We start from the raw sequence: 144,179 nt of genomic DNA, 5'->3' as shown, positions 1-144,179 counted from the left end.
AATTCTTGATGTAGAAATGACTTAAGTTTTATATCTCTATGCTATTAAGCAAGGATTTGTATATAATATTACGTAATTTGCCCTCATTACGATACATAATTGGCAGTGAAATATAAATTTGAGGTAATCATAAAAGTATTGGCTGTGTCGTAACTTAAATTTCAAAATTAATAGCTATGGTGCCCTTTAAACCAAAAATACAAGTATTGCTTGCACATTACTGTTTGTCTGTAGATGAAGGTGACCTTGTGTTACCCAATTAGCAGACATTCCGTGCGAATGAGACTCCCACTAGTAGTACCTGGAGTACAGCGGTGATACGATCTGTGCTGTGCATCCATAATCCCCAGGCCTATTTGAACTCCAAGGTATATTTCTCTAATTCTATAATTTCGTGAATTGTCATTTAATTACGTAGATAGTGGAAATATTACCTAACATAATATTATTAATAGAATAGCTGAAGCAGTTGAAAATGATAAAAAGTGAAAAAAAAAATATAATAGGATGAAACCCATTAGAAAGGAAGAGTATATAACAAAAATGATAGGACAAATAAATTGCGGGTGATCTGAGGTAGTGAAAAAGGGTGATATTTTTACGGAAGAATTATTAATTGAAAATTAGGGTTCTTTTTCGATGTTAGTGTTAAAGTAAGGTAAAAAATTAAAAAAGAAATGCATTGTATCTGGGATATTAAATGGTAACTTTTAAACTTGGTTTTGAATTTTTCGCTCGCGCGTAATTTATTTTTCCTTTCATTTTTGAAAGAAATATATATAATAAATATATATTATCCTCCTTTTCCAATGGGTTTCATTGTAGGTACTATTTCTTTTTTGGTTTCAAAAATTATCGGCCCTGGACTATTATGCAAAAGTAAAGTAAAATTTCAAATTAAATTAATCATGATCTTCACTAAAAATAAACTCTGAAAATTGTTATCATAAAATATTATAACAAATAAGAACCGCGTCGGCTAATAGTATATGTTAGTAAAGGTATTTTGCTGGCATAGGTATATGTTATTGATTATTGAAGCTGGAAAGATAAGGATATTTCTAAGATCTTTTTCCCAACCACTTAAAGGTATTATTCAGGGTTACACGATCGAAATAGACGAGTGAGTTTTATCCCTGTCTAAGACAGAGGTTGAATATTTCAGATGGGGACGGGGCTTCTAACTTGTCTCGATAAATTTACAACGTACGCTCGAATAGTTTTATGTTCTTGGATGTTGCGACAAAGAATTGGCTCGCATGAGAATGAGTAATGAAGATCTGAGAGACACATTGCATGTTATATTAATTTTGCGTAAAAACCCCAACCTTTTGAGCAGCGGACATAAATCAGCAAATGTAACTTAAATCTTATTTATTTTTTGTTTAATGTTAATTTCTCTTATTGTTAATTTGTCTTATTAATTAACCGACTTCAAAAAAAGAGGAGGTTCTCAATTCGACTGAATTTTTTTATGTTTGAAACCTCAGAACTTTCGACTGGGAGAACCGATATTGATTATTCTTTTTTTGTTTGAAAGCTTGTGCTTCCCAAATAGTCCTATTGCAATTTGGTTCAGATCTGACAATGTCATCCATGAAAAATCCTTATAAATCTAAAATTTACATTAAGTAAGTGCGCGATAAATGGACGAATAACTCAATATCACGCCAATCGATTACGATTATTCTTTTTGATATTATATATTGATATATTTGATTGATATTTTATTGGAAGGGATTTACTCAAACAAACTACCCTTAGTTAATTTAAAAGTTTTCATAGCTAATTTGAAGTAGTAAAACCATACTTTTGAACTAGACCAAAATGAAAAGTTTGTAGAATGATAATGAATAAAGAGAAGTCATAACTTTTTATATTGTGACCGCCTTTTAAAATTAGGATCTGAGAAAGGTTTTTATGATATTTAATTTTTATTTTCTTACTTCTTATTGTACAAACTATATAGATTAAATGAATGTTTGGAGAAGAAATGTTCTGATTTTAGCATTCCTTCCAAGACTTCTAGAGGTACTTAAGAGGAATTAATCAACAATGACGTACTTCAGTTACCAAATAATATGAGAGCATCAGAAAAAATGTGTATTCTCGTATAGGTTCGATACGCCTGCAAAAAAAGGTATATTTACATAGTTGAGTTTACTAGAGTCATCCGGAGCTATGACGATTCAAAATACAACGAAATTTGACCAAAATAGAGTCGTAGTTCATCTTTCCCTGTGCTCATCTATGTATTACCGTGTTCCCAGAAAGACAATCTGAGAACAATCGAGCTCAATTTAATAAAGAATAAAAGTAAAATATTATTTTTTAATCACAGCATTATTTTAAGGCGCATGTTTCGTGAAATTGAGTCGCAGTTACAAATTAAGGAGCATAAAATGAGAAGCGTGAAGTACGCTCTTATGTAAACATGGTAACGAGACGGATGTTCACTGCTAATATTATTGGATGTGGCAATTAATCGTATAAAAATAATGTATTAATCATCATAATATACATTCAATGTATTTTTTTAGTTATAAAGAAATAAGTGTGAATTTCTTATTGTGGCTGTGGATATACGATAGCATCAATATTACAATATTCAATATTATTTTTATGCTTAATGCATATTAGGAAAATAATAATGAAATGCATCAATAAAATAAAAATGACTTGGAAAGTTATTAACTGGGAATCTGGATGTGCGAAAGACTGCAATTGTGAATGTAATCTTATAATAAACAATAGTAAAATCCACTCTGAGCAGGATGTAGCTTCTGATTTTGAGAAACTTTTTTCTGACATTCCAGTTTCAATCACAAGCACTCTTGTCTCCTCCACCAGTGTTGCTGAGTCACTTCTTTTGGAAAGTGTTAAAGAATGAAAATAAAATTTCAAATTCAGTATTGTTAGCCCAGCAGAAATAATTAAAACTATCAGATCTTTAGAAATTAAAAAAAAACTGCTGATAACTGTAAACCTAAAAATAATAACTTCAGTAATTGACGTCATAACACCATATCTAGCACTAGTTTTTAATAGTTGTATGTTGTATTGAACATTTCATGTCTCTTGACCTTCTGAAATATAGTAAAATTATACCAATATTTAAATCAGGACTTACTTCTGACCCGAATAACTATCGTCCTGTTTCGGTGTTGCCGACCCTTAGAAATTTATTTTTTAAATATTTTAAACCTCATTCTTATTCACTTTAACACTTATATGTTACTTCATATAAAACAATTTGGCTTTATATGGGACGCTCGACTACGGATGCAGGTGTTGATCTCATCAGGAATATTTTTGAGGCCTGGGAAGAATCATAGAATTGCACTTCTGTTATTTATCTAAGGCTTTTGATTGTGTTCAACATTCAACGCTGGTCAGAAAGATATGTCAACATGGTATAAGACAATGATCTCATATTTAAATAAAAGGATTAAGAGCGTTGATGTAAATGGCAGGAGATCTTCTGGGACTCCTGTTGGTTTGGGGGTACCACAAGGATCTATTCTAGAACCCTTTCTCTTCCTAATTTATATAAATGATCCACCTAACGTTGAAGTAAAAAACATAAGGTGGGATTATTTACGGATGACACTTCACTCAAATTCAAAATGAAAAGAAGCCATGTTTTATATGACGAAGTAAACAATGCTCTATTTGACATCGTGTATCGGTTTAGCTTATTGTTAAATAGTCATAAAACTAAATATATTAAAATTACCGCGCCATATGGCAAAAATGTAAACGCGAATATTTTATTAATCGGAGAGGTAGTAAAACCAGTGGAATCGGCTATATTTCTTGGGACTCTTGATTCCAAATTGCAATGAATTTTATGAGAGATTATTAAATGAGAATTTTACTAAGAGTATAGTTTTTACTAATTAACTCATCCATATTTAAATATACTCTGTGTTCGTTGAGTCGCACCTCTGATTACTGCTCCGACGAACATTCAACTTCGCTCAATGTACCGGGAAAAAGATCTGGATTATATTCATTTCAATTAATTACAGATTTTCATTCCAAATCTTCTATTAGTTAATTTCTTTTAAGCAGGCTGCGTGACGTAAACGAGAGCATAGTGCTACTAATAGGGGTTAAAGCTAGTAAGTAAGTAAGTTAAGTACTTTGGATTGACATAAAACCTTCATGGCTTGAGATTTTCGATTGAATTTTTTTTACATGGTACCTATGTATGTAGTTCTTCTTTTAAAAAATGTGCAACATTCGATTATCGACTTTCAGCTCAGACAAGAAAGATGAATACTTCGAAAATTTGAGTGCTTTTTATTAAAAATTACGAGTTCCATTATCTAGCCAGTATCCTGCGCAAAGGAGCCTCTCCCTCTGGTGTGTCTAAGATTAACGATGGTAAAGGCTAATCATATTTTGTAATGGATGTATCAAATGAAGCAAGTAAGTAACGTGAGCACAAACGTGTAGCGGCAAATGTTCTGCAAACAACTTGAGCCCGATTAATATTAAATTACATCCTAAATAGTATAAAGTGCAATACAGAAAATGTAAATATTATCCACATAACCCGGTGTGTAGCGGGCCGTACGCCATCACAATAAATTTGCCCTCGCCTCGCCAACTGTATTCGGGTAGAGCAACTTTTAAGCGTATCACAAAAATATCGCATATCAGGCACCCATCGACAAAAAGGTCTATTTTATTTTTCTGATCACGGCTTAATCGTAAATATTGAAGGGTTGGGCCACCTTCTGCTACCTATTGCAAAAAGAGCGGACGCTTCATAAAACATACCTAGCATCTGAAGCCTTATTCTGGATATTTGTATTTTGCGTTTGTGTTATTTTAATAGTTAAAAAAAAAGTAATATCGATTAATAGAATTATTCCTTCAATTGTCATTTAATTTATTTATTAAAAGGCTGTTCGACTAACATTATTCCTTTTCCTGGATATTAAACTTAAATGTACTTATCTTATAAAGCAACAATTACTTGCCTGTAATGTAAACATTAAAATTGAATGAATGAATTGAATTAAATGAATGCAAAACACTACTTAGTTTGTTTTCGTTTCTACTTCGTATGTATAAATCAAATCAAATCACTTCACTAGGTCACGGAAATGATACTTATGAATGTCAAAAAATTACTCTTCTTGTTAAATTTACCGCTACTTAGAGCTAATAAGAAGAAGTGCTAACACAAACACTCTAATTCCAAATAATAAATAATGCCTTCCTTACATGAGTAAGTCAAAATAAGTTAATGTGAATTCTATCTATTATCTATCTATTAAGCCCTTTTTATTCTGAATAAGAGAATGTCTCTGGCAAAGGTCTCCTCTAGCTCTTTCCATTGGAGTCAGTCATGGGTCACTCTTCTCCAGTTCGGGCCCGCTGTGAGTTTGAGTTCATCCTCCCATCTTGTTCGAGGTCTCCTCTGGCTCCGTGTGCAACCTCTTGGATACCAATCTGTGACAATTCTGCTCCATTTCTCCCGGCCATCCCTCAACATGTGACCAGCCCATCTCCACTTCTGCTGATCTATTTTATTAAGTATGTCGGTTACTTTAGTTTTTTGTCTCAGGTCTTCATTTCTAATTTTGTCTAGTCTATGTGTTCCCGTCATACTTCGTTCCATAGATCTTTGGCAGTACTTAAGCCTGTCTCGGTGCTCATTGTTGAGTGCCCATGTCTCACATCCATATGTAATGCAGGGTAGGATACATGTGTTAAATACCTTTCTTTTTATGGTAATGCTGAGATTGGTGGACTACATGACTTCCTTCATAGACCAATATTTTTTTTTCTCTTTTTTTAAAAAAAAAAGAAAAAAAAAATGATAATTAATAAGTGAAAACACAAGAGCTATTGAGTACAAAAGATGCATCAATCTACACAAACCATAAATAAGTTAAGGCATTATGTGAGCATTTTATTAGTGATTATATAGAAATATAATAACTTTAATTTTAAGAACATGGAGCAGAGTTTCTGGTAACAGGATCATTCAGCCGCCACAAGAATCGAACTTTCACGAGCGTGGAGCAGCCATCGCCTCCCTCGACCATATCTAAGGAAAGGGAATGACCCACCCCACGTTGTCACCACAAACAAACTATAAGATAACTTAACTTAAGTGAACATAAGTGAAGTGAAGCCTGTCACGATAACTCAACCATATAAAACAAAATAATGTTCATCTACATAATACACTGGCCTGCAAAAGTAAGTATCACACTTTTCAAATTAATTTTTTTTCTTAACTATAGAAGGTAGAGATTTAAGATTAAAAACGTTTTGTTGCAAATTTTATAGGCTTTAATTCTTAGAAACTAAAATTATACATTAGTAACATTTTTAACTTAAAAAGATAAAACAATGAAAATAGATATAGTTAGAATAATAGATTTTTAGTTAAGTGTAAAAAAATTCAACTAAATTTTATTACATGTTATCTAATTTTAATAACTGGTATTGCCTCCTCGAGCTCTGATTACAGCTTCGAGCCGGTTTGGCATACTGCACACTAGGTTTCGGAGCCGATGTTGGGGAATATTCTCCCATTCTTCTACCAGGGCCTGCTTTAGTGCCCTGAGGGTAGTAGATGGTGGTCTGCAATTTCTGACTAGCCTCCCAAGCTCATCCCAGGCGTGTTAAATCGGGTTGAGATCAGGACTTCTTGATGGCCAAGCCATCACGCTGATACCGACCTCCTGAATATACTCTTGTACGATATGAGCCGTGTGTCATTATCATGCATCAGCATCGATCCATCACCCATATTTGCTAAATACGGCCCTGCATACTCATTGAGAATCTCTTGAGCATATCTTTGCCCAGTGAGGGTGCCATTTTCTATGGCTACTAGCTCTGTGCGACCTTCTGAAGATATGCCAGCCCATACATGTACACTGCCTCCACCGTATTGGACTCTTTCTGAGATGCAGGCTTGAAGATATCGCTCACCAGGTCGCCTGTAAACACTTCGCCTTCCATCAGAAGTGTAAAGGGAGGATCGAGACTTATCTGCAAACAAAATTCTTGACCATTTTTCTTCATCCCACTGCATGTGTTCACGGGCGTATCGCAGTCTCGCTACTCGATGCTGTCTTTCGAGTTTTGGGCCACTCGCTGGTCTTTGGGGTTTCAAATTTGCTTCAGCAAGTCTTCTTCTCACTGTACTGTCACTAATGTAGTCCCTCCGGGTCTGAAGTAGCTGTTGCTGGACTTCAACTGCATTTTGGTGGCGATTTCTTAACACAGTGGAAATAATATAACGATCTTCTCGGGCACTGGTACACCTGGGTCTGTCATTACAAGGTCTCCTCAGATGGTGTCCAGTCTCTTCGTTCCTTCGCTTTACCTTCTGGACCGTTCGTACCGTCACACCCACCATTCTTGCAGTGCGACGCATACTGATGCCTAGTTCCAGAAAAGCCATGATCCTAGCACATTCTTGAACTGAAAGAGGCATGATAAATAAATGTTATGTGCTTTTTAGCATAAATTTTTAAAACAAGACCCATCGATCTTGAAAAAAATTTAAAACAGAAAGAAAAATGTGAATGGTAAAATTGTAATTCGGAAACGTCCACTTTGAAAAAGGAATGGTTTTGTTTTTGAAGTTTTTTTTCAGCCAATTCTTAAAAGAAGGAACCGACTATAAAGTTTTTATGTACAAAATTAAATTCTCTTTGGATTCCTTTTTATTTCGAAAGTATATCTTGTGAACTTAAAACGTTATCCCAATTTTAAAAGTGTGATACTTACTTTTGAAGGCCAGTGTATTATTCAATACTCACTAAATAACTCTACTTACAATAAGACCATTTTGTTTAAGTTTGCATGAATTATTTATATTATATTACTACTAGCTGACACGATAAACGTTGTACTGCAATATAAATAAAAAAAAATGCAATAATTTTTTTGGGGTAGAATCATTGGTGGTCACAGCGAAGCTGTTTCGGAGGATGGTAATAACTAGCATAGTGACACGAGAATTTTATATACAGGCCGTCCCAAAGTTATGGGACATGAAGGGAAAGTACCTTAAATATCGTAGATAGGGTATTTTACTGAAAGAAGACTTTATGTTATTTTTAAAAGTTAGTAATTCTGCATTCAAAGATTTTCTAAAAATTACTTGCCTCGTCTGGGACTCGAAACAACTTAAATGTAATAAAAAAAAACACCCCTACTTTTATGATGCCAATCGAAAGAATGGCCAAAAACTAATAACTCTTCTTAAGTAAGTATTTTAAAAGAAAGGAGCAACGTAAAATGTTTGAGTAAAATTTCATGAAAGTTATTTATTGCCGAAGACGACGTCCGAAAGGAAGAGATATTATCATTTCATTGATAGCCTTGTTTATTCGTAAATAAGTACCTACTTCAAATTAAAATACTTCACAGCATAGCTTTTTTAGTTTAAAAGCGATACGAGAACGTGGGCGAGTTACAAACAGAGTTGTGCCATATCATATCGAGTATTCACCATAAAATGATAAGAAAATCAAAAGACAACGGACTCTTTAAAAGATTGGCGACCAGGAGGGATCACATTTTGGGCATTTAATTAATTAAATAACAAAAAAATACCCACTTAATTGACTACATTCTCATATCTACATATCATAAAAGTAGGGGTGATTTTTTTACATATATGTCGGTTCGATTTTCAGACTAGGCATGTAATTTTTAGAAAATCTTTGAATGCAGAATTACTAACTTTTAAAAATAAAATAAAGTCTCTTTTCAGAAAAATACCCTATCTAATCTCATAACTTTGGGACATCCTGTATAATATAGAATTAAAAGTAGTTAAAACCTCAAACCCTTTAGGGTGATTCATACCCAAGCCTTTTTATCATTTAAATAATCCTTTGAATTGTAAAAAGATTTTACTTTTAATTTTATTATTAATATTTAATCAATAATAACACTAATAGAAAAATCTTATTTCAATAGAATACATTTATTAATTATTTTCTTTATTTTTTTATATAGCATGCTCCGTAAGTGATGAAACTCTAGAAAAGCATTTAGCGCTAGAAGACATTGCAACAAATTTCTTTACAAATAAATTTTGAAAACAAAATCAACACCAACTTCAACCCACGACCTCTCGCGTTCCGTGCGAGCGCTCTTCCAACTGATCCAAACGCTCGAGTGACGTATCGTTGATAAAATCTTGTATGCTTTGTTCAACTCTCAGGTTGTGGCTTCACCTACAGGATCTACTTTACAGTTGATAATATGCTCAACCCCAATATTTGCATATTCGGAAATTGACTTGAGATGTCGCTCTTGTAAATCTAAACAATTTGTTATGTTTTTAAAGTGATAATCCACACTTCTAGGATTAATATACAAATAAAATTTGTAAACAAAATTTTATGAATGATGCGGGACTAGAACCCACGACCTCTTGCGTTCCAAATTCCAATTTTGTTTTCATATTTTGTTTGTGTATTAATCCTAGAAGTGAGGGTTATCACTTTAAAAACATAACAAAATATATAGATATGTAATATTCATTGAGTGGAGTAGTATTGTACAAGTTGGTGAGCATCATCAGGGAGCGATAAATTCCCCGTCACCCACAATGGTTGCCTTCTGAACTTTCACCCGCCTATAACGAGTTTTTAACTTTGTGGCAAAGCGAAAAATATCTCAATCTTCGTTATAAGCTTTAAGTCATAAGGTATTCTTTTCAAAAATAAAATAATACAATAATTTTAATATTATTAATTACTACATTATTTTTTCGTTCCTGAATTTAGAAAGGCTTCAAGACTTCCGTCCTAATGAAATATTAAATAAAATAATGATAAAATATATACTTTTTTTATAATTTAATTCAAACAATCAAAAGTTTGGTTTTCTAATATTTCCGTAATGTCTTACATGGATATTTCATTTGTTCAAAGTTTCAAGCAGCCCAGTGAAACCCTCTATTAAAAAAGGGATTCACTCGATTGTATGAAACGTGCAGACCTTAATAGATTGACAGATGACAGCTTAATCTTGTAAATAACGGAGTTAGCCGAAGTCCACCACGTTATAAGCAACTGTTCGCTTTCAAACTTAGCCGGATTATACTTCGTTGCTATATTGTAATTACTATTTTAAACTTATATCAAATCTCACGTTTCATACTAAACTAAATTTCAATTTTTACTCAGGCAGCCTCTTATTACGTATTTACATCCTGTTTGGTGCTTAGAGCTGAAAATCTATTTGACGTAAATTTCAACTTGATTCCTTTGCGTGTTCCTGAGAAACAGGTTTTGGCAGAGGGATAGATGTAAAAATAAAATTGAAAATTTAACTTTTGGCTATTTCAAATGTAATCGGTAAGTACTTTATCACACTGTTGGCTTATTTGGTTTTCTGTAATTTTTTCTATATCACGTCAAATCAGCGTATTAAAGTTAAACGCTACCTCTTATAAATAAAACCCTGTCTTGGGATCTCAAAAGAAATAGATAAAAAGAAGTAGAAAGCCTCCTTTCAATAAAACTGTCGTCCTTAGTTCAACGAATGCTATCGTGTAGATCTAGTGATGAAGTTATCTTTACATGATATCGCTTCAAACATTATTATGAATTCCGCCAAGATAATCGGGCATCACGTATCTTTTCTGAAGGTTTTTCGTCCTATTACCTCCATAGTGCCGGTCATAGTGATCCTAGAAAATGAAACTTTTATATTAATATCTAAAATATATTTTAAGATTATGGCTCATTGGTGGGGTTTCTTGCTGTTATAAATCAGGTACGGTATAGTCAAGAGCACTTAGATATTTATACCTTACAATAGGTTGTTACTGCCACTATGCAAAAAAATATATATATGATGAAATAATAATTGTTTCATCATATATTTTATATACTGGGTGTCTCAGAGTGTCTTATTCCCATTTACCCTTGTCCCACCTAACAAGGGTAAATGGGAATGACTTTGGTCTATGAGCTTTAAGATAAGCAAAACAATGTAAGGTAAAAGTTAGACGGTTTTTGAACTTACAGAAAATGAAACTGAGCATTTTGAAACACTTATGGACAATATTTGTTGAATCTTAGTTCACGACTTGTTACTAGTTTTAAATTAAATGAAATATCGTCCGCGTATAGAAATATTTTATTATTTGTAACGTCTATAATGTCATTGATATAAAACAAAAATAGAATAGGCCTCAGGACATTTCCTTGGGGTACACCACACTGGTTAAATGTATATTCAGATTTGCATGTTTCTTTCTCACTTATTTTATTAGTCCGAGTAATAATTACATTCTGTTTCCTATTTTTTAAATATGATCGGAACCAATCTAAACCCGTATTCCATATGCCTCTAATTTTTTAATAATAAGTCATGGGACACTATCAAAAGCTTATGACATGTCAAAGTAAAACACTGTAGTCAATGTTTTTGTGTCTATGTTTCGAGCAATTGAGTATGATAAAGAATAGATTGCATCATTAGTAGATCTATTTTTCTGAAAGGCAAATTGTTCATCTTTAATTAAACTTTTTTTTTAACTTAACTGTTCATCTTTAATCGTTTCCTTCTTTCAATTGCATACTATTGAAAATATAAGTAAATATTGTCGATATCATCTTGAGGCAAATTTTTGTTCTTTAAAACATTTTACCTTCCTTTATAATTTTAGTTCATCTGCATATACTTCATAATCTGATTTTATGAATTTTCTGATATTTTTACAAGGTAAATAATAAGGGGCCTAAGTGCGAGCCTTGTGGTATCCCAGATAGCTGATAAAAATCCTGGGAACGATAACCACTAATCTTAACCACAAGCGGTCGGGAAGCCAAATAAGATATTAACTATGTCAGGAATTCTTCTGAAATGCCAAAGATGTCCCTTAGTTTTTTAATTAATAAGAAGTGGTTTACTATCGAATGCCTAACTGAAGTAGTTATAATTGACGTCAACTTCATTATTATTTCTCATTTCCATTATTATTCTATTAGTAAAGTTCAACAACTCTGACATCGTAGATCATTTACGTACAAAACCATGTTGCTTATTCGGTAGAAGATTCTTAGTATGCCAAACAAGTGACACAAAATTGATTCAGGAGTTGATAAACTCGATAATTATTTATCAACGACACATTAATTTGCTTATTTAAGAAAGGGTACTAATATGCCTTTTTTCCATTCCTTCCGAAATACTCCGTTACTTATTGTGGTGTTATAGATATAAAATATATATATTATGTAGATATTTTAAACGCTTGTAACTAATACGATTCATATTTTGAATACAGCACCTTACATACTTATAGTTTTGTATTATATTAGAGCTATTGCAAGATTCTCTATAGATCAAACGTGGCCGTTGAGTTTCTAGTATGTTCATCTTACGAGCTCTAACTTTTCCGAACATAAAGTAAATTCAGTAATTTCAATGAAATATCTATAGTAACTATTCAAAATCGCTTACTTGAAGCCTAATTTAATAAAATGATTCAACTTTGACTTTTACTATAGTAGATGACAATTCTTTCGCACAGTATCTATTTAATATTGCAAGAATGTCATCACAACCTGCATCTTTTTTGTGATTTAAACTTAAGTTCAACGTTCTTGATATCTTATCTCCAAATTGATTTAATAACAATTACATTATGGAGCACGTTAAGCATGCTGTTGTATTCTCAGGTATATTAAAGCTCAAGAAAGCTTAGACAAGCCATTGCAGGCTAATTACAGATCAGTATAATGATCTTAGCAGCTTAGCACCGCAAGCCACACACGTCCACACTCCACTTAGATTGCGACGCGGATAAGCTGAGTCTTAGCACTCAATGTTTACATTACAATGTTAAAAGTATACTTTTAACATTGTAATGTAAACATTTTTGTCATATATATCGTAATGATCAGTTCATACATTTTGATAGAAATGATTCGTAGATGATGTTTATTTTCAAATTTTTCGTAAATTTATCCAAAAGTTATTGGTTTTTAAAAGTACATAAAACAAAAGAAATAAATAGTAATATAAATAAGAAATTAAAATGTATAAAATAATAGAGCGGAATAAAATTTGAAATCACAAATTATATCTGAAATAGAGAGATTTTCATTTTATTTACCATAAAGAACATTAAGTTGAGCTTCGAGTATGTTACTATAATCTTACCATAGTAATTTTAAGACTAATATTATATTCTATAAAGTACAAAATCCCCGATTTTCTTTAATTTAACATATTTATTAGATTAAATTATTAATAATTATAATTATTCGAATGCCTCGTTGACTGCGTTGACGTGGACTAGTATAATAAAAGGTTCGTGGCAGCTGTTTAAACGGCTGAGTCTAAGTTTATCAAGGCCGGCCGTTTAAAAGGAACCGAAAATATCACAGATTGTACCCTCAAATGAAAGACGTCAAATAGCCTTTGAGTCCCCGGACAATGTTTCCCAGTATAGGCAGCTAAATAGACAGATCCCCAAGTTATTGACTCGTGATATACGTTGCCATAACACAGGGTGGAAAGACGGCAATACATAGAGTGACAAGGGAAGTTCTACAGACAGCTATAGACGTGGGCACCAGTTAGAAACAAGGCTGAAGACCCAAGAGCCATTTTAATCTGACACTCCAAAGTTACCTCAGACGTCAGCCCGTACGAAATTAATATGGCACTAATACAAGAAGGTGCCGGGTGATGGTGGAATTACAGCTGAGCTTCTGAGACCTGGCGGTACTCCTGTACTTAAGATATTAAAAAAATATTATGTTCGCAAAAGAGAAACAAAAGTGTTCAGAGGCATAAAATCAAAAAATAAACAGCATAAATAAAAATAAAAAAAAAACAAATCATTCCCTATTTAATAAAATCACAATAAAAAAATAAATCTTTTAAAACTCACGTACGAATTCAATCTTTTTAGTTTCTTCTCTTTTTCTACTATTGCTAGCTGCTAGTTGCTGTCAACAAACTGAAAATCAGAGTTGGAAATAAATTCCAAAAATGTCCTTGATTTTCCGAAATGAGTCCTTTTCATGACGTCGTATTTTTTATTTGTTAATTTTACTATATATGTTTTGTGATGTCATGAATAAATGCATACTTTACATTACTTAACTAAAATAAATTTGAGACTATTTTTATGTAATAAAATAACCAAATATATAACTGCGAAAAATTGTGAAAGTAAGATGAAACCTCTAAGTTAAACTTATTATACGGTCCAAAGAGTTAACTTCAACAGATGTTTTCAACTTCTTCGTTTTGTTTCTAACTTAAGTCCGATTCGTTTAATCGATTCAACTGTTTCTTTGTACAATAAACTTTTTGTACGTTCATGTTTTCTGTATTTATATTTACACAATGTTTATAATATAATACTGTTTTACCAGGGGTTCATAAGCTGGTTGCAGTTTTAAGCGCCAAGCTTAAATACACAATATTTATTGTTATTTTTTTAAAGTGATAAGCCTAACTTCTGGAATTAAAAACACAAATTAAATTTGAAAACAAACTTTATGAACGATGCCGGACTCGACACGCGACCTCTCGCGTTCCATGCAAATTTTTGCAAATTGCAAGAGTGACGTCTCAAGTCAAATTCCTAATTTGCAAGTATTGGGGTTGAGCAGGTTATCAACTGTAAAGTAGATGCTCTGGAGGAAGTTGTTGCTTCCTCCAGAGCATCTACATCTTAGAGTTATTATTATCATCTTAGAGTTTATAAGACATATACAAGATTTATCAACGATGCGTCACTCGAACGGTTGGCTCAGTGGAAGAGCACTCGTACGGAACACGGAACATGAGATGTCGCGGGCACGAGTCCCGCAACGTTCATAAATTTTGTCTTCAAATTTAATTCGAGAACTTAAAACTGACTTAACTCACATGGCCACTACACAAAGGTTTACATTTCTTCGTGTGGTTCCTGCCCGAAACGGCAGTGTCCCAGGGCTATATAGACACCAGACTATACTTTTCAGATACACCAAAACCGAGTATGCCGTACGGCACCCTTTTCTCTCACCAAGTTCTGACCCTTATTTTGTTTATAAGATGGTTTATTTTGCATGGTCTTATAGCTTGTTTCAATAGCTTTCAGATACATTCACTCAAATCATCCTAATTATAAGCAATCTATTGCTACATGTAAAATAGTACGCATTGACAGAACGCTGCGCGAGCGCAAAATTGCGCCAATCTGAGACATACCGCGCGTCGCTCGAGCGCTTTCGAGCGATTCGCTTAGGTTAAAAGATAAAATATGCGAGAACAACATAAATATTATTAAATATGAAAGGATAACAAAAAATATAAAGCAGGTAATGTATTATCCGGTGTATTTTTATTCATCCTATAAAGTCTTGCTCTCAAGGGATTTCACGTAACATTTAGTTGAGCTCATATATTTTGAAAGCACCGACCCGTATAAATCTACGCGTGACGGTTGCAGCTTGCGTTTTAGTTAAATTGCTAAATAAATACGGGATAATTTCACGTTTAAACGTTTTTAAGGCTTTTGACATTTATGTAGGATTATATCATTAAGTAGATTGTTTGATATTATAGCGACGGATCTGTGTCGGGATTTAAATACCCTGTGTTGTGTAATTTTTTATGCACACGGCGCCTATTTCTGCCGTGAAGCAGTAATGTGTAAACATCATTGTGTTTCGGTCAGAAGGTCTCCATAGCTAGTGAAATTAGTGGGTAAATGAGTCTTAACATCTTATATCTGAAGGCGCAATTGTGGTGCCGTAGACGAGTAGGACGTTCAGCTGATGGTAATTGATATGCCCTGCTAATTACAAATCAGTGCCGCTCAGGATTATTGAAAAACCAAAAAATTCTGAGCGGCACTACAACTGCGATCGTCACCTTGAAACATAAGTTGTCAAATCTCATTTGCTCAGTAATTTCACTAGCTACGGCGCCCTTTAGACCGAAAATGATACTGCTTCGCGGCAGAAATAGGCACCGTTGTTTTTTACCCATAATCTAGCCGGCAACCGGTGCAAAGGAGCCTCCCACTGGTTTTATGTGTTCAAAAGTCATCACAAAAGTAACAAGCTCTCATTTAATACATAAATGTTATCCAAATAAATTGTATCACATAAATGTGCATAATTTTGCGGAAAATATTTTCCCTTTGCAGATAACATTTCACACGGTGTGTTAGCGGAGCAGCCAGCGAACGAGGTCGCAAGCAAGCGGCGAACGCTCTTGCTTTAAAAATTATTCACACTTGCATTGTTGGGTCGAGATCAGACACCGAACACTACATAGCAAACTCTGTTTTATGTGTCGACTACTTTTTCAGCTTTTATGCTCATTTTACTGCCTGACTTTGTGTGATGCTAAAGTGTTTGACTGTTAGCCTCTCAGCCTTTTGTATGGTTCCGTAGCCAAATGGCAAAAAAAGCGGAATCCTTATAGATTCGTCATGTATGTCTGTCTGGCTGTGTATGGGATATATGTTACGGAAAAAAAACTGTACTGTTAGAACATGGTAAGTAGATGTATTCTTATGTGGTGATTTTCACACAAAAGTACAAAAAAAAAAAACAATACATTTTGGGGGTCCTTAGAACTGAAACTCAAAATATTTTTTCATCATACCCGTGGGGGTATGCCATACATGTGATAGATACCCTATCTACGGATAGGTCTTACAAAATGATATTGTGGTTTGTCATATCATTTTTTTCTAAACTGAATAGTTTAGAAAAAAATTGCACTGCAATACAACTAATATAGGGACCGAGCGTCTAGATATCACACTAACTAGATGCGCACTAAAAACGTTTTTAAAATGGCTTCTTAAGGAGTAAACTCCAATAAGAGAATGATAAAACTATAAAAAAATATCATGTACTATGCAAACTTCTACTGTAAATTGAATTGTTTAAATGAGATCTAGTAAGTAGTTTCTTTTTAATACGTCGAAAATCATATTATCAATAGCTTAATTGAAAAAGAATACACTATTAATAAACATCGATTAAAGTAACAACGAACTGCAATAACTTTTATATTCTGTTACTTGCTGCTACGGAACCCTTCATAGGCGAGTCTGACTCGCACTAGGCCACTTTTTTTTTGAGATATCGTTATATCCACATAACGGGGTGATTTTAGTTCTGAAATTGGAAGGGTCCCCTCCGTTCCTCCAGGGTAAAAAACGGTTCATCTCGATTTCCAGCAAAACTAAAAGTCCTATGGAAAAAATTTAAATAGCAAAGTTCTGTAATAAGAAGATCTACAACTTTGTATTAACACTTTTTTCGTATAACCTCAAAATTTATATAAAATTCAAATAATGAACTTTCCAATGGGTTTCATCCTACTATTAATTTTTCATTTTTTACAATTTTCAAAGGCTTCAGCACTGGTCTAACAATACAGCACAGCTGGTATCTAATGCATATTTATATTAATTATTCATATTTACAAACCAGATAATATTTTGCACACAAAGACATTAAGATACATAATAGCTTTAAGGGTAAATGTATACACTTCTACAATAAAGTCCCAGCCACTGTTCAGGCATTATCTTTAAATAAATTTAAATGTTTTATAAAAAAAATGGCTCTGTCGTAAATCCTATTACTCCACTGCTGAATATCTAAATGATCAGACAGCCTGGGACTAGATTGTGATTATTTTATAGCGATAGAAATGACTGTACAATATTGTATATTTTTATTGAAAAGAGCGCATAACAAAAGAATGCTGGGAGAGTTTCTTGCGCCGCTTCTACTCTCTCAGAGCGTTCCATTTGTTTCCGAAGCGGTAGTAGTATCTAGTAGTATAAGAAGGAAGGAAGAAATTCTAAAGGAATCAATTTTGAGAAAATAAATGCCTTTTATGCCTTTTATTGATTTGCAAAAAAACATTCGTAATAAATTAGCCCAAACAAAATGTTCATTCAAAATGTGCAATATCATTTAAAAGTTCATTATAATGGCTACATTATCATTTAACCAAAGTTATATTATCAATATCAACAAAACAGTTGAAATAAAGAATGATATTTAGCAGAAAATTTATATTTATTGATACATCAAATACACCTTTATTGCTTTGGTTTACGAGACAATTCTGTGTTTACTGGCAGCTCTGTAGCAACGGTGATACTGGTTTACGATTCAAATGTTTATCTTTGATATTTATATGAAAGCGATATCTTTCTCCTAGAATATACAAAACAAATTAGTTTGTAAGGTATAAATAAAAAACTGTATCAATATAAATTATCGTATATTGGATGCATCAACCTTTAGAGCTTGAAATCATTGTTTGTGCAAGTGATCCTTCGTGAGCATGATGGTCGTTATTATTGTCATAATTAGTGATATCATCAACATAATATACAATAAAATAAATTACAGAATTATCAGAATAGCATGCCATCAATAAAAACATCGTACCATAAACTTGACTCTAATTCTAAATTAATGTATTTGATGGAATAGATATTGTAGGATAAAAAAAACGTCTCCATTTTATTTATAGAATGGAGGATTTGTCCTCCACGACAACGTACGGGTTCACCTGGTGTTAATTGATCACCGCCACCATATTTCATATTCTCTTGCAACACCAGAGGAATCACAGGAGCGTGGCCGGCCATTTAGAAACGGTTATTTTTAAGGTATTTATGGTGTCCCGGAAACACCGCATTAGGAAACTCTGAGTGAGGAAAACGTTGAGGAACGCCACACATCTAGTAGTAATATAGTTATATTTATAGACATAATTCGTATTTAATCTGATGCTATTTAACTCTCAGTTAGAATAGGATAAGGATACAAGCAACAAAATACCAAATGAATAAAACTGACTAGAATTTTGTGTTGATAATATTTGCAGTTCCCGGCGAGGTAAGAGTAAGTTAGTGAAAATGTTCGTTAATTAACTCCACCTCACGTCGCTCTATTCTCGTTAACTTCAAACTAAACTCCGAGATTTGAAGTTATGTTAGCTCTAATTGAGGACTCTAGAAATACATCATCATTATTCTTGAGTAAAAATTTGTATGAATTCTTTATAACAAAGTATTGAGAACAAAATTAATAGCAGGTACTATATTTGTAGAAACATTTCTATTGTCAATGCGCGCTGCAGAGATATTTATTTACTTATTCAGATTCAAATTATTGCAATTATTTGGAACTAGATTCTACTTCAAATCTATGATTTGGAATTAACGGAATCGACTTAAATTTAATGAAATTATTAGGGGACGTTTCATTCGGAACTTATGACAATTATTTTAATAAGTACCTACCTGTTACGTTTCGTTAACAAATTTTTCTGTTATTGATTTATAATTAAACATCAAAGCACATAAATTAATTCGAAAGATGAAAAAAAGTATAGTTTTTAATTAACATACATTAATATTTATAGAATCCATCCGCGGACACCAAAGTGAATAACGATTATGCCGATCAATGACAAGCAATTAGTAATTACCTTCCACCCTTTTTGCTATTTGTTCTCTTCTCTATGTTACTTTGGACCTCTCCAGCGTGGAATTTGTTTGTTATATTGTTACATATAGGTATTAAGAGACGGTCATTCAGCACAGATTGAGATGACTGTCGGATATTACAAAATTGTAGCTTATATTATATTTTGTTTTCATAGTCATATTGACCTAATTGTGTTTCATTTATTACTTTGCGTAAATCTATCATTATACAAATGATTTAAGTTTTCTTTAGTGTTAATTCCGCCAATATTTGTTTTTAAAACAATTCGACACGTGTTTCGCCTCCACACGAGGCATCCTCATGACGTGTTGTCCCGCCAAAAATCTGGCACGAGACTTTTCTATTCGACCGAAACACGTGTCGAATTGTTTTAAAAAGAAATATTGGCGGAATAAACACTAAAGACAACTTAAATCATTTGTATAATTATTTTTACAAATTACATAAATATAGTATTTATACAGGATTTCTTTAATATTAAATGTACAATCTAAACATACTTCACTAGAATTAAAAGAGAAACCGTTTTCAGAGTAAGGGTATCACTAAATATCAAAATAATTCATGGCTCGCATCACAAATCTACGAGCTTTGAATAATTAAACGTTGAAGAAATATTGATAGCGTATCCCAAACCAATACCAATATGGAAAGCGTGACTTGATTTTGAAATATTTTTATTTCAGGGCTTAGAATTTCAACGGAATTCACAAACGGTTGCTTGAAATAAGTATAACTTTTATTGAATATGCTGCAGGTAATTTTATATAGTAATTAGTTACTGTAAACATCTAACTCAGGACATAAAATTTATTGTAGTTTTCAAACAAGGCCGCTACGGTCAAGGGTATATATAAGGTAATGGTTAATATTACAAAGTATTCTAAGAATAATAAGTGCTTTATAAGTTTATAGCCAGCACTGCCTTTGCAAGGACCTGGTTATAGGTACGGCTAACTTCTTAAATTACTGTCATGTTATAATTGTATTTGACTAGAAGGCAGGTAGACTACAATTGCGCTCGTCACCTTGAGACATACGATGTTAAGTCTCACGTAATTTCTCTCAAGTAATTTCACTAGCTACGGTGCCCTTCAGACCGAAACATAATATTGCTTACACTGCTTGTTGGCGCTAAAGGCACCGTTGTTTTACTCAAAATCTGGCCGGCATAATGTGCGAAGGAGCCTTCCACTTTTAAGAGATGATTTCAAATGATGTAGATTTAAATGTAAAAGAAGGTGAAAGCCTGAAATATATCAATACATAGAGTATCATAGAAAAATATTATTATCATTTGTGTAAACATGACTGAAAAATAAACGATTTACTCACGAAAGCAGTGAATAAAAAAAGGCCCGCAGAGCTTTTTGCGCCCATTCTTCTCATTACAATTAATTAGTATAAGTAACTATAAATCTGCTTTAAACAACAATATTTTTTTAGAAACATTTGATTTGAACCAGCCATTGCTCCGTCGCATATTATATTTGAAGGAAGAGGACGTCACAGCAGGTATATAGGTACCAGTAGAACATAAAAAATATTTTAATATGTACACGCATGATTAAAGGTTTATTTAATCATTTTCTACTGATTAATAAATACATACAACAAATAATCACGCCTCTTTCCCGTAGGGGTAGGCAGAGACCACTTCTTTCCACTTGCTACGATCCTTACATACTTGTTTAGCTTCGTCCACTTTCATTATTCCTTTCATACATTCTCTTCGGTTTAGGGTACCTTGACCTGGCCTTTTTTTTAAGTGGTCCCTGATTTGATCTCGAAACGTCCGACTAGGTCTACCCCTTCCAACACTTTCATTCACGCTGGCCTTATCATACTTCTCAACGCTCTCATCTCAACTGCATTTATTCTGTATAAATGTTTCTTCTGCCATACCCAACTTTCACTTCCGTACATGTGTGTTGGAACCAACACCCCGTCATGCACAGCTAAACGAGCCTTACGAGACACCTTCTGCCTGCTCATAAAGGAGATTTAATAGTAACCCTTGGTAAAAATTTAATAGCTATAAATTAATTCTTTATACTTACAAGAGACTATCAAATATATACCAGGAGAAAGATATCACATTCGTATAAATATGAAGGAAAAACCAGTATCACCGTTGCTACAGAGCTGCCAGTAAACACAGAATTGTCTCGTAAACCAAAGCGATAAAGGTGTATAACTTGTTTTGAATATTACGGCTATTGTAAAATACTCTATTAGATTGAAAAGAGTGGCTGTTGAGTTTCTTGTATGTTCTTCTCACGAGCTCAACTTCTTCCGAATATGGTAGATTTTGTAATTTAAAAGAAATATTTATAGTGACGATTCAGGCGCTAAGTTTAAGCCTAATTGAATAAAGTTTAACAATAATTTCAATTGTAGATAGCCAATGAAGTCATGCTCGAATCTATAATAAATTTTATCAATTATATATCTACCAAGTCTTGCCATAAGTACTGATATAATGAAAAAAACATATTTTGTATTGTAAGTAACATTTATTTATCTTACAGGGTATCAGTTTGGTTGCAATACAATCCTTTGAACGTTGAGACCAGGCATCAATAGAATCACGCAGTCTTTCCATGGGAAAATTCTTCACTGCCAATCGTGCGGACGGGCCACCCAATTATCATGGCGTTTAGAACAAGCCGTACTCTCTAAAACTGACCATAAATCAAAATCCAGCGGATTAAGTCCGGGACTAGACGACGGCCAGTCTTCAGCTCTGATGAAGTCCGCAGCGTTCATTTCCAACTAAGACTGCGTAGACCGAGCTTTATGAACCGGCACCGAGTCTTGCTGGTAGGACCATTCTTGGTTATTGATGGTGGTGTTGTTAAGGGGCTTCACTACCCTCACAAGAATTTGATACCTTTTTCACAAAAGCATGGCTCTGTAGTGACAGATGGCGTATTATATAATGAAGGAGTGCCTTGATAAATAATACGCCATGAAACCATCACTGAAGTCGGATAGTGCCCACGTTGCACTCTGTCGACTAATTGAAAAGCTTCCCTAGAGCTTTGAGCATCACGGTCATTTTCTTTTGTAAAATGTTGCTCAATTGTAAAAAAAATCTCATCCTTAAACAATTTTTTCTGTAAAGTCCTTTTGCGTCTGCTTCAGTAGTTGTTCCGATTTTACCACCCTATTCTATTTGAAATTTTCAGTTAAGAAATGACTTATATGCTGCAAGTCCTAAGTCATCATTTAAAATACGCGACATGGTACTAGGTGGTACCTGGTAGGTACTAGTCGTACAAACACTACGTGGACGGCCAGATCTCTTTTGTCATAAACAGAGGAGGTCTCATTGTACCTATTAATATCCCGGTATACAAACATTTTACTAATACCAATTGTATTGAGAGTTTTAAAAATTGCATTTGGCTCCATACCTACTTTGTGTAATGCAATCGCAGCGATTCGGTTCTCTTTATCACCCCACTCCATTTTAATATTGCAAAATATTGTACAATATATTGACGCCAAAATGAGAAAACTCAATGAACTCATAAAAATGAAAGATTTCAAATTCAAATATAATTTATTGATTATAATTAATTCAGTATTATAACTCACAATAGTATGTATATTAACATAAGCACTTCAATATCCTTAAAATTGCGAAAAATTCTGCCTCAGAAATATCATAATTTAATTGAGGAATCCTTGCTTTGAGAGACGGAATTTTTTTTATATTCTTTCTTTTCAGTCGAATAGTTGCAATATACTTTTGAATGTGTTTATTGTGCTTATCATCTCAATATTAGTTTTTACTTTACCTTGAAGCTCCAAGTTAATGTTGCTTAAATGCATTGTGATATATGTCAAATTCCAAATTTTCTGTATTTCAACATCTGAGTGTCATCACCTCTTTCCATAGAAAACTTATTATTTCGGGCAATAATTCTTGAAAACTTTCTAGAAATATTCCGCGACTCAACCAGGTGGTTGAACTCTGTGTGAAGAGCTAAATCAGTGTGTTCAGCTGACTCACTATCCTCCAACTGCAATTTAAAGAGCCGTCTTTGCAAGCTACGTGCACCGTGCACGGATAGAATGTCCTCCATGTTCAGAATTTTTTAACACAAAACTTGTTGATGTATAATATGGGAAATCATCATTAGCTCGACACAATGCAACAAAACCATTTTTGTTTCCAGCCATTGCTGGTGCTCTATCGGTTGTAATGCACACTAGTTTATATACTGGTAAGCTACCAACCTAGTTTGTTACAAAATTGAAGAAAACGCCTTTATATAGGTATCTTTTATATCGATACAATTCACCGATCCAACTTACTTCAAAAATTAATAGTTATTGATATTTTCATACAATTATTTCCCTTTTGTTCTTCGATAATATAAAGCTAGATCATACTAACGGATATGTCAATAAATAAATTCATTTATAATAATTTATTTGAATCGATCAAGCCAACATCAAGTAATATAATAGGAAAACATATTACTATAATCATAGAATAATGATAGTTTCATTCATAGTTCCTTTCAATATAGAAGTAACATTATAATTAATGTGTGCGTGAGCGTCACTTACATTCGCCAACACGCACACAGCCATCCAAATAATGTTGCAAGTGACTAGACATTTCCCTAAATCAGTAAATTGTAAGAAATACTAGGTTATATGTAATAAGAAAGAAGAAATAAAATATAAATTAAGAATTTATTAAAAACAGCACGTATTTTTGCAACATTTTTTGAAGTGAAAGTAAAGAAGTTCTTTAGAATCGTTGTTCTTTGAAGCGTGATTGAGGAGCCGCTCCCGGCGATATCCAAGGTTTTATAGGGTGCAGAGATCGAATTTGTAATAAGTTTTGAAATCCAAGATGGCCGCCGTGCAAAATAATGATTTCAACAATATGGAGTTTTTTTTTGGCGGGAACGAGTGAACGAAGGAAGGCGCGCTTATACAAAAAAAAATTGTTTAAATTATTGTTCATTGTGCTATATATTTTATACTTGTAAATTGTTTATCCTGGTTTATAAATATTCGATTTTTGTATATATAAATTGTTAAGTGCGCTTCCCCATCGCCATGGGGAAGCGTACAGGTAAAAGGCCGAAGAACGGCCAGAGCGACGCAGAACCAGCAGACGAACTTCCCCTATCCGAATCCTCGGTATCTGACGCGGAGGTGACTGAACGTCTCATTGTAAGAAGAAAGGATAAAGAGAAGTATACCCCTTATAGAGCGACAAATTATTATGGGTTGTACGACGAAAATTCAAGTAAGAAGGAATTTATTGTATTTCTCAATCGCAAGCAGGGTGAAGTCAAAATATCAGACAAGGACAGGTTGGGTCTGTCAAATGGAATCAGGAGGCATTGCGTATCGGGTGTGTTGCACCTGAGGTCCGTTAATGCTTTTAAAGTTGGTGTTACCTTTGACCTGCCTAACAATGCGAATGTATTTTAAAAAAATGAAAAGTTACTTAGCGAGTTGGAGATGGTTGCCTCAATTCCGGCTTCTGAAACGGAGGTCACTGGAGTTCTTACTTCTGTTCCCACTGATTACTCCAACAAAAAAAAATCATCAATTAATTGCATCGAGTAAAATAGTTATTGCTGTGAGAAGGTTCATGCGGCGAGTAAAGGACCCACAGGGTGTTGTCTCCTTTGTTCCAACGCAAACTGTTGCAGTCACATTTGCATCAACGTTGTTACCTGAGTATGTAACACTTGATCACTGGAGGCATGAGGTTAATGTATATGTACCCCCTATTAAACAGTGTCTACGCTGTATGAAATTTGGCCATATTGCTAAATTTTGTAGAAACAATGAAGTTTGTTCCATATGTTCTGACAATCACAATTTTAAAACGTGTCCAAAAACTTTAACAAAATGTGCCAACTGTGGTGGAGATCACATAGCTATCTCATCTACCTGTCCTCTGAAAAAACAAAAAATTGAAGAAAACAAAGTGAAGTCCCGTAGTGTTAGATACTCAGATCTCTTCAATGAATCTGCTTTCCCTCAATTAAACTCAAAGTATATTGACACACATCTGAGCAATCTTATAAAATCTGACAAATTTATGAACCTCTTGGTTGAAGCAGTTTTACAAATTTGTACGAATAAAGATAAGTTAACTATAAATTCAAATAGTATTAAGGAAATTCTGAATAACACTTTTAGAAAAAAGAAATCTAGTTAATTGTTATTATGGATACATTGAATATAGTGCAGTGGAACGCTCAAAGTATTATTAGTAATAGGCTTATTTTTACAAGGTTTTTATATGAAAATCATATCCATATTGCTATAATTTCGGAAACTTGGTTAAAACCACATCAGTATTTTTTAATAAAAGGCTATAACACAATAAGGAATGATTGTGGTAATAAACACAATGGTGTAGCAATTTTTATTCATAATAATATCACATTTTCTAACATAAATACATATTTTGATAGTGCTCTACAAAATGTTTGCATTAAAATTAAAATTAATAACAAAGAACTGAGTATTGTGAGTTTTTACAGTCCTTCCAATTCAAATCCTCTATTTAATAAAAACAATTTAAATGGTTTAATTAAGTCCATTCCAGAGCCAATGATATTTGCAGGTGATTTCAATGCTCATCACATGTTGTGGGGATGTGTTGATACATTGCCTCGAGGTAAAGATGTTTTAGAGGTTATAGATGAGAATGGTCTTGTTATTCTGAATAATGGTCAAGCTACCACAATAGGATCTCCATCTTGGCGTCCTAATGCTCTTGACTTGACTTTGGTAACTCCATCATTGGCTCTTTTATGTGACTGGTCAGTTATTGACAGTCCTCTGGGCAGTAGTTATCATCTCCCTGTAATAATAAAAATGGCAGTAAGTAGTGATAGTAGTAGTTTGCAAAACACATTATGTAATAATCTACATTTGCCCACTCACCCTAATTATAAGCAGGTGAATTGGAATATGTATAGTAACTTAGTTGTTTCTTATTTGGATGATGTTAAATTTGACACTTTATCTTCAATAGATGCTTTTAATTCCTTTTGTAATATTTTACTTTCTGCTGCCAAGCAGTCAATCCCTAGCTGTCTGTTTTCCAAAAGTTCTAATAGTAATAATGTTACTAGTTCTTGTTCACAAAAATCTTTTAAATATCGTTGGTTGCCTTGGTGGAATCAGAAGTGTGCAGAAGCAGTTTTAAATGCTAAAAATGGTTACATTAATTTTAAAAACAACTCCACTGATGAAAATTATGTGGAGTTTAAGAGATTGCGGGCTTTCAAAAAACTTATCTTACTTATCTTGTGCAATTCATTTAATCGTTGTACTCCTTTGTCTTCAATTTGGAAATACATGCGCAAATTTAACAAAACTTACATTCCTGACAGTGTGTTGAATGATTGTTGGATTCCAGATTTTCTACAAAAGTATACTTCTGGCTTTGTATCAAATGAGTTAACTAACTATGTAAATGTTGTTAATGATAGTAATAAATATTTGATAGAGCCTTTTTCTTTACAAGAACTAAAATCCGCTTTATTTACTAGAAGAGATACATCTTTCGGTCTTGATACCATTCCATATATTTTACTCAAAAAACTTAATTGCCACAGTCTCAACATCTTTTTAAATATTCTTAATCGCCTATGGAAGGAGAATACTATTCCTGCAGAATGGAAAACAGACTGTTTAATCCCAGTTTTAAAGCCATTTTTGGAATCATTTTTTCAATCCGTGATGGCTGCGGTGTAAGATTATTTTGGGGCTATACGTATGCGTGGTGGTTATGATGATAACCCTTATGCCAAAAAACTTATAGGTATCTTTCGTAAATTGTTGTCTCACATGGAACTAAAATCGTTAAAATCGTAAATTTTCGCGGCGGCCATCTTGGATATTAAAAATGATGCCAAATTCATTCTCATGCACCCTCGAGAACTTCGGATGCGATATCAATATTGTTGAAATCATAAATTTGCGCGGTGGCCATATTGAATTTAAAAACAACAAAATGTTGCGTTACTGAAAGTCGTGACGATTTGCTATAAAATTTCTCTCATACGTCGATAAAGAAGTTTCACTTCAACAACATACCGACGTATTGAGAACCTCCTCCTTTTTCGAAGTCGGTTAAAAAGAGTGGTCGTTAATGTTCTCACGAGCTCAACTTTTTCCGAACATATGGTAAATTCAGTAATTAAAAAGAAATATTTATAGTGATTATTCCGCTTAGTTTAAGCCTAATTGAATTAGGATTATTTGACTTTGACTTTGAATACTTATCACATCATGTGGCGTCGTACGTCGTCGTCGTTAACTATGGGACGTAATTGGCCTGAAATAAAAGAATTATTATTATTATTATTATTCTACTATCTACCAATAAACACAAAAAGCTATCCCAGCCGAGGAACTCGGGGTATATAGTATTTTCATAGCTGGCAACATATTTTTAATGGCGTCTGTTTTGTTTACAAAATATTTTGCTGTTTTGACGAACGGTTTTGCTAAAATTAAAAGTTGTGAAAAGGTATTTAGGTGTGAAATATGATTTTCTTATCGTAGGCAAAATGTCTTTGTAAATTTATACATATTCTTGGTTTATGCTTAGTTATAACTTTATGACAATTTTATTTGTAAGGCGGTATGACTTTAATATAAAAGCGACAAATTGAGAATCTTTTATTTTACATGGATTAAGTAACAAATACATCTCTCAGTTTACACGCCATCTAGTAATGTTTCAACATACTAACAAGACATGTAAGGTTGACATTCCGGTTTAGGGTAAAAGCATAAATGCAAAAAATACAAACTGTACACTAGCAAGTCATCGTTGGATAGGGTTACAGTAATATTGTGTTACTTTCCCGCTATATCAGGCACAACCAGCATTAAAAAATTAATTATTGCCCTTGTTAAGGATCTCTTGTGAAAGTGCCATCTATGATTATGTATAAAAAGTTCTGTTTGAAATCAGCGCTACCCATAGATTTGTTTGATAAGCATGACCGTTGGTCTGTCTGCAGCTTTTGGTACCTGGCTATGTTTTGATGTTCACGCAATAGATAGCGCTAACATCAAATACTATCCATACTCTATTCAAAGACCGAATATTACACTAAAATGTGTGTGCACTCATAAGTACCAAGCACGTAAGAAGTTATCTTTGGCGTACCCAGCCTAGTGAAACTATAAGAAAAATGCGATTCACTCGACTGTATGAAACTTGCAGTGATTGATTGATTGGCAGAATTGAATCATCTGAAGACGGCCAAATCTATAAAAACAGAGAAAGCGAAATCCACTACGTTTTAAGCAACTGTTCGCTTTGAAACTTAGCCGTATTATTCGTCGCCATTCGCTATACGGTAATTACTACAATTTTAAACTTATGTCAAATGACTGCACTAAATTTAATTTTTTTTTCAGGGAGTCTCGCCGCTTATTACGTAGATAGTATTTATATCCTCTTTGGGCGTAACAAAACAAAAATCCTAATACTATTCCTCCTGCTATTTAACGTTTGTTGACAGTACAGTTTTATAACAAAGAAGGTTTGAAATACAACCACGGGCGTGCGTTGGTATTTAAGCAAGGTAGGCACTCTAGATGTAACTAATCGTAGTTGCGTAGGTATTAGTCCGTCAATACTAGGTTTTGAAGTTGGGCAGTAATATTATGTGTAATAATAATTGAAGTTGTGTATCGAATATGCAATCTGGAGACTGCCTACGATAGGTATTTATGATATAGCGTAAGGAAAAATTTTATGAGTTTGGTAATTTCAATAGTTTGGTATTAAATTACGGAACCAAATTAGATCAACCTTAACACTAGTGCTATATTTATGTATGGTAGCTAATGTATGAGACTTTTGGTCTAGTTGACCTACCACAGCTGTCAGGGTGTCGAATTTGCATGACTGAGTGCGCGCACATCGTAATAATAATTCACTCCTCATTTTAACCTAACGCGCCAGAAGAAGTATAATTTAAAAAAAACCCTCACAGCTATCAGGCAGAGTAGCTGAAAGTTCTTATGCTTTATGAGATCTATATCGCATATCTATCAGTAGGTGATATGCTTTTTATTTATTATTTAGTTCCATATTTAGGTATTTCACAGAGAAATGTAATCACCGACAGAACACATTTATAATGTCGTAAAAATCTAATGAATAGCAATTTTCAAAAACCACTTCCTAACTGTTTAGGTGTTCTGTGTTCTAAAATGATTGTAATTTATAAGCTGTAAATAAATATACAACTGCAACGGATTGTAGTAATAAAACTCTTATGATACTATTTACCTTAATATTTAATTATATGTAATTAGTCATATTATTATGTTACGTCCTTTTTGTTCCCATTTTTTGTTGATAAATGAAATTTATATATTATTTGTGTAATATGTAATATTTATTGTTTGTTATAAATATTGTAATTGGCTCACGCCGTGTTATTAAATATTTAAACAGCCTGTTTTGACATACTTGTTGTTGATATATCGAGCGACGTTCAGTTCCGTGGTAACTTGGAAGAGAAGGCCAAACTGGCCTCTTAAAAGCTTGGTCTACGCAGTAGGGCAAAACAGTACTTCACTATAAGCTTCCGCCTGCAACTATATAAGGCGCTAATTCGGTCTCGCAATGAGTACTGTTCTCACCTCTGGGCGGGTGCTCCCTTGTATCAGCTTCTTCCTTTTTATTTGACTGCACACAACGAAGAGCGGCTCGAATCATCGACATCTCCGATCGGCGTTGGCGTTGCGTAGAGATGTTGGTTCTCTCTGCATCTTCGCATTCATATCGGGGAGTGCTCAGAGGCGCTGTTCAAGTTGATTCCAGCGGTCGTATTCCACCACCGGCCATTACGTGCAAAGTACCACCCGCATCAACGGGTGTGCTTTGGCGTGGATCAGTAGCAGGTTTGAGTAGTACTAAAAATAATGTCCTTAGTATTTTTTTTTATTACAGCGAGTGTTACACATTTAAATAAAATACTTTTTAAAGGATTAAAACGCGTGAAATTGCTACTTTGTTTTCACATGAAAAAGTTACATTTTTAACCCGACGTTTCAAGAATTTTCCAGATCTTGTTTTCAGAGGGATAGACCCCTGTTTTTTGCGTTTTAATCCTTCAGACAGTTTTATTTATATATAATGATCTTATATTAACCGCTAATATGCATAGACTTAAAATTATTGTTTTTGTCTCTATCTATCTATCAAGTTTGAGAAATGAAAAACAAAATTGAGACTCATAAATGTTTACACTTCACCTTAAGAAGCGAAGCTGTCACGTTATTACAATTAAGTTATTAGGAATATTAATGATACTTTCCTTGTTTCATTGTTTGAGAACAAAGTAAATTGAGTGTGTTTCAACTGAAGGTAGGGGATATTCAGTGACAGCTCATGATTAATGATGTTGGTTGCGAGAGACTAACATAACACCGAAACCGATAATGTGGCTTCTAACGCTCTGAACTTACAAAGTCGAACGCAATTTTGCTGTTCATCTATAATGTCTCAAACGATTATCTTAAACAGAATTTGGTGAAGGAATACAGAAATTGTATATTATTGTGCGCTAGTAACTTACTAAGAAAATACAATAAAACTGGATTGAAAAACGGAACGGAATTGAAAAAGACTTATCCCCTTATTCATAATAGTCTGCTAACATAAAGCATTGCTAATTCTCACCCTGTCTTCTTCTATTGACCTAAGTCAGAATAAGAAAAAACACTCCTTAGCGGCTCATTTAAGTTAGCGAACCATTATGAATAAGGGGGTTACAAAATACATCGGGGCACGTTATTGACACAGATTCCTTGAGACCAAAGCACCAGATAAATAGACAACGACCATAATTGAGTCTTTGGGTGGTATTTTGATATTCTTAAAACCTTCATTAAAATTACAAATTAAGTACCAAATATATTAATATTATGGTATAGTAATGGCGGCTTAAGTATTATATTAATATGTTTCTAATGATAAATCCTCGAAAAACACCAATATTATAGAATTATCCACAGCAATGTAAGCCCACGTACTTTGGCTGCTGATGCTGTGATCCCACTCAGACACGGAGATGGGAGATGTCTCGCTTCCACGTGATTCTTCCAGTGGCTGCCGGCCGGCGATACTTAGATCCTATTAATTCCACCGGTTAAGTGGTTGAAACACCAAAAATTACCACTGCAGTATAGGGTCCCACTGAAGCACAGATGCAGGAGTATCTATTTCACGCGATTCTTTTAGTTTTTATGAAATAGGAATTTTTAAAAGGGGAGCGGCGCGTATTCGATGTAACAAGAATGGCGGTCGGTGAGCAAGAAGGAATCTCACCTGCCATCAAGTGGCAATGTTTCGAGACAATCCTCATTAAGCCTCGATATACGTTTATGAGCATTGCGAGGACACGTCATATTGGCGCAAGGATTTAATATAAAAATTATTATTTCTAAATTATTTTTTATTATTGAAAAAAGACATTTACGCTTCACCAGCTATGATACTTGGAAATGCTGCCAGTATTTGTAGTACGCTTTCAGATAGTATTTTTACTTGATGTAATCTTATTTATTTTTTTATATGTAAGTATTTTTAATACTGAAGTACATTTATTTTCAACTTAGCAATGATATAAAATCAATAGCTGTATTTAAATTGTGTGTTCTTTAATATACTTGTTAATAGCGATGTTCTCCTACAGTTGAAAGTAATCAAAATTTTAATTAAACTTACTCTCTTAAAATTACATTGCTTTATTTTCCATTATTCCAAGTTTCATTTTGTTACAGAGTTTTTGGTATATCAAGACAGCATCCAGAGTTACCCATAAATATATTGTGATGGTGTGCTCAATTATTGCTATTAAGGTTATGACGTTGTTGACGATTTTACGATAAAAAGATAATATTCACGCGATTTTATTCTATTTGACCTAAAAAAATAACATTGATTGGAGCTTTTGTGTACAAGAATGATTTTTATTTAACAATCATGTCACAAGACTGATGCAATAAATGGCAGAAGGCTATTGGTTCAGATCTCATTACCCTTCAAGCCCTTACTGTTTTCGTCAGCGGGATCATTATCTCTTGAGCTTCACTGTGAATGTTGCTTCATTGAAGAGTTACGTGGTTGTTGCTATCACATACCACTTCCATCAAGGAGTCTCTGAGGTTCTTACCTTTTTGTTATGAAAATAAGGGACGAGACGAGCTAGACGTTCAGCTGATGGTAATTGATACGCCCTACCCATTACAATGCAGTGCAATTCAGAATTCTTGAAAAACCCCAAAATTCGGAGTGGCACTGCAATTGCGCTCGTCACCTTGAGACATAAGATGTTAAGTCTCATTTCCCCTGTAATTTCACTAGCTACGGCGCCCTTCAGACCGAAACACAGTAATGTTTACACATTACTGCTTCAAGGCAAATAGGTGCCGTGGTGGTAAACATAATCTAGCCGGCTTCCTGTGCAAATGAGCCTCCCACTGGTACCACCTCATCACCCTCATCTCAACTGTTGTGTTGCTTTGCAACTAGAGCCAGTACAAATAGTTCAAATTCGCTGTAGCCGCTTGGACAATGCCCATGCATATTACTTGGACAACAGTCTTATGAGCTCCTAGGGATATATAGCTATGTTTATGTTTAGGTGTTTCGACAACTCACCGTGTCCTGCGCCAGACCATGTTGTATAAGTTGTAGCATCTCTAATTTTATGTTTTTGGGTTTTTCACGAATCCTGAAGGGCACTGCATTGTAATTTGCAGGACGAATCGCGACGAAAAAAGGTATTGATACTTAATAATAATTTTGCATGCCAGAAATGATGATAACATTGATACCTTAAAACTATTTACACCCATTGTTACATGTTTTCTAGCAAAATAAATGGTTTATGATTTATCAAGTACCATCAGCTGAATGTCCTGCTCGTCTCGTCCCTTACTATCATTAAAAAATACAATTCAACGAAACTATCAAAAATTCGGACACATCACAGCGTCCCGGACACTGAAGTGTTCCATTTTTCATATAATATTATAAAATTTTTGCCCTGACTTAGTCTCCTGAAGGAACGCGACTGGCCACATCCTGGGCACGTGGGGATATATATACCTTATATGGTGTTGTAACTTGTTTTTGATGATGATCACATAATATCTAATATATTATGCCGACAAATATCCTCTTTGAAATTATAAGAAATAGATCCTGAATGACGTCATAGGACATATCGATTGTAGTTAAGAAACATCGTTTAGTTTAACGACTCGATCACAATTCGACAGAATTGTCCAATTTATTCGAATTTGTGCTGTTTATGAGGCGTTATATCGACGTGGATTTATAGACCTAGGGTTCCCCAGTGAGTGGAGAATATATTTGGTCATCCGAGACCGGTATAAAATAAATTATTCTATCTACACCCATGCTTTAAATCCTCTATTAAAGATTCTGAAACAGTTAGCTTATTGTCAACATTAAAACACCCAAGTTTCTAATAACCATTACATCATCCAAACGAGTGTTGTAATGTTGTACTGAATTTCATAACAACACTCCTATGTTTTTTTTTTCGATTCCTTCATGCGCAAAGAGTTTCAACAGACAGCCACATTCTTATTACACATGGCGTGTTTCCTGACCTTCTGAAGTATAGTAAAATTACACCAATATTTAAATCGGGACTCACTTCTGACCCGAACAACTATCGCCCTGTTTCGGTTTTGCCGACCCTTAGTAAAATTATTGAAAAAATTATTTTAAGCCAAATGCTTACTCACTTTAACACTTATAAGTTACTTCATATAAAACAATTTGGCTTTACTAGGGGACGCTCGACTACGGATGCAGGTGTTGAACTCATCAGGAATATTTTTGAGGCCTGGGAGGAATCACAGAATGCACTTGGTATCTTCTGTGATTTATCTAAGGCTTTTGATTGTGTTCAACATTCAACGCTGGTCAGGAAGCTATGCCACTATGGTATAAGAGGATCTGCAATCGATCTTCTGATCTCATATTTAAATAATAGGATTCAGAGGGTCGACGTGAATAGCAGGAGATCTCCTGGGACTCCTCTCGGTATGGGGGTACCACAAGGGTCTATTCTTGGACCCTTCCTCTTTCTAATTTATATAAATGATCTACCTAACCTTGTAGAAAAAAAACACAAGGTGGTATTGTTTGCGGATGACACTTCACTTATATTCAAAGTGAAACGAAGCCAAGTTTTATATGACGAAGTAAACAATGCTCTATCTGATATCGTGTACTGGTTTAGCGCCAATAACTTATTGTTAAATAATCATAAAACCAAATATATTAAATTCACCGCGCCAAATGTCAAAAATGTAGATGCGAATATTTTACTAAATGGAGAGGTGGTAAAACCAGTGGAATCTGCTATATTTATTGGCATTACTCTTGATTCCAAATTGCAGTGGGGCCCCCATATTGAAGGATTGGCGAATAGGCTTAGTTTTGCAGCATATGCGGTTAAGAAAATCAGACGGTTAACTGACATAGATACGGCGAGATTAGTATACTTTAGTTATTTTCATAGTATTATGTCCTATGGTATATTGTTATGGGGCAGTGCGACCGATATTAATACTATCTTTGTGCTGCAGAAGAGGGCTATTCGCGCGATTTATAACCTAGGTCCTAAAGAATCATTAAGAGAAAAATTTTAAGAAATAAACATTTTGACTGTTGCTTCTCAATACATTTTTGATAATGTTTTGTATGTTCATAAGCACATTGAGGAATTTTCTAGAAACTGTGACATTCATAATGTTAACACGAGGAACAAACATAAACTTGTTATGCCTACTACTCGGTTGGGTCGAGTTAGTAAGTCTTTTGTTGGGCGATGTATATGCTTCTACAATATGATCCCAGAAAATGTACAAAACAAATGTGTTACGAAATTTAAAAGAATTGTTAAAAAACGTTTGTGTGGGAAAGGTTATTATAGCATAAACGATTTTCTTAATGACACCACGGACTGGGCTTAAAGCGAACACCCTCAGGCTCTTTAATTATTAATGTTTATTGTACGATATTACATTGTAATCCATATTTTATATAAAAAAAAATTTATATATAAAACAAAACAAAAATCTTTGGGAGAGACTGACTTCGAGAATGAAATATTTAAAAAAAATTGTAATGTTTTAAAGTGATTACCCTCACTTCTAGGAATAATTACATAAATAAAATTTGAAAACAAAATTTATCTCTCGCGTTCCGTGCGAGCGCCCTTCCAACTGAGCCAACCGTGCGAGTGTAATTAAATATTTAATAATTAAAATAGATATATAATCCCCCAAGTACATTGCTATAAACATTGGCAGGGAAACTAATAAAATTATATATAAAAAAATCATTTTTAAGTCTGTTAGTAGTACACTTATCAATCTAAGGAACTTTATATCATAACATCGGTCAGTAAACGGCAAAAGTTTTTATACAAATAAAACAACAATAGGTTTCAATAAATAACAGGTCAGTCGCTTCTCTAATTTTGACCTTTAAAACAAAATTAAATATATTTTTTTACGTTTGTTAAAAAAAAAAATATAAAAGGGAAAAATTTTTTGAAGTAGGCGTTTCTTTGCGGAAATCCATAATTATATAAATGATTCGAATTTTCTTTAGTGTTAATTACGCCAAATTTGTCTTTAAACAATTCGACACGTGTTTCGCCTCTACACGAGGCATCCTCAGGACGTGTTGTCTCGCCAAAATCGCGAGTCTCGTGCCAGATTTTGAGCGAGGCTATTTCAATATATGAGCGACACATTCTTATAATTGGAGAATTCAATTTATTATTTGAACAAATATCTAGAGTAAAATATTCCGAACCTAGGCCCATTTATCATATTTTAATTAAATACAACCAATGAAATTTTTATTACCACTTAATTTAGTTAAATAACGTTTATTTATCATTAATCATTTACAGAAAGAATCTTAAAAGCTTACATAGTCCCGCAAAACTGTTTGGACAGTTTGTCTGCAGGATCAAGTCTCTTGTCATACATTAATGCTTATTAGAACATTGATTTTATACTAGTGTAAGTAATAAATATTGATAAAAATATAATAAAAATCTAATTTTAATTTTAAGGCAGTGTTGACAGTAAATATTTGTTAAGTTTAGTTTTAAATTTTCTATTACTGGTTTCTAGGCGGATGTCCTCAGGCAAGCTGTTTAATAGATAAGGTAGGCGTTTTTTCAGAGTTCTATCCCCGTAGTAGTTATTGATTCTAGGAACCTCGAACTTACCAGCGGACATCAACCGAGTATCGTGATTGTGCATAATTGGGTTATATTCTTGATTGCCATGATTGTTAATGGCTAATAAGTACTTATGTTTTAAGCTATTGTTTTTTTTGTTCAAATCCCGTGCATTGGTTGCGTTTATGTAGTAAATGAGTTACAAGAGGCTTACGGTAGCTGAAGTATGTTACAAATGATTTGGTTTACCAACTAAAACCGTCAGAGTATCGGTGTGCGCATGCATTGTGACAGTTCACTCTGATAATTATGCAATAGTGCGCCAGAAAAAGTACCTATTAATGCAAATATAGTTAAGTGTCAAACAAACCCAAAAAATAAGAAGCCTATAACAATCTAGCACTTTCTTTCACCAATGGGCTCCTCTGCACATGATGCCGGCTAGATTATGGGTACCACAACGGAGCCTATTTCTGCCGTGAAGCAGTTTTATGTAAGCATTATTGTGTTTCGGTCTGAAGGGCACCGTAGGTAGTAAAATTACTAGGCAAATGAGACTTAACATCCTATGTCTCAAGGTGATGAGCGCAATTGTAGTGCCATTCTGAATTTATGGGTTTTCCAAGTAGCCTGAGCGGCACTGCATTGTAATTGGTAGGGCATATAAATTACCATCAGCTGAACGTCCTGCTCGTCTCGTCGTATCGTCTTACTGTCATAAATAAAATAGCATCAGATACTCATCGGATGGTCATCATCCCATCTCGATACGTTCAATAGTTTTTGCTTGATTACGCATGAAAGAAAAGTTTTATTCAATTTATAGGTATTTCATGTTGACATGTTTAATAAGTATTTGGTAAAACAAAATTGCAGTGATTAACAAATAAACATAATGCGTGAAATTACTCCTATTTTTACCTTCCATGCAACTGGCGATGGGAGAATGAGAAGTATTTTTATTTAATAGTTTTATGAAAATATATGTATATAATCTGAATCTCGGAAACGGCTCCAACGATTTTCATAAAATTAAGTATGCAGGGGATTTCGGGGGTGATAAATCGATCTAGCTAGGTTTCAATTTAAAAAAAATGGTTTTATCCATGTTTGAATGAGAAACAGCTACAATAACATTAGAATACAAAGGTAAATTTCGCCACTATATACAAGACTATTATAGCTCAGATGGGACATTGGGTGATCCGGAAAGCAGAAGACCCCGGTTCGAATCCAGATGTCCTCTTAGTTTTTTTTTGTTCATGTTTTGTGCATTCTTATAAATCCGAGCAAGGCTCGGTCGTCCGGATATTGTATCTATAATAAGGCAAAGAAAATGAGCCATACAGCCAAACACAATAAAAAGTTCAGAGATAGAAGTTGTTATTTTTTAATATTTACTTTAATTTATTTGCTTCGTGAGTTTTTTAAGACATAATAGATATTGAAACTTAAATTAAATTACGGCAGGTCATTTAATTAATTAAAATATATATATTACAAAATTAATTTAATTGCATGCTGTATAGGTCTCGAGCCCAAGCCTAATATTAATGTCGTAAGATTAAAAAAAGAAAGCGGCGGGAAACAGGTCTTGTTTTTTCGTGCGTTTGTTAATTAATTACTACTGTTTTATTTCCTCGCAATATAAATGAAAAACAGAGTTTATAACTCGTCCACAAAACCATTTATTTTATATATTATATTTTATAATCTTATACTTGTTCCATATGTACATGTGGAAGCCTATTATTAGCTTGAATGTTTTATGTTTGTTAATTATTTTAATTTATGCACAACTTGCTGTTGGCTTTCATATAAATATTAGGAGAAATGCCTTGTACACATGATATCAAAAATTTGCGTTCCACAAAATTGTTAAATAATAGTATTGATTTCGGTCTCAGCCTGTTGGCTGACAACCCTTGCCCATTTTTGATTAAATTGGAAATATGATATCGAATTATTTCTATAGTACCCCAAGAACCTTGTAAACGATACTCTTATTGTTGAAGTTATAGTTTTATGCGGCGGCCATCTTGGATTTCAAATTCGTTCTCTGCGCCCTCGACAACATTGAAAATGATATCATTTTAATACAGTGCTGATTAAAATACTAGTAAGATTTATCAACACGTAGTTATGGACTAGTAAAAAAAGAAAGTCTCCGCGCCGTGATATTAACAAGTGAAGCACCATTACGCTAGTGTGTGTGCAGTTACGGGGGATATCAGCGAACACAAATTATGTCCCGTTATTAGTCATAGTATTATATTGCTATACTACCTGACCCAGCAAACTTTGTATTGCAATATAAAGTATTCAAAAAATTTTTGGGGTATAAAAAGTAGATGCAACCGATTCTCAGACCTACCAAATTTATCTTACTACAATTATTGTATTCGATTGGCATCTTGCAACCCTATAGCGGATTTGTGGATGGAACAGAATTATATAAAAATAGCGATACAAAAATATTTGTACATCGCAGAAGGGCGAAATTTTGAAGTTGTATCTATTTTTTAATGCTTAATCATAATAAAAAAAAAAAAAAAAATTGTCAAACTTTTAACTCCGATTTCTTTATTTATCATAGTCAGGTTGTTTCCTACAGTAAAAATAAATAAATTATATAAAAACACCTTGAAATTAAGGATTGGGGGTTTGATTCCTGTGCCAATGTCTTGTTTGCAGTACCTTAGTTTTAACAGATATAAAAATGATGTACTTACATTTCTTATTTTTAGGAATACCTGCACAAAATTAATTCAATCATTTGTTTGCCACCTGTTATCAAATAAGTACATGTTTAGAGAAAAAATAACTACGGGCAATATAATGATTTGGTTGAAGTTAATACGCAAGTGATGGAAATTTTGACAGAGTACTTGATCTCCGGCAATTCGAGTAGCTCTGCGTTGCACGCGATTTAATGTATTTAGATTAATACTGGGATGCACCAGATCAAAAGCGCGTACTCCTTCCTTAAAGGCCGGCAACGCTCCTGTGATTCCTCTGGTGTTGCAAGAGATTGTGGGCGGCGGTGATAACTTAACAACAGGTGACCCGTACACTCGTTTGTCCTCCGATTCCATAAAATAAAAAATCAAAGATGAAGAATAAAAGTAGTGTTCCACACTACTTCTATACGAGTATCGCATCTAGTCTCCTCCTCTTCTCTTGGTCAAACGAGAAAGGAATCTCTGTCTTCGTCACCGTCTTGGTTAACCTCTCCATCACTCTCCTGTCACGATACCAACTTGCGGCATACCTCATCAGCCTGGAGAAATTCTCCTCAGAGGATACCAAGTCTCCGTAATAAATTGATCCTGATTTTGTCATCGTTAGATGGTCCAGCATTTCGTCTATGGCTTCGTCGTACAAACTACAGTCCCACAGCACGTTGTCGCGGTTCTCGTCCCTCGCGCCAATGTACAGGTGCCGTTCCCTTATAGCCCCAGGTGACTAAGCTTGCCGTTAACCTAACGACGCCCAGTCAACAGCTACGACGTGTAGTGGTCGGGATACACCCATGACGCCAGGAGCCTTTCCCCGAAACGTGGGAAGAAGCGCCTGAGTTCTCCACCTCTCTCCTCGCGTTCCCAACGCTCCTGCCACGTCCGTCCTTTTTAAACGACGTGAGCTCCTGTTTACCCTTGTCGCCCCTGGTCGCCTCAATCTTTGGCAATGGCAGGTCTGCCGGAAGTACCCCTGCTAAAACGTAAAAAGTAGATAGGGAATTAAAAGTAGTGTGGAAAAATGTTGTTAAAGACAAACCTATTATCATAAGTTACTGCATTTTGAAACAGATAATCATTTATCTACTTAGAACACCATTAAATAGTCCGCGTCCCGTTTATATTCCGTTCAAACTGGATGTTACTACCACGCGTAGTGGAGGTTGCATGTCCCGAACATCGAATTAATTTGTATTATGAAAAGAACAAAAAATAGTGTAAAAACTATTCTATCCGTGAAAGGTAATTCCTTGACACTTTTATTGTATCCTAGCAATGTTTTTACATAATTTCTCAATACGCGGCAGCATTTTAGAAATATTTTAATGCGACGTAAACTGATCTGTCACAGACGATGGCTGATGTCGTAATGGCGGCTGACCGGCTTATATTTGTATAAGGGCCCGGCTTCCACCAAAGCGGAGCAGAGAGGAGACGAGGGGAGATTAGCCGCGAAGCCGTCAGGTTATTTCCACCAAAGCCGAGAGGAGATGTGTACCGGGGAGAAGATGTGAGCTCTGCATAGGGGAGATGTGAGCTGTGAGAGCTCGAAATCAGTCAACTGATGTCTACGAAAGGAAGATGTCATGTCATTACAAAATTTATATTAGAATATGATTGAGGAAGAGGAAACAAACAAACCTAACTATAAATCTTAGATAAAAAAAAATTAGAACTGACATCAATCACAACAATTTTCAATTCAATTCAATTTTAAAATATCTTTATTATCATAGCAATATAAATAAAATGTACAAAAGCCAGTGTATATTAAATCCTAGCGGTACAACATCATAAGATCATATGTTTTACGAACAAAAGTCCATCTCAAAACTTTTAACATACAGATACTTAATTTAGAATATTATATAAACTTACACATAGGGAAATATAATTAATAAATAAATTTTATGTACGCGTTAACGTGATGCGTAGTTAATATCACGTTTAAAATTGATATTTTACAAAGTTTTTAAATATTGCCGAGGCAATCTTTAGATAGCAACAAGACAGCAAACTCGTTTGTTTGTTTGGCGCTCACGCAACCATAATAACAAACACTTTATTACTGACTATATTATGTTAATGTAATTCTATACGAATATTTGTAGAGCCTTCTCCTATTTTTTTAAGAAAGAAAGCTAAACTACTAAAGTCGGTTAAAAATACAGAAGGAACGAAAAGATGCGGAGGGAGGGGCACGCGAGGGCAAACCCGGTTTCAGACATCTCACATCTCCGCTCTGGAAAATCTAAGAAAAATGAGACATCTCCTCTCCTTTCCACTTGATCCGTTTCCATCGAAGCTAAGCGGAAAGATGTGGAAATAACTAAATCTGATTGGTTATCAATACGCATCTACCTCTCCTCTCCGCTTTGGTGGAAACCGGGCCTAAGTGTGTGCGTGGGGCTATGTATTTACACGTTGGCTTATTTTGATGCTTCACATTTATGACGGTGACACGGAGTCCTTATTTTTTTTATTTTTCCGTGAATCTAGTCCCAAATATGTTCTACGCCATTCCGAGAAAATTGGAAATAATTCTCTTTACTTCCTTGTCCATTTCTGTACTCCTGACAACGAACGTGATAATTTTCATCTTTTGAGTAGTTGATGCGGGAAAGCGTAACCAACAAACTCACATTCGCATTTTAAAGACTAGTTAGAATATATACCTATCCCTTACTGCTTTGACCTGGCCACCTTTTTTATACGAACACTATGTGGACGGCCATATCTTTTTCTGTTACAGAGTTCTTATTGTACTTATTAATAGCCCGGTACACAAACATTTTACTAATATCAAGCGAAGGAGAGTTTCAAAAAATTGCATTTGGCTCCATAACTATGTACTTTGTGTAATGCAATCACAGCGATTCGGTTCTCTTTATCACCCCATTTCATTTTAATATCGCAATTACAATGTATTGGCGCTAAAATAAGAAAACTCAATGAACAATCATAATATAAAAATGGCAGATTCCAAATTCAAATGTAATATTTTGTTTATTTTTAATTGTAACAGTATTTATGGCCAGACTTTACAGAATTTACTGATATATATACTTAATATACCAGTAAATTCAAAACATTATATAGTAACGGCACTCGTTATTAGAATAATACGGTTGCGTAGTAAAAGAGACGGATATTCAGTAGAGCGTAAACTTAACGGTTTATCACCAGTATTTACTATTCTTTTTACGAGATAACTTGCTTTATTGCCTCCATTTATTTTTACGCTGACCTGTACATGTTCTGCAGCATACATTCGTGTCTAATAATATTTTGGTAGCGACTACTATTTACCTATACTTGTGGAGACAATCCGTAAGACTCTCTAAATTAAGAAATGGTGTATTACTTGTTGTTCAGTACTTGGTGGAGCAGACAAGGTTCAGGTTGGGGGTCGAAAAGTTGGTGACGCATCACGCAGTAGATTGTAACTCTTTTGGTGCTCGCGTCCCGGCAGAACTTATATGGACCTACTTGGACGTGAAGCTGTGGCCGAAGAGGCAAGTATCGCGGATATTGTGTCTGACAACCGGAAGTTGATCGAACCCGCGCCTCACATCGCCGCGAAAATGTGACGTAGATTTAGATTTAAGTTATATAGTTATGTATGTTAGACTATAAGGATAATAATTTTATGGGCTTTGTAGCCTAAATTAAATGATTTTTTAATATTATGTTTAAAACATAATGTCAATTTTTAATACAGTTTCACAAAAAGTGGTGTATTGCAGGGACGTATAGTGTTCGGGATGTGGGCTATTACATACCCGAGCTTTTTCTTTACCTTTTCCGAACTCGTGCGTTCTCTTTCCCAACTGTCAAAATAATGTCTATTAAAAAGAAAAACCAACCACGAAGTTTTAACAAAAAAAAAATGAAAGAAGTTTTTATGATTCATGGAAACATTTCTAAAGAAAACTACGAATTTTTTTCAATATCAGATTTAATTCAATTTCAATTCAATGAGTAAGATTAGGTTTAATTTAATTTCATCTCATTAAATTTCATTTTCATTTCATATCAATAAAAAAAATCTACTGAAGACTTGGCTGTGTGGGCATAGTTCCCTTTGCCTACCCAGAATGGGTGAAGAAAACAAAAAAAAATCTCTGCTTATATTCTTTTACGTCTGGCGCCATTTTCAAAAAATTTTCTTTGCGAGTTTAGTTGTTTGTTGCGCAAAATGAGTAATTTCGACTATATTTTATCTGAATAACACCACCGGAATATAATATATATTATTATTGTATAATTTCACAAAATGCTTCGGAGAACATTGTATCGGAAAAGTCAAAAAGTCGCTACATATCTCTACATACGACGAATTTATTGCGTGGAGAGAAGAGAAAAAAGCAAATAGTTTTTCAGAAAATGTTATGTTAGCATACTTCTACGAACTCTAAGCAAAATTAAAAACCTTCTACGTTATGGTCGAGGTTGTCGATGATAGAAAAGTATGCTGAAAATAAGGAACAACGTGGATAGCTAGATAAGTGACAAACCCAAAACTAAATGGTTTCTCAAAACGACCACCAGACTGTTTTATAACTAAACATTCGAAAATATTAACATCGAATGAAGCGGAAAGGTTTTTGAACGAAGCACCCGATGAACGTTCTTTAGTTACAATGGAAATTTATTAATAAATACTTATATTTTTTTTTAGTATCCAGTTTACGAAATTGCAAAATACAGACAATAATCATTCAATCAGTCAATAATTTTAAAAAAGATTAATCAAATCCGCTTTTGTAGGTTGCGCTGTATTTTGGCGATGTTGTGGCTTGCTGCAAAGAGGATTTAGCCAACATTACTTTAAAAGATATTGAAGCCCATGGAAAAATGCTACTAATCAAGATTCCGAATACAAAAAATAAGATACCGAGAAGCTTTGTTGTTGAAGGAGATTTTCTTAGATTAGTGCAAAAATAGATGAATCATCGGTCCCAAAAAGCAAAAATCGACCGTTATTCCAAAATTATCAAAAAGCTCAAGTGTCAAGTGTCCAGCTCAAGCAATCGGGATAAACACATTTGGTAATATGCCAAAAGAAATAGCTACGTTTCTTGGTTTGACCTCTGCTACATTATTGGCAGATTCAGGGGTCCTTAAAGCGACTAGGTGGTTGGAAGTCAGACAAAGTTGCAGAAGCCTATATTGCTGCTTCATTTAACAACGAATTAAAAACTGGGATAAAAACACACAATCAATTCATTTAAAGTCCAGTCCGTCTCCTTTACATGACAATTATACTGAAGAGAACATTCGTCCATTTACCGGATAGTAATACTTCATTAGATCCAATTCCATCAAATAGCAAACGCCATTATATAACACCTTTGACAAATATACATGAAATTTATCCGAAATTAATAGTAGTTTGTCTCAAACAGGAAATATGTAACCTAAAACTTCCCCAGTTATACAGATATAGCAGTGATATTGTATGTGAATTATAACTTTTATAAGAAATAAATGATTAGTTAGTTGAGTTTATTGTGTTTTTATTACTCTATTAAATTGCTTCATTTTTTCGCAACTGTATTAAAAATAGTTGTTCAGTACACGTGCGGAACCATCATACTATTTTTTTTACCAGTTTATTTATACGGTTTCATATCACAGGATGCCGGCGGGGTGGGCACCACACCGGCACTTTATGCCGCGGTGAAGCAGTAGTGTAAAAATGTTATACTTTTAATTCAAAGGGCCGCAGCCAGCTAGTCAAAAATATGAATTTTTGCTCTCCTGTAAAATAATGTTTATATGCTTTACTGATTTTTTATTTTTGGGACAGCCGAGGAGTTCCGGAGAGTCTAAGTGAATAATAAATGATTTGTTAAGGTAAAAAATACCTAAGGATCAAAGCAATGGAAATACTTGTACACAAAATGGGTACTGTAAAATATCTGAATATCTGGAGCAAAATAACCCATGGGACTGAGCTGCTGTTACATGTCTGTCTCAGATTGATAAATGTAATTATAATTAAATAATTGAAATGATAAGAAAGCCTGGATGTGAACTGCCCGGAGTTAATTTTATAATTTTGAGTTATATTATATAAATTTAAACAAAATGGCATTTAGTGTGATGATGGAATTACAGCCGAGTTTCATAGAGCTGGTGCTAAGCCTAAGGCAGACGTGGTCGCTAACTATGGGCCTTATGAGGAAGCTCAGTGTAAATCAGAGGGCAATGGAGGGGGCTGTGCTTGGAGTTTCGATGCGAGATCGAAACAGACATGAAGAGATCCGTAGGAGAACCAAAGTTACTGACATATCCCATTGGTTACGAAACTGAAGTGGCAGTGGGCAAGCCACATAGCCACAGGGTACAGTTGGCCTTTGGGTCATAAGAGTCCCCGAAAAGCAACCATGTACCAGAAGACTTAGTGTTGGTACGCCACAAGATGGACTGACGATCTGATCAAAATCGCCGGAGTCTTCTCTTCCTTTTTACTGTCGAGTCTGAAGTAGAACTGCTGTAGGCAACGCTTAGTACGGCTTATATACCCCCGTATCTGTTCTATTTCTAAAATGATTCTCTTCCATTCCATCTTTAAATTTAAATATATTTGAATCTTTTATTAAATTAAAACAAATCTTATTACTATATTTACAATATTACAATTAATTTAACAATTTAAGTTGTACTAGAAATTTCTTTTAACTTATTTTATTACAAATTTTCTATCCTTCTTTTCTCTGTTCGATTTGATCCTGAACTTACTAGAAATTTCTTTTAATCTTACAAAACCCAAAAATATCCTTACCCAGGTAGGTGTAGCGAACTCAGGTCTTCAGCGTCTGGAGTAACACTTTTCCGCTGAACTACGAGTATTGTTAACGGATCTCTCGAAATTATCAACGCCTTGCAGTTTGAAAACTATTGTCATTTGCGTTGACGCGTTGCTACGTGACATGAAGTTTGATAACTCTCATCATGTATGTCTTAAGAAACCATCGTTCCGATCATCGTTGCTTCCTTAGTACTTTGCCACCCGATGCACGATTTTCTAGGGACTTCGAGGGGTACGCTGGATCGTGAGAGTCACATCGTTTATCCTTTGTATGGTCTCTTCCAACTTGGTTCAACTTCTCAGACTTCTCCTTTCACTTTACGAGATTGTGTAACCAAACCAAGGTTCCGTCTTCAAAACTATCGATCGTAGCAGGTCTTCACCCGCTCACTTATATCAAGACTGAATGGGTTACAGAGCTTGCGTGTTCCGGTCGGGTAACTGGAAAGCTGCTCGCCAATTTTGACGACGTGCTTCGATTTCTGACGCATCGAACCAGGGCTGTGATCTGCCACCGATCGGTACTACAGAGTACTAACCAATTGGGACAGACCATACGCCAATGCAAAATTATGCACAGATCGCCCTGCGTGGTACGTGATCCAAGCCATTCGGCATTGTGCCCGTTGAAATCACCCAAGACTACGATTTCAGCGGAGGGGATCTGAGCAAGCACGTTATCAAATGCCGCTTGAATGCAGCCCATGAGGTGATCCGTTTCTGCGTCACCACTATGGGACCTGTAGACACACGCATAGATGCGGCCGCGGTCCTCTAAATCTACGCGTAGCCAGAGAGTAGACAGGCCCCTACCCTCAAAATTGCCGAGACGGCGACAGCAGATATCCTCCCTAACGTACACACATACCCCGGCATGAGGCATGAAATTATGCTCAATTTTGTACCGGGGTACGTTAAATATGACGTATCGCTAGGTCGAGATATCTGCGTCTCCGTAAGGAAACACAAGGCCGGCTGCGCCGTCTCAAGGTGGTGGTGGACGGCGTTTAAGTTGGAGTGAATTCCCCGGATGTTACAAAAGTCCACATTAAGCGTGGAGCGGGGTGCCGTGGTGTTGCTGCCCTGTGTGTCCTGTGACATACGCGGTACTGTGCCCCTTAAAGCCTCTATTTACTGACCTTACCACATTTGAACTTAAAAAATAATTAAAAACATCAATTTCAGCAACCACTTTTCCCATTTTTTAGTGTATCACTTTATTATGTGCTTTGTCCGACCTCATTATATGTCCAGTCAAATTCCATTTGTGTTTTCTTATTTTCTCTGAAACACCGCCTACCTTTGTCCTTTCCTTTATGTTTGAGGTTGTCCGCCAATGCTCTAGCCTTATATTCTTCACCTTGTTGTTCAAGTTGGACTGTTGCAGTGCTATTTTTGTATATTTCTTGTAACATTTTTATGCTTTCTACACCTTGTTTTTTTTAGCATTTATATAGATCGAAATATACAAGGAAATAATTCCTCTAAAAGTTTGCCCAAAGTACCTCATCACAAAGAGAATATTCGTCACTAGGGCGTGCGCCCGAGCACTTATAGGGGACACAATAGATTAACAGATTTAAATGCTACTTTCCCCAATAATAATATGCATTGGTGGTAAGTTCGATCTGTGTATTAGTCAAACAATATTATCTCTGATATCTATTATCTACTAATACAACTTACTGATTGTTTTCTCAGAGTATTTTTGTCATATTAATGATTGTGACGTAATTTATACGGTGCGATAATATAGAAGCGCAAAACCAGTAAGGTATTCACATATTGATGCATATTTGAATATAAATTGGTTTAGCTTTGACTGCCCTTCTTGTAACATGGCCAATAAAGCAATTTACAACTGAATGTTGACAATATTAGATACAGTTCCCTAATACAGTTTTAAAGATTAAGTTATAATTCACAACAATTATAAGCAGTTTTAATTCTTATGCTACCACTGTAACAGTAAGTTTAATTAGTTTTAAATATAAATACTTGCTGACCCGGCACAAGTTGATTTCCGTATAAATTATTTCTGACAATTTTGTAGAAAAATAACTTATTATTATATTATTGTGCAAGAATATATTAAATAATCTAATTCTAGTTACGATTATTGTTATTTTTGGAATCGGTGTACTTCCGCCGCGACCCGCTCTCGCCTCTAGCCTCCTCACGACTCAAGCACATCTTACCTATAACTAATTATGTAGTTACAAACCTATCTTGGATGACACCGCCTTGGGACTTATTCATATTCATTTCAAATGCCAAACTTATAAGAAATTATTTATTTATTTCACACACATAACAACTATCCTTACAGGTATTACCTAATGCGACAGTTACTAACAAACAAGAATAACAAACACAGCAAACAACAATCAAATCAAGCTAAAACTAATCATACAATCAAACTACATTACATTACAAATAATATATCACACCAGAAATAGAAAAAACTTAAACATACTACTATTTACCATAACATACTACATATAACAATACCCTTGTGAGTTCACTCCACGTACACTCAAAAATGTCCACTTTGTTGTGGAGTTCGTTTATATGGCGAAGGGCTCTAGTTAAAGGCGACTTTGCCAACATATTTGTTCTTGCCATCGGAATGGATAGTAGTGGCGGATGGAGGCGCCTCCACACGTACCGGTCCGGCACACGAAGACTCAAGCAGCACAGAACTCCCGGGTTGTGCTCCTTCCCGCGCAACAACTTCACCACATACGCTGCTAGAAAAAAATCCCTACGGACGCTCAACTCAGTATACCCAACCATACCCAGCACAAACAGTGTCGGATACATTAGTGAGTAAAATGGGTATACTCCATATAACTTGAAGTATAGTTGCCTAACGAATTTGTTTTAGACACGCACTAACATCAACCTGTACTTGTCCTTATAAGGGCCCCATATCGCCGAGTTGAGAAGAGGGCTATTCGCGCTATTTATAACCTAGGTCCTAGAGAATCATTGAGAGCAAACTTCAAAGAAATTAACATCTTGACTGTTGCTTCTCAATATATTCTTGATAATGTAATGTATGTTCATAGGCACATAAGTGAATTTGCCAGAAACTGTCATAACCATAATGTTAACACCAGGAACAGACATAAACTGATGATGCCTACTACTCGGCTTTGTCGAGTTAGTAAGTCTTTTGTGGGGCGATGTATATGCCTTTACAACAAGATCCCAGAAAATGTTCAAAACAAAGGTGTTACGTTATTCAAAAAATTGTTAAAAAACGTTTGTGTGGTAATGGTTACTATAACATAAATGACTTTCTTAATGATACCACAGATTGGGAATGGAGCGACCGCCCTCAGGCTATTAAATAACAAGTTTAATAGTACAATGTTACTTTGTAAATGTTACTTTAATTGTAAAACATATTTTTGATGAAAAAAAAAAGCCCGCTGAGTTTGTTGCGCCTATTCTTCTCAGGCCTGAGGCATTCACTTTGGAATGGGTGGTAGTTTTTTTTGACTTTCAATAAGTGATTTCACATCCTATTTTGAATAAAAATATTTGAATTTGAATTTGAATTTGTACTCCAGACGACTCCTTACCAGTGCATTATAAAGTACCTTGACGGTTGTGATATTAGTGGACTCTTTAGAGTGTCTCAAAACAAATCCTAAATTTCTATAGGCCTTTTTGCAGGTTTTAATTATATGCTCTCTAAACATCAAGTCCGATGTAAACAAGACACCCAGATCCTGTATCTGCTTCACGCGTTGCACTGTATCCGTGCCTATCTTGTAGTTATACAATATAGGTTTACTGGCTCGGGTAAAACTTAAGACACAACACTTAGCAGGATTGAAGTTCAATTTATTCTGCCTGCTCCAGTCTATCAATTTTGAGATGTCATCTTGTAGGTGGTCACAATCCGATTTTTCTCTTATTTGGAGCATTAACTTTACGTCATCTGCAAAAAGGAGACATTTGCTGTGCCTTAGGACCTCCGGCAGATCGTTTATCGTTATGATAAATTCAAGAGGTCCAAGGTTACTGCCTTGACTTACTCCAGATCTCGTAAAGTAGGGCTCCGATTCGAATATTTTTATTCAAAATAGGATGTGAAATCACTTATTGAAAGTCAAAAAAAACTACCACCGATTCCAAAGTGAATGCCTCAGGCCTGAGAAGAATAGGCGCAACAAACTCAGCGGGCTTTTTTTTTTCATCAAAAATATGTTTTACAATTAAAGTAACATTTACAAAGTAACATTGTACTATTAAACTTGTTATTTAATAGCCTGAGGGCGGTCGCTCCATTCCCAATCTGTGGTATCATTAAGAAAGTCATTTATGTTATAGTAACCATTACCACACAAACGTTTTTTAACAATTTTTTGAATAACGTAACACCTTTGTTTTGAACATTTTCTGGGATCTTGTTGTAAAGTCATATACATCGCCCCACAAAAGACTTACTAACTCGACAAAGCCGAGTAGTAGGCATCATCAGTTTATATCTGTTCCTGGTGTTAACATTATGGTTATGACAGTTTCTGGCAAATTCACTTATGTGCCTATGAACATACATTACATTATCAAGAATATATTGAGAAGCAACAGTCAAGATGTTAATTTCTTTGAAGTTTGCTCTCAATGATTCTCTAGGACCTAGGTTATAAATAGCGCGAATAGCCCTCTTCTCAACTCGGCGATATGGGGCCCTTATAAGGACAAGTACAGGTTGATGTTAGTGCGTGTCCAAAACAAATTCGTTAGGCAACTATACTTCAAGTTATATGGAGTATACCCATTTTACCCACTAATGTATCCGACACTGTTTGTGCTGGGTATGGTTGGGTATACTGAGTTGAGCGTCCGTAGGGATTTTTTTCTAGCAGCGTATGTGGTGAAGTTGTTGCGCGGGAAGGAGCACAACCCGGGAGTTCTGTGCTGCTTGAGTCTTCGTGTGCCGGACCGGTACGTGTGGAGGCGCCTCCATCCGCCACTACTATCCATTCCGATGGCGAGAACAAATATGTTGGCAAAGTCGCCTTTAACTAGAGCCCTTCGCCATATAAACGAACTCCACAACAAAGTGGATATTTTTGAGTGTACGTGGAGTGAACTCACAAGGGTATTGTTATATGTAGTATGTTATGGTAAATAGTAGTATGTTTAAGTTTTTTCTATTTCTGGTGTGATATATTATTTGTAATGTAATGTAGTTTGATTGTATGATTAGTTTTAGTTTGATTTGATTGTTGTTTGCTGTGTTTGTTATTCTTGTTTGTTAGTAACTGTCGCATTAGGTAATACCTGTAAGGATAGTTGTTATGTGTGTGAAATAAATAAATAATTTCTTATAAGTTTGGCATTTGAAATAAATATGAATAAGTCCCAAGGCGTTGTCATCCAAGATAGGTTTGTAACTACATAATTAGTTATAGGTAAGATGTGCTTGAGTCGTGAGGAGGCTAGAGGCGAGAGCGGGTCGCGGCGGAAGTACACCGATTCAAAAAATAACAATAATCGTAACTAGAATTAGATTATTTAATTAGATTGTATAAAAATACGCAATTATTTTTATACTTTTTAGCGCACAATATACCTATTGTTTTGGAATAGTGTTTTTGAAGTCGGTTGTTTTTTTTTTAACTTTTTTTTGTGTACACTTTAGCAAACCTGGATTGATATTGTTTGATAGTGTTATTGACGTATTTTGTGATATAATTAATTAATTGTATATTTATATAATTAATTATATCACAAATAACATTAAAAATATATGTTTGTTTTTATGTTATTTTTATATTCCGTCATCGTTTACAGTGCTCAATGCACCTTTCACTCATATCCTATATTCTTGCACAATAATATAATAATAAGTTATTTTTCTACAAAATTGTCAGAAATAATTTATACGGAAATCAACTTGTGCCGGGTCAGCAAGTATTTATATTTAAAACTAATTAAACTTACTGTTACAGTGGTAGCATAAGAATTAAAACTGCTTATAATTGTTGTGAATTATAACTTAATCTTTAAAACTGTATTAGGGAACTGTATCTAATATTGTCAACATTCAGTTGTAAGTTGCTTTATTGGCCATGTTACAAGAAGGGCAGTCAAAGCTAAACCAATTTATATTCAAATATGCATCAATATGTGAATACCTTACTGGTTTTGCGCTTCTATATTATCGCACCGAAATTACGTCACAATCATTAATATGACAAAAATACTCTGAGAAAACAATCAGTAAATTTTATTAGTAGATAATAGATATCAGAGATAATATTGTTTGACTAATACACAGATCGAACTTACCACCAATGCATATTATTATTGGGGAAAGTAGCATTTAAATCTGTTAATCTATTGTGTCCCCTGGAAAAGTGGTTTGCTGAAATTGATGTTTTTAATTATTTTTTAAGTTTTAATAAGGTACGGTCAGTAAATAGAGGCTTTTATTATTATTTCAGCGTTCTTAATTTTGTATCAAAATCACATCCTCAGAGAACACACCTAGGGATGGTCCTCTATCTGGATATTGAGGGCTTTGGAGCATTAGCGATAGCCTCACACTCCAGCAGGATGTGGTTCGTAGGCCTCTTGCAGAGTTTTAATTCACTGAGGCCTATATTTGCCACGTGACCTTTACGTTTGCAGAGTCCAGAGCATAGACTTGTGAGGGTTTTAAATGACTTCTGGCTATGTTTATACAAAGTTTTGCCCGCCACCGGTTTGCCATCTAAGAGTAGCTTAGCCTGCCTGGTAACAAACCCCAGTGATTAATTGCTTCGCAAGTTTCCTGATTCTTCAAAACACTATGCCCTGTACTTTCCCGGGACCGTAAAAAGTATAGGGGAGTCCCAAGCCCATAGGTGTCGTAAGAGGTGACTAAGGCCTTTCTAGAAGTGAGAGAGTCACGCTGCCGTCTTATGACGTCAGCACAATCGGGCCAGACTTGTCCGGGTTAATTACCACACACGCACAGAATACCGGCGTGAAGTAGCGGCCTAGTGCCACTATGTTTCGCATAGGTTAGTGTCGAGGACCGCAGGCCATTCCCCCCCGTCCCCCTTCCTCCCCACAAAATATGAGTGAGCGGTCCGAAAGATAGCAAGGTACCGGCTCTACCAGAGCCGGAGAATCCCTCCGCGAGCACTGTCGCTCGGGCTGCCCTTCGTATTTTGGGGCGGATACAGAACCACGCATGACCGAGGACAAACGAGGCAGTAACACCACGGCACCCCGCTCCACGCTCAACGTGGACTTTTGGAATATCAGTGGAATTCACTCCAATTTAAACACCGTCCACCACCACCTTGAGACGGCGCAGCTGGTCCTGTGTTTCCTTACGGAGACGCAGATATCTCGACCTAGCGATACGGCATATTTAACGTACCACGGGTACAAAATTGAGCACAATTTTTTGCCTCATGCTGGGGTATGTGTGCACGTTAGGGAGGATATCTGCTGTCGCCGTATCGGCTATTTTAATGGTAGGGACCTGTCTACTCTCTGGCTCCGCGCAGATTTAGAGGATCGCGTCCGCATCTATGCGTGTGTTTACAGGTCCCATAGTGGTAATGCAGAAACCGGTCATCTCATGGGCTGCGTTCAAGCAGCAATTGACGACATGCTTGCACAGATCCCCTCCGCTGAAATCGTAGTCTTGGGTGATTTCAACGGGTACAATGCCGAATGGCTTGGATCACGTACCACAGACTACGCAGGGCGATCTGTGCATAATTTTGCATAGGCGTATGGTCTGTCCCAATTGGTTGAGTCGCCGACGCGGCTCCCGGATGTGGATAGCCACATGCCGTCCTTATTAGATCTTGTACTGACTATACATCCCGATGGTTACCAGGTCTCTGTCGACGCCTCTCTCGGAACGTCCGACCATTGCCTGGTCAGGAGTGGATTGCCTATCCGACGCCACCGTCGCACGACCACCAGCGAACCGCCGCGTTTGGCACTACAAGTCAGCAGATTGGGATAGGATGCGTTCCTTTTTTGCAGCCTACCCTTGGGGCAGGGTTTGTTTCCCTTCGGATGATCCTAGTGCCTGCGCTATTGCAGTAGCCGATGTGATACTGCTGGTCATGGATATTTTTATACCAAGCTCTGTAGTACCGATCGGTGGCAGATCACAGCCCTGATTCGATGCGTCAGTTAAAGCAGCATCTGACTGCAAAAAACAGGCGTATCGAATTTGGGTTGCGGCGCTGGGCTCAAAGGATCCGAACTGCAAAGTTCTAAAGAGGAAATATAACCATGCCTCCAGAAGCATTTACTGATAATTATATTATATTTATTAAAGGAACATAACATAACAAAAGCTGATAAGTAATATTATGAATGAATGAATTTTCTTTATAGGTACAATTTGTACGCTTATGAAAGTCAAGTTTGATGCCATATTGGTACAAGGGACTACTACGAGATTACAAAAGTAATTTCAAATAATTGGAAATATATTATGTTTTATTTTTTATTTCTATTCACATGTATTTATTTTCTTTCTTAAAATCTGTATTAAAAACTATGTCGTATTTCATTTATCTAACACATAATATAATTTTATAATAAAAACAAAATGCATCGACGTAAAAAACTAGATTCACTATCTCTTAGTAAAAGGTTGCCAAAAATGTCCAAGTGGCGTTGATAAACGTACACATTAACTTATATAGATAACATTAAAACATTAATTTATGTATTTTCTTTGATTAACGTGAGTGTTACACATTTAAATAAAACACTTTTTAAGGATTTCTACATTCGGTTCGACCAACAAAAAGTTTTGGTAAAAGGGAATAGATTTCTCCCAAGACTGGTACGTAAAGCCATCGAAATTAAAAAACACCCAAATTTCAATAAAGAAGATGGTCTTAAATTAGCTAACACCTGGGATCCAATAATCTCTAAATTAAAACCCATAACTACACATACCAAAAAAGAAGAGGACACTGTCAGTAAATTTTGCCAAAAACCATCTGTGTACAGCAAATACCACCTCCGAGGAAATAAATGGCGCTAAACTTCATAATGACAACTATGACAAATACTATCTTTGACTTACTTCATCTGCAGTCCCCCTGAAAACGAGTTCTGGAAAGGTCGAAGTCGAGTCTGAAAAACGTCGGGTTAACTAACCGTTACAATTATACGCGTTTTAATCTTCTAAAAGTGTTTTATTTAAACATTTATTTAAATTAGCACCTTACTTGGTGGTAGTAATGTTCAAAGTCTATTTATGGTATACCCTTATAAGAAGCTCATTGTTACTGATCACTTTGTCATTGAGTGGCGTTGTATTCCAAGGGTCGTTAAAACAACTGAACGAAAACTCTGCCTAATGGACGCGTAGGCTGAGTTTTGTTTTAGACAATTATTAGCGTGATTGTTGTTTATTGTATGTCAGTGGCAAAATATTATTAAAACTTAAACTAAGAGTGCCGCTGGCAGCGGTGACAGGAGTGCAGATAAAGCTATCACTGTGTATCTTTGAGCCGACCGCCTAGCGAGAACCGCTTCATATATTGATCGAGGCTCGTTGCCTTGCCTTTGAGATCAGTCACCGTAATGACTATCCGGACTATGATCGTCGAGTCAACGTCTCATATGACGGTTATCTCGTTAGTCAAGTCATTTTAGATGTCGTTTGGTGATACACATCATTGAAGGCTGACTTATGCCTTCTGATGTTGATGAAAGTATCTAAAAATATAATATGGAGTTAGTGCTGGAACAGGAACTTATGAAATGTTAATAAAAATGCCACCAAAAACATAACATGTAAAATAATTAACCATGTCTCGCAACTCAGTTCTTCCAGCGTAGAAAGTTGGGAGATTCATGTAATGTCAAGTCTGTCAATTTATTCAAACCCTACAGTCCTTCTGTTCTAACGGGCTGTCCATCTTAAGTTATTACGTAACAAGCTGACCCGACAGACGTTGTTCTGTTAATAATAAAAAAAAACTCCTGCGAGTGGATTTTCGTAAAATCCGTTCTTAGCTGACCTCTACTCGGCGAAAGGAAGATTCCTACCAAATTTCAAGTCTCTATGGCTTATGGTTTCAGGGATATCGTGATAAGTGACTATATACGTGGAAATCTCTTATATATATGGATTAGCTAAACCAAAATTAACTACATCTCATAGTGACACTATCCATATCAAATATATCCATATTAAAAATAATAAGATAAACTTGGCAATCGCATGAAAACATGTGTACTTTCAAAAAAGCGCGTATAACTTTCTTGAAGGCCGGCAACGCTCCTGTGATTCCTCTGGTGTTGCAAGAGAAAGTGGGTGGCAGTGATCACTTAACACCAGGTACATACGCTCGTTTGTCCTCCTTTTCTATTAAAAAAGGCATCTTTTTAATTTAAAAGACAATGTACTCGTATCTGAAAAATAATACATAATAATTTGATTAGATTGCTCAGTGCCAGCACCAAGTCAATCTATTTATTTAAAACATAAAAGATTTTTAGCATTGACATAACACACGACGGCACTTATGTAGTACGTGAGTAGGTTCTACTTGATTCTGGATTGTTTGCTTGTTGTTTACAAGTAACCATAACGATAGATTGATTGGTTGCAGGCTTGCAGCTCTAGGCTATGTTTGAGTTAACAGACAAAGAATTCTTAATAAATACGAATTTACAAGTGATAGGATCACTGTGTTGTCACAATAAAAATTATAACACACTGACCTGCAAAAATATGTATCATATTTTCAATTTTTTTTTTTTTTTCTTAACTATAGAAGGTACAGATTTAAGATTAAAAACGTTTTGTTGCAAATTTTACAGGCTTTAAATCTTAGAAACTAAAATTATACATTAGTAACATTTTTAACTTAAAAAAGATAAAACAAACAAACAAAAATCAACTAAAATGTATTACATGTTATTTAATTTTTAATAACTGGTATTGCCTCCTCCAGTTCTGATTACAGCTTCGAGCCGGTTCGGCATACTGAACACTAGGTTTCGGAGCCGATGTTGGGGAATATTCTCCCATTCTTCTACCAGGGCCTGCTTTAGTGCCCTGAGGGTAGTAGGTGGTGGTCTGCGATTTCTGACTAGCCTCCCAAGCTCATCCCAGGCGTGTTCAATTGGGTTGAGATCAGGACTTCTTGATGGCTAAGCCATCACGCTGATACCGACCTCCTGAATATACTCTTGTACGATATGAGCCGTGTGTGGCCGGGCATTATCATGCATTCCAACACTTCGCCTTCCATCAGAAGTGTAAAGGGAGAATCGAGACTCATCTGCAAAAAAATTCTTGACCATTCTTCTTCATCCCACTGCATGTGTTCACGGGCGTATCGCAGTCTCACTACTCGATGCTGTCTTTCGAGTTTTGGGCCACTCGCTGGTCTTCGGGGTTTCAAATTTGCTTCAGCAAGTCTTCTTCTCACTGTACTGTCACTAATGTAGTCCCTCCGGGTCTGAAGTAGCTGTTGCTGGACTTCAACTGCATTTTGGTGGCGATTTATTAACACAGTGGAAATAAATATAATGATCTTCTCGGGCACTGGTACACCTGGGTCTGCCATTACAAGGTCTCATCAGATGGTGTCCAGTCTCTTCGTACCTTCTTGACCGTTCGTACCGTCACACCCACCATTCTTGCAGTGCGACGCATACTGATGCCTAGTTCCAGAAAAGCCATGATAGCACATTCTTCAACTGAAAGAGGTATGATAAATAAATGTTATGTGCTTTTTAGCATAAATTTTTAAAACAAGACCCATCGATCTTAAAAAAATTTAAAACAAAGAAAATGAAAGGAATGGTTTTGTTTTTTAAGTTTTTTTTTCAGTGAATTCTTAAAAGAAGGTTACCGACTATAAAGTTTTTATGTACAAAATTAAATTCTCTTTGGAGTCCTTTTTATTTCGAAAGTATATCTTGTGAACTTAAAACGTTATCCCAATTTTAAAAGTGTGATACTTACTTTTGAAGGCCAGTGTAGTTGTTGTTAAAGCCCTTACATGAATTAATTCTTACGGAACAGTATCTTCAACGGAAGTTTGTTTTAACTTTTCTGACTTCTTGTGTCGCATAAAAGTGGACTGAACCAATTCCTGCATATTTACTTGGCACCACAAATCAGTTCATCCTGTTGCATTTATCCATTGCATTTTATTTTTTGGATCTAATGGAAACCTGAAATATAATATTTTTATTTATTATGTTACTATACATACTTATCATGCCCTCTATTTTATTATCAATTATAGGAACACGTCTGAAATATATCGCTATATTTTCCTTACTCTATACAAATACACAGTTGTATATAAATACTTGCTGGATGCTATTTTAATAAAATTGACAAAAAAACATAATTTAAACCCTATAACATTGGTAAAATCTATTGCACCATGGTATGGCAACATTCTCGTCATGTTTTATGTTATGTTTTTTTTTGATAGCGATAAATTTACTGAAAATAAGTGACTATTGATAAAAAATCAATACTTTTGGAAAGAATATTTCATATAATTTGTATTTAGGTCAAGCTTGTTGCACGTTATATTGAAAACGTTAGGTGAAAAGTAATACTTACGTGTGGAAGCGAATTCCTGGATTTTTTATATTAACTACGGCTTTGGCAGCAATACACAATACACGCAACCATATTGATAAGTTTTATTACTTTATTCTAGAAATACCTTTAACACACAAAAAATGTTTCAAAACATTAAGTCACAAAACTACTATTCGCAAGCTCGATGAAATGACAGATCTTTGTTTATTCGGCGTTCAAGAAACTGGAGTGCCATAGAAAATAATGAGAATGTACTTAATCTTGATACCAACATAATCAACTAATGACGTAATATCAGAGCTGCCAATACAATAAATATATAGAGGGTTGGAATCAATCCATAATTTTTATCGATAATTAACTAATAATTTATATTGTATTATAAATTAGTATAAAAAATGTCTACTTTTAAGGTTCTCTTTTGTTAATTTTAAGATGGATCTAAGCCAAGTCTAACTAGTTTAAACTAGGGATACGTTTTAGTTATCTCAAGGAAAAAAACAATTTAGATATTTTTTTTTTTATAATTTTGTTTTGCGTTGTGTAGTAGTTTCGGTTATGACAGTCTGGTATTAGTTTTTCTGATGTTGCAGTAAATGTTTTTGAAATCGTAGGCGCAGGTCCTGAATCTGAAATTATAACAGAATACATATAAACAAAAAGAAATAAGTTAACCCTAAATTTTAGGATTTAAATATTTTTTGCACTTCATGTACAATATAATATAATAAAGAGGATTTTTAAGGGTAATAAACTTATAAACCTTATAATAAGTAATTTAAAATAAAATATCGACAATCGATAAAAAAGTGTCAAACACTACATATGAATTAAATCAATACTCTATCACTTTTAATAACTTTAAGCATTCTTAATTAGCTTATTATTTGTTCTTTACTTCTTACCTTTCTTTATCCAAACATAATTTAGCCAGGAAAATTCTCAGAAAAATTTAGTACAATGTCATACATTTTCAAGTTTCCTAGAGAGTTGCGCCAGGCTGGTTTATTTGTCCCAAAAGTTGACATATGGCAAAACAAATAAATGGGTTACGCGATAGAGATGCAAGATCAATAGCTTTGTCCCGTTCTATCTATTTGTATTGAAGTTAGCGACGCTACTTCTGTAGCGTTAATATTGTAAGCCAGCAATCTATTTCTAGTATTGACATTATAAGTGTCACAATTCTTTTTATAAAAAAATGTATATTTTTTTTACATAAACAGGATTTTCATACATGTATTGCAGTGTCAAAGTCAAAACCATTATTTCCTTAAACTTATTTCTTAATGACATTCTTGGGTCCTATTTTATAGATGGCACGAATAGCTCGCTTCTGCAGTGTGAAAATAGTGTTATCTTGATACCTTTGATGTCTTTGTGTTTCGCACCAGAGTGACCTTGTTATATTTGGATAATTAGTTTAATTTCACTCTGCATTCCCTCACCAGATTCATAACACAATGTCTTGCAAAATCATTTACTATAACACTGTGATTATGATGTGTATCGGTTTACTCATGAATATTCATATTGAAATATTACATAGTAAGAGTACCTGTTCACGGTTTTTGTACACAAATAATGAATGTTTATTGCTATGGTAGTATTTTAATGATTGCAATGTGTATAAAAATAAATTGAAAATGGTTTATTCAACAGAATTTGCAATAACTACGCTACCAATGTGATATACATATTTATCAAATGAAACTTCTTAAGGCCTGAGACTAAACTGTACAGAAAGCTATGTAATTTGTTCGGTGTATGATCAATCTGAGAAACTCTACCAGGGTATATTAAACACAATATTAAAAGTGATTTTTCTTTATAAATTGTCGTTATTTGTTTTATTAAGCTGTTTAGTTGAATTTTTTAGTTTCTACTCGTGCAGTGCAGTATTTTGCACAAAATGTAGTCTGCTAAATGTTAATATTAAGTGTTATTTAGTTTTAGTTCTAATATGCTCTTATAACCAGCGGGAGGCTCCTTTGAACAGGAAGCCGGCTAGATTATGGGTACCACAACGGTGCCTATTTCTGCCGTGAAGCAGTAATGTGTAAACATTACTGTGTTTCGGTCTGAAGGGCGCTGTAGCTAGTGAAATTACTGGGCAAATAAGACTTAAAATCTTATGTCTCAATGCGAAAATTGCAATTATTGTGCCGCTTAGAATTTAAAGGGTTTTTCAAGAATCCTACTGAACGTCCTGCTCGTCTCATCCCTTGTTTTCATAAAAAATAAAAAAAAATGCTATTTCAACTATTCTTATGGAACGCCTAAGGCATGAATATCTCCTCCGAACAACTCTCTATGTCTGTATCCTGTGAAACTCATGTCCAGTAACAACAGCAATCTATTAATTATTTCATCCACCCATCTTATAACATAGAACACCAGGTCGTTTGTGAATCTCTAACGGCTTATGAGGCTTTAATTAGCCCAAATTTAACCAAGTCTTGATTATAAATATTTTTACTATGTGTTACGCTTATTTTTATGGAAAAACTTGAGTATTAATCTAACACAAATTTTCCATGTTAGAAGAGTAAAACTAATTATCTAATATATAAAATTCTCGTGTCATGGTGTTAAACATTGAACTCCTCCGAAACGGCTTGACCGAAATGAAATCTCATGAAATTTTGAGTGCATATTGGGTAGGTCTAAGAATCGGACAACATCTATTTTTCATCCCCCTAAATGTTAACGTTTTATTTTTAAAAAATTTTTGACTTTTTTTTAAATTTTGATTTCGATTTCACCCATCTACGATCAACAGTTACTTTTTTATCGCGATTTCAATATCGGCAATACAGCGTTTGCAGGGTCAGCTAGTTTTTTTATAAAAAAAGAAAGAACAGCACTAATATTGAACTGTGTAAACATGATATAAATCATCGGTGGGGCGTAATGACTCAACTTATACATATCGTATTTAAGAAAACTTTTTTACATCAATAAGAAACTTTTTTCATTTCATCGAAACGGTTGAGTAGAACCAAAGACAGATGGTCTTCGTAAGCTTAAATGATTCATGTTATATCTGTCGGTTGCGATTGTTCTAAGGTTAGTACGATAGATATCTGCTAGATTGTTGGACCGCATCTGATGAAGCAGTAGTGTATCACCACGAATTGGCCAACAACCATTTACAATCTCTTTTATGAGTAAGCTTCGTTCTAAGGCATAGTTACAGTGCTTGGCCTGGCCAGTTACACATTCCAAAGCTCCCTTGCAAAAATAGTATAGAATCCACTTTTCATCAAACACCATAAGTTTACCATTATTTAAAACGAAATTACGACAATTACTATTACAAGAGCACAAGAAAGCTTGGCTCAAGATTATAGTGTATTATGTTATTTTATATAAAGCATCCGGACTGGATATTTTAAATCATAGTTGATTTTAATAAATGCTATAAAGCATCTAAACTAGATATTTTAAATCATAGTTGATTTTAATATATGCTATAAAGTATCCGAACTAGATGTTTTAAATCATAGTTGATTTTAATATAATATGCTATAAAGCATCCGAACTTGATATTTTAAATCATAGCTAATTTTAATATATGCTATAAAGCATTCGAACTAGATATTTTAAATGATATTTGATTTTAATATATGCTATAAAGAGTCCGAACTTGATATTTTAAATCATACTTGATTTTAATATATTCTATAAAGCATCCGAGCTATTTTTTTGTAATCATAGATTTTAATCTTAGATAATTTATACGCCTATATAGAGTCTCCTGCTGTTAGACCGATAAAAACAGGCCAGGAATATTAGTTTAGTGTGCGCAACAAGCTACGCCTTACACTCGCAACTTGTATTACACTTTTTGTTAGTGTACGTGAATTGTTCAAAATAGAGGTTATTTCAAAATTCTATTTTTTTCGACGTTTTACAGCTGTCATAGTCTATTTAGATGTATCAAAGATTTAATATATTATATTGTTGGTGTTTTCTGTCTGGTGCTGGGTATTTTATTTCATTTTACTTTGTTTTCAATTGTATAACATTGTAATAATCACGGAACAGAATATTTTTCTGCTCTGTGGAAATAAAGTTCTATTTTAAATTAAAAATTGTAGGTACCTATCATTTATAGCGTATAAATGTTGGGACAGCTGCTAGGAGGTCACAAAATGGCTGAAGCGGAAGATCGGCGCTGGTCATGCATAATGTGTGTGGTCGCATATGCGAAGCTTGAGCTTATTTGCGGCTAGTTTGTACCTTCCCAATCTTATTTTAATATGTATTGTATGTTTAATACTAATTTAATTCGAGTATTGCTTGCACAATTCCTTTTTTTTTTATGGAATAGGAGGACAAACGAGCGTACGGGTCACCTGGTGTTAAGTGATCACCGGCGCCCACATTCTCTTGCAACACCAGAGGAATCACAAGAGCGTTGCCGGCCTTTAAGGAAGGTGTACGCGCTTTTTTTGAAATTACCCATGTCGTATTGTCCCGGAAACACCGCACAAGGAAGCTCATTCCATAGCTTTGTAGTACGAGGGAGAAAGCTCCTTGAAAACCGCACTGTAGAGGACCGCCACACATCCAGATGGTGGGGATGAAATCCTAACTTGTGGCGTGTAGTGCGAAGGTGGAATTCGGCGGCAGGAATCAGGTTAAACAGCTCTTCGGAACACTCCCCGTGATAAATGCGGTAGAAGACACACAATGAAGCGACGTCTCTACGCAACGCCAAGAGATCCAGCCGTTCACAGAGCACTGAGTCCCCGACAATTTGAGCTACTCTACGTTGCACGCGGTCAAATGGATTTCTATACCGGTTTGACATGGTAGGACAAGCTTTTACCCGAGCTTCTCAAAACTTCTTCTTCTTCATTTTTTGAGCTTTTTAATTGTACCGATTTGATGCAAATGGGTCAATATTGTTAGTATTCTAACATTAACCATGCCGGTAATTATTTGGTAGGTATATGCGAATCAACTTCAACCATCGCGTTCAATTTATCATAATTTATCTTAGTGGCTGGTCTTCTTCGGGTTCATTCTTCAAGTCAAAGTTTCCTCTACGAAAATAATTAATACAAAACCGCATGGTGCGTTCTTTAGCAATATCATCTCCTCAAATTCTAAAATAAGACGGATAATATAGCTATGAATTACCAACTAAACTACTTTTATTTTATTTTATTTATTTTAAAAATAAGAGGAAACATCGTATGAAGTAGCAATTAAAAATTTAAATAGGGATGGTGGAATGAATATGTTTTTAAAACATTCGAACACATAGAGAGGCGGAGTATTTTTTTAAATGAAAATAAGATACGACATGAACAGAACGTTCAGCTGATGGTTATAGATACGCCCTGCCTATTACAAAGCAGTGCCGCTCAAGATTCTTGAAATTTTTGCTCTTCAGACCGAAACACAGTAATGTTTACACATTACTGTTTCACAATAGAAACAGGCGCCGTTGTGGTACGTAATCTACTCAGCATCCTGTGCTAAGCAGCCTCCCACTGAACGTATGTTATGTGCGAATAAGCAAGTAATTATTAAATAGATTATAGCACACAAAATATATGTATTTGAATGTGCAACCATGATTAAGGTATTGCTTGACGGACAACATGCACTGAATTACATCTCGTTTTCACGCAATGCGTCCCGTCCCGCTTGTACTCTCAATTATTCAGTTCAACGCCGATTTCCGCGGTAAACGCGCGTCGTGTTCTGTGTCGTAACAATGCTAAAACTACGGAAAAGTCATCCGAGAGTACCAATAAATATTAAACAATATAGTTATCTTTTAAAATGAAAAAAAAAAACGTTTATTACTTTACCACATTTGTTATACTGATTTCAAAATTTAAAAATTTCAGTGAACTTCGGCCAGATATTGTATGTTGTAGATTTTGACGCGAGATACATATTTAATTATAATTTTAGCTAAAATCCATTTGTTTATTTTATAAGTAAAAACAGTGATGTTTATACTTTAAAACAACATTATAATGAATGCTACTGCAGCTTTCAGCGAATTAGATTTAAATTCGAATGTTACTTTAAGTGGGACTTTACAGTTTGATGTCGAATTGGATATATTGTTTCAACCGGAAATAGTACTTATATCTTTGTATATACCTGTAATATTGTTGTCACTTTTGGCGAATATATTGCTTATAGTGGTTGCTGTAAAGTGCAATTATACCAAAAGGTAAGTTATCTTATAATATATCAATGCTAGAATTAGGCCGAGAGCTGTAGAGCGTTTTTAGATATTGCTCAGACTTTACTTAGGTAAAACTTAGGTGAGTGTAGTACAATGCGAGCATGACTTTTGCATTGGACTGCCTTATTTTATGCTCAGTATAATATCAACTGTCAAATGATGATAAAAAGAAAGTCAAAGATTATGCTAAGCTTACACTCAGCTAAGTTTGCCATGACTTCCATGCCATAGTCTCACATCGTAGTTTAAACATTATATTCGAACACTCACATTCACTCACACCACACAACCTACCCACCGTTTCAGTTACTCAATATGGATACGATTTCTTCCTTTTTTTCTATTTAATTTTTTCTTGTAAGTTTTTCTAGTATTTTTCGTTTTTGTCTTAAACTACTTTGTCACATACTTACTTATTACTGTGAGGCAACTCTACGTTCAGAGATTAATGTTACGATTTCATGGTCTGGTTAATGTGGAAGATATAAAGGAAGCCTAAAATAGACGTATTAAATATAAACTATTTAGCGTACCAAATTTTAATAAATTCTTCATCAATGGATTCCCGTGTTATTTAGGTAGCTTTTTGTTTAATAAGATAAATAAAGAGTTAAAATTACACAAAGTAAACTATCAAAAAAGTAAAAAACTTCTATTTGAATGGCTGAAAACCTTGGACTACACTGAAACTGAAAATTTACTTAATATTATAAGGTAAAAATTTTCTTCAACACATACACCAAGTCACTACATACACACACACACACACATATTTACATAACCATCATCTACACTAACACCAATTACTTTCTGTATCTAATTAAGTTTTGTTTATCTAATTAAGTTTCGTTATAATATATTTATTTTTTGTATATTCGCTCCATCATTTTAACGATGTGCTTTGGGGGCCCGGTGACTTGTAGCACAGGTATTTTGTTACCTATTTCAAGCGCAGGTCTCTCACAATTATAACAATGTATCAATATAGATTTTAATAAACTGTGTATTGTAAGTTTTTTAAGAGAGAAAATAAATATATTTTGATTTGATTGATTTGATATTGTACTGTTAATAGTATTCCTTTTAATTGGCGTATCTATTCTGTATTATTTTTAATATACTCTTTTCATTTTGTTAGCTGTAAGGAATCATAAATAAATAATTAAATAAATAATAATAAGTAAAATTCCATACATAGTACATATATTGAACTATAACAATTGGTAACTTAACCTATTATATACAATTACATATATTTACACTTAGATTAATCTGATTTGTAGTTACAAACTCTATTTTGTAATTAGTTTAATTTTTTTTATTATAAACTACCTAATTAATTTATGCATGGACCCCGTTGGGGTAAAAGCCTCCCCCAAGGCATGATATCCTTCTCTGTTATTAGCTCTGTCTAGCCAACTTCCGCCGGGTATGCTACGATTTCGTCTGCCCATCTGGCCCTTGGTCGACCTCTTGATCTGGTGCCTTTTGGCCCAGACCCCTTTACTGACCACAGGGTCCATCTATCGTCCTTGTAACAGACTACGTGACAATCCCACTTCCATTAAGCCTTCAAAAGTTAAGGCATTGCATACTTTTGTCTTCTTTCAAAATGATGTCAACGTTCTTTACCTTATCCTTCAGTTCTATACCTACGCAACTTCTTTCCATTCTTCTCTGGGTAGTCTGAATTTTGTACCTTGTTTTGTGATCGAACATCCAAGTTTGACATTCTTAAGTGAGGCATGATAGAAGTACTATTATCTTGATCGGTAGTGGCGGCTTCCATGCCATGCCTTCTTCTAAGCCTAGAGGTTACAGTAGACTGCATTTGCCGGCGGTATTATAGATGGAGCGATTTGAAATTGTATTTTTGTTTAAAAGGGACGTATATTTAAAGGGACATTTATACTGCCAGATTGGTAGTAATTATTATCCTAGACAAATATTTATCTTAAACTTTTTACAGAGACAAAATATTTTTTACTTTATAGTAACCATTTTTTAAATAACGTATGTTTAACTATGGTATATTTTTATTTGTATTTTTTTATAGCTGCGTTCAACTTTTTCTATGCTACAACATTAAAAGGATAGCTTAGCTTATATGTATGTAATGGACCATCTACAAAAACAAATAATCAATATTCTTCGAGCGACAAAATATTTTAACCAATTAAAAAATGTGTTTTCAAGTTTTGGTCTTCATAACACAAACATAAAATTCATTATTTAAAAAATTATTATGCGTTGCTGAATAAAAATAAATACAATTATTACATTTCCTTTTGGTCGTTTTAAATAGGTTCCGTTCCTAAAAGTAACTCCTTTACAGAATAAAATACAGTAGATCTTAACTTTTATTAATCTTATCACAACCAACCTATAGTTATTTTGACAGGGCTATTTATTATTAATAAATCATTGTATTTTTTGGATGCAATTACTAATTAAGCCAATAATCACGACCATCATGATTGCTTTGTGAACATACGGAGCATCCTTACACAAACAATAAATTCAAGCTCTAAAGGTTGATGCATCCAATATACGATAATTTACATTTATACAGTTTATTATTTATAACTTTTTATGAAATATTTTATATTATTTTAACGCGATTCATATATTGGATGCAGCACCTTACAAATTAATTTGTTATGTATACCTAGGTAACACTGTAAATGTTTAGAAAATAAAAAACGGCTTAATGTAGAAAGTTGCCAATACTTTTATTGTTTTTCAAAGCAATCTCCGTTCCTCTCTACACATCCTCAAATTCGATGGTACCACTGAGAAAAGCAGTGGGCCCATTCTTGCTTAGGGGTTTCTTCTATGACATTTTCGTACGCTTTCACCGCATCTTCAGGGCTCGTAAAGCGAATACTTCGGTCAGGACAGTATGGCGGATGAATCATTATCTCGACACCTGCCATGGATGTGTGGAGTGCTGTTGGAGTCAAGTAAGTATTTGAAAATCATCGTAAATAACCCAACGAGTCTAATTAATTTTTCGTTTACTTTATCTGTTTCAATTTTATTATTAGTTTAATACTGACAAAGCATAGAATTGCTTAAATAATTAAGTATAAAATGTAATCAATCATCATTAGTTGGGAAATAATGATGCTTCCATTTGGGTGGTGATGAAACGCATCAGACTAGCTCTATTAATAGTGATGAGAGGTTTGTATAAGCTTTACTCATTACAGCTTCTATTTGCTGGTTTATTCAGTCTGAAAGCTACGAAGGCCAACATGTGCTAAAAGGACTCGGAAATTGAAATTTACATACTCTTTTGTTTTCAAATTACCTCATTCATAAGCTAGGAGTATTACCGGCAGCAATATCATTCTTGTTTATATATTCCTTTGATTTTACGTTAAAAACGCTTAAAAGTTTTTAATAGAATTATATTACGTTATAAAAAATAAATGTATTTTATCTGTAACAGGCCATAAGGCCAGAGTATGTATTGTGGTTTTTGCTTCCATCACCTTGAACTAATTTTAATTAAATTAAATAACTGAAAAAAAGAGAGACTTGTTTGGCTCTGAAGCATGGACGATCCGAGCGCCAGAGAGAAAATAAATTGACGCGTTTGATATGGATATTTCGGAAATACGTGGACAGCTAAGAGTACAAGTAAGTCTGTAATGGAGCAATTTCCAAAGACCACGCGGACGATCCCAGCCGCTGGTCAGACCAGATCATGACACTCACTGGCCTACCACTTACCACTGCATTGAGAAAGGCCGAGGACCGAAAGGAGTGGAAGGCTTTAGTGACCAACGTTAAGAAAACCTTGAATATGTACACGACCATCAGACATGAAGAATGCGACCAAGAAGAAGAGAACTGAAATAATTGCTGCTAATAGAAAGGAGTAATACAATAATTAAGTGATAATAATTGTACCTAAAATTCAAGAAATGGTCGTGATATTTGAGAAACTTGTCCACATCATTTAGTTTTATCTGTTGTTTACGCTGAAGACAGCGATTGATATCAAATTACAATATTTAATATAAGTTAATTATATTATATCCAATGAGAATGCACATCATAGAAAACCAATGCTGAAGTATGGCACATGCCACAAATGACACCATAATAAGCTTCGACTGTTAGGTATGTATTTTATGTTTCTGCGTTTACTCCAGTTATTTAAAATATTGGCAGCAATGTAAACATTTTTTCAGTTTAAGCTGCATATTTTGAATTTAGAACCCGATTTGGACAGTGACATCAGTGGAGTAGCTTTTAGGTATTTCTTGTATACCCTGACGACAAAGAAGGTAACTATAAGTTTTACGTTTGTCAGTCTGTGCCTAATTTCTGATCAAGATCGGAGGTTTTTTACGTTTCTGGTTTAAAATTTATTGGTTTGAGAGTATATTTATTACTTCTTAGCGCTGGAAATGAATTAGGATCTTAAAAGTTAAGGTAACCTTTAATGAGAGAGACAAGCACTTAAATTATATTTTTATTAACATAAAATAATTTGGTATACTGGTTATTAAAATGTTAATTCCCATGAAGTTAATTTAATATTTTGTTAAAATTAGTCTTTTAGACTAAGATATATTTTCCAGGGTAATTTCGAAAAAGTATTCAATACTTTTAATGTAAGAAAAGTTTTATCATACTTTCTCAGCAGGTAATTTTAAACGCTTAAGTCCTTTGTTCACCATGTCCAAGTAAAGCATTGGTTAGTAACTTCTTAGTTATACGAGTAGTTAACTGGAAGCTTCACGTTAAGAGTATCTTTTGCCAATTTCACAAGCGAAAATGATGTCTTCGGTAACTACTGATTGGTTAAGTGGGTAATAAATCTATCACACGTCATATTCGTTCAATTTTACGACAAATATCACTTGTCTAACGTCATTGCACATTGTCATTTAGGATTTTGTTGAATTTTGAGCGTTCATTTCACTGTTTAGCGTCCGCTGTTTGTTTACCTTTGAAACATCTGAAAATAGTATAATGCAATTTTTTTTTAAATGGAATAGGAGGACAAACGAGCGTACGGGTCACCTGGTGTTAATTAATCACCGCCGCCCACATTCTCTTGCAACACCAGAGGAATCACAAGAGCGTTGCCGGCCTTTAAGGAAGGTGTAAGCGCTTTTTTGAAGGTACTCATGTCGTATCGTCCCGGAAACACCGCACAAGGAAGCTCATTCCACAGCTTCGTAGTACGAGGAAGAAAGCTCCTTAAAAACAGCACTGTGAATAACCGCCACACATCCAGATGGTGGGGATGATATCGTAATTTGTGGCGGGTCGTGCGAAGGTGGAATTTGGCGGCAGGAATCAAGTTAAAAAGCTCTTCGGAACACTCCCCGTGATAAATTCGGTAGAAGATACACAGTAAAGCGACGTCTCTACGCAACGCCAAGTGATCCAGCCGTTCACAGAGCGCTAGGTCCCCGACGATTCGAGCTGCTATGCGTTGCACGCGGTCAAATGGATCGAGCTGATACTAGGGTGCGCCAAACCAGAGATGACAGCAATACTCTATGTGTGGCCGGACCTGGGCTTTGTAGAGCGCTAAAATGTGGGCCGGCTTGAAGTATTGCCGTGCTCTATTTATGACGCCCAGTTTCTTCGAAGCCAATTTGGCTTTGCCCTCCAGATGGCCACAGAATTGGCAATCTCTCGAAATTTCGAGACCCAGTATTCCGATACTAGGCGAGGCTTTAAGGGAAGTGTTGTCGAAGAGCGGTGATACGGCAAATGGGGTTTTTTAAGTGGTAAACGCGCAAACTTGAGTCTTCTTGGGGTTAAATTGGACCAGGTTCAACTTACCCCATTCCGCGACCTTCTCGAGAGAGGACTCGATAGAAGACACGAATTCCCGAGAGAGACCTGCATGGCCCGTGTATACGGCATCACCAGTGCTGTCGCCTGCATAGCAATGTATGTTGGCGGTGTTCAACATATCATTGATATGCAGAAGAAACTGCGTGGGAGATAGCACACAGCCTCTGGGAACTCCAGCGTTCATGGGCTTGGGATTCGAGCAATAACCATCGACAACGACCTGTATGCTGCGCCCAGTGAGGAAGCTGGAGGTCCACGTGCATAAGCTCTCGGGAAGTCCAAATGATGGAAATTTTGCGAGGAGCGCTTTATGCCGTACACGATCAAAGGCTAACTGCCAGGCCTTCCCCCTTGCTTTAAATAGCCGCCGCCCATCTATGTGTATACCAGAAGATCGCCAGCTGATCGACCATGGCGAAAGCCGTACTGCCGGTCGTTGATCAACTGGTGACCCTCAAGGTATACCATGAGCTGGCGGTTAATTATGCTCTCCATGACTTTGGAGAGTAGGGAGGTAATAGCAATAGGCCTGTAGTTTGCCGGATCCGAACTGTCTCCTTTTATTTGGATCGGATGGACAAGGGCTGACTTCCATGAGTCAGGGACTACGCTTTTTGAATAAGAGTGCCGGAATAAACGCGTTAGCACCGGTGTCAACTCAGGGGCACACGTCCTAAGCACGAATGGAGAAATGCCATCCGGCCCGCTCGACTTGCTGACGTCCAACGAAAACAGAGCTCGCCGAACAGTTTTCTGTCTGAACTGTACTTCAGGCATGGAGCTCTGACACCGCGGGATGGTCGGCGGTGTTTTTCCGTTATCGTCAAGAGTCGAGTTGGAGGCAAAAGGCTTTTGCCGTATGGGCCAGTGTGTAATTCCTCATGTGCAACGGCGGCATGGATGGCTGGTTGAAGTTACCAAGAGCAGCTTTCGACAACGACCAGAACTTGCGTGTTCCGGTCGGGTAACTGGAAAGCTGCTCACCAAATTTGACGACGTCCTTTTTTTTTGCACGGGCGATTTGCCGCTTTAAAAAATCTGGAGACACGGTTATATTTCCTCTTCAGAACTTTGCAGTTCGGATCCTTTATGCCCAGCGCCGCAACCCAAGTTCGATTCGCCTGTTTTTTCAGTCAGATGCTTAAGTGACGCATCGAACCAGGGCTGTGATCTGCCACCGATCAGTACTACAGCGCTTGGTATAAAAATATCCATGCCCTGCAGTATCACATCGGCTACTGCAACGGCGCAGGCACTAGGATCATCCGCAGGGAAACGAACCTTGCCCCAAGGGTAGGATGCAAAAAAGGAACGCATCCTATCCCAATTTGCTGACTTGTAGTGCTAAACGCGGCGGGTCGCAGGTGGTCTGCGACGTTGGCGTCGGATGGGCACTACAGGCAATGGTCGGACGTTCCGAGAGGGGCGTCGACAGATACCTGGTAACGGGTATCGGGATGTGTAGTCAGCAGAAGATCTAATAAGGACGGCATGTGGCTATCCACATCCGGGAGCCGCGTTGGCGACTCAACTAATTGGGACAGACCATACGCCAATGCAAAATTATGCACAGATCGCCCTGCGTAGTCTATAGTAAGTGATCCAAGCCATTCGGCATTGTGCCCGTTCAAATCACGCAAGACTACGATTTCAGCGAAGGGGATCCGAGGAAGCACGTCATCAAATGCCGCTTGAACGCAGCCCATGAGGTGGTCCGTTTCTGCGTTACCACTATGGGAACTGTAGACACACGCATAGATACGGACGAGGTCCTCTAAATCTACGCGGAGCCAGAGAGTTGACAGGTTCCTACCCTCAAAAGGAGAGGCCTCCGGCCCTCGACACTAACCTATGCGAAACATAGCGGCACTAGGCCGTTACTTCACGCCGGTATTCTGTGCGAGTGTGGTAAGTAACCCGGACGAGTCTGGCCCGATTTTGCTGACGTCATAAGACGGCAGCGTGACTCTCCCACTTTCAAAACCCGTAGTCGCCTCTTACGACACCGGTACTTGGACCTGGGACTACCCTATTCTTTTTACGTTTTTACGCCCCGGGGCGGCACAGGGCATTAACCATTTCAAATAAAATTAAAAGAGAGAGAAGTGCATGTTTTACACAAGAGGGATGTTTTTGTATTGTTAAAAAGAAATATGGTGATATCTTGGAATTTATATATATACTTGGTATTTGTTCCATGCAAGAATAATATAACTAGTCCAATGGATGATCAATTAAAATCAAATAAATCCATATCGAGTAATTTATTTTTATGCTACCTCTGAAATTCGTTGAAAGTTGCACAAAACAACAACTGATAATAATAGTAGGCACATAATATGTATAATACAATACTGTCAAGTAACCGTGCTAATTGGCAGAAGATGCGGCAAGTTAGTTACGGGACAGTTAATAAGTGTTACTTTAAGGTCATGAAATTCGCATGTTATGTTATTATTGACTTTACTCAGTACTTACTTGATAGTTAACTTGAAGGTGGTGAAAGAGTGAAGAAATATAAATTATTTTACTATGTCGTGTATGGAAAAGCTGAAAAGGCTAAATAAGTATCAATTATCACTGGGTAGTTAATAAATAAATAGCACTAATTTGTAATTGTTCACGTTCTTGTTAGCCGTTAATATTCAGTGGCAATGACTTTCTGTGCACAATATACAATATTTTTCTAAGGGCCATTAAAGAAAAGTGACTATCGACAATGACTTTCCGAACACAAAATACAATATTGCTATATAATCGTTGTTCAATTGGCATATAAAAAAAAATATAAATTCATTTTAGCTGTGTGCTTGTCGCGTCCTTTTGTCGGTCTCATTCTGACAAGTGGGAGAGAAAGGGATGTGAATACTTGTCAATAATTGTACCATATTTAATGAAAAAATATTAGTTTTATTAAATTATTTACGCTTTTTGCAAACCTTATATACCTTTTTGCAAAATTTATACGAATAAAATAAACCGGTGATAAGTCACACCATTTTTTTTGCGTCGTGAATAACGTTTATTTCGTGTATTTGGGCACTTTTTTATAGCACAATTAGACTTGATGATTGACACTCACGTGACACACGACTAAGGAGAAAAGTGTGCTTACATCGTCTTTAAGCACAATTTTGCCGTTCCGCTATCAGACTGAGAATGATATGTCCATGTGTATAGAATGTCATTGATGATATCAGATAAATTATATAACATGACTTGTTAGACACGAACGATACTCGAACAGTGAAATTTGGCGATAATATTAATAAAGTAAAAATTGCATTAAAAATAGATATTTAATGACTAAAACAGTTGTCTGTATTTACTCTTACGTATAGAGGTATGACACCATGTGCTGGATGGTGGTATCAATCGTCAAGTTAGAAGCTAAAAAATTGCCCAGAAGATACTTCTGTTTTCGCAAATAGCCAAAGGTACCTGCGGCAACAAGAACGTGGCTGGAGACTTTACAAGGGGCAGCTTTTGACAGCACCCAGAATTTTGAATCACGGTTCTATTTATCTCTTTAGAACTTTGCAGTTCAATTCCATCGCCGTAATCCAGGGTTGAAACTCCTGTTTTAATTGATGCATCGAATCAGGACTATTATAAGCCACTGATCGGTTGAATCAGTGATAGGAGGTAGGATAGATCTATAAGGTGTCGTATAAACATAATCGTGGCTTGTAGTATCATATCTTCTACTACAGTGGTATAAGCAATGAGAACAACCAACAGAAACGGATCGCTCGTGTTTGACGAGAGGCGTCAGGTAGGCACCACACTCCTGACTAGAAAAGAGGTGGACTTCTTAAGAGGTGAGCATCGGCAGAGACCCGGAAACCATCGGGAATCGTAGTCTTCAGAAGATCAATAGGAACGGCTTGTGGCTATGCACGTTTGCAAGCCGCGTGGGTGATTCAACTAATTGGGACAGACCATACGCCAGTGCAAAATTATGTATAGATTGCCCTGATTATTCTGTACTGGAAAACCAAAGCCATTCGGAATTGTGCAAATTAAAGTCACCCAAAATTGGACTTATTACAGTTTATATGTTATCAGTCTATAATATTATACAGTCTATAACATATCAGTTTATAAGCTGACGAGGAAGCAAAGAGTATAAATATCACCACGAGAATGACGTATAACTGGGGTGAAATGTTTCGCTCCTGGATATAGATAGATAGCTCATTGATGTGCAAAGTCACCGTGTTGTCATTTGTTCAGTATTAAACAAACATTTTGGCACTTTTATTGATGGTGTTTGCCTCAAAGTGATAATAATAAATGCTGTGGGCTAGAGATTCCTATATTATGTAATAATTGGTTATTATACTGAAGTGAACACTGATGGGAAGGTAATGGAAGTCTGAGGACCAGCGGTTACTGAGTAATCGTATCTAGAAATGTTCTTTTCTTTTCATTCAACAAAAAAAAGCAAGCCCAGCTTAAGAAAGTATATTTACATTTACAGACGCTTTTAACTTAAACTTAAAAAAACTTCCTGTATTATTCGACCAATGGACTCTGTTGCTGATAAGGATCAATCTTTGCAAAGATACGTATTACTAAAAATGAGAGGATATACCAAAATTATTGTTTTATTATTTTTACACGGAAGAAAACTCACCTCCTATTCAAACTTTTGTTAGTCTTATCTTACCTCTTTTGTTGTTATTCTTTAGAAGATAAATCCTGTCATGGTATCAAATGCAGTAATGTCATTAGAGAGACGCATAAACTTATTCATTGGAGTGGGAGGTAAAAATGAGATATGCAAAGCAATTTGTAATTTTTTTCTATTTGCTTTCATTTTTAGTTATACATATCATTTTAAAGTTTTATCCTTATCAAAAACGGAGTCCATTGGCTCAATAATACAAGGCTGTATTTTTTTTGAGAAATCAATCAGGTCGATATCCGTCAAAAGTTCAAGAAATTTTAAAAAACTGATTATGCAGTTGTTGGTTTCTTATAAGTCGAGGGTATGACTCCTTTGCCATTGGTTTCGTGTACATGGCCACGCTATTGTCTCCGAGGGCGGTGTGGTTGATTTTGTGTTAGTGTTGGTGATGGTGTTTGTGTCTCGTTCGCTATGGTAATGTAGTCATCCGGGTTGACTTGTACGAGTTGTGATCGCCTCTGTTGGTTGAGGCACGATTACAGTGGTTTCTGATTGAACTGGCACATGTTGCTCGGATGACAAAATGATTTCAACCTATGAAAGACATTATTGTAGTCGCAACCGTATTTATGTTCTCCTGGTGTCTATGTACTACGTCCTGCGCATGACGTCTGAATAGATATATTAAGGCATACTTGCATCAAACATAAGACAATTTCATCTTTAACTATGATCGCCTGGTACCAAAATACTGTAAAATGCTTCGTATCTCATTTTCTCCAACGTCAACCCTTATGAATATGAAGTCTGCCTGATTCTCTGGTCGGCAGAAACCTATACATTTATTTACCTGTTTGTGTCTCTATCGTCTCGCTTTTTCGTTTCATCGAGTTTCAAATCACAACGATTCTAAAGAAGTTTTACTTTAAAAATGGTAATTTTTCAACTAGTCACAAAATATCCTTAATAACTACACTACAAAATACCTCAACTGCTTCATTTTGAAAAGTTATTGTTTGTTTTATGGAAGAAGAGGAAAAAAGAGCGTACCTGATGTTCAGTGATCACCGCCACCTACATTCTATTTCTGCGACTTTCACATCCATCGGATGAGCCATCTAATTTAAAAATATATTTGTGCTAAAGTTTCCATTACTTTCAATTACGTCATATAACCATTAATAAAAATGGCACAAAAGTTGAGGCTTTTAGTCAAGCGTAAAGTTTGCTTTTTGTGAAGTCACTCTGATCAGCAGAAAAGCGACTTTCAGTTCGTATTTTCAATCAATTAAATGAAATAACTTTAACATTATCCGGTATAATTTTCTTTAGGTATTTAACTCACAGCTTATAGTGTAGAGTTTGTTTTTGCTAGAATAAACGGATTATTATGATTAAAACTATAATGTTTCAATTTAAATACAATGTTTAGCTGAACGGTTTTAAATTTTATGACATTATTTCTAAAATATGGTAAGTATTTATTGCAATTGAATTATAATATTTTTACGGCGCCTATTTCTGCCGTGAAGCAGTAATGTGTAAGCATTACTGTGTTTCGGTCTGAATTGCGCCGTAGCTAGTGAAATTACTGGGCAAATGAGACTTAACATCTTGTCTCAAGGTGACGAGCGCAATGTAGTGCAGCTCAGAATTAATGGGGGGTTTCAAGAATCCTGAGCTGCATTGTAATGGGCAGGGCGTATCAATTACCATCAGCTGAACGTCCTGCTGGTCTTGTCCCTTATTTTCATAAAAAAAAAAAATATTGTTGTTGAGTTTAGTTTCACAATAAAGACCGCTTCAGAAATGTTCGATGACAATAATTATAGACACAGAAGACGGTCTTAAGTTATCTACCACCTGGGATCCAATCTATATATATATATATATAAGAGATTTCCACGTATATCTGGAACCATAATAAGCCGTAGAGAATTGAAATTTATTAGAAATATTCCTTTCGCCGAGTAGAGGTCAGCGAAGAACGGATTTTACGAAATTCCACCCGCAATTTTTTTTTATTATGAACAGAACAACGTCTGTCGGGTCAGCAGTAATCTCTAAACTAAAACCCATAACTATACATACCAAAAAAAGAAGTGGACACTGTCAGTAATTTTTTCCAAAAACCATCTGTCTACAGCAAATACCACCTCCGAGGCAATAAATGGTGCTAAACTTCATAATGACAACTATGACAAATATTGACTCATTTCATTTGCAATCCCCCTTAATACGAGATCTCGAAAGGTCTTGAAACGTCGGGTTAGCTAAAATAAAAATGTAACTTTTACGCAAAAATCGAATGTAAAAACAGTTACAATTCCACGCGTTTTAATCCTTTAAAAGTGTTTTATTTAAATATTTATCTACACCCATGCTTTAAATCTTCTATTGAAGATTCTGAAATAGCTTATCGCCAACATTAAAACACCCTATGTTCTAATCAATATGATTAATAACCATTACATCATTCAAACGAGTGTTGTAATGTTGTACTGAATTTCAAAACAACACTCCTATTTTTTTTTCAATCCCTTCATGCTCAAAGAGTTTCAACAGACAACCACATTCTTATTGCTCGATGCGTGGTATCTGTATGAATTTCAAAAAAAGAACATTTTCGTTTACGCGCGTTCCACACTACCAGAACGTCGCCGTAAAAAAAATAGGATATTCGAATCCCCGCCATTTTTCTTCGATATTTTTATTGCTTTGTGTACAAAAAATTAGTGATTCATTTTAAACGCTCCAAAAGAACATAATATTCATGTGAATTTTAATTATTGCACTAAACAAAATGTAAATTACTACTAAAATATATAATTCTTTCATTAATACTTAGTTTTTGTATTTAATCAGTAATGGATGATATTAGGTTACTACTAGGACTGGCTCTTTTAATGTTAGCAGTAAGCTAACTGTTTCAGAATCTTTTAGAAGATTCATATTATGGGTGTACTTATGTGATACTATTATCACACTCGGCTTCGCCTCGTGAGATACTCAACAACAATAACATTATTACAATTCAATTACAATAAATACTTACCATATTTTAGAAATAATGTCATGAAATTTAAAACCATTCAGCTAAACATTGTATTCAAATGGAAACATTATAGTTTTAATAATAATAATCCGTTTTTTCTAGCAAAAACAAACTCTTCGCTATAAAATGTGAGTTAAATACCTAAAGAAAAATATACCGTATAATGTTAAAGTTATTTCGCCTCGTGAGATAAATCCACATTCGTGTTTTAATACCCCTTAATAACAGTTGCATAAATAACTAGTAACACTCGCGTTATACAAAGAAAATATAATTATAGACATATTCGCACTATGTAATATACAGCCAGGAAGGAATAAATTTATCAATTTTTTCACTTTTCAGTAAGTACGTATGTATTATATGCTAGAAAGTAATAGCTATTTGGTATCATCGCTAGCTAATTGCTTATTGCATTCGTAAAAATATTATGTACTAATTGGAGTTTTAAAGATCAAATAGTATTTGTAGGTAACAAATCGTTGATTCGTGAGTAGAGTATATCTACTCTACGTCGCTTCATTGTGTGTCTTCTGCCGTTTTTATCACGGGGGGTGTTCCGAAGATCTGTTTCATGTTGATTCCTGCCGCAGAATTCCACCTTCACACGACACGCCACAAATTCGATATCACCTCCACTCTCTGGATGTGTGGTGAACCTCTACAGTGCGATTTTCGAAGAACTTTCTTCCAGGTACTATAAAGCTGTGGTACGCTTGCTAAATGAGCTTCCTTGTGCGGTGTTTCCGGGACGATAAGATATGGGTACCTTCACAAAAAGCGCGTACATCTTTCTCAAAAGCCCGCAATGCTCCTTTGATTCCTCTGGTGTTGCAAGAGAATGTGGGTGGTGGTGATCACTTAACACCGGGTGACCCGTACGCTCGTTTGTTCTTCATTTTCATAAAAATAATAATAATGGGAACATAATTGAAAATAATCATCATATCAGCTGGAAGGCGTCCACTGCTAGACAATGGCTTCCCCTAAAAATCAGTCCCACCGTCATCCAACGTATTCCGGCGATCTTAAACAGATCATCGGTTCATTTCGAGTGGGGCTTACCATCACTGCGACTTCCGGTACGTGGTCTCCAATAGTGGACTATGCTGCCCCACTGCCGTACAATATCTTGGTGACTTTAATTCACTTACGGATCTTCTCATTTGTGATTCAATCTCGCAGGGATTATATATAGGAAATCCGAGCATAGCCCTCTCCATTAAGTGACCATCAGCTTTCTCATCGGGTTCATAGTTAGCGACCACGACTACGTTCCGTATGTCATTGTATTATGAAGAATCATTATTAGGTTGACTAGGAGCATCTGTTTTCAATACTTCTTTATCCTCTATATTCTATTCTTTAACCGTATAGTAGGCATTTTGAATAAGGCGAGTCTTTATATTTTTTTTTTATTTAGCAGAAGTAAGAGATGTAATATTATTTAAAATTTTATGAAAGAACTATGTAAACTGAGACATACAAATGAGTTTTGTATTTTCCGAGTCTCGTTTTTGGAGTTGCTATTTAATTCTTATTACTAGTGTTGATATTATCATGTATAATATGATATTTTCAATGTATTTATTCCTTCTTTAATAAACCACCCATTTATTATTTTAAATGAATTGGTATGCTATTGTAAGAATACCTATTTGTTTGAAGTGATTTATAAAGAATTATTTAGAACTCAGATAGCCCTTTTTTGTAGAACAAATATGATATTAGCTGCTTTCCCATTCCATGTGAAATAATGCTATGGAAATAACTGAAATAAATCAATGTGTTAGTATCAGTAAGATTTTTAATCCGTCTGGTAGCAAAAGTAGCAGCACTGAGTTTGTTTGTGATTGCCACAATCTGAGCACCCCATTGAAGGTTTTCATCTAATACGATTCCGAGAAACGAGGTAGAGTCCCCCTTTTAGTATTAGACTCCTCGATACTTTTATTTACATTAGGTAAGGAGAATTCAATACATTTTGTTTTACTCGCTTTAAATGACAAATTATACACCCTGAACCATTTAGATATGTTTTCTAAGAACAGTTTTATTAGGGATGGCAAATTTTGAAATTTACACCTGACACAGCCTGAGTCAAATCTTTGAAACAATTTATTAAAATACTGTTATAATAAAGATAGTTTACATCATGTCAACAGCATACAAACTTGTTTACATACTTTCGACTCACATGTGCTGAATCATTGAAGATTGTAAGTTTACAAGCGACAAACGATGCTCGTTTTGTTTTATTACACAAACATTCATCAAACACATAACTATAGAGTTGTTGGACAGCTGCCAGAGAATTTCAGTTTTCGAATGAGTTATTCTGAAATATTTTTTCAACATTTCATTGGCTACTGGTATATGATATTATGACTTACGGTACGCAAAAGTGTTCGCTAACTATGGGCCTTGAGCTCATGGTCGCTCAGAAGGCAATAAAGAGGACTATCTTCGGAGTTTCCCTGCGAGATCGAATCAGAAATGAACCAAATAACTTTGGTTCATTTCATATAACATAACATAGTTCAAATGATTGCGAAACTGAAGTGGCAGTGGGCAGGGCACACAATTCGATGGACAGTAAAGTCCTCGAATGGCGACCACGTACCGGAAGACGCAGTGTTGGTAGGCCCCCCACAAGATGGACCCGTCGATCTGGTCAAGATCGCCAATATAAGTTGTATGAGGGCAGCGCAGGACCTAACGTCGTGGAAATCTTTGGGAGAAGCCTTTGTCCAGCAGTGGACGTCTTCCGGCTGATGATGATGATATGATATTAAGCAAATACGAATTAAAGAAGTAAGTTTCATAACTTCTACAAGGGACACAATAAATTCCTTATGTCTAACTCTATTTAGCTAGATAAAATATACAATGGTTGCCATTCCATATCGTGAACCAACATAAATCAGATTTTGTCCACAAGCCTCAAACAATATTTATGTTTTTTTTAATGTAATCACATTACATACACGTCGTAAGCTGTAAGTCCTTGGCTCAGTTGAGCTAAGTTGATTTTATTATCCTAGCAAAATATGGATCAGCTTTATCAAAAGCTTAACTTATAGCAGCTTAACCCATTTATAACAATGAATGTTTGCTTTAAAGGCATGGATTTGACCCGCTTTTTGTGTGACGGCACTTTGAATGAATGAATTAAAACTTTATTAAGAATAAACACAAACCACACCGAATGATACAAGTAAAAGAGACTTACAGAGGAAAAATAAATAATATATAAGTATAAATAACACAAAAAAAAATACAAACAATATATGCATAATATTATAGTGATTATCACAATTTAAAAGTATTGTGTGGCAGTTATTGCTATCAAAAGAAGCTGACTCAGCGTCATTCTGCGTTGGTCCATTGAGTAACTATAATTGTTAAATAATATTTTTTGTTTTATTGAAGGTTCCATTAATATTTCTTTTGAAAGATGATAATTTGAAATTTGGTACTACTGATCAGAATATAGGTACATAATAGCAATTTTAGAAATATTAGTAACAGAAACATTTAAAATTTTCAATCCCAGTTGTTATGTATTATTAATAGACATAAAATGTTATAATATAAGATGCTTAATAATTCAAATAGACATAAGAATAAGGTTTTTAACTTTTTCTGGAAAGTACCAACAGTCTTGAAGCTGCGAAACTTTGAAGTTTGAGCGACGCTTAAAGCATAGAAGAAATAGGGTATTATTAAAATTGGTGTAATTTTAATAATGTGTCTAAATTCGATCCTTATGTATATAATAAATTTATGATTATTGCAATAATATACCCGCGCGTGGAAATATTAGTCGGGAACTCTGTTGTGCGCTATTGAACAATAGACCTGTGTAATTTTATTCAAATAATTAGTTTTTAATGCTACAAACTTGAAAATAACATGGTAAATTTAGTCATTAAAGTTGAAATACACACAAATCTCCCGGAAAAATAAGAAAAACAGTGCAAAATACCGGCTACCTTTTAAAAACCGGAATTTACATAAATTCAGGTATAATTAAGGTTTCTGGATAAAACCAATACGAAAAGTCTTCATGATAATAATCATACTGCATTTACATAGAAGAAAACTAAGGTAAGAATATTAAGGGTAATATTTCACAAACTTCCCTTTTATTGGTACCTAAAAAGAAAACAACAAAAATAAGATAATTTAGGAACAAAATATATATACAACACCATCTGTTACCCAGTAGTAAAACCAAAGCAGCTCCATTAAGGTGCGTACAAATTAAGCGAGAGTAACCATCGAACACAGGCGCGCGCGGTGGACGCCCGCCATGTTCACGAGATTGCGTGCGGCGACGCGAGTCGGCCCGCGGGGGGAAGCGCTTGCTGTCGGTTTTGAGACCACATCAAAGACACAGCTCGCGCGCAGTTGGGACGGTTGTAGTTTTGGTGAAAATGGTAAATTTTCTATGAAATTGATAATATGTTGACCCTCGGAAAAGGTATTGCATGCTAGTATATGAATCTGCAGATGCCAGATATCTTAAAGTTATTGCTAATTTGTTTTACAATAATGTACTGATCTGTCTAGCCGCCTCGGGCTATTCAAAATCGATCAACCACCGCAGGAGACAGTCGGGTACTACTAAAATTATATTAACATATTGACTCGCGCGGCAAATGAACGTCAAGTCGTGTCATGCATAATCTGTACGCACCCTCACCCGAACGGTACCTCCCGCAATCTCACATAGAGACTTAACCTGATTGATAATCACCTGTTACGTATTTTATCTACATCCATGCTTTAAATCCTCTATTAAAGATTCTGAAACAGTTAGCTTATTGCCAACATTAAAACACCCAATGTTCTAGTAACCATTACATCATCCAAAAGAGTGTTGTAATGTTGTACTGAATTTCATAACAACACTCCTATGTTTTTTTTTTATCCCTTCATGCGCAAAGAGTTTCAACTTGCAGCCACATTCTTATTGCTCGATGCGTGGTATCTGTATGAATTTCAAAACAAGAACATTTTCGTTTACGCGCGCTCACACACTCCAAACAAACGTCGCGCGCCGTAAAAAAAGTAGGTTATTCGAATCCCCGCCATTTTTCATCGATATTTTTATTGTTTTGTTTACAAAAAATGAGTGATTCATTTTAAACGCTGCAAAAGAACATTATATTCGAGTGAATTTTAATTATTGCACTATACAAAATGTAAATTACTAGTAAAATAAATAATTGTTTCATTAATTCTTTGTTTATTTGTATATAATCAGTAATAAATTATATTAGGTTACTACTAGGACTGGTGAGTACTTTTAATGTTAGCAGTAAGCTAACTGTTCCAGAATCTTTTAGAGGATTCATATTCTGAGTGTAGATAAAGTCTTGTATGCAACTGTTGATAATTAGGTATTAAAACAGTCATGTGATACTATTATCACACGAGGCGAAGCCGAGTAATGAATCCACATTCGTGTTTTAATACCCCTTATTACATAACAGTATTAGTGTCCGAGACCTATATAAAAATGAATGAAGAAAATCTCGAATAGACTATAAGGATGTCTACAGAAAATTAAAACCAAACAATTCTTGAAATACAGTCTGTACAAGTACTTATGAATTAAAGTGAGAAAATGTTACAATTTCAACAAAACGGGGAAAATTACATTAATTTAAACTCTCCAAACAATATTAACATAACTTTACATAATACGAAATAAGCACTTCCTTAAAATAAGGCATGGCGATTTCAGAATATTTGGATGAAAAAGACTGAAAATAAATTAGGAGACTCTTTTTTTGACTCCCGTAAAAATGACAAAATTATATATAATATTTATAAAATAATTATAACAAACTGTTTGTAAACGGAAAAGTATACGAACAAAATACACAAAAATATTTAACTCGATTTTAATTTTCTATGTTATGACACTTAACGGAATGGAAAGAACAAATTTCAATGTATAGCAAAAACAAACGAACAAAATATGCCAAATAATGATTCCATTTGTAGATTAATTTAGTATCTTATTCATTAAGTAGCATGGAGAGCTTTAGTGATCCTAAACAAGAAATTTAAGAAACTTTTCGTACAGATCGAAAACGTGAAAGAAACTTGTGTGTGTGAAACGTGTGTTTGTCAGAAACTTGGATACTTTATGAAAAAGCAGATTTTATTAAAATACCTGGATTTAATTTTCTAGTGCATTTTGTAGACAAAAACATCTTCGTGGAGGTGTAGCTATTATTTTGCGTGAGGATTAAGAATGTAGAATATAAAGATATCCCTAACCTACAAGACTGTAGAGTTTGTTTTTGAATGTTTTTGTGTTGAAATAATGGAACATGATTTTATTTTATTATGTACAGTAAAAGTTTTAAATAAAATAAAATTGAAGCAGCCATGAAAAAATATTTTTATAGCCGGAGATTTTTATATAGATTAGTTTCCAAATTCAAACTCCGAAGCGTAAGTACTAATTGAAAATTACTATACGATTGAAACAAAAAATAAAAAGTGAAACAGGATTAACTAAAGGACTTAAAATCGTCAAAAGTAGAGGAACATCGCAAGGGAGGCAGTGCGACCCATAACTGTGGAGATCAACGGCAACTCATGTTACGTCATCTTGGCAAACACGACCACTCTGACAAGAGTGAACGATTGAGAAGAATTATATTTATTATAAGAGTTTCAAGAGTGTAGTGATGCTCACCCTCTGGCTTTATAACTAGATCTAATACTGACACTGCACGTCACGATAAGATGCATAATTACACCCGTATCACTTTCATGTCTAGCATTTAACAATAAGTAGCGCCCTTCCCAAGAAACTTTTACCTCGCACAGTCCAGGGGCGGCTTGTTTTCATTTTCCATCAGGCGAGTCACATCCGCGTTGGCATATTAATTCAAAAACTAGATTTTCACGGATGAATGAAAACCACGCTGGTAAATCGCAGGCAGCATTTCGTTCTAAATTAACCAGTATTGTACGTATATTAATATTTGGTTGAAAGCGTTAGTTTGACCCATACTCCTTACAAGGCTTTTCCATTTATAAACACATTATGTTTAGCCTCCCTGTCATTTGATATGATTAATTTATATACTTGTACTTTTGTGACGAACGAAAATGTTATTCCGTTTTATTATTGTTTGGACAGATACATAAATACTACTCTAAATTATTATTTAACTAGAATAAGATCATCATCAACAGTACCTAAAATATATCCACATAATTATTAAAATTTAAAAAAAATTAAAGGTTTGACCATTTTATATATAATAATATTGTTGCACCTTTATTTTGATAAAATCGAAGATGTTTTATTGAAGTGAAACTTCTTTAGAATCGTTGTGATTTCAAACCGGATGCAACGGAAAAAATGACAGGTAAGAGACATAAATACAAAAATGTGTAGGATGAAGTCGGCAAAGAATGAAACAGAAATATGCATACTATTGAAGTGAAAACTTCTTTATCATCGTTGTGATTTGAAAGTCGATGAAATGAAAAAGCGACAGTAAAAAGAGCAGTCACATCAATTCATAATATTTAACATGGGAGATAATGAGATAGGAAGCATAATACAATGTTTTGGTACCAGGCGATCATAGTTAAAGAAGAGATTGTCTCAAGTATGGCGCGAGTATTCCTTAATATATTCTGACTCCAAGCGCACGACGTATTACTACATAGACACCAGGAGAACATAATATCTAATATATAAAATTCTCGTGTCATGGTGTTAAACATTGAACTCCTACGAAACGGCTTGACCGATTCTTATGAAATTTTGAGTGCATGGGTAGGTCTGAGAATCGGACAACATCTTTTTTTCATCCCCCTAAATGTTAAGTGTCACAACACGAAATTTATTGATATTATTATTTGACATTTTTTTTAAATTGTTTGATTATGAGTCAGCATTAAAAAATACAGACAACTTCAAATTTTCATCCATCTACGATCAACAGTTACTTTTGTATCGCGATTTTAATATCGGTAATACAACGTTTGCTGGCTCAGCTAGTTATTATATATATTAGTGGTGGTAGGAATGTCTTTCATAGCGGTTGAAATCATGTGTCATCCTAGCAACACGTACCAGCAATAATTCATATGCAGTTTAGAGGTTCATGCACCATGCAGGTTACACTTCTGACATGTGTACTTTGTACGCACGCAATGTTTTTTCATTCAATAGTTCAACATAGAAAGAGAAGCTGTAAAATAATGTTAGAATCTATAAGTATGATAAATGCTTGAAGAAGATAGCATCCAGTTGTTTCCATTAAATAACATCTCTGAGGAATAATATGTCGAGTGTTCAATTAAAAGTATTTGAGCGGTAAAATTGTTAAATGTAGTTGTATATTTCGGTATAGTCGCCAAACACCACAAAGCATTCCAAATGTATATATTTTATTTCTAATCTAAAAATTTCTTACTTGTAAAATTCTGAATAGAATCCTGTACGATTACGGCTTCATCGTCTTCAAATCTATGTACTTTCCAATAATCCTTCAAACTCGGATATATTATATAAAAATCACTGATGCCAAGTGAACATGTAGGATGCTCAAGTATTTTTAAACCAGCACCTCAAATTGTAGCCATAGCAATGGCAGACCCGTGAGTCTTATCTTACTGTGGGCATTACCTTGATGGAATAAAATATTTTTTCCAGTTGATCGAGCCATTTGTCACTCACTTATTTTGTTCGCAGTTTTTATATTTTATTTCTTTTTTTTAACAAATGTTTCGGTCACTTCCATTGGGCGACCCAAGCGACGGTCTTCTTTAGTAGATATTATTCCATGTTTTAATTTGACGACCCAACGTACAGCTTTAGAATACGATGGAGAAATCCTCCGGTAATCAGAAATTCGGAACATAAGGCTTCCATTTCTAATAAAATCAAAGATATTCTAATAATTTCTTTTATTTCATCTTGTCAGCAAACCGTCAAATAGGCTGGATTCCGTGCTGGCTTTTCAATACATGAACATATACATGTAATGGAACAACTTTTAGGGAAAAACACAGAAAATAATTGAGCAGTGTATGTTGCTTTTGTAGACTACTCAAAGGCGTTCGATACAATAACTCACAATTCTATTTGGAAGGCACTTAAGACATGCTATATAAACAACACATACATAAACATTTTGAAAAACATATATAACAATAGTGCAAGCCAAGTAAAACTAGAAATAAGAGGAGAAGAAATTATAATCGGTAGAGGCGTAAGGCAAAGTGTCCTGATATCTCCTAAGCTGTTCATAGACGTGCTAGAAAATGTTATCCAAAAAAATTATTGGAAAAATAATGGTTTCGAGACCATGACACACTTGAGGTTTGCGGATGATATAGTGCTTTTTGCAAGAACAGCAACCGAATTAGAGTCCATGCTACAAGCCTTGAATAGAGAGAGCAAAAAAGTCGGCCTGGATGTGAACTCGTCAAATACTAAAGTTATGACTAATATATACAGGATACCAATATGTATATGTAGATGAAAAATAAATAGAATACGTTAACGAATATGTGTATCTCCGAAAAAATCAATTAAAATCTGATGTAAGTATACAAAAACAAAATGTAAAAAATGATTTGGAGTAAATAAAGCTTTATTATTATTATTATCTTATCAATATTCCAAATTTCATCAAAGAAAAAAAGCCATTGACGGGCTTACACAGCCCTAGATTTGTTTATGGTTCTTCGCCACAGGATCGTTCCAACAAGTGCTAGGTGATTTGGTGAACATTCACAAATATACCAAAATAACGCGGGACCTGGCAAAAAAAGCTTATTTATATTAAGATGCAAGACTGGGAAGAGCTACGAAGAATTGCACAAGGTTTTTATGAAATTGTAGGTGTCCCACGTGTTGCAGGAACTTTAGACTGCACTCATGTGAAAATAATTAGTAGAGGAGGTGCACTATCAGAACTGTATCGGAAAGAATTTTTTTCAATAAATGTTCAAGTGGTAAGAGATATCATTGCTCGCTGTTCTGGATCTGTCCATGATTGAACAATTGATAATAATTCCCACTTGTATGCAGATTTTAAAATGAGCAACTATAGTACTTATCAATTATTGTGGGATAGTTGATATAACAATAAAAAAATTTTTACTTACACCTTTTTTACAAGTACGCACAAATGCAGAAGGGGCTTATAATAAGAGTCATATTGCGACTCGTAATACAATAAAGAGATGTTTTGGAGCTTAGAAACGGCGAAATATCTACAATTCTTCAGGTCATAGTAGTATTTTTATAGAATTGGATGAGGAATAAACTCTAAATGACTACCAATGTAAACCCGACTAGGGTGACAGCTCTTACGTTACGTGACTTAAATAATAAACAACTGTGCGAGCTGCCCTTGTCAAAGCAATATTTTCTTAAGTTAATTATTGTTTCATTATTATATATAGTATTTAAGTATCAATTATATAGTTAGGAGGTACTTCATAATCCACAAAGAGCTAGGCACCACCACTCAAATAGAACTCCACCGGCTTCTTAAATTGAACAAATTATTTAAATAAATAAAACTCTTTTCAAAGAATTAAATGGCGTGTAATTGTAACTCTGTTTTTACATTAGATTTTTGAGTAAAAGTTACATTTATATTATTATTTTAGACAACGCTCATGGATGGATGAATGGACTATGCAATGTCATTAAAATAAAAATTTCATTATCACTAATTAACTAATGAAATTTTAATGAACTGTGTTGTGCAACTGGGTATATATCCTTTTATAAATATTAATTGTAGAATAAGAATTTCAAACTAAGAGTTCATAGAAAACAAAAAAACTGTAAAACTACCCACTTATTATATCTTTCAGAATAGTATCCATTGACCTCAATTATCGTAGTATCGGAGCATCCGATGGAACCACTGAGAAAAGAACTTTGCCCACTTTTCCTAAGGGTCTCTTCGACGGCCTTTGAATAATAATAATAAAATATTGTACTTGCAGCTAAAAAAATCACAAAAAATAAACCAATTCTTAAATTAAATTAAAATTAAAAAATAAAACATACCATACTTATTAAAAAGACTAGGAACGTTAGCCGCAAATAAGCTCAAGCTCGGCATATGCTGGCACACATATTATGCATGCAGATCTTCCGCTTGAGTTGAATCGCAGCCACAGCTGCTTCGCCGTCCAACAAACATTTTCTTCGGAGTTTTTCCTTTATTATCGGGAATAAATAAAAATCGCAAGGTGTGAATTTCGGAGCTATACTGCGAGTGACGTCGCCAAATAGTCGATCGTTCAATAGGTGATGTGCAACGTACCGTAATCATGGTGAGGAACTACGGCAAGACAATGGAAGATTTTGTGCATCTAACTCAAACCGATGCCTAAGAATCTACTGACATTATCTTTCATCGTCAGCGTATGAGGCCGTCCCTCATGCAGATCTTTGGTCAGATTAGTGTGACAACGTTTGAACTCATTAACGGCCGTTTCCAATATTCAGTCTAACGCTTACTAGAGATAAAAATCGTAACTATCGTTCACTTTTCTGTCCCAATAAACTTACCGACGGTAACTCACCTTATCCGTACACGCTGTCTGTCAATGGGACGACGTTTAGCTTACCAGCGATAGAAGTTTGTATGGAAATTTCATTTCACGCGTTCCAATATAAGGTGACAAGTATGACTTATCGGGTATATTGGGACAGCTTAAGATTATTGACAGCTAATTACTGACAGTAGAACGTAGTAATTTATCTCTATCTGTAGATAGTATATTGGGAACGGCCGTTAATCAGTTGTAAGCAGTGGGGCGAGATCGAACTTTATCGTAAAAGGACAACGATTTATTTAGACAACGATAGTCATAATAAAACTGCACGAAAATTTTGTCAAGTTAAAATCATGCTGACATGCACAGAACACAGACAGATGACATGACATACAATATTATCAATTTAAAATGTAATCTTAAATACTCAATAATATCGGCAAAGAGTTCCGTTTAGAAAATTTTGAGCTTATTTTGATTTTTTGCCAATGGCCAGTTCTAGGAACTTTCAGTGTAATCCTCGTACGTATTCCACAAGTGTACCCATCACAACGCAGTGGCACTACAATTGCGCTCGTCACCTTGAGACACAACATGTTAAGTCTCATTTTTCCAGTAATTTCACCAGCTGCGTCGCCCTTCAAACCGAAATACAGTAATGTTTACACATTACTGCTTCACGGTAGAAATAGGCGCCGTTGTGGTACCCATTATCTATCCGGCATCCTGTGCAAAGGAGCCACTGGTGATGGATGGGCAAACAAATATTTCGAGACTTTTTCTTGAGTATTATTGTTAAATATTTTATTTCATGCATTAATTTTGCATTATTTCTTTCTTAACAGCTTAGACTAAACTAAGTTTTGTAATTATAATTATAGTTGGAGATTCTTTCGAAGATTTTGTTGATGTTTAGATCCTAGTTTTACTATTTTTTGTGCTCTGTGCTCTGTGCTCATAGAGAATTTATAGTTTGTACACCTTCGTGTGATAGGACTGTGCGTTAGTAGCGCCCTCTGGGTTTCTACGGAAGACCAGCGTTGTGGATTCTTTCGAAACCACGACTATGCTGAGTTGATGGCCCATTGGCGTAATGAGATCAAAATAAGAATAGTCTAACTTTAAGAACTATTATCAGAATGTATAATGACGTCAATAAACATTTTTTCTTTCTTTTCTTTCAAGATTAAGTATATGTTAATGCAGGAGTATAAATTTGCACATGCAATTGTAAAATATTGTTGAAAGAAAAGGTTTTTTTCAACAAGTCTTTCTAATTTGTTTCGTCTAATACCTATTCAAATAAAATTTGAAAAACAAAATTTTATGAACGATGCGGGACTAGAACCCACAACCTCCGGCGTTCCGTGCCGGTGCTCTAACCAACTGAGCTAGCCATGCGAGTATCGTCTTAAAATCTTGTATGCTTTGTTCAACTCTTAGGTTGTGGTTTCATCTCCAGGATCTGCTTTATAGTTGATCCATTTGCCTATTCGGAAATTGACTTCTCTCATCTTAAGTTCTATGCCGGTGCTCTAAACAACTGAGCTAACCGTTCGCGACCCGCATCGTTCCGAAAATTTTGTTTTTCTCAAATTTTATTTGTGTATTAATCATAGAAGTGAGGGTTATCACTTTAAAAATATAACATATTGTCCAATACCTATTGTCTAGTCCATGGCAACACAGCGAAAGATTCACAAAATACAAGTTGAATGATTAGATTCTGAATAAATTTAAATGACTTATCGTCAGGTGAACTTGAAAAACTCAAACAAAAACTTAATCAGCTCAGTTATAAAGAATTACGCTTTTACAATTGGACCTACATCATTCAATCCTTTGAGAGAACAAGTCATAAAATAATTTCATATTGCATTCTTTTTTTCTGGAAACATTGGATTAAATCTCCAACAATGTACATAAAAATCACAATGTAGCAAATGTAAGATAATAGCGTACAATAACATATTTTATCTCTAAAAAAATCCATAAAAAATTAAAGTTCAAACAAATTTTAGATTTTGAGAAGTAAACATAAGAAAGTAATTGGAAAATTGCGAAAAAGTAAGCTTATTAACAACGTTTCAATTAGGTATGAAACATCTACTAGTATGTTAAACTACTTCACATATCCTGTTGGACAATAACCATAGGAGCTTAAGCTAAGCTCAGTCTATTACAGAACTTCGAATGTGGTGCAAAGTAATAGGGACTTAAGTATAAAATTGTATTTTAGTGTAATGGCTACTTTGATTCAAAGTAAAATCTCCTTGGTGCGATATTTCAGAGCCTGAACATTATATTTAAGATATCGGCGAGCAGCTTTCCAGTTACCCGACCAGAACACGCAAGTTCTGGTCGTTGTCGAAAGCTGCTCTTGGTAACTTCAGCCGGCCGTCCATGCCGCCGTTGCACATGAGAAATGACACCCTGGCCCATACGGCAAAAGAGAAAGCCGATCTCTTGTGCACTCTTTTCGCCTCCAACTCGACTCTCGACGACAACGGAAAAACACCGCCGACCATCCCACGGTGTCAGAGCTCTATGCCTGAAGTACAGTTCAGACAGAAAACTGTTAGGCGAGCTCTGTTTTCGTTGGACGTCAGGAAGTCGAGCGGGCCGGATGGCATTTCTCCAATCGTGCTTAGAACGTGTGCCCCTGAGTTGACACCGGTGCTAACGCGTTTATTCCGGCACTCTTATTCTAAAGGCGTAGTCCCTGACTCATGAAAGTCAGCCCTTGTCCATCCGATCCAAAAAAAAGGAGACAGTTCGGATCCGGCAAACTACAGGCCTATTGCTATTACCTCCCTACTCTCCAAAATCATGGAGAGCATAATTAGCCGTCAGCTCTTAGTATATCTAGAGGGTCACCAGTTGATCAACGATCGACAATACGGGTTTCGCCATGGTCGGTCGGCAGGTGAACTTCTGGTATACCTAACACATAGATGGGCAGCGGCTATTGAAAGCAAGGGGGAAGGCCTGGCAGTTAGCCTGGATATAGCGAAGGCCTTTGATCGTGTATGGCACCTCTCCAAATTTCCATCATTTGGGCTTCCCGAGAGCTTGTGCAAGTGGACCTCCAGCTTCCTCACTGGGCGCAGCATACAGGTCGTTGTCGACGGATATTGCTCGAACCCGAAGCCCGTGAATGCTGGAGTGCCCCAAGGCTGTGCACTGTCTCCCACGCTGTTTCTTCTGCATATCAATGATATGTTGGACACCTCCAACATTCATTGCTATGCAGACGACAGCACTGGTGATGCCGTATACACTGGCCATGCAGGTCTCTCTCGGGAAATCGTCGACCAGTGCCGGGAGAAACTTGTGTCTTCTATCGAGTCCTCTCTCGAGAAGGTCGCGGAATGGGGAAAATTGAACCTTGTCCAATTTAACCCCCAGAAGACTCAAGTTTGCGCGTTTACCACTAAAAAAACCCCATTTGTCGTATCACCGCTCTTCGACAACACTTCCCTCAAAGCCTCACCTAGTATCGGAATACTGGGTCTCGAAATCTCGAGCGATTGCCAATTTCGTGGTCATCTGGAAGGCAAAGCCAAATTGGCTTCAAAGAAACTGGGCGTCATTAATAGAGCACGGCAATACTTCAAGCCGGCCCACATACTAGCGCTCTACAAAGCGCAGGTCTGGTCACACATGGAGTATTGCTGTCATCTCTGGTCTGGCGCTCCCCAGTATCAGCTCGATCCATTTGACCGCGTGCAACGCAGAGCAGCTCGAATTGTCAGGGACACAGTGCTCTGTGAACGGCTGGATCACTTGGCGTTGCGTAGAGACGTCGCTTCATTGTGTGTCTTCTACCGCATTTATCACGGGGAGTGTTCCGAAGAGCTGTTTAACCTTATTCCTGCCGCCGAATTCCACCTTCGCACGACACGCCACAAGTTAGGATATCATCCTCACCATCTGGATGTGTGGCGGTCCTCCACAGTGCGGTTTTCAAGGAGCTTTCTTCCACGTACTACAAAGCTGTGGAATGAGCTTCCTTGTGCGGTGTTTCCGGGACGATACGACATGGGTACCTTCAAAAAAAGCGCGTACACCTTCCTTAAAGGCCGGCAACGCTCCTGTGATTCCTCTGGTGTTGCAAGAGATTGTAGGCGGCGGTGATCACTTAACAACAGGTGACCCGTACGCTCGTTTGTCCTCCTATTCGATAAAAAAAAATATGTACAATATTGGATAATTTGACTTTTAAATATTATAGTTGTAATAGTTTTATAAGGTACATGGGTAATTTTTTAACTTATGTGCATTTTGAATGTTACATTATTTTTTAGAGGAATGTTACGCTAGCGTATTAAAAATAATCCTGCATGGATAGACGTAAGTGTTGAAAAACAAATAAATAAATAAATCTCGCAATACTGCTGTGTTTGGAGAGGATGCGACTAATGAACAAACCGTGCGAACATAATAACTTGTTTTATGAGAATAATACTTTATTTATGAAGAGTAAGAGTGCGTATAAATTACCTGCAGCAAACATCGTAAAAACTCGAACATACCGCAGGATGAACCGCTTGCTGTCGGTTTTTGAGACCACCATCAAAGGGGCTTCTGTCGTTCGCTCACTTGCAGTTGGGATGGATGTAATTTTGGCAAAGAATATTAATATTTCAAGTACAGAAGTCTTACTCACCAAAATCAATTTAAAAATCAAGGACTCTTGATGCTATGCAACAAGGTGTAATTCAGATCGCACATCGCTATTAACCTACATTTTTATTATATTTTTCTATGGAAAAGGAGGACAAACGAGCGTATGGGTCACCTGATGTTCAGTGATCACATCCGCCCACATTCATGCCCCATCATCCCAGAAACATCCGGGAAGACGGAAGAAGACCGATTAAGGAAGTTCATTCCATGGCTTTGTAGTGCGTGGAACAAAGCTCCTTGAAGACCGCACTGTGGAGGACCGACACATCCAGATGTTCGGATGATTTTCTAACTTGTGGCATGTCGTGTGTAGGTGGAATTTGGTGGCAGGAATCAGATGAAACAGCTCTTCGAAACACTCTCAGTGAAAAATGCAGTAGAAGACACACCATCTCTGCTTCTTCTATCGTTCACTCGCTTGCAGTTGGTTATAGTTTTTGCAGAGAACATTAATAGTACAAGCGCAGAAGTCTTACTATGAACCTACATTTTTATTATATTTATTTAAGTATCTCCGTTTATAAAAGATGGGTCGGATTTGTGAACCAGGTGACTAACGAAGCCCACGTGTTACTCGTGAGTCCCTACTGACTGGCCTACTCTGCAGGGGCCACTGCACATACATACGATTTCGATACCTATACGGGAATGAGACAGGCCTGGTTTAGGTGAATACGCTCAGCTTTCGCGTGTAATTTGTACGCACCCTCAGAGCATCAACTCTAAGACAAGTCATTATTTACAGTGATGATTCTATGAAAACTATTGCAAAATATTTTCATTTTGATATTCTCTCTATCTCAATCACATTTTTCATGGATATTTTAAATTTTTATGTTAAACTATAGGAAATGTAAATTTATTTTCTTATTGTTATAGTGTCACTAACATCTTCCTGGTGAATCTCTCAGCAGCAGATCTACTGGTTACCGGTATTTGCATGCCAATACAGTTGAGCAAAGCCTTCACACTCGTCTGGTTCTACGGTGAATCAGTCTGTAAAATTGTAAATTATATACAAGGTACTTAATTATTTCAAAACATTTATCAACATTACACTATTGTTAATAAATTAATAAATTAAAACAACTAAATTTGACCTTCCTTGTTCTGTGTTCATCCCTAGAGCACAAAAAAATAAGTTTAAAGATCTCTCATCAGATGGATGGTTAATCTTAGTTGGATCTTGTATTATAACTATTATTTGGTCCAGTAGTTTTCATTTTATGAACATTTTTTATGAAAATCTTTGTCTACCTGGATGATATAATTGTTTTTTGTGTATGGTTTTTTTAGGAGTTTTCAATCAGGTTGATGATATAATAATAAACGTATTTTTTTTTTCTTTTGTAGATATATATATATATATATATATATATATATATATATATATATATATATATATATGTATAAGATCATCAGGTAGTGTATTTAATATACTAGGTAATACATAGTTACAGGTTATTTTACCATATACATTGTTATATTTAGGTAGACAAAACTTATTAAGGTAGGCGAGTTTTCCCTAATATTTTGTTTTCTTTCATATTTCTTAAGATTACAATATGTATCAAATTCTACAACTAAAATAGCGAATCTTATTTTAGAGTGTATCGACATGACATTACAATAGAAAAATAGTTCTTGAGAGTTATTAGTAAATTTATATTTAACATGATTAGGCAAAAATGGTATTAAGTAATCTTATTTGTAAGTAATGTAAAATTTTCTACGTATGTTTTAAACGTTCTGCCTTATGGCACTGTTATCAGCGCAACCTGTATCCAACGAGTACAAGTTATTTTAGGAACTAAACTGTTTTAGGTGTGGCAGTAGCAGCAAGTGTGTTCACTCTTACTGCGATGTCAGTGGACAGGTGGCTCTCGATATCCCCGGAGCCGCGCCTGCGACCTCCGAGCAGGAAGCAGGCTCTCCTGCTACTGGCGGTGCTGTGGCTCATCGCACTCTCTGTCTTCATCCCCCTGCTGATGATCGCGTCTGTCCGGCGAGAAACTGTTCCTATCATATCAAAGACTAGTCTTAATTTATCTGTAAGTGCCAACTTGAAAGTCTAAGGTTCCAGGTTAGAAAAGAAAGCTATTGACAAGAACTCAAACCTAACTATTTAGTGATACTTAATCAAAGTCGTCGTTATTTTTATCACGACACCAAAAGGAGTGTTGTTTTTTTATGATAATAAGGGACGAGACGAGCAGGACGTTCAGCTGATGGTAATTGACACGTCTTGCCCTTTACAATGCAGTGCCGCTCTGGATTCTTGAAAAACCCAAAAATTCTAAGCGGCACTACAAATGCGCTCGCCACCTTGAGACATAAGATGTCAAGGCTCATTTGCCCAGTAATTTCACTAGCTACGGTGACCTTCAGTCCTAAACACAGTAATGTTTACACAGTACTGCTTCACGGCTGAAATAGGTTCCGTTGTGGTACCCATAACCTAGACGGCATCCTGTGCAAAGGGGCCTCCCACTGGTTAATGAGATGGCCAACAATTCTTATTACGACTCTAGTCTTTCAGGACAGCGACGTTCTTTTTATTGTTAAGGTTTGCGGATTAAAATACCCTTAAATCCTAGGATCTTTTGTGCTCCTGCTTGCACTTCGCGCCTGTCCTCATATCTATACCTAAAAAATGAAGTATTGAAATTTAGGCTAACAGCTAGAGTACGTCAACACCCTTACTGTGCCGAAGTTTAAATAATATCCTTTTATAATATATAGATCTATTACTGGTAGGGCATGACCTCTGCTGTGATTAAAGGTACTTTAAGATACCCCAACCTGATTCTGGTAATAGCCTCGCACTCTAGTAGGATGTGTTTGGGTTCCTCAGTGGCTTCACAGCAGAATCTTCAGAGGTTTGATTCACTGAGACCCATTATGGCTAGGTGCCCATTTAGCTAACAATAGCCGGAGGAGAACTGCGTGAGGGCTCTCAGTTGTATCCTGTCCAAATTTTTTATGCATTGTTTGACTGCTTCGTTGGAGATTGCTATCTCGTTGCCTATTCGGCCCTTGTGCCCCGGTATCCAGGTCTAGGTAACTTTGTAGCTCTGGCAGATGATATCAAGTTTTCTTCTACATTCCCACACTAACCGTGAAGTGAATGTATAGGACGTCAATGCCTTGAGGGCTGCGTTGCTATTTGACATTATATCAATGTTCCTTGACTGGTAATTCCTGTCGAGATGCATTCGTGGACACCTGTCTAGTGCTTATACTTGCCTGTAGTTGCTACTTTAACTAAGGCTTCATGGTATTTTATTCCTGGGCAAAAGACTCCACAACGGTACCGGCTGCAGCCCTGTAGTCACCCGTATAACACTTAATGGTATGACTATCTAGGTTTTTCGTAGTATCGCAGTGATATTCCTTGCTGCTAATAATAAGCCTGAATTTCCGCTCATAAATTTTAAATGTCGCATTTGCCTACACCACATAAACGTATGTGATAATAAGCCTAGCCACCACTAAATTAATTTCACGAAGGATTCTGGGGAAAAGCCCCCACTTCCATTCAGCTCATCGCTATCCGTTTTCTGAGTTCTCGGGTGGCCTTAGATGACACCTTTTAACGTGCTTGTGAAAATTTGGTTGCTATCAAGCGTTATGCTATCAAGTATCTAGCACTTAACTTCTGTTTTCCATTCTGGTGATTTACCATATACCGTAGTGACCTTATAGTTGATTTTTCTTCCGTGCATAAAGAGGATTATGCATGTTTTAGAAACATTCAACTTTCAAAGTTGCATCATCTGATTACTATTGACAGAGATTTTTTGCAAAAACTGGCACAAAGTACTGTCAACTTTCTCTGTCACCACTATGACGACATCGTCCACGTAGCCTATTCATGTTATGACTTGAACAGTGAGGAATTGCAGCATCACATCAACCGACAATTGTCCAGAATAGTGGGGATGTGACTCCACCGTGAGGGGTTTGAAAATTCCATCCAGATCTGGGGACATAAGGGTTCAAATAATTTAATTGCACAGTCCAGTCGGTGCGAGGAGCAGACTACTGCGGCAACCGTCAGGTCTTTACGCAAAGGCCTCCTGCAGTTTACTGCTATCTCTGCACTGTCCGTTGGGGACTACCTGGGAAATTGTATTTCAAGTAGTAGATTAATGATGTGTCCCCTCTTTGGCCATTCTGTATAACTTTAACTTTTTCTGACGGTGCACTTCGACCCGAATCACTATAATGCTTCAATCATGATCACTTTAACGCGGAGCCGCTATAGTACCTATCTACATGTAAGGAGCCTCCCACTGGTAATAACTTGTCTTTAATTACACCGCCAACCCCACCTTTCAAAGAAGTACTACAGAAGTACAACGCTGTTTTATTAATATTTGCTATTTGAGCTATGTTCATAAAAAATATGACTTGTTTTTTAGGTAGAAACAAAAGACGTTCATTTCTGTACAGAAGAATGGCCGAGTCCTGTAGCAAGGAAACAGTTTGGCATATTTGGCTTTACACTAGTTTACGCCGTTCCAGGTAAGTCGGGAATGCGTCACTAATCTGGTTTTAAAAGTTTGAATTAAATTCATGTGCTTTTACTGACGTAGTTCTATAGAAGCGGTAGTTTTAGAAGTTAAATTAAATTCGTTTAATTGCAATGATCAAATTACAACACGATTTCAGCATGTCGTTTAGAGCAGGCTATGTGTGCTAAAACTGACTATACTTTGTTGTCCAAGGGGCTCGGATTTGGGCTACACGTTTGCCAGTCTGAAGCTCTTATAAGGTCCGGAAGTTTGACTTTCAGCTTTGCTTCAAGAAGGACCTTGTGTCTTTGGCGGAAGGCTTAATTTTTTTTTTATAAAAGTAAATTTTATGACGCCTTGACATCCCCCACTAAACCATGACTGACAAAGATCCTCCTGCTTATGTGTACTCTATGACATGTTTCTTTACATAGTAATATAGGGCATATTTATGAAAAAATTATTCAATAAAAGGAACATTTTGTACTTTACACCCTTGTATCGGGACATATTCTGATTAAGCCAGTTTCTTTGAGTGTAAGTATTGATTTAAGGGCTGCGCCATATATTGACGTATCATAACCATTTTAAAAGTTAAAACTATTCTTAATACATAGGATTCTTTGCTAAATTAAGATCTTGATTATAATATATCGTATCTTTTAAATAAAGCTAAAAGGACATTTATCGACTCTCAAAAAAGTACCTCTCATATTTTTCCCATAAATGCAAAAATAAATTTGATTTCGAACGTTTCATTAGTGGTCGCCAAGAGGAGATATTAATTACTACAAAAATACCATTTAATAAGATAAAAGAGATAACTAAGTGATAATAATTGATGTAGTTTTGTAGTTTTATTAACCCAAGGACTGTTCTAAATATATTAGACTGGCTGCTGCCTGCGGCGTCATTCGAGTCGATACGGTGCCTGCATCTAGCATAGTAATATGTAGCATATATGTTGTCCCGATCTTTTCTTAATATTCATCTAAAGTTTGATTAATTTCTTAGTAGTTTTTGCGTTTTGCGCAGATATACATACAGACAAACATTTAAACGGAGAAATAGAAAAAAATTACAAAAAAAAATGTAGTTTTGGTATTCAATGTACAGTTTTTACTTTGTCATAAATTGATTATGATATAAGTAATATTATCTTTAATGCAGTTCATCTGTGCTTTGAAATCTCGCAGAATTATTTTCTTTAGTGAAATAATGAATATGTCGTAATTATATTACGTTTGTCGATCCGTACTTCAAATTCTACAGTAAACCATCTAAAACGAACATGTCTTATAACAATAAAATTTGTTCTAGGTTCAATAACGATTCTATCGTACGCATGCATGGGCCGTACTCTGTGCTCCGTGCGACCTCCATTCGATATCGATGAAGGGAACGCTAGTATGCAGCAGGTGAGGTGATATTTATTTAATTTACCTAGCTAACACTGAAAATGTTTAGAAAATGAAAAACGGCTCAATGTAAAAAGGTGTCAATACTTTTATTGTTTTCGAAGTAATCTCCGTTCCTCTCTACACATCGTCGTATTCGATGGAACCACTGAGAAAAGCAGTGGGCCCATTCTTCCTCTTCTATGGAATTTTCGTACGCCTTCACCGCATCTTCAGGGCTCGTAAAGCGACTACCTCAAATTTTGTCCTTAGTTCTAGGGAATAAATAAAAGTCGCAGGGCGCCAGGTCAGGACTGTATGGCGGATAACTTATTATCTCGACACCTGCCATAGTCAAATATTCAAAAGTCCGTTTTGTTGAGTGCGTTGAAGCATGGTCGTAGTGAAGGAGAATCCTGCTTGAGGTTGACAAACTGTATAGTCTGCAGTAACTATCCATCCATCTTCTAGCACAACTGTCGCGAAATGACTTTTCTGACCAAAGAATGTGGCAATCATCTTTTTTCCTTGACTTCTTCCTTTCTGTCTTAGTTGGCCGATCCTCGAAAGGAAACACCCACTGAGCTGATTGTCTTTTGATTTCGGGTTCGTAGCAATATTTCCAGCTTTCATCACCTGTGACGATGTCAAATACAGCATTTGAGTCACCGCCGTTGAACTTATCTAACATTTGGCGACACCAGTCCATGCGAAGGTATTTTTGGTCGTCGGTTAAAGTATGGAAAATCCATCTGGTGCAAAGCTTACTGACGCATGTTCATGGAATATTTTTTGAACTTGACTCATACTGCTAGGCTTGCCCGTATCTGCTGATAGGTCACTCTCTTAAATTTTTCTATCATGCGTCGCACAGCACTGATGTTATCTTCAGTAGTCGCTGTTAAAGGACATCCCTTACGCAGATCATCATTGAGATTGCTACGTCTACGGTTAAACTCGTTAAACCAATTGTAAATAGTAGCACCAGTTGGGCCTTCACTAGAAATGCTAATCGCAGACAATCATAGCTTTGTTGTTGAGTAAGCCCACAACGAAAGTCATAACAAATCATTAACCGAAAATTTTCTGACGTTAGGTTCATTTTCACGTGTAACAAGAGTTTTAGATTTGCCGCCAATTCACAAAAAACAAATGACAAATGAATGCAATATACTACATGAGTTACCAAACAGTTCAAAAATTGAAATCCAAAAAAAGTTTTCTATAGCAATGTTTCTAACTGGCCAGTTCTAAACATTTTCAGTGTTACCCACGTATTACTATATACATATAAAAGTCCTTTATTACTCATCTATTTTTCTAAATTATAAACTTTATTTTAATTTCTTTACACTCAATGCAAATAACTTAAATTACTAACATCACAATGTTTATTATTGATCATATTCATCAACTAACTATTGGCCTTACGAGAAAGCGCTCGGTCGCTCCGAGGGCAATGCTCGGAGTTTCCCTGCGAGATCGAATCAGAAATGAGGTGATCTGTAGGAGAACCAAAGTCACCGACGTAGCCCAAATTATTGCGAAACTGAAGTGGCAAATACGTGGATAGGTTCGAGGGTCAGATGGCCGTTGGGGCCGTAAAGTACTCGAATGGCGACCATGTGCTGGATGATGCAATGTTGGTAGACCTCCCACCAGATGGACCGACGATCAAGTAAAGGTCGCCGGAATACGTTGGATAAGGGCAGCGCAGGACCGATCATCGTGGAGATATTTTGGGGAGGCCTTTGTCCAGCAGTGGACGTCTTCCAGCTGATGATTATGATGTTTATTATATAATTAATGTTTGAAATTAAATTTGAATACGGTGTTGCAGTAATACAAAAAGGGGTGGACCCTTGACCCAGAAAATAGTCAAATCTTCGGGGGTTCATTGCTCGACAAATGACAGTAACAAATGAAACAAAATTACAATTAATAAAAAAAATATGTGTTTTTGTGTGTGAGATAAAGCAGATTAGCTACAAGGTTTAGGAGCTGCAACAAGAGCATGCGTATGAGGGCATGACCATCTTGATCATTATTTTATGGAAAGGAGGACAGACGAGCGCAAGGGTCACCTGATGTTAAGTGATCACCACCGCCCAGACTCTCTTGCCACACTAGAGGAACCACGTTAGCGTTGCAGCTCTTCAGAATTCATGTCGTATCGTCCTGAAAACACCGCACAAGAAAGCTCATTCCACGGCGTGGTTGGACGTGGAAGAAAGTTCCTTGAGAACCCTACTGTGGAGGAACGCCACAAAAACAGATCTCGGGAATGATATCACAATTTGTATAGACATTTTCCTTAACAAACAAGTATGTCAGTAGCAAATATTTGAGAACCAGTACCATGGCTTAACATCTACTTTATACAAAATGCGCCAAAGACATAGGGCGTGCAAGTATGAACACTATAATCTTTTTTTAAAGTACGTGTTCGTCGTTCGAATCGTCAAATAGGAATTTCTCGAATATTTTCAATTGAAAAATTTGTTAATTTGTTTAAATAAAAACATATAATAATAAATAATACTGTTACAAATCTTTTGCTAAATTGATATTATTATAACTAATAATTTAGAAATGTAATATCATGTGGCATAAATATGGCAGACATGTGATTTATAATATTTATATAATATCAATCTAACGAGTAAACAGTCCTTCGAGCTAACGAGACAGGACATTTATTTATTTTTTAGGAAATAATTACAGATACATCCTTCAAAAAAAAATAAGGACATAAGGATGTCCCCTTAAACAGTTTCACTGTGTACACTTAATATTTAAACTATATTTAATTAACGCATAATAGCAAACCAACAGTAGGTACATAACCAACATTTAAGAACCTTAAAGTACATAAATTAACAGATAAATCTATAATTTGTTTAGCAACTTAGCTAGAACAATTGAAATGAAAATGAAAAATATTTATTTCAGTAACAAAAATGGTACAAACATAATAGTGATGTGACCTTCAATTAAGTGAGAAACACTTGTGCGAGATACGACTATATAATACTATATATTTACAAATACACGACTTACCGCCAGATGCAGAATAGTACATTACGATACAAGTGCGCAAAGTAGGTCGTTCATGCACGAGCAAAGCGAGTGCAGCATGGCCTTCGTGCGCACGAGTATCGTATACTATTTTTCCTATTAAATTGCGCAAAGTTCGATCACTATAAATTTTCAAACAATCCCGCACGCTCACCACATTCCCGCACGCTCAGCTACATTCCCGCAGGTTGGTGTCAACGTGTGGGAAAGTGGTACTTTGCGAACGCAAATGCATGCGCAAAATCAAACTTTGCACAGGATAATAGGAATGGTATATTTAAAGTTAATGTTTCGTCATATCACATGTTTTCTTTTACTGTCAAAATGAAAAAGAAAGTGACGGTATTATATTTAATGAAACATTGACTATAAAGATGCTTTCTGAAATTGGCGGTAAGCCTCATAAATAATGAAAATAAGGACAAAATCAATTAATCGTGACTTCCAACATGTTACTATATGTTTTATTTTGAATTTGTAAGTTTTATAGGATCACGAACACATATCTACATCATTAAAACTTGAGTTTTCAAGAGCAAACATTCTGTGCACTGGCGCGTGTATACCAAGTATTTGTCCTGATGTTTGAAATACGAAATAAATTTATAGAGCGTGTAGCCCGGGTTGGTATAAGAATATCTATTATATTAAAGAGTTCTGAAGATATAAATTCTCTCACAAATATTTTTCTCCAAGTGACCGAGTCAATTAAATTGCGTCGCTGGCTTAATGAAAGAATATTATATTACTTTAAAAGATTCTTGTAGAGGCTTCGACGTCCACCAACGCAAAAATTTAAGATGCGCAAGAATTTATTTTGCTCACGTTCTACGTTGTGGTTATCATTTTAAGCCGTAGAAAAAGATGGGATGTCTTGAAAATCTTCAGCAATTACGTAGCAAGTAAGTATTTAGTCAGAAGTCCTCAATAGCAATTCAGCTACGTAATATAAAGAGAAATTGCGATAATTGTTTGGCTAACATTTCTGAAAACTTTAATAATTATTGATGTCAATGTTTTAACTAAAACTAATTATACTCGTATTAGGGAAGGTTTTGTTCTGAAAAATTCAAACATTTATTTTGAGCGTGAGCTAAAATATATCTACATTATCGAAGTATTTACCCATGATATCTTACTTACCTATTCATATTTTATACCGTTGCTTTAGAATAATGTGGACATAAACTCAAAAAACTCTGTGAAGGAAATTTTTATGCTTCTTGAAAAGATAATTTTTTAACATGATGTAGAAAAATGGTAGTCGGTTGGGGCGCAGAAGGCGAGTAAGGAGGACGCTAAAGGGTTTCTAAATATACCTGCGATATCATAAAGCAATCGGGTGACGAGTGAGGCTATCTCACTGCAAGTTTCTCTGTTATTGTTCCAAGTTCAGTGAGCTGTAATGAACTACATAAAGTGATTTCCAAACAGCTTTCATCAGTCTTGTATGGGTTAGTTTCGGTTTAGGGTATTCTTGTGGTGTTTGACCTGGAATCAGTTATTGCGATTGTCGTACTTTTCATCACACATCACAACTCGCATGTGCTTCTCTCCATAGGTCAGTTAAATAACCCATTTATTTTTATCGAATTCCTGCTAATAGGTCTATATTGTGGGTATCACGAAGTCAATTTATGTCACTATCTCTTTTGGTAATTTGAAGCAAATCCTGTTTCTATTATCACACTGAATTTGTCATTATCTGCCATATTAGATGATATCCTTCGGGGTTCATAATAGTCTAATTTTGAAAGTATCAATTTTAATCTAGATAAAAAATATGTAAATCGAAGAATTCAATGTTGTACGTTGATGTCATTTGAAAATAGTTTCGCACTGAAATCTCGCAATAAGGACATTTTATCTTAATACAAAGTAGCCAGTACGCCGAAATGCAAAATTCTGGCCTAAAACCCAAATATTATTGTAATTTTCATTTTTTTTTTTTTATGGAATAGGAGGACAAACGAGCGTACGGCTCACCTGGTGTTAAGTGATCACCGCCGCCCACATTCTCTTGCAACACCAGAGGAATCACAAGAGCGTTGCCGGCCTTTAAGGAAGGTGTACGCGGTTTTTTAGAAGGTACCCATGTCGTATCGTCTCAGAAACACCGCACAAGGAATCTCATTCCACAGCTTTGTAGTACGTCGAAGAAAGCTCCTTGAAAACCGCACTGTGGAGGATCACTACACATCCAGATGGTGGGGATGATATCCTTACTTGTGGCGTGTCGTGCGAAGGTGGAATTCTTTATTCTAGTCTTATTAAATAATACATAATTGAAATTTATAATATTAAACAACCTGCTTAATATAAGTATGTTGACTGTATTCAACATTCTAGCTCAAGTTAATTGACCTTATAAGCTGCATACGACTTTAAACAGCTTTAAATCAAACGTGAAGTTTTTCATAATGAACTTAACGCTAAGACCTTTCATAGACTTGTATGAATGGGCGTGGTAGTTCAGAATGTAAATATTAAATATAGCCGTATAGATATACGTACGTTTTATGATTAGATCAGGAATACTTAAAGATAAATATCAAGAGTAAAAAGAATACAAGATCTGAGATGAAAGGTGCTGTATTAGGACTTAAAAACCTGTTTTTAACATCTGCTACTGCTTCAGGGTCTACGGCTTATGAAAGAGAGAAAGCGTGTCGCGTGGATCCTCCTGCTTCTAGCAGTACTGTTCGCGCTGTGCTGGCTTCCGTACAACATAATGCAGCTCTTGTTAGACATCAACGTTGTCAATGCCAAGGACTTGAGTATATACCTACCGTATGCTCTTCTTATTGGTGAGTGAAGTGTAGATCTGTGGATTTTACATACTGTTCTAGTAAACAATTTTAAAATAATTTATAATAATCAAGACATGTAGGTACATGCCTGTACATACATGCAATGGGTCAGTATTTTGGGTATACCAACATCAATTTCACCAAGTTATCACTGTAATATACATATATGACATAAACCACGATATTATGTTTTTTTTAGTAAATAGTAAACGAGTATAGACGGGAATATAGGATCTTGATGCTAGGTGACAACTGCCGTACTTACTATAGGTGACCATACTCTCTTCCAGTACCACAGGATTCAATTAAGAGTTGCCAGCCTTAAAGGTCCGGGGAGGGAAGTTTCTCGCTAGTCAGGATGTACAATAACGCCACTCTTCCACTTGGTTATTATCATCACATCCCGTAATATAACAATAAGTTCCAACAGCTCGACAAACACTGTTGGTGATAGTAATGTGCGTATGAATAATTATTGTGTTTACATTGCATCGTTTTGTACGACACCTGTACGGTACATTGATTCATATATTAATAACCATCCATAACTTATAAATACTTATTCATTTTCATCATAATAACGTTTGCAATTACCGGAATTCGAAACACGAAACAGCTAGAGCATTGCAGTGAGCGTCGCCCACCACTAGGCGAAGATGTCGACAAAAGAAGATATCTACGCTATAACGACTGACCGAGCGATTCTCAGAAATTTTAATCTCTGACAGTTCGAGAAGTTCTACATTGTACATCCAAACAGAAATCAAAGCAATACTCAGTATTAAGTGGCTTATAGCTGCTACCAAATCACAAGGCAAATTTCATCAAAATAGTAGAGCTATGTGTATTTGTACACACATATCAATTTGATATTGATAAATTTTGTTACTTCATAAATGACACTCACTTCATTTTCACACTGTTGCAGATACAAAAGAAAAATAAAATTTACCAACCATTATTGTAAACACTCCTCTCCGTTTAAGAGCTGTTATTTTGACAAGGGTTTACAAACGCCTACTTGTATTTGAAGAGGGTAAGCAAAGGGAAATTGTTTTTGCATACAAAAGATTACCACTATTGGTCTTGTCTAGCGTGAATATCTTGTGATCTCGTTAATCAATCTTTTGTCCCTTCCAATTTAAATACCGTTAGATATTTGTTATTCGCTGAGTAATTTGTTTCTGTCTTAAGTGTAATGAATCTACATTACAATATCGTACAGGGCCAAATACAATAGGATAACGTTTTAATAATGGCATTACTATAACACAGCAGACCTTTGAGAAATAAGCTTTCTTTTAAAATAGTAATTATTTGGTTTAATACTTTACTAGCTTCTGCCCGCGACTTCGTCCGCGTGGAACTCGTTTAAATATCGTAGCGCCATACAAACCTCCACCCCCCCATTTTCGGGATTTCCGGGATAAAATATAAATATCCTATGTCCTTCCCCGGGTCTCAAACTATCTCTATACCGAATTTCATCTAAATCGGTTCATACAAACTTTGCACCCCTTTCGGGGTGAATTCTTTCAAAACACTGAAAGTAAATTTCTTGTATTTTAATAAGGATGGACTCCTTATTAAAATACGCAAAGCTTCAAGTTTCTTTCTTAAAATTTTACTCCATTCCCATACAAACTTTCAACCCCCTTTTTTCCCCTTAAGGATAGAAATTTCGAAAATCCCTTCTCAGTGGATACTTACGTTATGTAAAGTACCCGTAATGAAAAAATCAGATTTCTAGGTTCAACGGTTTGGGTTGGGCGTTGATTTAAGTGAGTGAGTCAGTCAGTCAGGACTTTTACGTTTATATATAAAGATGAAAAGAAACATGTTTTGTCATAACATAGTTTGTTATCAGGTTTTCTAGCAAGGTAGGCACTGTGGATCTAACTTGTCGTAGTTGAGATTTGGAATATGCAAAGATTGCCGACCGTACGTATCTGTTATCTAGCGTAAGGAAAAATTTTATGAGTGGGTGTTCAATAGAAAATTGGTTATAATACGATACGCCTGTTTTTTGCAGTCAGATGCTGCTTTTACTAACGCATCGAACCAGGGCTGTGATCGGTACATCCATGTCCTGTAGTATCACATCGGCTACTGCAGCGGCGCAGGCACTAGGATCATCCGAAAGGAAACAAACCCTGCCCCAAGGGTAGGATGCAAAAAAGGGACGCATCCTATCCCAATCTGCTGACTTGTAGTGCCAAACGCGGTGGGTCGCTGGTGGTCTGCAACGTTGGCGTCGGATAGGCACTACACTCCTGACCAGGCAATGGTCGGACGTTCCGAGAGGGGCGTTGACAAAGACCTGGTAACCATCGGGATGTGTAGTCAACAGAAGATCCAATTGGACGGTATGTGGCTATCCACATCCGGGAGCCGCGTTGGCGACTCAACCAATTTCGATAGACCATACGCCAATGCAAAATTATGCACAGATCGCCCTGCGTAGTCTGCGGTACGTGATCCAAGCCATTCGGCATTGTGCCCGTTGAAATCACCCAAGACTACGATTTCAGCGGAGGGGATCTGTGCAAGCACGTCGTCAATTGCCGCTTGAACGCAGCCCATGAGATGATCGGTTTCTGGGTTACCACTATGGGACCTGTAGACACATGCATAGATGCGGACGCGGTCCTCAAAATCTACGCGGAGCCAGAGAGTGGACAGGTCCCTACCCTCAAAATTGCCGAGACGGCGACAGCAGATATCCTCCCTAACTTACACACATACCCCGGCATGAGGCAAAAAATTGTGCTCAATTTTGTACCCGGGGTACGTTAAATATGATGTATCGCTAGGTCGAGATATCTGCGTCTCCGTAAAGAAGCACAAGGCCGGCTGCGCCGTCTCAAGGTGGTGGTGAACGGCGTTTAAATTGGAGTGAATTCCCCTGATATTGCAAAATTCCATGTTGAGTGTGGAGCGGGGTGCCGTGGTGTTACTGCCTCGTTTGTCCTTGGTCATGTTAATAATTTGAAATAATTTACTGACTTTACTGAATTCAAGTTAATAATTTGAAATAATTTACGGCTTTTTTATATACGAGGTAGCAAATGAGAAAAAGGCTTTCGTGATGGAAGGATGGTGAGGCAAGCGCCTGTCGATATCCACACCACCAGGGGTCAAGAAATGTACAAAAAAAAATAAGTAGACACTGGCGTTCTAACTGACCCTAAACACCGCGGTAGTTCATTAATTCTTCATTGCTGTGATACTTTGAAGAAAGTTTCAAGATAACCGTAACCGTACCTAATTGTTGTTGTGTCCCCAGGTCATGCAAATTCAGCGATAAATCCGATTGTGTACTGTCTGATGACGCGGAACTTCCAACGATCAGTTCACAAACTGCTGTGTGGCCGTGGTGTGTGTCGGCAGACGAACTTTACGGTGTGTACAAAAACCAATATCATGTAGTGGTTCAGCTTGTATGTATGCAGTTTAAACCGATTAAAAAAGTATATTGACCAATATTCGTCCGACATTATTCAGATTGAATGAAAATCATGTTACTCAGTTATAACATACCATTCTATTGGTGAAAGTCAAGTAAAGTGAAATAAAACTTTTTTTTTTATAAAAATAAGGGACAAGACGAGCAGCATATTCAGCTGATGGTAATATATACGCATTGCCCATTACTATGCAGTGCCACTCAGGATTCTTGAAAAACGTAAAAATTCTGAGTGGCACTACAATTGCGCTCGTCACCTTGAGACATAAGATATTAAGTCTCATTTGCTCAGTAGTTTCACTATCTACGGCGCCCTTCAGACCGAAACACAATAATGTTTAAGCATTACTGCTTCACGGCAGAAACAGGCGCCGTTGTGGTACCCATAATCTGCCGGCATCCTGTGCAAAGGAGCCTCCCACTGGTAAGTAAAACTTATTGATTAAAATCTTTCCTCTTGATAATATTAGTATTGATGGATGGACAAATTATACCTACTTTGTATATCAGTAGGTATATTATAACAAACTTTATTGGATATTGGTCAAGATGAAATGAGGCCATAAGCTTATTTTGAATCTTATAACATCCTGCATCAATGATAGAATTCAGAGAGTCATACGAAGTACCAAAAACTAGGCTTCATAAAATAAGTCATTTGATTATACGTTTTTACAAACTCTACCGCATGATATTCATAATTTGTCAAGTAATACATTGAAATATGTTGCTAATAGTGAATTGAATTATAAGGCCTTATAAAATTTAAAAAACTTGACTAAGATGGAATAGTAAATTGTTAACCGACGCCCAAGCGCAGCGACGGCGGCTATAGTCCGAGTAGGACTTTATTCTTTTACCCGTGTTAAACACTTTACTTTCCATTTCGAATATGAGGAAAATAAAACTAGTTGTTTATCTAAACAAATTAGGACAATTTATGTCGAGTTTTTAAATTTTAAATATGGAACTCACCGCGTAATTGTTGCGGCTTATTCCGCTCAAAGAAATTCACACTGGCTGTTTAGAAAGTCACATGACCGCATCGTTTTTTTTAATTACTTGTTTTTTTTACATAAAACTCTTCACAGCTGACAGCAGTTCTATTTTTAAAGTTCATTCCGGCCCTTAGGTGGGAAGTAATTTGTATGAGTTCTTTGTATGAGTCCTCTCTATAGAGGACAGGAAGCAGCATTTTCCACCCAACAATCAGATCAAAACTATATTACTTTCCGAGTATGAGAAATGGAAAAACCTATTTTTACCAAATGCCTCGTGATGGGACAACAAGTATGTAAAATGAAAAAATACGAGACAGTCTCAATTTTCACTGGAAAACAAATTGTTGCTCTACAAGTACGAAATTAAGCCTATCTAGACTTAAAGCCTACAATTATGGGGAACAGCAGTTAGTTCTAACATCGAAATGCTACAACAATTCCAATCAAAAATACTGCGTATGATTGCCGATGCAATTGTATATTACCAATGTCTATCATTGGTAATATTATTTACTGAGAAACCGGACGTGCCAAGGGGCACGCACTGTGCAAGACTAACTTATAATAAAAAAATGGCGTACGTACAAAGTACACATGTCAGAAGTGTATCTTCTTTAGAAAACTTATTTTTAAATATCATTTATATCAATTATCCTAATCTTTTCTCTTAACCAATTTTTTTTTGTCAATATTAGAAATTATTACGTGTTCTACTTACTCGCGGCCACGCGCTAAACCTGCACGATACAAAGCTAATGGGGAAAATGTTCTACGTTTTCGCGACCGCGCGCTGAACCTGTACGATATAACTCTAGTAGGGAAGTTGTTCTACTTACTAGCGGTGCCATGTGCTTCATACTACGTTCGCCCTTCCTCGCTCTATCTCAATCGGTCTCAATCTCCCTCTCGCTCTTGTTGGAATTGTCCCACATTTTCGTGACACTTTATTGGCACATATAGACACTGGATTTAAAAGTGATACCAAATTTGTTCTCTGCACCCTCGAGAAGCACGGATTCAATATCCATATTGTTAAAATCATAAATTTAAGCGGCGGCCATCTTCGTTTTTACCAAATATTTATTTTTATTAGGATGTTTCATTAATACCTCACATTCAACCTGTACTTTTACACTTTTCCCGTGTAATTGAAATACTTTTTTATTGCAGAGCCTGATTTGTTCATCCGAAATGGATAAGTATTAACATACCTGACTGCCTATAATGTTGCAGCCTGCGCCTGTGTCCACCTTTACCATTACCCGTTTATCATGCACAATAAAGTCTTGACGGATCTTATTTCCCGGCATGTTATGGTGATGCGCCTCTGCCATTCCTATAAAAAATCCATCAAATGTTGCCTCCTTAACTGATGCAGCTTCTCGTTCTACATGTACTTTTTTATGACATTGGTTGCACATATTACAAAAATTATTAGGTTTTTTACATGTGAAACATGTTTTCCAAACGCTATGCAAGGACTACTGGAATAAAACAATCCGTGCCCGCGACTATGTCTATGCCCTCATCATAATGTATTTTTTTCATTTATGTTTACTTTCTTGCTTTGTCATAAGTTATTATTTTGCAAAAAGTATTAATGCACTGATTCGGATTATTGAATCAACTCTACCATCTGGGTGTGTGGCGGTCCTCCACAGTGCGGTTTTCAAGGAGCTTTCTTCCACGTACTATAAAGCTGTGGAATGAGCTATGTTACGGCGCGGTGTTTCCGGGACGATATGACATGGGTGCCTTTAAAAAAAGCATGCACACTTTCCTTAAAGGCCGGCAACGCTCCTGTTATTCCTCTGGTATTGCAAGTGAATGTGGACGGCGGTGATCATTTAACACCAGTTGACTCTAAGGTTCGCTTGTCCACCTTTTCCAAAATTAAAAAGTTCTTGCCCGGGGCGTCATTCGCGTCGACGCTATAAAAGAGCAGAAATATTAAGTCTGCAAAAAGCGTGCTAAATATAGCCAAAATGTTGGCCCGACCTATTGTTCATATTTATACAAAATTTTAATCAAATCTTTTCATAGTTTTTGCGTCTAGCTTGGACATACTAACAGCCAAACAAACAAACGGACAAACATAAGTACTTTTTTGTAATCGGTATTGTTTTGTAGAACACACAGCAAGTATTCTTTAAAAAAATAGGCAATGTACTATCATTACTTTGTTATGATTTAATTATAAAAAATATTTCATGTTAAGAATAGCTATAATAATATGTACATATAATATAAATATACAAGTACTAATGCACATGAACTAAACACTTTGATGTTAAACCTATGTTAAAATCCCATCACTTTATCATATCGTAATAAGCACATAAACAATTTCCTTTGAAATGAAAAATATAAATCTTTATGAATAACATCACGCAAACAATCATGAAAAGACGACAGCGAACAGGAAAACCTTTCCGACTCTTAAAATCGTTTCAAATAAAGCTTCAGATATAAACCTCATCTTTTTACTCAAATAAAACAATTTTTTTTTATCCAAGGCAAGTTGGCTGCTGCACAAACAAAGATGTGTTTGTTTCGTTGTGTTTTGTATTTTGGGTGGAAAAGAGCACATTGGCGCTACGCCAGTACCGCAAATCTAAATGTATTGCAGCATATTTACTTGTGTGCGTGTGATATTGTGACATAGAATTTAATACTTACCTGCCTACCAGAGTATGTAGATAACAACTGTCAAATTACGTTATAAAATCATGACCTCTTGGAGTCCTATTATAATGAAATCTGTGGCATCAAGTTTAACATAGTGTGTGAGAACGTAAATAATAAATGCATTTATTATTATTATAAGAGGTTTCTCATTAAGGCGCTATAGTCCTAAAAAGTAACATTTTTCAAAATCTACTTAAAATACTTCTACAAATACTACGGTTCAAATTTTTTGACATGTTTATCTTCATTTCTTTATCTAAATTATGGCTGTTTCGAAAACACGATTACGAAACTAACGAAAAACGAACTCGATAGATTTATTCTTTGAAAAATATTCTTTTTTATTTGAATAGTTTATATTATCATAAAACTATGATAGCTATAAACACAAAACTTATTTTATTCGATAGTTTATTAGTATTTATAAGTTTTCATTGTGGGTTTTATCAATACGCTTTGTGAATTATTTTATATATTTTTTTTTGTAATAAACCGAACGCGACGCCTTGGTTGCATGCTCGCTCATGTCTCAAATATCCGTGACGTTCTTTTCCGTTTCATTTGTAAAAAAAATACCCTCATGCGCCTAAAGAAGTTTCACTTCAAAATGCATAAAAATATCACAGCATTTCGTAGTCTTGCGCAACCGTTTTTATAAAATATTACGCGGTCCTTCCGGGGTGGGGTCGTTGACCCGCATCGCTCGGCTAGTGTCTCAGCCATGCCCGCGTCGAACGTACTGTATCTAACGCTATAGATAAATACGTTCGAGTGATTTTTGCCTAAAGTGTTGGGAAAACCTCGCCTTAACGTGTTCAGTATAATAATGCGTTTAGAATGTTATTGGGGCTGCCACGATACTGCAGCGCGTCGGGGATGTTTGCTGAGGCACGCGTAGATTGTTTTTACGCGACTATGCGTAAGCGGTGTACGTCCCTATTGAGTACGGTCCGGGCTAGCCCCAATGGTATTCTGAGGGCATTTTCTCACAGGTTCAATTGTCAGTACCTGAACCACTGCTGTTTGATACATGTGCTGACAAGTCGGTCCTGTCCTAGATTAGGAAGGTTTAGATTTTAAGATATCTTGTACTAACACTAGGTTTTAAGGTATTTTGTTACTAACACATTATGGTCCTTTGTTGGTCGAAATAAAGAATTAATTATTATTATTCTTTATTACAATTTTATCTTATTTTCTACATTTATATATATAACATATTTATACAAAACAATATTACAAATATAAATATAAAAAATAAAGTCCCGCCGGCGTTGGTTCACGACAAATCCGAGACTGACAGACTGAGGAACTTTCGCACGATGCGTGCCGTTCCCAAAACAGCTGCTTTCTGTAACTGACCCTTTATCCAGTTATTAAGTGAGAGCCTCTTGAGATGATGGTCGAGGCTCTTTGCTATAAGACCGTTTACGGAAACGACTATTGGGACAATTATTGTTGAATCAACTTCCCACATGTCAGTAACCTCGTGTGCTAAGTCTAGGTAATGTTATTATTATTATTATTAACATTTTAAGATCTAAATTTATTGAATAAATTAAAGTGAAGTAAGAAGTGGCATTCTTAAAGCAAAAAAAATAATGTTTGAAAACTTTTGTTCTTGTAGATTCGATATACTTACGGCCGTTCCCAATATACTATCTACAGATTTATTTATTTATTTATCAAAGATACAATGTAACATTACAGATTAAATCTAAAGCGTTACAAAGATATTATACAAAAGAAAAAACAAACAATGAAAATTATAAACTAGTTATCTTATTTTATAGAGCTTACAGGCATCAAACTCTCAAATCTTTTCTTACATTCTTTGACCAAACATTCCATCGAGCTGGCAAATAGATCACACAGATAGATATAAATTACAAACTTCTACTGTCAGTAATTAGCTGTCAATAATCTGAAGCTGTCCCAATATACCCGATAAGTCATTCTTATCGCCTTATATCGGGGCGCGTGAATTGCAATTTCCATAGAAACTTTATGTTGCTGGTAAGCTATACGTCGTCCCATTGGCAGACAGCGTGCACGTATAAGGTGAGTTACCGTCGATAAGGTTATTGGGAATGAAAAGTCAACGATAGTTACGATTTTTATCCCAAGCAAGAGACATACTGAATATTGGGAACGGCCGTTAGATAGTACTTGTAAACAACAGTGGGGCTCATATAAATCAGTAATTTAGAAAAATCAGATCTGCAATATTGCCGTTAAAAAGATTCGAGTGTTGTCTTTATTACTTCCATAGCATTAATAGGTATGTCCAATTATAACTCTGTATGTTATTGTGGGTAGCTCCCAAATTTCATAGTATTTTTGTGCTCCAAAAGAGGGCTAGTATAGATTTTTCATAATAATAATAAATCATATATTTTCAGGCAATTAACCCATATATCCACAAACAATCTTATACATCAGAGTCGCATACTATTTTATTAAATCAATAAATAATATGTGACCTCTTCACTCACTTATTATTTTTTCAGTCTCTTGACTCGCGTCGGGAAAAATTGATATTCAAATCAAATCAAAATCAGTTATTGAATCTACCGCTACTTCGTAAAGGGTAATGACAAGAAGTTGCAAGAAACTCATTGCCACTCTTTTATATCAAGATTTACATTTACACCGATTTACAAATCATTTCAATTACAATATAAAATGGAAAATGATGCAACAAAATAGATAAAAAGATAATGATCAAGATCCGAACCATTTCCATGAATTAAATAATTAAAATGTTTCAAAATAATATATGTTAGAAAAATATTACTATATTAAAAAAAAATGTGATTTGAAGCCATACAATTCGAGAAGAAATAAGAAACTGTATCTGCCGTAAAGTAGATTACCTGATGCTAAAAGCTACTTAATAAGTTTTCAATTTCCCAACAAAATAGCAGACCGTAAGTATACTAGGTTTCACAGGGCATCAATTTCAGAAAGCTTCTTTGACAAGGAAGTCTGACCGTAATATAGTAGATTATAGAGAAGGTAACATTGCATGGTTCTTGACTGGTAGACTGTTCTTGACTGAATGCAAAGGGCACCTTAAGCTGTATAGTATATACATTGAGAAGGCTAAGCAATTTTGTTGTTATAAAATTTAAAATATGGCCTGAAAGTTCCTTTTTAGTTCTTTTCCCCATGTTTAACCCCCTTGACTTTACTTGACTTGACCTTAACAACTGTTGTTGCCATATACAGTATACACTACCTGATACATGAAAAAGATCTTCTAGATATTTTTTATTTTATTTTACACACAAAAGAAGTATTTTACAATTGTCTTAAATTTAAATACGAATATAAACCCATTCGGATTTTACCGTGTACTACACTCGTCGCATGTTATAAATAACTAAGAGAAAACTAAGAATATACTATATGACATAATATCAGTACTTCAAACTAATTACCATATGACTTCAAAGCATTTATTACAATTAATAACATTAAACACTTATTCTAATTTTTACAAACTTATTATATAAAATTACAAACAAACAAACCTAGTTCTTACCGCATATTTATTTACAAGTACCCTTATATCTAGAATATATATATCTAGAAAGAAAAAAGTTCAAAGTAAAGCTAAAAAAATACTATTTTGAAGCTAAAATCTATCTAGCATATAAAGTAGTGAAGTAATAGGAAGTAATATCTATGCAGAATATTTAATATTACTACTATCTGTTGTTAAGAATTGAGTGATGTAAATAATTATTCTAATGCGAACTTACCGCTCGTAATTATGTCTTTTGTTATAAGTATATTAAGTTATTTTTATTTTTTAAATAAATAAATACTATTGTCATTCCCTATGGTTAATAATAACATTTCAATTCTATTATATCACTACGCAAAATGTTCAATTATTGTAAGTCAGTAAAAGCTGAATATTGCAAAACAGTTTTGTGAAACACTTAAATAATAAATTGAAAAGAAAATATAGGACGATTCCTCAAACAAACAATTACAAAGTAGGTACTCCAGTTCTTTTCATACCGCCTGCTGACTTTTGTGAGTAGAGTTACATATAGAATAAAACATAAATTATGTATTATTTAAGAGGCTAACTTATAGCTTTCAATAATAGTAAACCTATTATTCGTATTGTAAATACAACCTATCATTCAGTCAAGGCAGACAATTTATCATTCTTTTTTAATATCTCCTAACCTGGGGGGTTTTGTGTGTGTATTTTGCCAGCGATGACATACGGAACGCAGAAGTGGTCGCTAACTATGGGCCTTATGAGAGGAGACCGATGGGGATAGAATGAGGAGGGCTATGCCCGGAGTTTACCTACTAGATTGAATCAGAATTGAGGAGAGAGGAGGAGATTGCGAAGCTGGAGAGGCAGTGGGCAGGGCACATATCTCGATGGACAGGTGGCCGTTGGGGCAGTAAGGTCCTCTAATGGCGACTCCGTACGGATGGCGTAGTGTTGGTAGGCCCCCCACAAGATGGACCGACGATCTAGTCAAGATCGCCGGAGTAGGTAGGATGAGGGCAGCTTAGGACCGTTCGTCATGGCGATCATTGGGGGAGGCCGTTGTCCAGCAGTGGACGTCTTCCGGGTGATATGATGACCTCCTAACCTAAGGGCCGGCAACGCATCTCTTGACTATTGGTAAGGAGGATGTCCATGATAACCTCAGCACTTACCATCTCGTGAATCCATTGCTCGTTTGCCCCAACAAATATATAAAAAATCTACAAAATATGAAGCCGCGATTATCTTATTTTATTATTGAAGTAAAACTTCTTTAGTCGCGACTTGGGGGTAACTCAGAATATATTTCTGACGGAAGTAACGTTCAGTACTTCCGGCAGAAAAAACTCAATTGAAATAATTTTTAACCGTTATGGTTACCACTTAATAGTTTCACAAAATTGTCTCACATTTCATTTGTTTATTTATGACTAATTTTGTAATAATTAATAAATAACTGTTCTCAGTCTGATGTTTGCGACATTTATTAAATTTGCTGGTTTCTTCGGCCATCGGACAGGCAAAAGGTTCGAGCCCATACAGCCATATTCGTAAATATTCAATAACAACGTTATATTAATATTAGTTTTAATAATAATAAATTAATGTAAGTATATATTTAATGGTGTAAATTAATACTTGTCTCAAATCAACTCTTTTAGAATATCTGTTATATTCTGGGTGTCTCAGAATGGGACAAGGACAAATGAAAATAACATTATCTTTCAGAGAAGCAAAAAAAGTATATATGTATCTGTTAATTTTTCCTAAATATATAATTAAGTTTTACTTCAATCGCGCGTAAAGATTACACGCACACACGTTTAGCATTATGACCTCCGGATTTAAGTTGGAGACATCTTCAGCTCAGTCAGTTATTTTGTTAACAGTGGCGCTGCACTCAAAAGCCTGATGGGTCGTCAAGTGACTACGAGCTCTATCATGAGCCCCACAAGAGATGTTACCTGCAGGTACTCATAGCAGATATAAATATTATATAATAAGTGTGAAAATATTTTATTTCTATGACCATAGATATTTATATATATATTTTTGCCAGTGGGAAGCTCCTTTGCACAGGATGCCGGTTAGATTATGGGTACCACAATGACGCCTAGTTCTGCTATGAAGCAGTAACGTGTAAGCATTATTGTGCTTCGGCCTGAAGGGCACCGTAGCTACTGAAATTACTGTGCAAATCAGACTTAACATCTTATGTCTCAAGGTGACGAGCACTATTGTATTGCTTCTTACTCAGAACTTTTGTGATTTTCAAGAATCCTGAGCAGCACTGCATTGTAATGGGCAGGGCGTATCAAATACCGTCAGCTGAACGTCCTGCTCGTCTCGTCCTTATTATATTGATAATAAAATATAATAATCAATCAAATTAAATAAATGTATAACATGCGTTAAATGTTTAACTTTTTTAAGCTTTCGGGGACATAACTTACACCTCTATAGACATGAGATCGACTCGCAATAATTTACTTACTTAGACCAAATAACAGAGGATAAGAAAGTGATTACTTCAATGTTGAGAAAATCAATCTTACAGTCCAGTATACGAAGTGACTAAAAGTTTTGTTTGTTACCAAAAATGTTGTTGTAAAATGATTAAATTCTGTTGTAGATGAATACCCTGCGATATAACGGCCACACCCACAACGCTAACTTGCCCCGCGTGGACACACGAATGACGTCACAACTGAGCCACGCGACCCGTTCGTCGCGCCGCACTGCGCCCGCGCATGCACTCTCAGTCGAAATGTTACAAAGACATGGACATATCGATATGAAACGATAGGAGCTTCACACACACAGACATATATACCATAAATAGACCTCTCTAATTGGAGAAGTCTGTGATGGTACAGTTGATTAGCGCCAGCCAATTGTAAATATTATATTTAACACCGAGATATAAATGTGTAAATATTTTTTTTATATTTATGAGAATATAACTAAGAATGATAACTCAATAACTTTTGTTTTATTTGTATAAAAAGGCATAAAAGTCAATTATTTTCTCAAAATTGATTCCCTTAGAATTCTTTTTGATGTCATTTCTAATATAGATATTACTACCACTTCGGAAACAAATGGCGCTCTCAGAGAGAAAAAGCGGCGGAAGAAACTCTCACAGAATCCCTTGCACTCTTTCAAAAAAATATACAATATTGTACTGTCATTGCTATTGCAATAAAATAAGCATAATCTAGTCCCAGGCTGTCCGATCACTTAGATATTCAGCTGTGGAGTAGTAGGATTAACGACAGTGCCATTTTTAATACAACATTTAAATTTATTAATAGATAATGCCGGCACAGTAGCTGGGACTTTATTATAAAAGTGTATACATTTACCCTTAAAGCTATTATTTATCTTATGAAGCCTTCTAGAATTATAAATTGTACACGTAACAATGGGTAGCGATGTACATTCAAGCTAATATAGAAATTTCTGCGCCTCTGTTATGCCTTGGCACAACCACATAAATTTCCCCCCACACCCTCTCCCTCTGGAACATTGGCAACTATCTTATATTATTCCACCATTTTCTATTGAATGAACTAACTGAAAGTAGGTAAGTGTGTGTGTATAGTGAGTTACTGGAAGTTAAGATTTTTATGTTGGTGTTAACCAAATTTTAGGACTCGCATAATTTTAATTTTCAAAGATGGTATTAGATGATGGCTTTAATATCCTTAGTTAATATTATTATAAATGTGAATGTAAGTTTGTTTATTACGTCGGAACAAATAAACCGATTTTGATGAAATTTGGTACAGCGATAGACTTGAGCTTGGGAAAGGACGGCATAAAATAAAAATATCTTTGGTTTTCGCGGGATTTGTGAAAAACTGTAATTAACGTGGAGCTATAACTATACCAATAGTAGGTATAGTTCACCATAGCAATCTTGCTCGAAATAAGATTTATATAATGTCCAACATGGAATTGGAACTGGAATAGGACATGAGATAATCTTCAATTCCAAACTTGCTTATTATTTTTAAAAACCTCTTATCTACGCGGGCGAAGTCGCGGGCATCAGCTAGTATTATATATTTCAGAATATTCAAAATAAATGGAGAAGAACGAGTCTGACGCACGCCGTGCAGATGAAACGATCAAAAGTAATAAAACTTTACAATAAGATTTGACGTCGAACTTGCTATCAAAATAAAATATTGAAGTCACAAAAAGTTCGTTTGGTTGACACTCCAGCAAACTTCCAAAACGATAACAAATGAAATATTTTATTTTTAGGATTTAACACCTTTTGTTGCAATGAAATATGGACCAAGTTCGGGAGTGAGATTAAGGCGATACTAAATCAAAGCGACCTTGAGCAATAGGAGTTTATTAACGACTGCCCGCCCGCCATCTATGTGACAAATTAGCCTATAGTTCAATTTTTTCAAAGAGTAATGTACTAATCTAAATAAAATTACCTACCGAAATAAAGTACAAACTGTAAGATTAATTCTTCTGAGTTTTATTATAAACAAATGTTTTATGTCGAACAAAAACTTGTTTAACTATAAAGAAAAGTGATATTTCAATCAATGACCGCACGTTTCATATAATCGAGTGAATCACTTTTTTCTTAGAGAGTTTCGCTAGGCAGAAACCTGTGCTGTGAGACATTGTTGTATATAAAGAAAATTAAACGTCATAATATTTTTTCTTAAAAAAAAAGATACGGTCTCAAAAAATTGTTTTTTTTATCAAATTTGTTATTTTTACAGCTACAATACGACAAACAAGGGATTGCTTATTACAAACCTAATTAGAATCCATTAAACAGGACTACATGTTACGCACCGAGCGAGAAAGTATGTCATTCTCACTCGTGGAATATTGACAATCGCGGGTTGCTATGTCCTACTTATGTGTGGTGCGTATAAGATTTTTTCCACCTGGATGAAAAGCTCCATTTTAGTTCCTAGTACGAGAGACAAAAGTCAGCTTTGCATCGAGGTGGGTAAAAAATAGTTTTAAGGGAGAATAATAGAGAAACTTTTGCTTATAATATGGCTGCCTATTTTGTATTATCTCAAAGTAAATTAATAATTAATTTATATTAAATTGTACTGTAAATCTTATTGCACCATAAATTATTATATAAAATCTAAATGATCTGGCACGCTGGGACTACATGATTTTATTATGTAAGATTTATATATTATGAGGTTGTTTTTGTTGAAATAAAAACTAGAACTTGGAATGAATGTAGAGATTAAAAAAAACTATTATGAATTTTAGTTTACCAAATTACTAGGTACTTATTTCAATGGCAGTACGCCATATGATTTTATTTGTCTGCTAGCTATTAAAATATTAGTACCACGTACCGGAAAACGCAGTGTTAGTAGGCCGATGGCACAAGATGGACCGATGATCCTTTTGAAGGGGAGGCCTTTGTCCAGTACCTAGTGGACGTCTTCGGGCTGATGATGATGATGATTAAAATGTGAGGCTAAAAAGGCCTTGGAACCATTAGATTGATTTTATTTTAAACTTTATTTTTACAGCGTTAGCGACGATGTTAGCACTAGATTATAATTTTAAGTTTATAATTCATTTCGCCTTTGGAAAAACGGTGTAGCCAGTTGGACGGACGGGTATTTAAGTGTTTCTTTGTGGTTTTTTTCCTCCAGACATATAATGCCTTATTACGGAATTCCAAGGAACCCTTATAAAACAATAATTATAATTTCTATGTATATAATACAGTAACCAAAATATCCCACTGTAACAAACTCTCACAATCAAGTTACTGGTGTATATTAAAACTGCTTGCTTCGTGACAACAATTATATTATTTAAATCACTCTTGCTTACTATTCCAAAATTACTAACAATTGCACATATTGAACGTTTGTCTCCGATCAGACGCCCGATCAGAATGCCCCCACTTTTTCAAAAAGAATCGAATATATACCTATCTTTCTCCATAGACTACCAACATAATTTCGAATCGAACGACTTACTAATATCGTTTAAATAAAACACTTGTAAATTAGATTTAGTTTCATTTTTTCATTAGATTTTTGCGTAAAAGTTACATATTTATTTTAGTTAACCCGACGTTTAATATAAATACTAATAAATACTTTCGTTACTAATATCGGTTAAAACATATGAATCAATTACAATCATGCAATAGACTATAATAACTTTGAATTTAAATAATCAAAATAAACTTGATTTAAATGACTAATTTCTAAAATAATAAATAACTTTACACTATGTAGGATGACATCTTCGTTGCCTTTGCCAATACTTGATAGCATTAAATAGAAAAACGTAAACAATTTCCACAAACGTGAGCAATGACGCACCAAAACTAATGGAAAATACACCGCCGTAAGTAGCTGAAACAAAAGAAAACGAGGTTATTCTGAAATACTTACGTCATTGCTATTGTGTTTGTAATTAGGAACAAGCTGTATAAAATGAATTTGTTATTTTTAACTTCTCGTTACGAAAATTGAAAATTTTCGAAAACTCGGGAAGCTTTTCCCGCGATGGTGTCCATACGTATGTAAGTCGAAATGTGTGTGTGTGTGTGTGTGTGTGTATGTATGTATGGATGTATGTAAACTTCTTATAACTTTTGTACGGCTCGACCGATATCATCGCGGTTGGCGCCATTTGAAAGGGCTTGACCAAACTTAAGATTTTGAATACAATTTGGACCGGAAGAATTTAAGAAATCTCAAAAAAACTAGGAAAATAATTTTTTTCATGTGTGTTTTTTGATAACTTTTAAACTCCTGTACCGATCGATTCAAAGGTATGGAATAGTGGATAGAAAAGTATGGTATTTAGGTATGGAATTAGCAGGAAGTTGCAGGGAAGTCCTTTAGGGTCAACTGATTTTATATTTTTTTTTTGATAAAAGGCATAAAAGGCGTAAAAAGGCATAGAAGGCATGTATTTTCTCACAATGCTTTCTTTTTGATGATATTTCTAATATAATAGATACTACTACCGTTTCGGAACAAATGGTGCTCTGAGAGAAAGGAGCGCAAGATGACTTCTAGGATTAATTACACAAATTAAATTTATGAACAAAAAAAAATGATGAATGATGTGGAACTCGAACCGGCGACCTCTCGCATTCCCTGCTTTCACTGAGCCAACCGTTCGAGTCTGTTCCACTCTCCGGTTGTGGCTCCATCTACAGGATCCACTTTACAGTTGATAAACTTCTCAACTGAATCTGACTTAAGATGTCACTCTTTCAAATCTAAGCAACTTGTCATTTTATAAATTAAATTTATGCCAGTGCAACATATTATATTATAACGAAGAACAATATTATAACATATAAAAATTGATTATTTAGGGTACCTTATATTTGTGAAAGACATGGCGTAACCAGAATTGGCTGAGAAACAGTACAGCATAGAGATAGTTCCTCAAAATTCTATATTATTGTCCTCGGGTTAATCAGCAAACCACGATAAAGTGTATGTTGTCACTTTTCTCATAAAACACACTCACCAGTGACTGGCTCCCTTACAGTGGATGCCGGCTAGGTTATGGGTACCACAACGGCGCATATTTCTGCCGTGAAGCAGTTATATGTAAACATTATTGTGTTTCGGTGAGAAGGGCGCTGTAGCAAGTGAAATTACTGAGCAAACGAGACTTAACACCTTATGTCTTAAGGTGACAAGTGCAATTGTAGTGCCGCTCATAATTTTTGTATTAAAAAAAATCCTGAGTGGCAATTAATTAATTGGCAGGGTTTATTAATCCATTCCCATCAGCTTAACGCCCCTCAAAGACAAAAATATTTTATTGACATAACATCAAAAGATTGCTCGTCAACGTCAATTAATTATACAAAATCTTAAACATATATATTTTAAAAATAATGCAATCCAGTAAACAGTACAAGGATGAACCATGAAATCCATAAAATAAACAACTATAATACTATTTAATTCCACATTGTATTATCGTTTGCGTATTCTTCAATACTATAATAAGCCTTCGACATAAGTCTGCGTTTAATAAAAGACTTAAATTAATTTATTGATAATTCAGATACACTTTTTGGTAATTTATTGTAAAATTTAACACAGCATGCAAAAGAATTGTTTTTTTAACAGAACCTAGTAGAGGACACTATATACTTGTAGTTATTTTTAGTGTTAAATTATCGTCGCTTATTTTCATAAAAATAGCCACCTATTTCGTACTGAGTCGCCTTTCCGCCTTGACATTCGTGTCATTATAGACAAGTATCAGGAAACTACGAATATATATTTTAAAATACCAAATATTACCAATAAAAAATACGAAGTCGATGAGAAGTGTTTGCTTGTAGCAGGTGCATGTTGGCTTATCATAGAACACTTGAAGAGCTGACAATGTACTCAAATTGTAGTCCTTGCTATAACAATACAATTATTATTATACAATTTAAAAATAAAGTTTGTATCTTATCACTATTACTGTAGGTCAAGTATCTCTCAGATGAGTGTGTCTGATTATACTTGTAATTTAAATTATTAAAAAAAATTGCGTGCGCACAAAGTACACAAAAGTGAAACCTGCATTGTGCATGAACCTCTTAACTATATATGAAGTCCTAGTACATATTGCTAGGATGATGCATGATTTCAACCGCTATGAAAGACGTTACTATCACCGCTACCATATTTTTGTTCTCCTGGTGTGTACGAGGGCGGAATGATAAGTAACTAGCCACTGCAATTACAAAAGCTAAAAATAAAAAAATATATATGTCATTTTTAAATTGGTATCTCTGGCCACCTGTGTTCTAGATTTGAATTGGGCGGCGTGAAAATTTTATTGATTTTTTGTCATTTGAAAATATATTTCGTCAACTATTTTCAAAATTCAAATAAGTTTTGGGTCAATGTGCTCCTTCTTATGCCACAGTAAAAAACTGGGTGTCTGAGTTTAAACATGTGTCCAAGATGAAGCACGACTCCAGAAATGGTCGTGAAAGTACATGATATGGTTTTAGCAGATCGGCGATTGAAGTTATCTGAAATAGCTGACACTACAAGTATCTCAAAAAAACGAGTTTATCCTATCCTAAGTGAGGAATTAAATATAAAAAAGTTATCGGCCTGTTGAGTGCCGTGATTTCTTACGCACGATCAAATTCAAAATTCAAATTCAGATATTTTTATTCAAAATAGGATGTGACATAACTTATTGAAAGTCAAAAAACTACCACCCATTCCAAAATGAATGCCTCAGGCCTGAGAAGAACGGGCGTAACAAACTCAGAGGGCTTTTTTTTTCATCAAAAAATATGTTTATAAAGTAACATTGTGCAATTAAACTTTAAGCCAGAGGGCGGTTGCTTCATTCCCAATCTGTGGCATCATTAAGAAAGTCATTTATGTTATAGTAACCTATACCACACAAACTTTTTTAACAATTCTTTTAAATAACGTAATACTTTTGTTTTATACATTTTCTGGGATCTTGTTTTAAAAGCATATACATCGCCCCACAAAAGACTTGCTAACTCGACTTAGCCGAGTATTAGGTATGTATAAGCTTAAGCTCTAACATTGTGGTTATGACAGTTTCTAGCAAATTCACTTATGTGTCTATGAACATACATTACATTATCAAGAATATATTGAGAAGCAACAGTCAAGATATTATATTCTTTGAATTTTGCTCTCAATGATTCCTTAGGGCCTAGGTTATAAATAGCGCGAACAGCCCTCTTCTGCAGCACAAATATTGTATTAATATCGGCAGCGCTGCCCCACAGCAATACACCATAGGAGATAATACTATGGAAATAACTAAAGAAGTAGCGCCGTATCTATGTCAGTTAATTGTCTAATCTTTTTAACCGCGTATGCTGCAGAGCTAAGTCTGTTCGCCAATCCTTCAATATGGGAGCCCCATTGTAATGCAGAGTTATGCTAAAAAAATAGCAAATTCCACCGGTTTTATCACCTCTCCGTTTAACAAAACACTTGCATCAACATTTTTGACATTTGGTACGGTAAATTTTATATATTTCGTTTTCTTGCCATTTAACATTTCAAAAAAGGATTAAAAAAGGATTTGAGTGAAAAACTCAAAAGAATGACAGGACCGTTTTCTGAGTAATAAGGCTGATTTTTTACGTCGATTAGTAACAACAGATGAAAGATGGATTCATTACTTCACGGAAGAATCAAAAATTCGAAACAGTGGACTCAATCTGGATGCCCGGCTCCAAAAAAAGCCATGGCTGTAAAATCGGCTGGAAATGTGATGGCTTTCGTCTTTGTGATGCAGATGGGATCTTGATGATAGATAACCTTCCTAAAGGGCAAACAATTAATAAAAAACTACTACGCTAATCTTCTAGATAAGCTTCATCAATGTATTCAGCAAAAACGACCACGTTTGGAGAAAAAAAATCATCTTCCACTAAGACAACGCTAGGTTTTATACACGTGTTAAAGCTATGACAAAAATCAACGAATTGAAGTATGATTTGCTACCCCACCCACCTTATTCGCCTGATCTAGTGCCATCAGACTTCCACTTAAGCTCAAAAGTTTTTTGGGTGGACAGAAAATTTGCACAAATGATGTAGTCATATCCGCTGTAGTGGAGTATTTGGCAGGCTTCGAAGGAAATCATTTTATGGAAGGTATTACTGCTTTAGTAGTACTGCGTAGCAACTACCGCCTTATTGCACTAATATCTCACGCAACCAAAATAATATTACACATTCTAAATGAACGACTGGAGACCTTCTCCTTGTCCAAGGAGATAGCACAAGAACAGGCCGGATTTGTTAAAGGGAGAGTACACGTGTAGTGCAGATCCTAATTGTTCGCCAAATTATCGAGATGGCACGAGAGTTCAACAAGCCAGCTTACATATGGTTTGTTGACTTCTCGAAGGCGTTTGACTGTCAGGACCTGACAGTAAAAGACCTGAAATTTAAATTAAATCAATATTTTGTGTCAAAACTTAACTAATGTTATAATTCATATAGAAATAAAAAAAAAATTCACCCTCCTCATCGTTCTTGTAGTGTTGTATTGTTTGTAAATAAAATAATCACTTTGTATATCTATTATTCAAACAAAAAAAATCTTATAACTATATTTACACAATACTATGACTACATAAAATTAAAACTATCATTACGTGGAAGCGTACCAAGAATACTGGCAGCACTACCGCGTTGGATAGCAAGGCTGACAAGGCTCTGTGTATAAAGCAACAATACTTGTAGTGCTAATAAGGGTATTTGTAAATTATTTAGTTTGTAATGTTGTTCATAAAATTTCTTAGCACCGAAATGTTTATGCTTTCGTTTTGTTTTTTTTCTCTGTATAATTAATAGTTTTAAGTTGTTTCATTTTTCTTTTAAAATTGATTAATTAATTAAGTAAACTTTAAATTTAAATAATTTTATTTGTATTCCTAAATTCCTATTGTACTCGGTAAAACTCGAATGAGTTTATGTATGTACAAGAATTTTGTTATTATGTAATTTGTTAATAAGAAATAGATAAATAAATAACTGCATCGGTGCGTACGGATGATGTCCTGTCAAAAAACATCCATCGAAGCGCAGGTGTTCGCCAAGGATGCATAATATCACCGCTTCTGTTCAATGTTTACACAGAACTCATAATACGCATTGAAGACTGGACGGATGGTGTTACTATGGGCGGATACAAAATATCAAATTTGCGCTACGCCGATGATACTACTTTGTTTTTGTCGACCAGTGTTAGTCATATGGAAGAGCTACTTCTCAAAATGCAGCGCCTGAGTCTAGAGTTTGGATTAAAGATTAACCGCAGTAAAACCAAGTTGATATCGAATCAACAATAACTCGACCGACCTCACGCAGATTGGGTAACGTCACGCAAAGTCGTGCAATCTTACGTATATCTTGTATTATCGTAATCTCAAGCAATGGAGGTTGCGTAGATGAAGTAAAGCACCGTATGGCGATGGCAAGAACTGCAATGGACAAATTGAAAAAAAATGGGAGAACAGAAACATTACAAAAGCCACGAAAATCCGGCTCGTCCAAACACTTGTTTTTCCACATTTTTGTATGCTGCAGATACGTGGACGTTGCGACAATCCGAGAAAAAGAAAATTGATGCTCTGGAGATGTGGTGCTGGAAGAGAATGCTAGGAGTTTAATGGACCGAGTTTCGCACCAACGCGACTTCTCCATTCTCCAAGAACTTGGCATAAAACAACGCCTTTCGGTGTTAATACAGAGTTGCATTCTTAAGTTCTTCGGACACGTTTCTCGGCGCGAGAGTGAGTGCATTGAGTGCCTTGTCGTTCATGGAAAAGCGGAGGGCACTAGAGGGCGGGAACGGTCGCCCATGCGATGGACCGAACAAAATTAAGTCCGCTGTGGGCGAATGAGTGCACTTGACTGTCGGCCAGCAGGGAAAAGTGGCGAAGTCTCGTGGAGTGCATCACATCTGTACCAAAAGATTTCATTTTTTGATGACCACGACCGCTCTGTCAAGAGTGTAACGAAGTAGAAGAATTACTACTTTAGAACGAAGATGGAATACGTTCGTAGAATTTCACGGAGACTATGTCCAAAAATAACATTAATTTTATCACGGAAAGTTACGAGTTTTTTTTATTAGGCTAGTTACTTATTATCTCGCCCTCGTATGTAGTTATACGTTAGAATATATTAAGTTATACTTACGGTATATGATCAATCTCTTCTTCAACTATGATCATCTGGTTCTAAAACACTGTATAATGCTTCCTATCTCATTTTCTCCCACGTTAAATCGTATGAATTGTTGCGTCTGACTCTTTCTACTGTCGCGCTTTTTCGTTTCAACGACATTGAAATCACAATGATGCTAAAGAAGATTTCACTTCAAAAGTTGGGAGTAGCAATTTGCATGAAGACGTTTACATTTTTTGAAAAATATTGGCGAGCTTATTAGTGGGCACAGTGGTAATAAGGATAAGATAGCTAAATTCAATTAATTTTCCCTATATAATACAGATTTCAATTTGGTAAGTCAAAACTAATTAATTATTCTGTCTATTGATATCGTCTGGCTAAATATTATGTCCTTTTTGTCTTTAATAGGAATACGAATAGATATATTCTTTAGAATGGCAAATAACAAAGTCACTTTATTAGTTGTAAAGGAGATAAGGTTTCCTAGTTGTACAAAATACATGAAATTCTGAGCACAGCGCTGCAATCGATATTTTTAGGTTTGTATGCAAACGATAAAAACTCTAGAGGACTATTTTCGGGTAAATTAAAAAAAAGGGAACGTTGAAGGACCCGTATGATACCTACGTAGTTTTCATTAGTTAGTTAGTACGTATTTAGTGTACATTTTGTCCCACTTAAATAAGGAAACGGAAAGCTCCTGCAATAAATGCAGAGATAGATATTGATTGTGTTAGTTTACATTTATCAATGATTGTTTTTCTGTTTTCTCCACAGAACAGTTTTCTCTGACATGTCTGTAACTGTATTATGTCACCATGTACTTCCGAGATATCTTGTATAAAGTGACGATCATATCTTAATTGTATGTCCTGAGAGTGAAGGGAACACAATGGTAGCTTCTCTGGGTGATGATAATTTTTTTATAGAATTTAAGATCAACAGGTAGATGAGTTATATAAATTAACTCTTTGATTTCGAGGGTCAAATAAACACAAATGATCTTGTGAATGCAAACACCTTTAATATGGATTTTTTTAGTGAAATGGATATTATTTGATGACGATCTAACGAACATGGCCACATGAATTGGATCGTCAAGTTTTGGAGAGAACTTTCCTTTATTATCGTCTTAATAAAATGTATTATTTACTCACATGACATCACTGGGATAGTTGTCAGAAAGTAGAGGCATAACATCACTTGTTATTTTATAGTTCTTGTCTCTGCATTCAACGTAACACATCGGCTTACAAGGCAACATAGCCGATCCTGTTACTGAAAGTAAATGACGGTCTTGATATATATATATTATGTATACAATAATCAATTAAGAAAAGAACAATTATCAACAAAATATAAAAAAATATTATAAGCTATTCACTTATAGTCTTACTGCCCAATGTGCCCTTAAAACTAGTAACGATGTATAGCCGTGGGATTACCACCATGAAGTGAACCCCCATTATTATCTGTTTATTTTGTGAATAAATATTGGTTTTAAAATAATAACATCAACAGTAAATAATAATATAATTACCGCGTATATTGTTTAAGCATTCCAAATCTTTGAACTCACAGAAGCGTGTATTTTTCTCTAAAATTAAAAAAATTGAAGTTCGGTTTAAACATCAATATTAGGACAGTATACGTATGTGTCGTAGGTATATTGTTAAAACCGTGATATTACAATTTCACTAATGATATTAAAATTAACCGGTGGATTGTCAATCGACTTCATTTCTTACAAATTAACGGCCTGGTTTGTGACATTATACATAATTTCACAAATACACTATTCATTTTTATTGTATTGTTATTAAATCTAGGTATATTACTAACGAAATTAGCAGTGTGAGAAATGGAGCATTCTGATTTCTAAATTTATTTTTCATTTGCAATTTGCGTGTCTCCAATTTTCCATTTGAAATTATTGTTGAAATAGTAGTGAACAAGGGTCAATTCAGTTCTATAGGTATACCTACGACATATTATTTTATATATTATACTAGCTGACCCGGCAGACTTCGTACTGCCTCAATGGATAAATAAAAGACCTAAACTTTTGTATAAAATAAATTTAAAACAAAAAAAGGTTTTTTTTTATTAAAAAAAATAAAAAAAATGCTCGGTATGAATAAAATTTTATTATTATTTTCTATTAATTACACGTGATGTTGCTTACTTACAAAACAGAGTTTTCCTGAAATACTGGCTATTTATAAGGTTTCATTTGATATTGACAGACACACAGTTATGATAGTCTGTTATTAAATTTAAAGCTTTCTGATAAACTTTATTTTTTGTTTTGTTTTGTGGTGCGGTTAGGTTCAGTAATTTAATTTTTTGACAAAACTTATGATTTATCAATCTACATATATGTAGTTTGCTGTCAAATGTCAAATAAAATTAAAACTTAAGATTCATCAATCTATATAAAAATAGTCTGATAGATAGTTAACAACTGTATTTAATCTACCTACTCTATAGTAGGTAACTATTTACCTACCTAAAATTAAGTTTATTTTTTACCTCCTGAAAAATTTAGAAAGATATAAAAATTCTAATTAGTTATTCATTTTACATAACTATTTTAATTTGATTTATTAACGACGGGGGACACATTATAAGAGCATTTTCAAATTTATTCAAACCTTTGAAACCTTCTCTGGACTACCACAATTAATTTAAGACCAAAAGCCAATTCGGTCCAGCCGTTTTCGAGTTTTAGCGAGACTAACGAACAGCAATTCATTTTTATATATATAGATTATCACTGCCACCAAACTCTATCGAGACTCCAGAGCAATCACAGAAATGAGACGGGCATTTTAGCGAAGTGTTCTTGCAAACACTGGTTTCCATTCCGCAGTTTGATTTTGCGGAGAATAAAAATCCATGAAAACAGCACCGTAGAAGAATTCCACACATTTGTAATATGGAGGGAAAGAAATTTAAACTTAGGCAGGTTATTTAGCTGCAACAGATCTTTTGAATACTCCACGTTATAAATGCGGTAGATTACACAATGAATCAAATCCTTGTGATCAAGCCCTTGAGTCAGTACTGGATCCTCGATAACTCAACAGCTCGACTAAGTAACTAGAATTAGATGATATTCTAGGTTAAATATTTAAGCTGTGGTATATCTTATATACCTCCGGCTAAACCAATTTGTTTGAAAAGTTGTGTATATTAGAATACATACAACATCAGATTTTTAACCCATCTACGATCAACACCTATTTTTGTATCGCGATTTTAATATTATTCTATTCCATACACAATAGGGTTGCAAAATGGCAATCGATTACAAAAATTATAGTAGTATGATAAATTTTATGTACGATCTATTTGGTAGCTCTGAGAATCGGCTATCATCTATTTTTTTTACCCCAAAAATTTTAATTATTTAATTTTTTTTATTACTTTAATTGGCAATACAACGTTTTCTGGGTCAGCTAGTGGTATATATATTGAAAATGTTAGATTATGTCCTTGCTTCGGGACTTTGAATAATAGTTGTATTGATGTATACTGGGACAAAAATGAGTACTTAAGTCAGTGTTAAATGTATTTTTGTGCTACTTATCTATTTACCTCTTGGATATTTGTATGGAATACAACCGCATGTGTCGAGAAACCTCTTCATACGACACTCAGTCTTACAAGTTTCCAGGGAGTATCTGCTAGTATGTTGCAGGTTGCCCTCGTCGTGGAACAAGCAGCCACGATTCTCTATCTGTACCATATAATAAGTTAGCTTTTGGCATTCGCAGCAATAATTATTATTGTGACAGAAATTAAAACGTGAACTGACTATGTATTCCACTATAAGTTTGCATGCCTTATGTGTTAGGATAAGAGCACCTGTTAATTATAAACCAACAACACCTTATTATTACCTTATCTTTCAAATAAAGATTTGATTTGATTTGATTAGATTTGTACAAACTTCGATTTTCAATCAATTTATCATTTTTATTCAATCAATTTATATTTATATAAATATACCTATATATTCTATTAATTAGTTTTTTTTTTTGTGATAACCATCACTTCTGGGATTAATTACACAAATTGACACAATTTTTTACACAAATTATCTTGCCCCAAGTTAAGCATATATAGCCTGTGTTATGTTATTGTAACCCACAAGACTATGATATATTTAATACATATAAATATACATAAAAACATTTAAACATCCATGACTCAGAAACAAACATCCATATTCATCATAAAAATTCTTTCACCTACCGGGATTCGAACCCGATTACATTTGAAAACAAAATTTATAACCGACGCGCGACCTCTCACGTACCGTGCGTGTGCTCTTCGAACTGAGCCAGCCGTTCGAGTGACGTCACGTTCATAAATCTTTGTTGAACTCTTAGGTAATAACGAATTGTGTAGATTTATGCTTTTTGTTAATTGCATTGTTAGCTAGTCATCAATGCTATGTAAATAAATTGTTTTAATGATATTTTGTATAACTTAAAACATAATTGTATCAAAGACCAAATAGATGAACAGTTTCAATATTATTACTTTGGCAATTTTATTTGATATTTCATTATACTTCACAAACGCGATGAATAATTTTATGCCTCATAAAGAGTGACTTTTATTAGTTTTCTTTTCCTGGTTTGTTTTTATTGCTTACCTTTATCCATCGTAATTCATCATCTGACTGAAATATGCGGGGTTGCACCTTTATATCCAACGCAGCGCCAGTAGTAACATACTTGTATAAGACAGTTGTTTCAGGATAGTCATTGGGATCAGATAATAGTACCTAAATGAAATTAAGATCATCGTTTCTTTATTGAATCCAAACAATAGGTAATTTTTTCATTACAAACAATATAAAGATGCTAAAGACTGGAAGACCCGATGAACCTATTGGTAACCGGCTGGCAATTAATTCGGATCAGCCTAGCTTTCCAACTTTAGTAAGTATATTTGGTATAATAGCATGTAGTGATAGTTTTTCCGACATGTTATTTATACAGGGCGTCCCAAATTTATGGGACATGAAGGGAAAAGTACCTTAAATATCGTTGTTTTACTGAACGAAGATTTTATGTTATTTTTAAAAGTTAGTAATAATGTTTGAGTCAAACATTGTACGTTGTTCCTTTCTTTTAAAATACTATGTTACTTAAGAAGAGTAACTAGTTTTTGGTCATTCTTTTGATTGACATCATAAAAGTATCGGTTTTTTTTTTCGAGAGGAGTAAAATACATTTACGTATTGAAGACCCCGAAACGGGGCCCATATGTCGGGCTCGGCTGTAAATACCTTCTACTGACTAAAAACCTCCTCTGTGCTGATAGCCCTGAAGGCTGAAAAGTGTGGGTGTTCTTTCTTTTACATTTAAGTTTGTTCGATTCCAAGACGAGGCAAGTAATATTCAAAAAATCTTTGAATGCAAAATTACTAACTTTTAAAAATAACATAAAGTCTTCCTTCAGTAAAATACCCAATCTATTTTATATCTATTATCTTATATCTATTATGTAATAAATTACCTTAGGTATATAGGGTAAAGCCTTCATCTCTCAAGTTTGGGACGCCCTGTATATAAAGCAACATAAATAAATTATAATTATAAACAAACGCAATAATACTAGCATAAAATAACAGATGTATTCCTATTAAAGTTTTCTAATTATTATTCTTAATCCTAAATAGGCATATTTATAAAGTTATTTGTTAGTTTATTGTAATGTTTTATAAAACTGTTGAATAATTAGTAAATAAATAAATTATTTTGTTAAGAAGTTTATATATTATTATATCTATCATTTTTTTTCATCATTTCAACCGGAAATCGTCCACTGCTGGACAATGGCCTCTCCCAACTATGATGATCGGTCCTGAGCTGCCCTCATCCAATGTGTTCCGGCGATCCGGACCAGATCGTCAGACCATCTTGTGGGGGGCCTACCAACACTGCGTCTTCCGGTACGCGGTCGCCATTCGAGGACTTTTCTGCCCCAACGGCCATTCGTCGAGCTACACTGCCAATACAAATTCGCAACCAGTTGGGCGATCGCGATGTTGATGACTTTGATTCTCCTACGGCTCTCCTCATTTCTGATTCGATCTTTATATATTCGATTATTATATTTTCATATAAATTATATTATATTTACCTTAGCGCCATAGAATGGTGTTAAAGACCAAACAGGGTAGTCTTCTGGCTCTGTATTAAACACAACGGATAATCCTGATCCTCTAATAAAAAGAAATAATACTTATTTAATTTGTAAAATAAGCGAGTTGTTTTACAAATTAAATAAGTTCACAATAAGAACAAGTCGTATGCATCTAGAAAGAAATAAGGCATATAGTATTTTATGCAACAGTTGTATAAAAAGGGTCGTAAATGCAAGTGGCGCGGGTTGCGAAGTGTTCCGTACGCAACATCACAATGCATCGCAATAAATGATACACGAGCGTTTTTTTTGACCTAGTTATACAATGTGTTGCATACAATATTTTTTAAATATTAATGATATATATTTTTTTTAAATTATTAATAATAATAATTTATAACGAACAAATAGCACAAATTTTCGAGTTGCTGCGCAGGGGCGGGAAATGTATTGTACAGATACTTATCTCTTGTGTGTGGTTTCTTTTTTCCTTCAAGGAATGGCAAAGGTACACCCATACAGACAACTCGGGACAATTGAAAGTTACAAAATATACCAGCAGCATCTTGGTAAATTATATTAACGACTTTTTTTCTTTAGTTGACTTTAAAATGGTTATTCAAATGATTATGTATGTAATATAGTGTGTACTATCCAATATTTCTATAACCCTACCATACCTTACTTACATTTAGTTGTCTGTAGTTTTGTGGCGACATTATAGTACTGTACACCATGATTTTAATACCATAGAGTATAGACCTTTTCAAAAAATTGATAAGGTATGTACTTTAATATCTGATCGTGGCTATATTAATGACAAAAGTAGAGAATAGAAAAATATATATACCTTCCCGATTGAGAGGTAACTATGATGTTACTACTTTGTTTGCTTTCTGATAAATCATCGTAGTGTTCATTGTCAGCATCATTACTTGATATACTCCTAGAATATCAAAAGATTAAAATAATAAGCCTCAAAAAAAAGCATGATTCATTCATGGACGAATAAAAATGGAAAGGACTCCGCTCCGAGATATTAGCAAGTGAAGCACTTTTATGCTAGTGTGTGTGCGGTTACAGAAGTTTCCAATAACACAATTTTTCTCCCTTAATTACTCATATATGGCCACAATCACATAATATAAAAAAAATCTTATAGATTGTTTTACACTTTATCACAACGCAGGACGGCTTTTATAAAATATTTTATTGCGACGCATACTGATCTGTCACAGATGATGACAAATCTCAAAATGGCGGCCGCTCTGCTTATTTTAGTGTGTGTCTGTGGCTGTGTATTTACGCGTTTACTGGCTTGTTTTGATGATGATTCACTGTTATGTTAGGTGACACGGAGTCTTTATTTTTGTACTCGTCCGTGGATTCATTAAACAAATTCCAAAGTTGTTGGCTGCATCGCAATTGCTTAATCTCTTTTTTATGGTACGTTATTTTTTGTTATGGTAAACTATAGTGCAGATAGTCCCTGTAGAAAAAATCATTTATTTTATTTTAATATTTTTAAGAAAGCCAGCAGCTAGTTGTACATACATTAAAATAATTAACAAACATAATTCATTCAAGCTAATAATAGGCTTCCACATGTAGGTACATATAAACAAGTTTAATATTATTAAATCTAACATATTAACTACTAACAAACAACACAAGTATAATTGAAAGTAATTAAATAAAACTTCATAAAATTATTTAATAAAAACTTCTTGAAATAGACAGATACAAAGAGACAAACGCATTGGTATCTGATTAGCTAATTTAATGCCAATTGACTCTCGCGCTTAAAATAAAACAGTAATCGTTTGGAGTATTTATTAAGGAATATATAGATGAAATTTCATTGAAAAATGTTAAATATCAACGGAATGAAATTATTCTTTTCCTTAGAAATATCTCTCTAAAAATTAAGATTTAGAGGAAACTTTGCAAATTTATTGTATCGAGTCAAGTTTAGTAAATTGTGTTTCGACTCTCTGAAATTACTAACTAGAATCCTAAGCTTATGATTGCCATAAAAAAATATTTGAAATTCTATGTTTATGCGCCTTAAAATTGACTTTTCGTACAGTCGAAATATTGTCACCGAGCACCAGTGCAGTTCGTACGCATAGTCTTTCATCAGTGTTCAACGAAATAATCGCAATGCATAAAAGTACTCGGTGTAACGCAATTTATTCACCAAACACCGAGAGGACACAAAGCAAACTTTAGCACCAGAAGTTCTTCCTCGAACCTCAATCTACTGTTTTGCCATTTTTGTTTCACGCGCTAATATATATGTAAAAGAAACAAAAGAAAAATCTTTTTTAAAACTTACTCGATACTACCGTCATTCAGGGCTGCATAGTTGAAAGCACAACAATATCCTTCGTATGTCTTTATCAAGGTGAACATTTCATTACAATCTTTAATTTTCTTATTGAAAGTACAATATAGAAGTAAATCCTCGCACGTCTGATGTACCTGACAATTAAAACCACAATATAATTAAGTTTAAGCATAATATTATATATGTCGCCGCCAGCTTCTGTAAAGAACTAGCATTTAAGTTTAATATTATGTGTTAGGATTTAATTTCAAATTACTTATCATCGCTTGCATTGATAACAATTATTTAACCTTGAGTCGATGGTTTTGTCTACTCACTTAATTGTTTCTCTAACTTTAACCTTTTCTCGCTAGTCGAGGTGAAAAGTGGTATGTTTCACACTCAACAACTTTTTTCTATCTCGTGCCTTTAAATCACTTACTACCTCAGTAGTCTATATTAGAATCACTCGCTACGCAATCAATTCTAGACTTCTTCGCCTATTCGTGATTAGAAGTCAGCACTCGCAGCAAAAAATAACTTTGCTCACTTGCAAATAACTATTGTTATCTTGCTTTAAATTTATTATCTCAACTATCCTAGATTATTCATTATTCTTTAGAACTTTCACATATACCTTGATGAAAAGACAGCATGTATATACTGAAATGAAGAAGAATGTTGAAAACGATGATTTAATAGTTATTTTTGCAACTATTGTGTAATAAGGGGTATTAAAACACGAATGTGGATTTATCACACGAGGCGAATCCGAGTGTGATAATAGTATCACATGAGTGTTTAATACCTAATTATCAACAGGTGCATACAAGACTTTATCTACACGCAGAATATAAATCCTCTAAAAGATTCTGAAACTGTTAGCTTACTGCTAACATTAAAACAGACAGCCACAGTCCTATTAGTAACCTAATATCATCAATTACTGATTAAATACAAATAAACTAAGTATTAATGAAAGAATTATTTATTTTAGTAGTAATTTACATTTTGTATAGTGCAATTATTAAAATTCACTTGAATATTATGTTCTTTTGCAGCGTTTAAAATGAATCGCCCATTTTTTGTAAACAAAACAATAAAAATATCGAAGAAAAACGGCGGGGATTCGAATAACCTACTTATTTTTACGGCGCGCGACGTTCTGGTAGTGTGGAACGAAAATGTTCTTTTTTTAAATTCATAGAGATACCACGCATCGAGCAATAAGAATGTGGCGGTCTGTTGAAACTCTTTGAGTATGAAGGGATTAAAAAAAAAATAGAAGTATTGTTATGAAATTCAGGTAATTAGATCATTGTATGTTGTAATGTTGGCAATAAGCTAACTATTCAGAATCTTTAATAGAGGATTTAAAGTATGGGTGTCGATAAAAATTCAAAAAACACGTTATTCCATAGAACATGACCTAACTAGATCGGTTTGTCACAACAAAAAATTCTTGTGTAGTAATTTTTCTTCCAATCGTTAGTTTGAATTCCAATATACAGAAAATAAAGATGCAACAAAGGTATAAGACCTTGGTGAGCTAGCTGCATAGTGAGAAAACTCGGAAAAACGTGATTTACTGGAAGATAACACAGTTAAGTCGGTTTGGATCGATTCCCATATAGGCAAAATATAATAATATAACACACATATATGTGTCCCCAATACATACACATACACACATAATGTCTCCCCAAAATCTGGCACGAGACTCAGTCTCGTTTTTTTGAGTCTCATGCCAGATTTTGGCGAGACAACACATCCTGAGGATGCCTCGTGTAGAGGCGAAACACGTGCCGAATTGTATTAAAAACAAATATTGGCAGAATTAACACTGCAGAAAACCTAAATCATTTGTATATTTAAAAGATAATCTAAGAAACATGTGTGATGGAGAAAATTTTCGGCTTGCATAACATTTGAGGATTAACAACAAGAATCAGAAACCAGAAAATAAATTCTAATATACTAAATGAAACTGCTATAAAAAATAACAGATTGCACTCCGAGAGTGCCGCCAGATGTGAAAACTTGAACGTTGTGCGTTTTTGAATAATTTGGAATGGTTAGGGAATAATTTCACACGAATTGCTTAGTTTATCAGTATACAAGTACTAGCATTTATGTGGTTAAATACAATATTAATGAATAGCGCTATCGTACACAAAAATGACATTTCATATTACATAAAAACAATTATCCCTCAGAAAAATCAACTTTTATCCATAATTTCAACGGCTTTCCTACGAATTTTCCACCATGCAACGTGTCCTGACGCAAGTTTAACAGTTTATACCCATCCCAAGAAAAGTGCACATAGTTTTCAAAAATCTTATTTATAAAGCGGCATATATACTTTTAATATAAGTAAAAGCAAACCTCTTCCATAATTGTTTCAATGTCAAAGTAATGTTGTTTCAATATTCCCAGAATATCTTCAAAGTGTCTCAATTTTCCCCTTCGCTGGTAGTGTTTTAAGTTGGAGAGGCTTTGTAGAAATATATTAGTATCCTCATCAGTAATATTGGATGATCTTCTGTAATGGAAACAGTAACAAGCTTTCTTTTGCTTACCTCCTTGATTTTCTCTCGTTTTCGTAATAAGTAAATAAATATGTGTTTACATATTAAATAACAGACTAAATCATAATTAAACGGCTTGAGAAAGTTTAAATATCTGGGCCATATAATGTGAAACTAAATATGACCTGCTACAGCTCGTAATAAAAGGAAAAATAAAAGGCAAGGGAAAACCTGGCCGCAGACGAACATCCTGTCTTTAAAACCTTCGCAAGTGGTGATGCCCTAATGATTGCCGACCTCCGATAGGAGATGGCACTAGAAGAAGAAGAAAATGTGGACGTCACACACTTCGTCAGCCTCATTTCGAGATATATTCAACTGTACACCCTTGCAGCATGTTTGAAATAATTTGAATTGATAAATTTAGTCAATAACAATCCAATGTATTCAACGGTCTTTTAGAGCGTGTTAAAATAATATTAACTTAGCATAAAACAGGCTTTTTATTGTTTATGGGAACAGTGTCTTTAGGCGACAATGGCACCATCATCACTACATAGTATAAAACAAAGTCACTTTCTCTATTCCTATATCCATATGTAATGCTTAAATCTTATAACAACGCAACGGATTTTGATGCGGTTTTTTAAATAGATAGAGTGATTGAAGAGGAATGTTTATATAATACTGGAAATACTGTTGTTTTTGAGGTTTCTAATGTGTTGTCGTAAATAATTACATTTTTTCCGCTTACATTGCAAACGCAGGCTGAACCCTACGAGATTTATCAATAATGATTTACAAATAATGTACATATTTAAAAGGTCTACAGAATACTCCGCTATGGTATATGTCTATCTCTTATGGATATCCCACAATAACATTTTTTTGTCATTTACTTTTAACGACAAAAAATGACTAATTTTCGAAGCGATTTAAACCAATACAGCATTAATCCTTATCTAATTAAAGACATTAAATACACTGTTGATTTAATATAGATCTATTTGGCCTTTTACGGCATATGATTTAAATGAATATTTTCGAAGATATTACAGATTTAAAAATTGCGGGACGTAGCGTTTGCGGCGGTTCCAGCCGGGTTAGCGGGAGCATGCCTATAATTCCAAAGTTAGCAGGAAATCTTCATGGTTTAGGAGGAATGAAGAATAGTTTTGCTCTAAATTTAACGTATGCGGGCCACGAGCACTAATGAATAAATCAAAACTACTGGATCGATTTTAATCATTTTTTCAGTGAATGACATAGGATTTTATACCCGTGCGATGCCGGAGCGGGCCGCTAGTTAATTATAAACACTGATACTTCGTAAGCTTTGTAAGAGTAAAGGTAAACTTGAAATCATATCATCTGTCACTGCTTTCAAGAAAAATTTCCAACGACACTTGCTTGAAGTTCAGATAAACAGTTGAGTATCTTGCTCTTTTATTAAGATTTCATTTACCTACTTTAAATATCTAAAAGTTGACAATGATAAGCACTTACGGGATTCGTTTTTATTTGGTTTTATGTATTGAACATCATTGGGTTTTATAGTTGATTTATTGATGTCTTATGGATATATTTTATTTTATTTTAAAGGTCAAAGTTATGATTGTTTACGATATATTATTTAATATAACCTATTGTTATTTTATTTATAAGAAAAATTTTGCCGATTACTAACCGATGTTATGATTTAATGTTATGTTATTATTATTTTCCTTAAATTCATAAGTGTATTAGTTACTAACAGATTTAATTTTTATTTTTTTGTATATATACATAATTTTATTTTCATTCCAATGTTTATAGTAGCAGTAGACTTTGGGGATTATAAATATATAACTATTTAATTCTAGAAGTCTGTGTCTCGTATCTAGAGAATACCAGCGTTGAGAAGTAAAATTCCCAACATAATGCTGACTAGACACCATTTTGGTTTTGTAATATCCATAATATTGTTATAAGAAATAAGATTTCTGTATTTTAAAATCAAATAAACCTTTTAATTATTATTATTATTAAATAAAATATATTTACTTACAATATTACAGCGATGGTCTGAGATCGTTTGTATGAGACTGAATTATGGTTGCAAATGCTTACTGCTGGGAATGGAACTTCATTAATTTTGCAGTTTGGATTAATCTGTAAAGAAGAAAAAAAAATAAAAAAAATATTTAGATGCTTTTTGGTAAGTGAGAGAGCGGCTTACCCTTTTGGGTGGCTCGACATTGGCAGTTCACAGTCCCAAAGGCCAAGACATACGCTTATCAAATCACAAGTTAATCATGCAAAAATCAGTCATTAAGATAATGTCATAAATCAACTGTTAGAATTTTTATCTACAAACCATGCTTTAATTCCTCTATTAAAGATTCTGAAACAGTTAGCTTATTGCCAACATTAAAACATCCAATGTTCTAATAACAACAAGCCAAACGAGTGTTGTTATGTTGTACTGAATTTCATAACAACACACCTTTTTTTTCGATCCCTTCATGCGCAAAGAATTTCAACAGACAGCCACATTCTTATTATTCGATGCGTCGTATCTGTATGAACTTCAAAAAAAGAACATTTTTGTATACGCTCGTTCCACACTAGCAGAACGTCACGCGCCCTAAAAAAAAGTAGGTCATTCGAATCCCCGCCACTTTTTATTTGAATATTTCCATTTCCACATATATTTCCTCAATAAAAATAGTTATGATGCCCATGGTTTTTCGCAAAGTGCGCCGGAGGAATTACATGAGGGACTAGCTTTTAAAATTGATGCTAGAAGATGTAAATTTATGCCAAAATATTAATGAAAGAGTCACCCTTGTCACAATCTGATCGTTATTAAACCTTCTCCTGATAACGATGAGGTACGCTATAGTGATCAATACATTCCCCAACATAATAACGGCGCTCCAAACAGATGACTTTTGACTATTCCTGCACACGAAGGATACATTATGTAAAGTTGTCAGATGTTTCATTGTTCACGTGAACTTTATTGGTATATTCTGAAACGTGGGAAACAAAACTATTACAATTATGT

At 35.2% G+C, this 144,179-nt stretch overlaps 2 protein-coding genes and 1 long non-coding RNA gene across 7 annotated transcripts; 1 reads left to right on the top strand and 2 right to left on the bottom strand.

Annotated features, from left to right (window-relative positions):
- Positions 1-25,894: 25,894 nt before the first annotated feature.
- LOC126973032 (uncharacterized) lies at positions 25,895-26,674 on the bottom strand. The gene is made up of 2 exons (XR_007731246.1): positions 26,451-26,674; positions 25,895-26,367 (listed from the first exon to the last, which is right to left on the bottom strand). It is a non-coding gene; the product is annotated as an uncharacterized LOC126973032 (long non-coding RNA).
- A 37,943-nt stretch (positions 26,675-64,617) lies between these two features.
- On the top strand, positions 64,618-120,374 carry LOC126972981 (neuropeptide FF receptor 2-like). Of its 5 annotated transcripts, none has more exons than XM_050820096.1 (10): positions 64,618-64,805; positions 64,935-65,121; positions 95,796-95,938; positions 96,741-96,967; positions 99,341-99,443; positions 100,754-100,851; positions 106,547-106,715; positions 110,005-110,120; positions 119,286-119,366; positions 120,029-120,374. In XM_050820096.1, exons 3-10 carry the CDS (start codon positions 95,857-95,859, stop codon positions 120,200-120,202), a joined length of 1,050 nt encoding a protein of 349 aa, XP_050676053.1. In that variant the 5' UTR covers positions 64,618-64,805; positions 64,935-65,121; positions 95,796-95,856; the 3' UTR covers positions 120,203-120,374. The 5 variants fall into 5 exon arrangements, with proteins under 5 accessions (XP_050676053.1, XP_050676049.1, XP_050676052.1 ...); XM_050820093.1 differs by having other exon boundaries at positions 64,663-64,680; positions 64,787-65,121; XM_050820094.1 differs by having other exon boundaries at positions 64,666-64,680; positions 64,854-65,121.
- Positions 120,375-123,651: 3,277 nt separating this feature from the next.
- LOC126973062 (sodium channel protein Nach-like) lies at positions 123,652-138,624 on the bottom strand. The gene is made up of 8 exons (XM_050820176.1): positions 138,609-138,624; positions 136,268-136,347; positions 134,772-134,903; positions 133,706-133,847; positions 131,646-131,702; positions 131,263-131,383; positions 125,706-125,812; positions 123,652-123,779 (listed from the first exon to the last, which is right to left on the bottom strand). Exons 1-8 carry the CDS (start codon positions 138,622-138,624, stop codon positions 123,652-123,654), a joined length of 783 nt encoding a protein of 260 aa, XP_050676133.1.
- Positions 138,625-144,179: the final 5,555 nt, after the last annotated feature.

The sequence above is a fragment of the Leptidea sinapis genome, chromosome 28, assembly GCF_905404315.1.
Source record: "Leptidea sinapis chromosome 28, ilLepSina1.1, whole genome shotgun sequence".
NCBI classification, from domain to species: Eukaryota; Metazoa; Arthropoda; class Insecta; order Lepidoptera; family Pieridae; genus Leptidea; species Leptidea sinapis.
The sequence above is the reverse complement of the archived record's forward strand: the minus strand, read 5'-3'. Positions and strand labels throughout refer to the sequence as shown.

Bases quoted from the DNA above. Each gene is read 5' to 3' on its own strand.
- LOC126972981 (XM_050820092.1), top strand. From the start codon at position 64,919: ATGAATGCTACTGCAGCTTTCAGCGAATTAGATTTAAATTCGAATGTT. The intron at 100,852-106,546 runs GTGAGGTGATAT...CTACTGCTTCAG, and splicing joins GGAACGCTAGTATGCAGCAG to GGTCTACGGCTTATGAAAGA. The intron at 110,121-119,285 runs GTGTGTACAAAA...TTTTGTTAACAG, and splicing joins GTCGGCAGACGAACTTTACG to TGGCGCTGCACTCAAAAGCC.
- LOC126973062 (XM_050820176.1), bottom strand. The intron at 133,848-134,771 runs GTAAGCAATAAA...TATATGGTACAG, and splicing joins ATGAATTACGATGGATAAAG to ATAGAGAATCGTGGCTGCTT. The intron at 123,780-125,705 runs GTAATATTTGGT...CTTTTGTTTCAG, and splicing joins CGACTTCGTATTTTTTATTG to CTACTTACGGCGGTGTATTT.